The sequence below is a fragment of the Bos taurus genome, chromosome 21, assembly GCF_002263795.3.
Source record: "Bos taurus isolate L1 Dominette 01449 registration number 42190680 breed Hereford chromosome 21, ARS-UCD2.0, whole genome shotgun sequence".
Taxonomy (NCBI): Eukaryota; Metazoa; Chordata; class Mammalia; order Artiodactyla; family Bovidae; genus Bos; species Bos taurus.
The window spans coordinates 19,448,742-19,570,947 of NC_037348.1; the positions used below are offsets into that span (position 1 = coordinate 19,448,742).

General features: G+C 45.6%; 3 protein-coding genes across 6 annotated transcripts; 1 reads left to right on the forward strand and 2 right to left on the reverse strand.

Annotated features, from left to right (window-relative positions):
* Positions 1-2,504: 2,504 nt before the first annotated feature.
* MRPL46 (mitochondrial ribosomal protein L46) lies at positions 2,505-35,416 on the reverse strand. Of its 2 annotated transcripts, none has more exons than XM_059879154.1 (4): positions 35,171-35,416; positions 33,679-33,865; positions 32,534-32,707; positions 2,505-2,641 (listed from the first exon to the last, which is right to left on the reverse strand). In XM_059879154.1, exons 1-4 carry the CDS (start codon positions 35,390-35,392, stop codon positions 2,520-2,522), a joined length of 705 nt encoding a protein of 234 aa, XP_059735137.1. In that variant the 5' UTR covers positions 35,393-35,416; the 3' UTR covers positions 2,505-2,519. The 2 variants fall into 2 exon arrangements, with proteins under 2 accessions (XP_059735137.1, NP_001029884.1); NM_001034712.1 differs by lacking the exon at positions 2,505-2,641 and adding an exon at positions 26,131-26,525 and having other exon boundaries at positions 35,171-35,404.
* Positions 35,417-35,491: 75 nt separating this feature from the next.
* MRPS11 (mitochondrial ribosomal protein S11) lies at positions 35,492-46,398 on the forward strand. Of its 2 annotated transcripts, none has more exons than XM_024981705.2 (6): positions 35,492-35,605; positions 35,736-35,861; positions 41,441-41,539; positions 43,654-43,783; positions 45,221-45,327; positions 46,008-46,041. In XM_024981705.2, exons 1-5 carry the CDS (start codon positions 35,541-35,543, stop codon positions 45,281-45,283), a joined length of 483 nt encoding a protein of 160 aa, XP_024837473.1. In that variant the 5' UTR covers positions 35,492-35,540; the 3' UTR covers positions 45,284-45,327; positions 46,008-46,041.
* Positions 46,399-73,762: 27,364 nt separating this feature from the next.
* Positions 73,763-98,655, reverse strand: DET1 (DET1 partner of COP1 E3 ubiquitin ligase). 2 transcript variants are annotated; one of them, XM_010816901.4, is made up of 5 exons: positions 91,198-91,307; positions 90,006-91,098; positions 85,622-85,809; positions 78,239-78,430; positions 73,763-74,423 (listed from the first exon to the last, which is right to left on the reverse strand). In XM_010816901.4, the coding sequence occupies exons 2-5, from the start codon at positions 91,086-91,088 to the stop codon at positions 74,234-74,236; spliced, it is 1,653 nt and encodes a 550-aa protein (XP_010815203.1). In that variant the 5' UTR covers positions 91,089-91,098; positions 91,198-91,307; the 3' UTR covers positions 73,763-74,233.
* Between the last annotated feature and the right edge of the window lie 23,551 nt (positions 98,656-122,206).

A 122,206-nucleotide genomic window follows, 5' to 3' on the forward strand; every position in this document is an offset into this window, starting at 1 on the left:
ACCCTCCCCAGAGCCCCTGTCCGGTTAAGAAGCTTGAGCCCACTGGGTGGCTGAACGCTCCTCTGTTGCAGTCCCACAGCCCTCAGTTGCCCGCATTTGCATTCAGCAAACATTCAGGGTTTGCCGCAAAGAGCTGGGGATGTGGCATGGGTGAGACACTGTCCTTATCAGGGGTCACTTGGCCACAGGGAACAGAAATGCCTCCGATGAGCCCAACTGGCAGAGGAAGTGATAGAGGGGCTGCCAGGGAAAGCCAAGGAAATACTGAGCAGGAAGTGAAAGTAACTCTCAGGGAAGCTCAAAATCACCCAGGGCATCTCTCCCCCTTCTCTGCCCCCTGTTTCTGAGTGGCCTGACCATGCACTCAGTCCTTTCCATGGATGAGCTTTGTCTAAGGATTTAGGTTCAGGCTCACCCACAATGTAGGCTTTCCATGGGCTTCCGTGTGTGGCTGATTCATCTCTGACTCCACAGGCCCTCCCCACTCAGCACCCACAGCTCATCAACCCATTTCCTTGGAGTCGTGATTCCAAATTCTTGGGAGAGGAAAACAGATCAGACTGGGCCATCCACCCACCCCTGGTCTAATCAGCAGAGGTCAAGGGGGGAGAAGGATGCCACGGAACAGAAAGCCCCTTCCAGCGACTGGGGGTGCTGTAGATAAGTAGATTGTGCAGGCTGAGGTGCACATGCTGTCACATATTCTCTGGAGACTGGCCCTCCAAAAGGTCACTCTTCACCAGGAGAGCTTGCCCTCAAGTTTATTCTCTGACAAGGACATGAGAGCAAAGCATCGGTCCCATTTCCCAGAGGGGAACGATGAGTCCAAAGAAGGAAGTCCCTATGGTAGGTGAGGAACTCAGCTGAGTCCCTGTGGGGTTGACCCACCCACACGCCACACTGGTCCATCCTGTGTCTCCTCACTGACTAGCCTGGCATTTGGTCCACCTGAGCCCATAGCCCACCCAACCTCTCCATCCTCAGCCTGCCGTCAGAAACTCTTGTCATACTCTTGTGTGAGCAGGGTACCAAACCAGAGGAGCTTTATGACTCAACTGAACAGCATCATCCCTGCTCCCTAGGAGTGTAAATATCAAGACAGACCACACTGGTCTAAAAGTATCTAGGGTGTCCCATGGAAATATACAGAATGTTTAAAAAAAAAAAACAATTAGTCACACAGTGGCAGAACGGGGGCCATACTTGAAATGCAGAGACTTGATTGCTCGTCCTGACGCTGAAACTAGCTCACTAAATGAAGGTGGATAAGTCACTTTCTCTCTCTGTACCTTGGCTTCCCAGATGGCTCAGTGGTAAAGAATCTGCCTGCCAATGCAGGAGATACAAGTTCGATCTCTGAGTCGGGAAGATCCCCTGGAGGAGGAAATGGCAACCCACTCCAGTATTCTCGCCTGGAGAATTCCATGGGCAGAGGAGCCTGGTGGGCAGTCCACAGGGGTCACAGAGTTCACGACTGAGAGCACAGGCACACACGCGTGCTTGCTGCACCTACATAACTTACACTGTCTGCCCTTCCAGCTTCTCTGGCTGATGAACATCTCAGGCTGGGTTAGTAGGGTGGGATGTAAAAGAGAAGATGATTCATACTTTCCCCCACTTAGTCAGAAAAGATTCCCTGCATGAGGCCAGGGCCCAGAACTGGTTGAAAGAGGGCACGGAGAGGGCAGAAAATGACACCCAGAAAGAGTTTACACTGCCTGGGAGAAGGGGCCGAGTCATTGTCACAGGGCAGGTACACCTGCATGAACAGCAGACCAGCATCCTGTTGAAAGGTTTACTCAGCCATTTAAAGAAAAAGAGAGAGAGAGAGAGAAAAGAAAATCTTGACATGGATGGATGTCAAGGGCCTCCATGGACGCCTTGGAGGAAAATCTTGCATGGACTTTGAGGGCCTTATGCTAAGTGAATTAAGTCAGACAGAGAAAGACAAATACTGCACAATCCCAATTTTATGTGAAATCTAAAAATGTTGAGCTTGGCTTCCCTGGTGGTCCAGTGGTTAATGCTCCTCGCTTTCACTGAGGGCATGGGTTTAATACCTGGTTGGGGAACTAAGATCCCATGTGCCACAAATTTTAAGTTTTTCAATTTTAAAAATAAATAAATAAATAAGCTGAACTCCTAGAAATAGAGAGTAGGTTGGTGGTTGCAGGAGGCTGGCAGGGAGAGGAAATCGAGAGACACTGGACAACCTCGCAGGTATAAGATGAGCAGGTTCGGGCTCTACCATACAGCATGGTGACTAGAGTTAACAACGCTGCATTGTACACAGGAAAGTTGAAAGAAGAGATTTTAAATGTTCTCACCACAGCAACGACAACAAAATGGTAACTATCTGAGGTGATGGGTGTGTCAACTAACCTTACTGAGGTACTCATTTTGCAATATACACATATTAATATAACAGATCATCACATTGTATACAATATTCTGAGTCAATTTTACCTCAGGAAAACTGGAGAAAGAAATATCTGGGTCCTGATGTTTCTTCATGGTCTTCAATTGGTGAGGGTATGTATATGGAAGAGCCGTAGCAGTAAGGGCGACCATGAAGTAAAATACTTACCTTGTGTGGTCTTCTCTGCAATGAGCCTACTGGAGGATTCTTCAAGGCATCCTGCTGTGAGTCAGGAGGCACAAAACCCCGTGTAAATTATTTTAAGCCAAAAGAGAATTCAGTGATACTGTAGCTGAAAAGCTGAGAGGTAGGCTGGCTTCAGGCATGGCTGAATCCAGTCACTCAGAGAGTATCAGGGAAACCTGATTCTTCATCTCTAAGGTCTAGAGATGCTAGTTCCTAAAACAATCATTGTCAGCAGGGAGATGAAGTGCACTGGCTGTCTAAGACTGAGCCTTACACTCTACCCCTGGCAGGGATAGAGTCTACTCAAACCACATGGGCTGAGAGACACAGAGAGGCGGGCTTCCAGATTAAAATCGGGACAGGCGATACTATTACCAGAAAATAGGGAAAGGATACTTGAGAGAAAAATAACACATGTCCACTATAACTTATCCCAAACCACCTACCCTAAACTGCATATGTGGCTTTTAAAAAGTGCATTTCCATTGCAAATGTAAATCTGCATTAAAAAATAATAATAGTAACTCCATCATAGCTACTTTCAGTGTATCTTATCTTCCTACCAACGGCTGATTCTTATTCATCATTCTCCCTCCTTGAAGTGCCTAATATAAGACCTAATACTGGTAAACAGCAGTGCTTAATACCTGCTTCTTGAATTGAAATGAATATCTGCAGCAGACCTAATTAGCACTGTATGCAGCACATTATACCATTTAGCAAGCATTCTTGTATCCATTATCTAATTTCATCCTCCCTAAAGTCCTGTAAGAAAGGCATCATTAGTCTTACTTTATAGGTAAGAAAACTGAAGATTAGGGAAGCTAAATAGGTTATTGACTAGTAAGTGACTTGTCCAGCTGCTAAGTATGGGAGCAGAGTCTCACAACAGGACTTCTCAGCCTAAGGAACAGGCTCTTTCTTCTCCACTGTGCAGTCACCCAGGGGAACAAGGAGAGGACATCAGCACCACGGTTTGGATCCCTGCTGGCCCAGCCCAGCTAGATTCAGACACAATCAGCCACTGCCCACCCAGTAAGCTGGTCATCAGAGTCTTCAACCCTACATACCTGGAGATGGTCTTGCTGTCAGACCATATGTCCTCGGGACTAAGCCCTGGGGGCAGGAATGAATGCTGAGCTGAGAACTGTGGTACTAGGCAACCTGATGGATTCTCTGTCAGTGCTCCCACCTCCTGCTACTCTTCAGGCCTCTACTGAGGCTGGAGCGAAGCAGGGCTGAGTTATGAACCTAATAATTTATTGACATATAAAATCCAAAGGCTTATTTCCCCAAGATTCTACTGATCGTGCATATTTTTAAACAATGACTACGGCCACTGAAAAACATGCCTATCCATCTGGTGACTGCCTTTGAAAGAATTGATATGCTTCTGAACATTTGTTTACCTGGTATTTCTAAACTGAATTTAGAATTTCTACATATTGATATTAAATGCATGTCATCTATTTGGAACTGTATATAAAAGTATTTATAAGAATGATATGCAATAGAAAGCCCAGAGATAAATCCACGCACATATGGACACCTTATCTTTGACAAAGGAGGCAAGAATATACAATGGATTAAAGACAATCTCTTTAACAAGTGGTGCTGGGAAAACTGGTCAACCACTTGTAAAAGAATGAAACTAGAACACTTTCTAACACCATAAACAAAAATAAACTCAAAATGGATTAAAGATCTAAACATAAGACCAGAAACTATAAAACTCCTAGAGGAGAACATAGGCAAAACACTCTCTGACATACATCACAGCAGGATCCTCTATGACCCATCTCCCAGAATATCGGAAATAAAAGCAAAAATAAACAAATGGGACCTAATTAACCTTAAAAGCTTCTGCACATCAAAGGAAACTATCATCAAGGTGAAAAGACAGCCTTCAGAATGGGAGAAAATAATAGCAAATGAAGCAACTGACAAACAACTAATCTCAAAAATATACAAGCAACTCCTACAGCTCAACTCCAGAAAAATAAATGACCCAATCAAAAAATGGGCCAAAGAACTAAATAGACATTTCTCCAAAGAAGACATACAGACGGCTAACAAACACATGAAAAGATGCTCAACATCACTCATTATCAGAGAAATGCAAATCAAGACCACTATGAGGTACCATTTCACACCAGTCAGAATGGCTGCAATCCAAAAGTCTACAAATAATAAATGCTGGAGAGGGTGTGGAGAAAAGGGAACCCTCTTACACTGCTGGTGAGAATGCAAACTAGTACAGCCACTATGGAGAACAGTGTGGAGATTCCTTAAAAAACTGGAAATAGAACTGCCTTATGATCCAGCAATCCCACTGCTGGGCATACACACTGAGGAAACCAGAAGGGAAAGAGACACGTGTACCCCAATGTTCATCGCAGCACTGTTTATAATAGCCAGGACATGGAAGCAACCTAGATGTCCATCAGCAGATGAATGGATAAGAAAGCTGTGGTACATATACACAATGGAGTATTACTCAGCCATTAAAAAGAACTCATTTGAATCAGTTCTAATGAGGTAGATGAAACTGGAGCCTATTATACACAGTGAAGTAAGCCAGAAGGAAAAGCACCAATACAGTATACTAACGCATATATATGGAATTTAGAAAGATGGTAACAATAACCCTGTGTACGAGACAGCAAAAGAGACACTGATGTATGGAACAGTCTTATGGACTCTGTGGGAGAGGGAGAGGGTGGGAAGAATTGGGAGAATGGCATTGAAACATGTAAAATATCATGTATGAAACGAGATGCCAGTCCAGGTTCAATGCACGATACTGGATGCTTGGGGCTAGTGCACTGGGACGACCCAGAGGGATGGTATGGGGAGGGAGGAGGGAGGAGGGTTCAGGATGGGGAGCACATGTATACCTGTGATGGATTCATTTTGATATTTGGCAAAACTAATACAATTATGTAAAGTTTAAAGATAAAATAAAATTTAAAAAATAATAATAAAAAAAATAAAAGTATCAGCTAATTAAAAAAAAAGAATGATATGCATTTTCCATGTATTTATTTAATTTTCTAAATTAACCTTTGAATTTCTAAAAAATGCTGTGCTAAACATGTCACCTTTCTCTTAACGTAATATATAAAAATATTCACAAAATTGCATGCTTTTGAGCATTTCTCTGCTTAATCAAAAATGTGCATGTTTGTACATTTATTTATTATAACTAATTAAAGGTTTTAAATTTTCAAGAGGAGCGAAGATGGCTAATCAAATACAAGAACTCTGAGGAACCACAAAGAAACTGCTTGGACAACTTTAGAGAAGCAATGAGATGAACTGTAACGCTGAAGTGAAACAATCACAGTGAAGACATGCAGGGAAGACTACAAACTGAAGGAAAGAAAATGTTGCAGAACAGACTAGACAAAGAGATAGTGTGATATCCATCGTCAATAAGTACCATGGATTCAATGTTTGTGTCTCCCAAAATTCATGTGTTGGATCCCTAACTCCCAATGAGATGCTGTTAAGAGAAGGGGCTTCTGGAAGGTAATTAGGTTTAGATGCGCTATTAAGAATGGAGCCCCCATGATAGGCTTAGTGCCCTTATTTTTTAAAAAATAGGGAGTTTGGGGAGAATTGATACATGTATAACTTATGTATGGCTGAATCCCTTTGCTGCCCACCTGAAACTATCACAACACTGTTAATCAGCTATGTGCTAAATCACTTCACTCTTGTGCGACCCACGGACTTTAGCCTGCCAGGCTCCTCTGTCCATGGGATTCTCCACGTAAGAATACTAGAGCAGGTTGCCATGCCCTTCACCAGGGGATGTTCCCAACCCAGGGATCAAATCTGCATATCTTATGGTTAATCAGTTACGCTCCAATACAAAATATAAAAGTTTAAAAAAAAAAAAAAAAGACACCGGAACTTCCTCTGTCCACCTTATGAGGACATAGTGAGAAGGTAGCCATCTGCAAGCCAGGATGAAAGCCCTCACCAAGAACTGAATCTGCCAGCACTTTGAGCTTGTATTTCCTAGGCTCCAGAACTATGAGAAATATGTATCTGTTGTTTAATACCTGGTTTTTGGTATTTTGTTACAGCAACTTGAGCTATATCAAGATGACTGGGGCCCAAGATAGGAAATACGTAATGAATATGAGCATCACAGTGATCTCAGACACTATTCACCTCTCACTCCTGCTGTTGCCCTCCATATTCAAAAAAACGGGTTCCTGATTTTTCAATGATCACCTCTAAGACCCCAGGGGAAAACTTTTGGCAGAACTTCAAATAATGGAGAATGATAGGCTCTGTCAAGAATTCTATCATAGAGCTCATTAAGGGTTATATCTGAGAAGAGTAAGATTAACTTTTCACAATGAGATAGATAAAATACATATATATATGATTTTATTAATATCACATGAGATCTGCTGAAATGAGTGTGTTACTTACACTGGATATGGCTCATCTCCCGGCCCCTGCCCCTCAGGCTGTTCTCTATCTTTTGGATCCTTCTGACAGACTTCTTGATTCATGCTTCAGGCTCTCACTGGACTCGGAAAAAAGAGCAGCCTTGCATTCTGCCCAGGTCTTTAAAATTATACACTACACTGGACTTGACAATCTGGACTACCAATTGGCCCTATGCAGCTAACTATTTTTCCCAAGTGCTCCCCACCCCCAACCCTGCATACACACATATGCGAACACACAACCCTAGCAACTACAGTTCTTTCCTTGCCCCCCGCCCCCACCCAAAGATCTCATCCTATTTGAACTCAAAGCAGAGCGTGCTGTGATCCAAGGATTTAAGTGGTTGAAGGACTATTGACCATGGGCACCAATGGCCTTATCAATCAGATTCTTCACATTTTCCCCTGTTGTAACACTTGAGAGATATGTGAAGAATGTAAGAATGAAAGACACCCTAAGTACAGACAGATTTAACAAAAATTTCAAAGCATTTCTCAGACAACTAAGATATTACAATAATTCAGTTATCTCATCAGTAATGGTGAATTATTTAAGATCAGGGGATACAAACCTACAGCCTTATGGGCTAAAAAGCAGTTAGCCCGCAAAAGTATTTCCTTCATTCTGCAGAACATTTTTTAAATATTGGAATTTTTTGCTACCTTGAAAATGAGATGATTTCACACTAAAAGAACAATCATCTGGGCTTCCAATCAATAGAGAAGGTCATAGAAGACAGTCACTATCACCATAACAATGGGAAAACATCAAATAAACCGTAAAATTATATATTGGAAACCCAACAAAGAGTTAAGGATGCAGAGAGATCTAAATGAACTAAATTCTAGACAGAGACAAGCCTTTCATAAATGAATAGAGACCAGCGGCTGTTTTTATTCTTGGAAACACGGGCAGGCAGAGAAGCAAATTTATAATAGACAGGGGTACTTTGCTGAACTAAGAGGAAACCAGATTAACTCATAATGACCAGAAGGGCTGGGATAATGAATTGGATTTTTCTGATTGAGCCCTCAGGTAGAGATGGCAGTCACTACCTGCCAATCCTCCCCCACAGGATGTTTATCAACTATGCCGCAGCATGTGGACTTGGGCTGGAAAGAAAGCAAGAAGTCTCCCACAGAAGGAAAATGTGAAAGCAGGAAAGGGAATCAGAGAGAGAGATTAAGGTCATTTACTATTTAGGGCCCAGAGAAGAGCCCTGATCCTATCTTTAAGGCATTTGAAACCAATGATAAAACCACTATTTTACTGCCGAAGAAAGGACATCGTCTTTCCAGGGATAAATGTTACCTTCTTCACTTTCTACTGTTCTTTTCTATAAAACATCTAGCTTTTGACCCCAAAATACAATAAATGCAAAGAAGGATGACAACTCTAATCAAGAAAAAAATGGTCCAAAGGAGCACACCTACAGATGACCTAGATAATGAATTAACAGACAAGAACTTTGAAATGACAATTGTAAATATTTTAAGAAATTAGTAGAAAGTATAAACATGATGGGTAAAACAATGGAGAATTTCATCAGAGACAGAAACTCTGAAGAAGAATCAAATGGTAATTTCAGAACTAAAAAAAATCTGAAATAAAGAAGTAACTCAATAATGAACTGAACAAAGAAGAAGAAAAGACCAGTAAATTTTTAAAAAAAGATCAACAAGAAAATAACAAAATTGAAACACAAAGAGAAAAAAAAAAAAAAAAGAAGGAAAAAATACGCACATCAGAATGCTGTGGGAAAAACAAATCAAACAGTGTATATAAATGCAACTGGAGTCCAAGAAGAGGAAAGAGAGAACTGAGGTAAAACAAATATCTGAAGGTAAAATGACCAAAATTTTCAAAAGTTTATGGAACACATCAATCTACAGATTTGGGTTTAGTGAATGTCAAGTTGGATAAATACAAAGAACAGCACATCTGATGACGTAATAGTCAAATCACCGATAACCAAAGATGAATAGGAAATTATAAAGCAGCCAGAAAAGGGAGGGACATTAAATTTAGAGTAATAACCATATGATTTACAGAAAATATCTCAATATGGCTTATAGAAAACAATAGAATGACATAGTTTAGCTGCTGCAAGGAAAAAAATCTATAATTCTATATGCTGTGAAAATATTATTCAAAAATGAAAGCAAAATAAAGACATTTTCAGCAAAACAAAAGAAGAGAATATTCACCAATAGCAGAGTGCACCAAAAGAAATACGACAAGAAGCTCTCTGACTGAGGTACAAATGGAGGTCTAGATCTTCAGGAAGGAAGGAAGAGTAAAAGGGAAAGGGTAAATATTTTTTTAACTTTTTATTTTATATTGGAGTATCCATGCATGCGTGTTAAGTCGCTTCCGTCGTGTCTGACTCTGCGATCCTATGGACTGTGGCCCACCAGGCTCCTCTGTCTATGGGATTGTCCAGGCAAGAATACTGGAGTGGGTTGCCATGGCCTCCTCCAGGGGATCTTCCCCACCCAGGGATGGAACCTGTGTTTCTTGTCTCCTGCATTGGCAGGCAGGTTCTTTACCACTAGCGCCACCTATGGTTGATGAACAATATTGTGATAGTTCCAGGTGCACAGCAAAGCGACTCAGTTCAGTCCAGTCGCCCAGTCATGGCCGACTCTTTGCAACCCCACGGACTGCAGCACGCCAGGCTTCCCAGCCCATCACCAACTCCAGGAACTTGCGCCGGGACTCAACCATACACATACATCTATCCATTCTCCCCCAAACTCCCTTCCCATCCAGGCTGCCATATAACACTGAGCAGAGTTCCCTGTGCTATACTGTAGGTGGAAAGGGTATATTAGTATATTACATATTGGTATAGGTAAAATACATTAAAAATAACACCAATGGTGGGAAAGGAAGTAAAGGAATCATACTTTCTAAGGTTCTTACATTATTAAATGGAATAACACTAATACTAATTACAAAATTTAAGTTAAGAATACATATTATAATGTCTAGAAGAGACATTTAAAATAATATAAGGAAGTACAATTTAAAAGCCAACAGGAGAATAAAAAGGAATAATTTAAAATGCTTGATTAACTAATCAAAAGAAGATTGAAAATAAGAAGCATATAAAAAAGAGATAGAAATTGGACACAGAGTAAAAGGGCAAACTTAAAGCCAGTTATATCCTTAATTACACTAAATGTAAATATACCAGACACTTCAACTTTTTTACAAAATGATTGTCTGGATAAAGAATCAATCTCAAATTATGCTATTTGTAAGAGGCACACTTTAAAGACATAATTTGAAAGCAAAGGATGAAAAAAGATATACCATAGAAATGTTAATCAGAAGAAAGTTTGTATAGCTATATTCACATCAGACAAATATTCTTCCAGACAGGAATATTACTAGAAATAAAGGGAACACGTCATAATAATAAGAGTCAATTCATCAGGAAGATCCAACAACTGTAAATGCATATACACCACATATACACCTAATAATAGAGCTTCAAAACACATGAAGCAAAAACTAACACAACTTAAGGAGAGAAACAAATTCACAATCATAGACGAATATTTTCAACTAATAGAACACCTAGTCAAGAAATCAAGAAGTATATAGAAGATTTGAACAGCACTATCAATTAGCTGGATCGAATTAATATTCCCAGAAAACAATATTCAACGACTACAATCTGCACCAGTCACCAAAATAATCCACAGTCTGAGAGACAGAGCAAACCTTGATAAATCTCAGTGGTTAAAGTCATACAGAATATGCTCTCTGATCACAATGAATCAAAATAGAAATCATCAACGAAACAAAACCTGAAAGTCTCTAAATATGTACAAATTAAGTAACACTCTTAAAAGACAAAACAAATAATAACAACAAAACTCCAGGCATCAAAGAAGAAATCCCAAGGAAATGAGAAATATTTTTGAACTGAACAAACAGCATGCTAAAATCTGTGGGATGTAGCCAAATAATGCTTAGAGGGAAATTTATTGCTTTAAAAGGTGCCTATTAAAAAAGAATAAATGTATACAATGGCCAAAGATTTTACCTCAAGAGGCTAAAAAAGGAACAAAATTAACCCAAAATAGAAGAAAGAAAATAAAATATAGGAGCAAACAATCAAAAGAAAGGACGACTTCTCTGGTAGTCTAGCGGTTAAGAATCCACCTGCCAATGCAGGGGACATGGGTTCGATCCCTGGTCCAGGAAGATCCCACATACAAAAGGGCAGTTAAGCCCGTGCGCTGCAACTACTGAGCCCTAGAGCCGATGCTCTGCAACAAGGAAAGCCACTGCAACGAGAAGCCCACGCACAATTAGAGAGTAGCCCCTGCTTGCCACAACTGGAGAAAGCCTGTGAACAGCCACGAAGACCCACTGCAGCCAAAAATAAACAAATAAACAAAAAAATTTAAAAAGACAAAAATAACAGAAATCTCAAAAAGTAAAAACTTCTGTTATTTAAAGATTAATTAAATTGGCTAATGTCTAATAAAAATAATCAAGGAAAAGGAGATTAAACATAATACTAATATTAGGAATAAAAAAGAAAATTATTATAGATCCTACAGATGTTGAAAAGATAATACGGGATATTATGAGCCACTTTATGTTAATAGATTAGACAACTCAGAGGAAATGAAAAATATCCCTTGAAAATCACCACTGAAACTGACGTGAGAAGAGGAAATCCTATTTCATTTTGTTCATTTAATCTGTAGTTTAAAATCTTATATAAACTTCAGACCCAGATGGCTTCACTGATGGATTCTACCAAACATTTGAGGAAAAAGTAGCAGCAGCACCAAGAAAGTGAAAAGGCAAGCCACAGACTGGGAGAAAACAGTCATAGCACACATCTGACAAAGGACTAGTGTTCAGGATATATAAAGAACACAGAGTATATATGTCCTTCTCCAGGGAACCTTCCTGACCCAGGGATCGAACCCGGGTCTCCCGCATTGCAGGCAGGTTCTTTACCATCTGAGCCACCAGGGAAGCCCAATAAAATAAGGCACTCCAATTTTTAAAATGGTCAAGGAATTAAAGAGGAACACCAGAACAGAAAATATTGAATGGCCAATAGATGCACATAAAGGTATATCAGTAGTCACTGGGATATACACACTGAAACCACAGCGAGGCACCACTACACTCCCACTAGGATGGCCAAAAGTGCTGTTGAGGATGCAGAGTCGCTGGAACACCCACACACTGCTGGTGAAAATGTAAACTGACATAACCTCTATGGAAAATTGTCCATTTCTCTTCTTTAAAAATTTATTTATCTAGTTGGCTGTGTTGGGTCTTGGTTGTACATGACACCTTTGTTGTGATACGCAGGATCCTTCACTGCGGTGTGCGGGTTTCTCTCTAGTTGTGATGCATGGGCTTAGTTGCTCTGCAGCACGTGGGATCTTAGTTCCCCAGTCAGAGACCAAATCATGTCCCCTGCATTGGAAGGCGGATTCTTAACCGCTGGATCACCAGAGAAGTCCTGAAAATTGTCCATCGATAATTAAGTGTCAGATTTATACTATGGCCTAGCAATACTACCGGAGAAGGCAATGGCACCCCACTCCAGTACTCTTGCCTGGAAAATCCCATGGACGGAGGAGCCAGGAAGGCTGGAGTCCATGGGGTCGCTGAGGGTCGGACACGAATGAGCGACTTCACTTTCCCTTTTCGCTTTCATGCATTGGAGAAGGAAATGGCAACCCACTCCAGTGTTCTTGCCTGGAGAATCCCAGGGACGGGGGAGCCTGGTGGGCTGCCGTCTACGGGGCTGCACAGAGTCGGACACGACTGAAGTGACTTAGCAGCAGCGGCAGCAGCAATACTACTCCAAGCTGTGTGTATCTGTTATACACACACACACACACACACACACACATATGCAATAAACCCAAGAGAAATGAGTGCCTGTGTCCAGGAAAAAAAAAAACTTACACTTGAAGGCACATGGCAGTTGTAGTCACAGTAGTCAAGAAGTAAAAGCAGTCCAAATATCCCTCAACAGGAACATGGGTAAACAAAGTGTGGCATTTGGTAGTACTCAGCAATAAAAAGGAATGAACTACTGATAACATGTGGGCTTCCCTGGTGGCTCAGCTGGTAAAGAATCTGCCTGCAATGCAGGAGACCTGGGTTCGATCCCTGAGTTGGGAAGATCCCCTGGAGAAGGGTAAAGCTATCCACTCCAGTATTCTGGCCTGGAGAATTCCACAGACTGTATAGTCCATGGGGTCACAAAGAGTCAGACACGACTGAGCAACTTTCACTTTCACTGATAACATGCCAGATGGAAAACCTCAAGGGTCCTATATTGAACAAAAGAAGCCAGACTCAAAAGTATACATGCTGTAAGATGTCAATCGTAGGAAGTTCAAGATTAAACATAGCTAACTTACAGATATAGAGGTCATGGTTACCTTTGGTGAAGAAGGGGTAGGTACTGACTTAGAAAGAAGCACAATGGAACTTTTAAGAGATGGAAATATTCTCTATCTTCATATGGACAGTGGTTATGTATGTAAAATGTATATATATATGCTAAAAAATTTGTATACTTTATTGTATGCACATTATGCCTCAAAAATAAAATCCCACATGTATCCCGTTTCTTTTGAAAACATGAGAAAATCTGGCAATACAAGGTCCTTATTTGGCCACAACTGGCTGGAGGAACGCACGCGCCACTTCACCACAGTCCCCACCACTCTCTATTGTCACCCACAACCCAGCACACTCATTTCTGCCACCTGTCTGGGTCCCTACTACCCCAAGATCCAACTACCTCAGCACACAGGTCAGGCTGGGAGTCCTGAGGGAGGGCACCACAGCGGCCACTCACCAAGACAGCCTGTGAGCAGACTAGTCAGACTCCAGTTGTTTTTCTGCCTGGAACTTAGAAGTAAGCCTTCTTCCTTCATCCTGAGCCAGTGATTCACTGGGGCAGGAATTCTCAAAAGATAGCCCCTGAATAAAACAGACTGCTCAACCAAGCACTTAACTGAAGACATAAAAGAAATGTGATAGCATCTGCATTCCGAGCTGGTGAAGCAGGTCATATTGATTACATTTTTTAATCATTGAAGCAAACCATCTTTAACAGAGGTATATACTGTTGCCCCAGTTCAACCTCCAGATAGATGCAGGGCTCTGCCTTTGTCCTATAGCTGTGCTGGGGAGCACTGTGGGGATGGGGCTGCACAAGGTACCTGAGGGTGGTGGGCCAGGCATCACATCCACAAGCCAGGGTGACTCAGCTTACTGGCCCGACACCCCCAGGCTATAGACCTGTGATGCCAAATAATTTACCTACCGGTCTGGCACATCCTTGAGCAATCAGAACTGACACTGGCCAAATCACAGGAAAGGGTTCCCATAACTGCTTTAGTTAATGGACCGGTGGGAGCTCTGGGAGGATGGTAAGGGGAAGGCCAGGGTTGCTAGAGTGGTAGGAGGACTCTTGAGCCAGTGGCTATTTACCAACCAGTACGGAAAGTTTTAATATTTATTAAGCAGCCTGATCACACCATTAGTCCTGGACCAGAGCTGTGCCAGAACCAGTCTGCACCAACGCCTAAGAGTCAACGATGAGCACACCTCCCCAATCCTTTATTTAGTGGTACCACGGTGGTGGCTCAAAACCAGCCGGGTAGGAGGATTCACACCATGAAGTGAAAAAAGTGAGTGTTAGTCAGTCCTGTCCAACTCTTTGCGACCCCATGGACTGTAGCCCACCAGGCTCCTCTGTCCATGGGAGTCTCCAGGCAAGAATACTGAAGTGGGTTGTCATTTCCTCCTCCAGGGGATTTTCCTGACCCAGGGGTCAAACCCCAGTCCCCTGCATTGCAGGCAGATTCATTACCGCCTGAGCCGCCTGGGAAGCCTTATTTACACCACAGAAAGTGGCAAGCTCTACAAAGCAACACTCCTGCCCCACTGCCCACCACCTCCAAGGACCTGTCCACCAGCACACCACTGGCACAGACTAAGCATCAGCCACAACCTCACACTCGGGATGGCCTCTGGACTCAGGGACCCTTCTGTTTTATTATAATAAATGTATTATAGTAAACATACGCACTCATTTGATACTCACAGCTACCCCATAAGCTATGTCCTCTGTGTAACCCCATTCTGCAGACGAGGCACAGAGAGGTCGAATGACTCGCCCCAAACCACACAGACATCAGCGGGGCAGAGCTAAGTTCAGACTTGGCTATCTGGAGCCAGAGTCCAGCTGCCTCTCCCCTCCATGACACAGCCCTGCCTCTCTTCCTCCCTCAAAAGCTTCGGTGGACTCTGGGCCCATGAAAGTGTTAGTTGCTCAGCCATGTCTGACTCTGTGCGACCCCATGGACTGTATAGCCCTCCAGGTTCCTCTGTCCATGGGGATTCCCCAGACAAGAATACTGGAGTGGGTAGCCAGTCCCTTCTCCAAGTGGATCTTCCCGACCTAGGGATTGAACCCAGGTCTCCCACCCTGTGGACAGACTCTTTACCATCTGAGCCATAGGGGAAGCCATAGAAAGCAGAACCCAAATTACCAGCTACAGAAAACCTGACTTCCTATTCCTTGAAGGCAGGGCAGGCTAGGCTTCAGAAACACATTCTATCTCTCAAGCTATCTCCATTCTCATGGAGGATGGGAGATCTTTGCATCTAATCTTGATAAAAATCCTCCTCCCCTCAAACCCCCAGACCCAGAAATGTGCCTAATGAGGCCTTTGAAAATGCAAGGTTGAGTTTTCATTACATGAGCAGGTGGGCCGTCCATCTGTGGTAGTAACGGTAATGAATGGGTTCCCGCATCCCTCCTTGAGCTGCAGCTGCTGGGCCCTGCCTTCCTCTCTCTGGCACAGGGGGTAGAAACCCTACGAGGACCCTTGGAAAATCCTGGACTGGCCCCGGGCCCGACAAGCACATCCAGCCCTGGCCCAGGCCCACGCAGGGCCTGAAAAGACCTCAGGGAGGTCCTGGCCAGCAGTGCCAAGACCAGATGGCAGGGGAGATGACTATACTTTTATTTCCACATAGCCCATTAACATGGATGAGCCCGTGTCCCTTCGCATGCCTTATCCTGGAATCCCAGGGAAGCTGTGCAAAGAGTCCAGTTCTCCCACCTCCACAGGCCCCAGATACTGAGCAATCCCGGGTGAGGGATATAAGGGCCAGGGAGCCCTACCAGAGGAGAGGCCATCACCAGTGCCGTGGCAGCTCTTCAGAGCCTGGCATTTGAGAGCGGGAGGGGAGTTCCCTAGGCTTCTAGAAGTAACATATCTCACACTGGAGCCATGAAGACCCCACGTGGCGTCTGGGAAACAGCCTGGGGCTGGAAGTCTGGACTCCCTGGGTCTCCTGCCTGGGCCTCTGGCTCTATATGAGGCCTGAGATGAGAGGCTCTCCCTCTGGGCCTTGTTATCTGAATGTAAAGAGAGGCACTTCCCCGTGGCACTGCAGGAGACAGAAGAGATGCAGGCTCGATCCCTGAGTATGAAGATCCCCCGGAAGAGGGCATGGCAACCCACTCCAGTATTCTTGCCTGGAGAATCACATGGACAGAGGAGCCTGGCAGGGCTGCAAAGAGTCAGATTCGACTGAAGCAACTCAGCACGCACACGCACAAAGAGAGAAACCGAAGCATAGGTGATTTGAGGAGCTCGCTGGCTTCCTGTCTGCCACGTGTGACTCTGGGCAGCACTGCCTTCATGTCTCACGGACAGAACCATCACAACCACCCTGAGGCAGGTAATCACCCCATTAACTGTTTCCAGTACCCAGGGGTATCCTTACTGGCTCATGAGGACCCCGGTTGACATTCCAGCTCTGTGACTGGGTAGGTATATGACAAGGGCCTCACCACTCCACTTCCCTGGCTCCCGGTTACCTGTATCCATCAATGGGGGCCAGCTCCACAGCCCTGCTGTCCTGGGGCATGCTGTAAGGATCACATAAATGTAGGAAGCTGGACGGCAGGGAAATACAGCATGTCAGTCAGTTCAAAGTAAAACTGTATTAAATTGAATCATGTATGTGTGAAAATGCTTGGATGTTGTTATTACTTTATTTTTTCTTGGTTCTGTCTTTCCTTTCAAATTATACCTGTCCCGGGTACCCACACCCTCTTCGTGATTCTGTTTAATCCTACGAGCTCATTCTAATGTGTTAATGACTCCGCCTCACCCTGTCACTGCATATTCGCAGTGATCTTCGATGCTTCAACTCAATTTGTTATAGGCGGAGGACTACTCAGAGGAACTGGCATGCCGGGGAGGCTCTGGGGAGGAAGAACATGGGCTTTCTGACTCCAGGGGCATCGTGGCCGCTTGGGCTGGAGCAGCGTCCGGGGCTGTGTATGAATTTGTGTGTGGCGCCTCCCTGTGGACAACATAAGTACTGCCTGAGACCCACCCCGACCACCAGTCACCAACCCCTGGCAGCCTCCAGCCTTGTGAAGACAACTTCCCTAGGTTGCAGATGAGAAAATATACGTGGGTATGTATTAATGTTCAAGACTAAACCGTTCCTTAGACATTTTATAAACGGAAGTAAGTGATGGGTCATGGTCCCTCGTGATTCTATAAGCAGGATCCTGAGACAAATAACAGCTTGCCCAAGTCAGTTTCAGAACTAGGAATTTACATTCGAGGGCATTTCTCAGACCACAGGTGCACTCAAATCATGAGAGACAGACACTCCCATTCCACTCCGTTTATCTCAGGCATCGAGAGTCCCCTTGCTTCTGATACCACATCTGGCCCAGTGATGCAAAAATCATAAGGCTTCATGACAGCTTCCACGACTCAGCTGAAGGTCACTCACCCTCCACTCTCCAAATGGGCTCTGGCTGAGATGGCCTGGATCTCTATGAGGCTGTGCTAAATGTGGTCATCACAGTCTATCTAGAGAGGGCGGAAGGTGCCCCGAGCCACCTAGTTCAGGGGTCCAACAAGCTCCGCCCCAGAAAAGTCCTGGAACAGGAAGGGGCACTGCACCCATGCATCAACAAATACTGAAGCCCTACTCTGTACCAGGACACCATCCAACACAGACACGAGCACGGCTGGAGGCAAGTGTCGGTCAGGGATGAGACTGTTTTAAAGGGTGGAGCAGTGGCCAGGGTCCAGTTAGGGAAAAGTCACCCATGCCAGGTAGCTCAAAGAAGGAATTTAATACCAAGAGCTAGTTACAGAAGTGTCAGAAAGACTGGAAAACTAAAACGGGGGATGATGAAATGACGCAGAGGTTAGCAAGAGTAGAAGCTGCCACCACCCCTAGAGCTGGAGGGACAGAGGAAGGAGGTGGTGCTGTCAGGACCCTTGCCATCCTTAGGACCTGGAATCATGAAGAAGGCTGCTAGCAGGGGAGGGGACCACAGAGGGATGCTGGGAGAGCGACCCAAACAAAGGAGGGGAAAAGCCTAGCTTCTCCCTTCACCCTCCCACCTGTCACAGGTCAACTCTTATTGGCCAAACCCAGCTGGAATCCAGTGGCAAGAAGGCTTGGAAAATGTAATCTTCAGGGATCAGCATCCCCCCTCAACACACACACACACACCCACACACACACACACACACACACACACACACTGCAGAGCAGAGCAGGGGAAGGGAAGGGAATAAATCTGAGAGAAATAGGTAAATGACCTAAACAGTGAACAGCACGTGAGGTGAATCTTCAAGGGTCTGTGTGTGATGTGAATATGCAAGAATGCGCATGTGTATTCTGCTATCAGTTTCAAAGGCATGTGTGTGTGTGTGGAATGTGCGTGTGTGTGTTTCAGTGTGACTGTTCAAGGATACGTATGTATCAGATGGATTTCAGGGGGCTGAATAAATGGGTGATAGGAACAAGCATCCAAGGGTTTGTGTGTGATGTGAACATTCAAGGGTATGTGTTTATGTGACAAGAATATTTAAAGCTCTCAGGGTGTGTGTGTGTGTGTGTGTGTGTGTGTGTGTGTGTGTGTGTGTGCGCTGTGAATGTTCAAGGAGGTGGGTATGTGCTGTGCATGCTCAGAGCTGGGTGATGTGAATGTTCAGAGGTGTGAGACATGCAAGGTGTGTGTGAGACTGCTGAGGAGCGGGGCTGGGAGAGTGGAAAAGCAGAGATGTTCCCTATGGACATTATGGACATGGGAGAAGATGGGGCCATGTGTCTTTGCTGGGGACAGATGTGTAACTGAAACTCTTCATTCAAAATGAGTAAAAATGATGATGTTCAGAGAAGGCTGTATGTAAGAGGCGACTACAACAAACAAACTTTTTTACTATGTTTCCATCCAAATGAGTGTCACCTGCTTCAAAGTAGCAGTCTTAAAAAAATAAGTCTTCATTTTTTTAAAAAAGGAAAATGTTAAATTTGTGTTTTATTGATGCAGCCAAAGTGCAATGAAGTTTTGGGACCTGCCTTCAGTCAGTTTGTGTGCCACATGTAAAGTCTACACTCCTTACTATCATCGTCACTTATTCTTATTGGTTGAGGTTAGAATTATCCAACTCTAATCACTTAATCAGTCTCATCTCTGGCTTTACTTGGAACTTTTCCAAAATGCAAATCTCTCACCTTAAAAAAAGAAAAAATGCTTGTTGATATATGGCAGAAACTAACACAATACTGTAAAGCAATTATCCCTCAATTAAAAATAAAAAAATGTTTTTAAATGCTAATGTGTCACCTTTGAGGTCAAGCCTCCTCTGGGTATGTTGGTTATTTGGGTATAAGCATCACTGCGTGATAATGAGCTGCTGCAGATGGGAGTGTACTGGGAGCTTCAAAAAGGAACTAGGAACCAAATGAATACCATACAATCACATCATATGTACATCTGACTTTTATGAATTCAAACTATTATACTGGGGCTTTTTTTTAAACCTTTTGGCTACACCATGCAGCATGTGGAATCTTAGTTCCCCAACCAGGGATGGAACCTGTGCCCCCTGCAGTGGAAGCATGGAGTCTTAACTGCTGGATCACCAGGGAAGTCCCCTATACTGAACCTTTTAAAGAGGGGACCAATAATCTGTCAATAGCACAGGCATTTCCACCCACGATTGATGAGCTTACTGCTCCCAGGGCTCCCTCCCCGCAGCGAGCCTTCGACGGGTGAGGCAACTCCATCTTGGGTCCTGAAGGCCTATTTATGTGTGAGCATCTCATAACTATGTGTGAGCAACTCATAACATTTCCTCATCCTCTCCCAAACTGCCCCAATTCAGGCCTTTCCTGGTGGGGGGAACAGACCTGTAGTCAATTGCTCCTCAGTGACAGGAATGGGAACCCTAGCGATTTATACAATAGAGACCTAAAGCCAAGCCAACCGGTTCATCTTGTGCTCAACCAGATAAATCATGATGGGTTCCATCACTGGGGAAACACTGGCCATGCTGGATTCCCCCGACAGACCATGTCAGTCATATATGTGATACCTTTCTAAGGGACAGTTCAACAGTAACTTTAATTGTGTATGATTGTGACTTGTGCACTTGGCTTTCTTTTGTTGTTTTGTTGGCCACCCCATACGGCTTGTGGGATCTTAGTTCCCCAACCAGGGATTAAACTGGGGACCAAGGCCATGAAAGCACAGAGTCCTAACCACTGGACCACCAGGGAATTCCCTAGGCACTGACTTTGGAATTCAACCCCCAGGTCAGATGCAGCTTCACTGTAGTAAGAGACCATGGAACTCATTTTCCTGCCTTCGGACAAAACAACTCAAACTGTCTGGGACAGTTAAGGAGGTCAAACACTAAAATAATTTCCACATGCAGCCCCACAGAATTTCCTTCAGGCCTCAGAAGGCAGGAGCTCCCTTCCGCTCTTCCCTCCCCAGCTCACTCCTTCTTATCCTTCTGGCCTCAGCTTAGCCAAGTCTGTCAGCCCAGAGGCATTCTCCGAGCCCCTGACCAGGCTGAGTGAGTGCCCAGCACATGCATGTCCTTCTGTGACACGACACCCTTTGCTGGTTGATGGGTCTGTCCCCTGCCCCCAACCTCAGCCCTAAACCATCAAGAGGACACAATGGCCAGGAGGCTTTTGATCACCATTTTATCCCCAGTGCTTGGCAGTCAAGCCACCTCCTCCACACACATTTGTTGAATGAGGACTGGAATGTCTCAGGAATTCATTTGAATGTTTAGTAATCCTAAATGTCAAGGAACTCTTCCCATGTTGTAATTTCCCAAAGACTCCCTCGCTGCATTCCGAGCTTATTGCTTCTAACTCAAAGGAGACTGGTTGACTTCCCCTGCATAATTAACACACGCACTCGAGGACCATGACTCTCGTCCTTCTCTTCTCCAAGCTCAGTAACTTCAATCTCTTCAGTCTCATCGTTCTCCCCTCCAAATCCTCTTCACGTTCTCCCAAACTTCTCCCAAAGCTCTGGCCTTTCCAGGGGCCTGGGGGTCTGCAGTAGGTTGCCCCTTGGGGACAGGTGTGGGAATTCTGACCCAGAGGTAATCATCCAGGTAACACGGGCAGCAGTGGGCTTTAGAATCTCAAAGTTCTGGGTTCAACGGCTCCACCACACACTGGCACGGAGACCCTCACAGACTTCCTTCACCTTCCCGGGCTTGTCTGCTGATCAAAACACAAGAGAAGCTGCCAGGCAGGGATGCTGTGAGATCAGGCGAGGCAGAGTATGTGAACACACCCCATCTGCCCTGGCCAGTGCATGTCTCACCCCAGGGGACAGGGCGCCGGGGCCTCTCCAAGGCCAGAACTGGTCAGGCTGTGGGGAACAAAGCGGTTGTCAGGCGAATCCTGCCACCTTGTGGAGCCCATGCGCTTGAGAGCCCACCCCACCCTGCTGAAGCCCTGCCTCACCCCTCTGCCTCCAGCCAGCTTATTCCGGGGTGTTCCCTCTCCTCCTCTCAGCCCTGCTACCCCAAGGCTTCCCAACACATCTTCCCAAACCCCCAGCCCCAGGGTGTTCTCAACTTTACCAGTCCTGTCGTCCTCAAAACGTCCTCTTCTAACACTATTAGAACCATTTTCTCCCTCCTGGACCAAAACAGAGCCTGGTGGGGGGTGGTCCTGTCCCCTATCTCTGTCCCTTCATTAGCCACTTAGCAGCTATATGAGACCCAGACATCTGATTTTTTCAGTGATCAATGGTGCGTCTGTGATGCCAAATCCTCTAAATAGAACATGTTGCTGGCTCCTCTGGCCCATCGAGGATGGTTTGGGGCAGGGGGTGTGTGTGCACATGTGGTTTGGGGCAGGGGTGTGTGTGTGTGTGCTTTGGGGCAGGGGTGTGTGTGCGTGTGTGAGTACACACGCACCTGTTCCTTGCTCTGGGCTAGTGATGTCCTCCTTGGCCATCCCCTCCCGACTCACAGGGGACCTCCCAGGGCCAGCCTCTCAGCTGCAGCAGTGTCTCACTGTCTGGACCCTTCACAGAGGCACCTATTCTGGATACTTCTGCAATCAAGGACAAGACCAGTTTCCTCCTTCATGTCCTGTAGTCTTATGCACTGACATTCCAAGGCAGGTGGGTGGTGACTGCTGGCCTGGAATGACTGGTTACAATCCAGGCTTCTGGGAAATAAAGCAGAAGACACTAGGGGACTGAGGCTGCCTCAAGATTTCAGGCAAACAGGCTTTTACATGCTGCGAGTGCTTGCAGCTTGATGATCTATAAGTTCTTTTTTTCTGATTTACTTACTTGGTTGCACTGGGTCTTAGTTGCAACATATGTGATCCTGTGGCATGTGGGATCTAGTTCCCTGACCAGGAATCGAACCTGGGGCCCCCTGCATCGGGAGCAGAGCCTCAGTCACTGGAGCACCAGGGAAATTCCTGTGAGTTCTTAATAACTGGGTTGCTGGCCCTTCTGCTGTGCTCCTCTTCCCCCTGCTGGGGTGATGGAAAGGGTCAGCCCGTCCATTCTGGTTTTAGCGCCCCATAGGAATGGGCCTAACAGTGGCTCTGGATTTCCTGGTCCACGGTGGGAAACAGGCCTGTCCAGATGCATGCGTATGTGGGACTGACCTGCCATTCATCCACTCTGAGATGGGCTGATGGAATCCATCAATGTCCAAACACCCATGTCCCTCTCCAAATAGGTAAGAAATGCTTGGCTGTCACACGTATAACTTGGAAAAGGTGAGGACAGGAGTTGTAAAAGCTAAAGACCACACAGTTGAACTCTGGAGATTTCAGGCACCTAACTATGTCGGAAGACAGGAACCATTTACTGAGTGTTTATAACAAGCCATGCATGGTGCTAAGTGCTTTCACATAAATTAACACATTACCTGAGAAATAGTATCATCTTCATTTTAACAGATGACAAAAATTAAGACAGGTTAAGAACTAGTTTTGTACACAGATCTGGGTTCAAATGACTAGTGAGTAACCCTAAGCAAGTTGACTAACCTCTCTGGAGCCTATCCTCTCATCTGTCAACTGGGAGTAACAGTTGCCTGCCCTGCGCGTTGCAGGTGCCAGCTCGTCTGGTTTCCGGCACTCAGGGGTCATTCCACTGTTGTTAAACAGTGACAGTACTTGTAATTCGCCTAAGGTCATACAACAAATTCAAAACTGGATTTTCTGACTTCCAAGTTCAGTGCTCATGAGGGAAAAAGCTGATTCACTTAAATATGTCCTGAGTATGGCCTTGAAGCAGGTTCTGCCCTAGGATCTGGAAGACCAGTTAGGCTGGGAGCCAGACCATGGCCCTACGAAGTGTGATGCGTAGATACACGTTCAAGGTGCAGAAGCGGCCCAGCAGGAGGTGGCTCTTGCGGCTACATCACCAGGAAAACAAGTTGACAAAAGTGGTGGTATTTTTTCTGTAGCCCCCGCAAAGGGGGAGAAACAGAAGTGACTGGAAATCATTGGGGAAGAAGATGACCAGGTGGGGCTAAACTTCTAGAGAGGTCTTCTAGTGAGGTGGTCTGTTTTACATGTTACACACACCCACACCCCCACCCCCACCCCCACACCCACTGAGGTGGTCTGTTTTACATGGTATACACACACACACACACACACACACACACACACACAGTGGCATTTCTCTACTCAGAGCATACAAGCACACCTCAACTTGCAACTCCTAACACCCATATCACACACAGTATTCTTTCCTCCTCTCACTGATTTCCAAAATACAGAGAACATGTATTTTACTTTGTTCCCTGGTCATCTCCCCCGCAAGAACATGCCAGAAAGTTTCTCGGTTATGTCTGGCAGGCAATGGAAGATGCAGGCTGGCACTCAGCATATCTGGTCATTTCTACCAATAATATAGTGTCAAAAACATTTGCATTCTGCAAAATCACACTCCCAAAATAGCAGGACTCGTGAGCTAAGGAGGCTGGGGAAGACCACACAAAATCTATAGAATTTTGTAGCCAGGGTGCTAACAAACCAGAATCGAGTCCCACACCACACTAACACCATTAAAGCCCCACTGCCATGTGCATTGGGCCCCTGCAGCCTCAAATCCTGACATTTCTTTCTTCTTCCCGAGACATACAGCAGCTTCTTTGGGATGGGGGGAGAGGGGGTGGGGAGGGTCCCAGCAGAAACTAGTTCCATCAAAATCAAAAATGTGACCCAGGATGGGGCCTTCGTCATCAACTGCATAAAACAAAGCAGGGTTGGGGGTGGAGGGGGAGGGTCTTCCTTCCCACCTAGTTTCCCCCAGATAGTCTAACAGAGTAGGAAAGCTCGTGGTATGTCTTGAAGCTACTAGACACTCCTTGTGATAAAGGAAGGCACTTCTATAAAATTCTTAGCTTTTGTCTTAAGGTATTCCACCCTGACCCTGATCACTTCAAAATACTGGGGAAAACCTCACAGGAACCGACCTATAATTTCAGGTTGACATGACACAGTTTCTCCCCTTACCAATTTTACAGATGCTGTTTCCCTTTAAAGAAACAACTCTGTAACAAAACAGCCCATCTTATGAATGGCCATTAAGATTGTGGGATCAACTTGAAAGCGTGGGATTTTTTTCCCCACACCAAGCAATTCTCAGACACCAGCTAGATGTCCAACAATTCAACTCAATTCTGACCCTATCTACCTGAAGAAAGCGGTGGATCCCACAGGCTAAGGGCTTCCATCCTACCAGACCCCTTCTCTCCCTCTTAGGTGTCAGCTGCACCTAAGCACTTGGACTTCCAAGTGCTCATGTGTGCTTCTGACCCACTGGGTATAAACCAGAGGCTCCCAGGATCCCTCTTGTGTGCAGACTGCTAGAGGCCAGTCTGTTTAACCCAGAATGCCTTCTGAGAGGAAACCAGGAAGTCTAATAGGATCCAGGACTGCAGTCTTGTTCCTGGGACCACTATTCTGGGCAGAAACAAGCACGCTTAAGACCCTCCCTCCCCTCCTCTCATTTAGCAAATGTTCACTGAGTGCCCTCCATGTGCCAGGCACCAGGCCCAGTGGGGACCCAGGCAACATGGCGAGGGGTCCAGAGCCCCAGCCAAGAGGCAGGGGATAGGCAGTCTCCTCCTGCACCATCAGTGACCTGCAGCAACTCTCAGCCAGTCACACCTGACCAGGACTCCCACCCCCAAGATGGCAGGTAACAGGCTGACCCTGCTCACTTCACATGACTGTTTCAAAATATATAAGCAGCAATTCTATTGCTTAAATAGAAAATGCCGTTAAAAAAAAAAATGAAAAGAGGAAGGAAGGGAGGGGAGGGGGAAGGAAGCAAAGCAAACAGAAAACAAGGAAGGAATCGTTTCCTCGGCTAAATTGATACATTTTCATATCAAGTAGGAAGAGAAATACAAAACAGAAAATGACTAAGAAACTACAGAGCACGAGGTGTTGTTTTTTTTTTCTTGGACCTAGAGGCTTTCACAGAAGCTCAAGGTTTTTAGAAAGTTGATTCACTTCCTTCTGCTCTTTCTTCCTGGGCGCACGAAGCCAGCTGATTCACTACGAAGCAATGCAATACTACTTAATCACGAGCTCGGGAGAAAAAGGATAAAACACCCTAAGAGATGGCTCTCTCTTCACAAGGAGAAGACAACAGTCCTCAAAGGATAAATCAACTGAGACCCACACAATGGTAAACCCATTTATTTCTCAGAACTTAGTTTGCCGCTTGATATTCCCGTAGAGATGGGAACACCACACCACGTCCTTGAGGCCCAACCGCAGACCTGTCCAAGCACTGTCCACAGGCAGCTCAGTCCATCAGAGGTTCGTCAGAGGTCCAAGAGAAACCTCCTAACCTGGGCCAGGTATTTTGGCTTCAAATAGTCACCCAGTTCCTCCTTGCTGGCCCACACGTGACGGCCCTTCTCCACGGCCGGGGAAAAGTCTCCGGTTAGCAGCAGGGCTTTGAAGAAGAAGATCTTGGCCCCGAGGCTGCCCTCCGCCCGCACTGCCTGGGGGAACTTGAACTTGTAATGGCCGCAGGGCGCATTTCCCAGGAACTTGGCTTCCAGGTTGTTTTCTGAGGAGGAGGGGAGCGGGGAACAGAAGTAGAAGATGAGGACACACCCACCTGTTTACCCTAGTGCCTGAAAGCATTGGGGGGTCTCTGTGAGAGCTGCTTCTGGCCTGAGGGGAACGCCGTCCCGAGGATGAGGACTAGGGTCGGTCCTGAAGACCCTCATCTCCTTTCAAGCCAAAAGCTCCTGGCCCGTGGGTTCCAGATTCTCTGGGTGCATTCCTCATGCCAAGCTACTGCTCTCAGACTGAAGTCCACAAGGCAACCTAAACAGCCCTACCTGGGAGTCAGAGCACTGAGCTTCTAGACTCAGCCTGGTCACCAGCTGTTGACGAAGGACTGAGACACTTGTATCTGTAAAGCAAAGTTCATCAGCCCTTTTAAAGGGAATATCATGGAAAGTATGGAAAGGTCCCAATTTGACTGCTGCAAGGTGAAAACCGAAGTTAAAAGGCAAAGACAGATGGAGCATCTCTGCAATCTATAACAATAGGTTAATAACACCAACACAGCATTTCAAAGGACAAGGAAATAATGGATCAATTACTAAATGGAACCGGGAGAATGGGCTAGCGAAGAAATAAAACTGGATCACAACCTCACTCCTCATATCCAAACTGACACCCTACAGATCAAAGATCTAACACAAAGTTAAAATTTTCACAAAAGGTTTGTTCATTTTTGAGTGATGGTTTCATGGATGTTTAATATTTTCTGAGTTTTTCTGTATTTTAAAATTCTTCACTAAAGAAAAAAGAAACCATAAGAGTACTATTAAAAAAAAAATGTGGGATACTTTCTGTATCATTTTTGAGAGGGGAAGTGCTAACCAAGACACAAAATGCAAAAAAGAATAGGCATATTTATTTACATAAAAGTTAAAATCCTTCTGCATAGAAAAATGAAGCATAAAAAAGTCACAGACATAATGACAAACTAGGAAAAATATTTTCGACACACTGAACAAAGGAGCATCTTAAGATAAAGTGTTAAATAGGACTTAGAAATCAGTGAGGAGAAAGCCAACAACTCTGAGAGAAAAACGAACCAAGCATGTGAACAACAAGTTCCCATGAAGATAAATTATCAATGAACTATAAACTCATAAAGACGCTCAACTCATTAATAACTCAATAAATACAAACTAAAACAACAAAGACATACCATTACTATTTAAGTTCAAAAACTTTGAGCAGTACACTGCTCGTCAAGGATAAAGGCAAACTGGGTTCTCTCAAATGTACGTGGTATATAATTAGCATAACTGCTCTACTTGGCAGGAGATATCAATTTTAATAATACAAACCCTTTGATCTAACAATTCTGCTTCTAGAATTTCACCCTCCTCAATATATTTATTTGCCCATGTGAGCAAAGGAGTGTACACAGATGTTCACTGAAGCTTTTTTTTAATAAAAGTGACAGACTGCTTAAACAAACTGCAGTACATACAAATATGAAACATTACACTGGTGTTAAAAGTATAAGATATGTCTTCACTTGCTGATACAGAGATATGCTTAAAAGCTGTGTATAAGAAAAGGAAGGTACGTAACCATGTGTATATACATATATGTACATGTTTAAGTACATGTTAAGCCCATTTCATGGAAAAAAGGAACAGATGAAAAAAGTATGTGCTTGCAATTGCTAAAAGGATACACAAAAAAACTATTCATGGCGGTTGCCTCTAAGACGGGAAAATTACCTATTACTCTTACAGTTTTACATTTACCAGACACTGTGATACGTTTTCACCATATACAATGAATGGCTTTTGCCAATATTAAAAACAGTAACAACACTATCAGCATTAGATGAGGAATCCACGTATGATGTGAGCTCACCTACAATATAAAATGTCAGCAGTGGGGATCTATGGGTGGTGGAATTACACTGGCGTGATTCTTTACACGTTTCTGAATTTTCCACTTAAGTCAATGGATACATATTACTGTTCTATGACCTGGGGAAATGGATTAAATTAAATCAGAAAGGGGGAAAAAGATGGTTCATTATAAACATGAGCAAAGAATCTAAATAAGCGGTTCACGAAAAAAGAAGAACCAATAGCCACGTGAAAAATATGCAGAGATGGCCACTCTAACCAGTAGCCACTAACCCAAATAAACACATTACCTAACAAAAAAGAAAGGAGACCGCTAATCTAAAGATCTTTTTTTTTACTGACTGGACAGTGAAAAATTTTTAAAGTATGTTCTGCAGGGCACTTTGGTGGTACCTTAGCAAAATCTTAGATGTGTCCATCCTTGACCATGAATTTCACTTCTAGGAATACCATCTTGCAGAAATACCCAGGAAGTATGCCAAACAGAGGGAAAGGAACAGACTCTGACTTTTTTGTACTTATAAGCTGCCCGAGCTTTCCTTTGTCATTTTAATTATTTCATATTATTTATGATTTTAATGAATTTGAAATAAATCAACCTATTTCATTTTCTATGCACCTATAAGAAACCACTATATCTTTTCACTCTTCGTTATGGCAACAGGAATGTTCAAGGGAGGAAAGTGTGGTACCAAGAGGAGGGGAGCCCCTTTCCATGTGGTGCCCAGCAGGCGAAACTGAGCACTGTGAGTGAGCAGAAGAAAGCTGAGGATCTGAGCTCAACGATCCTGGGAAGAAACCCAGCCACCAACTTTTGCGTGATGGCTGAGGAAGCCTGGAGTGTAGCAAAGGGCCCTCCTGTTTTCCCATTTCATTCCACCATCTCACTCCCTCTCCTGCGGCCATACAGGCTGCTGGCGGGACAGGATCAAGGGGGCCACACAGAGGCTGCTTATGTCTCATTAGCAGTACTCACGCTGGTGGCAGAGCCAGAACAGTAGTTGTGTGCTTACACTACCATATCATTTACTCATTAAACACTCAGCATTGGAAGAAAAGCTATGACAAACCTCGACAGCATATAAAAAAGGAGAGACATCACTTTGCCAACAAAGATCCATCTAGTCAAAGCCATGGTTTTTCCAGTAGTCATGGACGGATGTGAGAGCTGGACCAGAAAGAAGGCTAAGCGCCAAAGAATTGATGCTTTTGAACTGTGGTGTTGGAGAAGACTCTTGAAGAGTCCCTTGGACTTCAAGGAGATCAAATCAGTCAATCCTAAAGGAAATCAACCCTGAATATTCTTTGGAAGGACTGATGCTGAAGCTGAAGCTTCAATACTTTGGTCACCTGATGCAAAGAGCCGATTCACTGGAAAAAATCCTGATGCTGGCAAAGACTGAGGGCAAGAGGAAAAGGAGGCCACAGAGGATGAGATGGTTGGATGGGCCTACGGCCATACCACCCTAACACGCCCAATCTCGTCTGATCTCGGAAGCATTTGGATGGGAGATGGTTGGATGGTATCACCAACTCAGTGGACATGAGTTTGAACAAACTCCGGGAGATGGTGAAGGACAGGGAAGCCTGGTGTACTGCAGTCCATGGAGTTGCAAAGAGTCAGACATGACTTAGCAAACGAACAACAGCAAACATTCAGCAAGTGCCTGCTCTGTGCCGGGTACTCTGCTGAGAACCAGGATGATGGAAAGGACAAAATCCTATCCGTATTTTCAGAATGCTAGCTGAGAAGAAATCGTCTGTTAATCAACAATTAAACAGCAATGGAATGAAGAGCATCTTCTTCCCTAGGACATAAGCCCCCAGGAGGCCCAGGTAGCGTCCTGTAGATCACTGTGACACCACTGCCTGGACAGTGACCAGCAACAAGTAGGCACAGAGAGAGTGTCTGCTGTATAACCTGAGTAAGGGCACTCTGTGAGTGTTACAGCAGCCTAGAGGGAGGAGTCGAGCTCTCTACCCAGAAGCTTTCACCACGGAAGGCAGAAGGGACGAGCTGAGTTTTTAAAACCGAGCAGTCAGACTAGGTAGAACCAAAGCTTTGTCTTGGACAGGCAGGCCCCAAAGCCGGGACACAAGAAATACCACATTATTCAAAAGCCTTGCTAGGTTTGAACTTAGAACATACATGAATGAGCAGCAAGACGGAAGACTGATGAGCTTGGGACCAGAGCAAAAAGTATGCGTAGGCCGTGCTCAGAATTCTGCTTTTATGGGAAACCTTTTAAGATTTCGAGCAGAGAAGTGACAAGGTATTTGTGTTTAAGAAGGCTTGTTCTGGCGGCACTGAAAACGACAACACAGAAGCAAGAACGGGGCTTGTGTGGTGTCTGCCTCAGTACTCCAGGGTGGCGGCTCTCAACCAGAGATCCACACCCCAGGTAATTTCCAGCAGTATTCAGTCATTTTTGGTTGTTACACTAGGGACAACCAAAGTGATGTTACTACAATCAAGCAGATAGAGGCCAGAGATGTTGCAGTAAATAACCTAGACAGAACCACAGAAGCCCCCACAAAGAATGATCCTGCCCCAAATTTCCAGAGTGCCAAGGCAAGGCTCAGAAACCCTGATCTAGTGGGAAGTGAAACGACTCCCTGAAGAGCTGCAGGCACAAAGACGGGACTATTTAGAACAGACCAGGTAGAACTCAGGAACTTAGCGGATGCCGGAATGAGGTCACAGATAACTCTGAGGTGTCTAGTTGGGTGAATGCGTCAAGTGGTGCTGCCAACAAGCAAGGCCACAGGGACAAAAAGAGAAGCAGGCTGAGGCTGGCAGGAGCATCAGTTCTGAATGGACTACATTTTAAAACCTCCACGGGGCAAGGAACAGCACAGGGATAGCACCTTCAACCTCTGTCCCCGAAGCGTGTTTCTGCAGGCCCCTAGATGTGTGAACTGTCCCCCACGCTGATGCTTTACGTTAAGCAAATGAACCTCTTTCAGAGAAAGTCTGGGCGTTTCTTGGTTGGCTTTCTCTGTGCTGGGCCCTGGGACAGAATCTAAATCACAGGTCTGTTAGGGACAACCCATATTGTCAAATGCTGAGCAATATGGAGTAAAAGATAATTACCAACCAAGGGATCTTCCTCAAAATGATACCAGATGGCCAAGGAATGAAAAATCTCATTTTTCAGTGAGACACCCAAAATTCAAAGTCAATTTGAGAAGGCAGTGGGTCCCCTAAAATCAGGTTCTGCAACACTTGTTTAGGATCTGAACTATGAGATGAGGAGAGAACTGAGTACGACAGACCATGCTCTAGATGTGACAGAATTAAAGAAATTCCACGTCCTCTAAATCCTTAGCACAAAAACGCTGCCTTAATAGGGGCGAGGGGAAAGGAGTGACTGTGTAAAACAGATCAGGAAAAGATTCACACTATGTGGAGGCACACACACACAAAATCCACTTCCTCAAGAATCCATAATTATAAGAATCAAAAATGTAGGAAAGGAGAAAACCATATAACTAATCCTAATCAATTTTGTGACAGGAAATCACGAACAATGAGAAATGACACTTTGAGTGCCATAAAAACTGAAGCACATTTTACTGTAAGTGTTGATCACCAGACCCCGCTGGAACAAATAGCTTCACTGGTGCTCCGAGTGGAAGGGCAGAAATGCCACTGAAGGGAAGGCGAGTAGAACCTATTAAAGCAACAGGATCTCTCATAGCTATGATGACAAAATATTTTATGATACTGGGCCCCAAAGAAGATCGGGGCCACTTAAGCCAGAAAAAGTACTACAATCACCTATTTTTATAGATTGAAAAATTTTAAAGAATGCAAAACTGGAAACTGAGAGGTGAATGTTTTGTACTTTCTTGGGAAGACAGCTTTAGTGAGCAGAGGCTGAAACTCTCCATCCTTCAGGTAGGCTCCTCTGTCCATGGGATTCTTCAGGCAAGAATACTGGAGTGGGTTGCCATTCCCTTCTCCAAGGGATCTTCCCAACCCAGTAATCGAAGCCCAGGTCTCCTGAATTACAGGCAGAGTCTTTATCGCAAAGCCACCTGGGAAGCCCAAGTTTCCACTAGCCTACTATTAAAAGCCAGGCCCACAGTCAGCCTGCAAATCCTGAGGCTGAGTCTGGAGTGTGTCTTGCGGGATTTAGCAGTGAGGCAGAGGGCTCACCTGAGAGTGTGGCCAGGGTTCGTTCAGCTGTTTGGCGGAGGGTCTCCCCGGGTTGCCACTCGGCCTGGGGCAGCATCCAAACATCTTGGTCTCCAAGCTTGTCTTTGACCAGTAGAATAAGGTTCCTGTCAAGCTTCCGGTGCAGTGAGCTTCGGTCATTCTTTACGTCAGCGTCTGTATAGAAGAGATGGGGAGGGTCACAGGAGACAGGAGGAGCATGTTCTGCCAGAACCAAGAAGATTAGGGCTTTAGGATCCTCCTTTAAGGCAGGGCCACAATCTTTGCCCTCAAAGAACTTATAATCAAATTAGAACCCTGACCACATCTCTCTAACTCTGACCTCTCTCAGGATAGAGTCCCATAATCTTGAGGAAACTAAAATTTAACAAGAAGAAACCCAAAGCTGCACTCCTCCTTTGAAGAGCAGAACACAAAATACCTTTGAGCCTTTGGAAAAGAAGCAATTCCCAGACACTACTAATTCTTTGGTTTTGACACTATTACTGACTTAACCAGGCTCTACTTCAGTTTTCACTGTGAAACAAGAATAAGAGAACTTAACCCCCTGCTTTGGGAGGGATTCCAGATAAAACACAGGAAACGAGTGGGAAAGGCTTAACTTCCCCTACTCTCAGTCCCAAACTAGGAGTTAAATCCAGATAACATTCCTGAGGCTTAACTGAGACCCAGCTGTCCCAACACCCATGTGTACTCAGTCACTCAGTCGTGTCTGACTCTAGGCCACCCCAAGGACTGTAGGCCACCAGGCTCTTCTGTCCAAGGAGTTTTCCAGGCAGGAATACTGAAGTGGGTTGCCATTTTCTTCTCCAGGGGATCTTCTGAACCCAGGGATCAAACCCACCTCTCCTGCAGCTCCTGCACTGGCAAGCAGATTCTTTACCACCGAGCCACCTGGAGAGGTCCCTCAATAACCATACATCCTACTCAAAAATAACACAGACTTTTAAAATATTATATTAGGATGGATGTGAAGAACTGTGAAAAGAATTGTTCTCCCATGTTAAAAAGTTTTATCATTTGAAATTATTATTTAAAACACAAAGCAGAGAATAAGCAATTATTCTTTATTTGCAAATCAGAATATCCACTCTCCTACCTCTAACTGGCCTGAAGAGACCACAAACCTGTTATTCGAGCTCCAGGTTTGAACTGCAGGAATTTCTGCTCCCACATGTCTTCCAAGTCCTGCACCAGCAATATATTCTTCTCGTCTTTTTCTTCATAAAGGTCACTTTTTTTCTTTTCCAGTTGCTCAGCTTCATCCAAGGCACGAAGTTCATGGTCTGAATACAGGCTTCTCTCTATCTCCATCTGGGAAAATTAAAAGAGCAAAAATCTACCCCAAACTGGGAAAATTAAAAGAAAAGAAAAACAATAAAACACAGTTACAGTGCACTTGACAGATTCAGAAGTTTACCCCCAACATAACCAGACACATGATCAGAACACCACAAAGAAAACAGAGGAAAACTGCCCTGTGGGCTTGAGCTGCATTTCCTGAAATATTAAAATGCGTTCAAACATCAAGACTGCCACAACCAAGAGAGGACTAGGACTGGCAGTGCCTGCCCACTCACCACCCTCCAGTCATGCCAGTCTCTGCCCAGAATCTCACTCTCCATGGACTATCCTGCCTCAGGCATTTTACAGATGCTATTCCTTCTTTCTAGAATGTTTTCCCTCATGCTCTCCTGGGAGATTCCTACTCATCCTTCAGATCTCAATTTAAATATCACTTATTTTAAAAGATATTCCTTAACACCTTCCATTAAAATCAAATTAACATCCCTGTTAAACAGTATTACAGTACCCTGTGTTTTCCTTTATTACACTCACCAGAGACTGCAATTCCATAACCATGTGGTTATTTGGTTATTGATTGACAGCCCCCTTCACCAAACTGAATCCCTCTAAGAACCAGGGTTATGTCTGTCTTATTCACCACCACATCCCTACAACCTAGCACAGTGTCTGCACAAAGTTTAAAAGGTGATGTTTAAACGTTTGCAGAGTAAGTTAACAAGCCAAATAAAAGGCACAGAAAGGAAGCTTGTATCTCTCAGTAGCTAAGACAAAAACGCCTCAGGTTCTAGGTAGACATAGTATCTTTAATCACTACCTGTGGGGATTTAGGACCTTCGTTGCCAATACACCGTTTTTGTCCATGTTTCTTCACCTGCCCCTCACATAAACAGACTCTATCACAGACATCTTACGGATGTGCCCTTTGCCTTTTCTTTACGCTCATCACATGACAAAGCCATTTTCCTCTCCAAACTGTCAACCACCTATGATGGGGACTGAATCCGTCTACTTCACCATCGCACCCCTATGTGTCGGAAAAAAAGAAGAGCCTCTCCAGAGAGCTGCCGAAGGTAACGACAGAGAAGATCAATGAAAACGACGTGCCTCTTACTGAACGCGTACAACGTACCGCAGGAACCCAGAAGGTACGTACCATTTTGCAGGAAAGCATACCGAAGCTCAGAGAAGTGAAGTGACTTGCCCAAAGTCACACAAGCTAATCAGTGGTGGGGCCAGGATTAAACCCAAGCCAGCGTACCTCTACTGCGTCCCCAAATGCACCTAGAAGCCACAACCCGCACCTCAACCCACCTGCTGTAGCAGGGCTGCCATCTCTTCCTGCATCGGGGTCAACTGCTTCGAGACCAGCGGTGGCCGCTGCAGGCACAGCGCACCCAACAGGCGCCATGGAGATGCGCTATTCGACGGTGCAGCCGCAAGGGTCAAGCTACGAGAACCCAGACTCCAGGGGCTCTCGAACCGCCGCCAGCACCTCGCCAGCCCTAACACAGTGCGCCTTGTGGGCGCCGCCATCTTTCAAACTTCCCACAACGCTCCGCGGTTCCCGGCGCGGTCCTGGGCCAATCCTATGTTCCCACAAGGCAGCGCGGGAGCAGCATGACGGGAAGAGCTAAGTCCCGCGGTCGCCGCGGATGGGAGCTGACTGAGGTCAACTTAAGTTATGCAGGTTTTAAGAAACGCTGGGTCCTGGCTATTGCGGTCATGGGCTTGGCCGCCGACGACCAGGTAAGATGGTTACTCATTCCGAGCGTACAGTCAATGCGCTCCTGCCCGTGTCCCATGAGCCACTTGGACTCCTAGAGTCCAGTTAGGACTCGCTTAGGTCTGGACCTCCCCGAGCTTTCTTTCTCCGCAGGGTCGTGGCCGGAGTGCCGGCCCCCACCATCCACATGAGCGCCCAACAGATGCAAGACGCAGCGGCCAAGGAGGAGGTTGAGAAGGCGGAGACTCCGGCTCCAGCTCCGAGCCGCAGCAGCTTCAGGTAAGGGCCACTTAGGTCCAGCCCTCTGGCGAGTAGCACCACCTTCCAGGGTCAGAACACCAGTGAATTCCCAGCTCTTTGTCACTGTGGAACCTTATGCAGATTAACCTTAGAGCCTCAGCTTTTTCCTCTTAAAGTGGAAAGAATAGTGGAAAAGGTTGTAAGGATCAGTGAACTTTTGATGAATGAGTGGATGTCGAAGGTGTATAATAAATATCACCACTTTTGTTTCCCTCATGGGATCAGAGTCTCCGATACAAAATGGGCGGAAGGGGTAGTAAGGTAAAGGTTGTTATGCGTTTTTTAGAGTTGGTCTAAGGTCCAGGGTGGTTTTTGTACTCAGCTTCAGCCAGCAACTGGCATCTTGCTTCCTGCCAGGGACACTGCCTCTGTGTGCTAGTTGTACTTCACATGCATTTAGCAGACATTTACTAAGAACCTGCTTGGTTCTGAGGGTACAAATGCAGACAATCATTCCTTCGCACAAGTAGTTCACAGTCAACCAGGAAAGACAAACATGCACACGTCTTCACCGTTAACTGATCAGTAGTTTACTGGAGGTAAGAGCTGGTTGCTTTGAAGTATGAAAGAATGAGTGTCTAACTTCTGAGGAAATCAGACAAGAGTGCCAGGAAAATAATGTGATGCTAAGAGCTGAATTGAATGGGAGCTCAGCTGGAAAAGATGAAAGGTCATTTTATGCAAAATTAACAGTCTGTGTAAGGCACGTGGTATGAATGTTGTGTAGTCAAGTGTGTGTGTGTGTGTGTGAGATGGTAGATGAGGCCAGCAGGGTGAGAAGGAATCAGAATGCTAAGAGCCTTATCTGTAGATAACAAGCAGTCTAAAACCGTTGGCCTAAACAACTGGAAGGTATTCCCTGGTAGCTCAGATGGTTAAGTGTCTGCCTGCAACGCGGAAGACCCAGGTTCGATCCCTGGGTCAGGAATATCCCCTGGAGAAGGAAATGGCAACCCACTCCAGTGCTCTTGCCTGGAAAATCCTATGGACAGAGGAGCCTGGTAGGCTGCCATCCATGGGGTCACAAAGAATCGGACACGACTGAGCAACTTCACTTAAACAACTGGAAAGATAGAGTTGTCATTAATCTGTAGGAGCTTGGATTTGTATGTTTAAGTTTGAGATATTTGATTAACATCCAAGTGGAGATACAATATTGGCTATTAGAGATGAAGTTCAAGGGATAGATGTGAGTCAGACATAGACATTTGGAAGACTCATCACACAGATGATGTTTAAAACTACAAGATACAGTGGGGCTTTTATCCACTCCCCACTGTGGGCAGTGGGGAGCTGCCAAAGGAATTGAAGCGAAGATTCTGTTGTGGTCACTCAACAATGTCAGATACTGTTCAGGGTGTTGGGGACACATCAGTGACCAAACACACAAAAATCCCCGCTCTGGTGAAACTTAAATTTGAGGGGATAGGGGACAGTAAATAGAAAATAAGAAAAAGAAGTATGACAGATTATAAGAGTGTGTCTAGTGTCTGAGCAAGTCTCACTCCACTGCAAGAAAGCCACAGTGGAGTGAGAAGTAAAAATGAATGGTGAGAAGAAGAGGGTGAGGGGTGCGTCAGGCATGCAGGGCTACATCCTGTTGTCCCCTGTGGGCCATTGTGAGGAGACAACCTCACCTTATTCTGAGAGAAAAGGGAAGTCACTGGAGAATTCTAAGTGGAGGGTTGACATGCTCATGCTTACATTTTAAAGGATTCTTTTGGCCACTGCGTTGATATTAAACTGTAGGAGAGCGAGGATGGAAGATGGGAGAAGTCTCCTAAGCAATCAGAAGACTAATGAGATAATCTCAGTGAGAAGCGATGCTGGCAGGGACCAGAGTGGCAGCTGTAGAGATAGTATAAATGGTCAGACAGATGCACTTAGAAGGTGGAACCAACAGAATTTGTTAATGTAAGGTATGAGCAAAGGAGAGAACTGAAGGGACATTCTAAAATTTTTGGCCTAAACAACTAGAAAGATAGAGTTGTCGTGAAGATGGGGAAGACTGCAGGAGCTTGAATTGTAGATTTGAGATGTTTAATTAACATCCAAGTGGGGATACAATATTAGCAATTAGAAATGGAATTCAGGTCACAGATCTGAGGTAGACATACACATTTGGAAAACAATCCATAGATGATTTCTTTTTCTCTCACACGGCTTTTAAGATTTTAGTTCCCCAATTAGGGATTGAACTCAGGGCCCCTGGCAATGAGAGTACCAAGGAATTCCCTAGATGATGTCTAAAATCATAAGATACAAGATCATCAAGAGAGAAGGGGAAGGTAAAGTGAAGGAGAGGTCTAAGGACTGAACCCTGGAGCCTCTGGCTTTTAGAGATTTGGGGAATCAGCAGAAGAGAAAGAAGGACCCTCCAGAGAGGTACTAAAAAAAACCTGGAGAGACTTTTTTTTTCCTGTGATTCAAAAGTAGGTTAGCTTTATCACATGCTACTAATATGATTGACTAGTCCATAGACTGATAACAGAACTGCTCGTAGGGCTTAATACTGTGAATTTGTGGTGACCTTGACTAGGGCACGTTTGGTGGAGTATGAAGGGCTAAGGTTTGAATGGTGTGGGTTCAGGGAGAATAGAAGACAGGAAGAAGCAGCAGGTATGGTCAGTCCTTTAAGGGGGATAGAGAAACGGGCAGGAGCTCAAGGAGGCTTTGGCATCCAGAGGCTTCTGTTTGGTTTTAGACTGGGGAAATGACTGCATGTTTTGCCGATGGGAATGATGCGGTGGAGAGGGGGAAGAATGCAGATGATGGAGCAGGAACGTTGCCGGAGTGCTGTCCTTGAGGGGCAGACACGCAGGTGGAATGTCATCACGGGAGACAAGGCAGAGACTGGGGGCACAGCTGTTCAGCAGTGGGAGCTGAAGGAAAACCTGATTGCTTCTATTTCTTTGTGAAGGTCATCAGCTGGCAGCAAGGAAGCAGGAAGGAGTTGAAGGTCTGAGGGGACAAAAGAAAGTACAAACTAGCCATCCAGGACAGTGAATGGGCAATTAAGCAGGGGATGCGCTGTGTGATTGCCAGCTGTACTGAGGGCCCACTTGATGCTGGAAGTCATTAAAGTAAACCAGCAGTTCCCAGCCTGGGGCCACTGTGTCTCCAAGGAGACTTGTAGCAACGTCTGAAGACATTTTTGATTGTCACAGCTTAAGGGTCAGTACCTAGTTAGGTAGAGGCCAGGCTGCTGTTAAGCACCCACAGTGCTCAGGACAGCCCCCCTGCCAAAGAATCCCCCTGCCCAAAATGTCAGTGGCACCGAGGTCAAGAAACCATGACATGGAGAGAGGACGGTAGGCACTCCTGTGTATTTTCCTCTGGCCACCTGTGCCTCCTATTTTCAGTCCTCGTCAGCCGTTTGAAAGACATGCTGTGTGTGCAGACGTGCTTTGAGGATGGGTGTGAAGAGCCAGCAGAGCAGCACCAGAAAGCTTTGTCTTTCCCTTTCCTGGGCTGCCTTGGGGTGAACCACTTGTTCACTGGACGTGGGAAGCTTAAAAGCTTGATCTTGTCTGCACCCTCAGTTAAATGATTCAAGCTCCGGATCCTTTCTAGTTGGAAAATCTTGCCCTATTAAAGGCACAATGCTGGCATGTTCAGACTTCAGAAGGCTTAAGTGTTTGACCTGCAAGTCCATAGAAGAAATTATTAATGGGGAACTTATAAGGTTTTAAACATTAATGTCATCTCAGAGCCTCATACTCTGTCCAAGGAAATCTCAAGGACAGAGGAGCCTGGCAGGCTATAGTCCGTGGGGTCGCAAAGAGTCCGACACGACTGAGCGACTGACTAAATAACAACAGAGCCTCCTTCACAGTCAGTCTCAGCATGTAGCCGATAAGCTGGCAACCTGCCGAGATGCTAAATCATCTCTAAGATCAGGCAGAGCAGGAAGGAATACACTTGTAATTCCTGAATACCCAACAGTGTTACAGTTTTGTTTTGTTAAATATCTCCAGGAAAGCCAGTAGACAGGATGGTGCTCAGATAATAGTATTCTCTGGATCAGAGCCCACCGTAGTTCAGGTGGCTGAGCAGGTACAAACACGGATCTGATCTGTGCACGCGGGCAGGGTGCAGCAGCAGGTTTGCTTGAGTCTGGAATTTAAAAACACAGGTGGTGAGCAAAACTCTGAACCAAGGTAAAGCCCCTTAGCCCAAGGCCTGGCTTCCCTGTTCCCCTATCAGTACTGTTTCTCGACCTGAAAATGAAGAGTCCTGAGCAAGAGATAGCCAGAGGACAGAGCAGACTGGCGGGTGGCGGGCAGGGGGGTTTTCAACTCAGCAGTGTCTGGACCAGTGTGGTGAACCCCTGAGTTCACATCTGACTCACCTGGGCTACTTCAGAAATGGATTCTTAGGTCCCATCCAGAAATCTAGGGCAGAGTGGAAGCATCAGAGTCACATGGTCCTGCCATTCAGCCAGCCTGATATCCACTGGTCTTGGTAGGGGCTGGCAAGTTGGCCCCTACCCACCCACCTGTGGCCAGTTGAGTGATTTTTATAAATAGAACTTTATTGGAACATAGTCACACCTATTAACTCACTGTTGTCTGGGCTGTTTCTGCACCTCAGTGGCAAAGTTGTGTAGTTGCAACAGAAGCATCATGGCCAGCAAAGCCTAAAATATTTACTCTCTGGCCCTTTACAGAAAAAATGTGCAGGCCTCCACTCTAGGGGATACTGGATTTTTTTTTTTTAAACAACAATGATCTTTATAAGTATTACTGTAAGTTTATTTTGTCTTTGTTTTTAACAAAGATAGTCGAGGTATCTGTGGTTGATACAGCAAGAAATAGAGGTTTGACTTAATTTTTTAAATAATTTTATTTATTTATTTTATTACTTATTTTTGACTATACTGGGTCTTTGTTGCTACATAGGCTTTTCTCTCGTTGCAGCCAGTGGGAGCTACTCTCTAGGTGTCGTGTGTAGGCTGCTTGTTGCAGTGGTTTCTCTTGTTGTGGAGCACGGGCTCAAGGGTGTTCAGGCTTCTGTAGTTGCGGCTCCTGGGCTCTAGAGCACAGGCTCAATAGTTGTGGCGCATGGGTTTAGTTGCCCCGAGACATGTGGGATCCTCTCAGATCAGAGATCAAACCTGTGTCTCCTGCATTGGCAGGCAGATTCTTCACCACTGAGTTACAGGGAAGCCCATGTTTTATTTAATTGCAGAAAGAATAGTATATAGAGGACAGAAAAGAGTGATCTGATTATACCAGAAGAGATAAGGGAGGATGGGGATTATGGATTAAGTTCTCTTTCCAGCAGAAAGTCATTAGCTGTGTCCAGAGTCAGCAACTCAGGGAAACAGCCACTGGAGGACGGTGTTCACATATGCCGTGTTCTGGCAGCACCAGAAGTGTTGGGGGCAGCAACCTCAGCAGCAGGTCGGGCAGAGGGCGGCTGTCTTTTGTTACCAGTTTGTTTATGCTCTTGGCTTTTTTTCAACTACGTGGTTGTTTTTTGGGGTTTTTTTGTTTTTTTTAATTGAAAAACAAATATCAGAACAACTTTACCTAAAATTTTTCTTCTAATTGCAGCATTTACCCTCCAATTCCAGGACAGGAAAGCTCTCTGAGGTGGGCAGGAAAGAAATTCGAGGAGATCCCAATCGCACATATTAAAGCATCCTACAACAAGTAAGTGCGGAAGGGACTCCTGGGCAGGGCTGGGGGGGAGGCTTCTTTCCCCTGCAGGGGGGCGAGCAAGTCACATGGGCCCCGGTGCACAGCACCCCACCAAGTATTCCTTCTTGTTTGGGGAAATCTCCTCTCTTTTTATAAAGTTGATTCAGAATAAATGGAACTGTGAACTGGGTGCCCGTATCATATTGTTAAAGATTCCTTTGCTATCCTTGGGAATTGTATTTTCTGGTTCTGCTCCAGAGCTAGAGTATATTTTAGGGCCAGAAGGTCTTCCTGTGAAAGTGTAGTTGTTAAGTGTTGGTACTGGGGATGGATGATTAATAAATGAGGGAGATTATTTCAGAATATAGGGTTTACTAACAAACTAAGCAAAGGGAAACCTCCAAATAAGGGTCAACTTAAAGTACTTGCCCTTGGTCCACTGTGGACCAGGTCTCTGCCTTTGTGGGGCTGAGCGAGGTTGGAGGATTCGCATTCTGTGTGGCTTTCAGATGGTGCCGGGGAAGTTCCCAACTGTGTGTTGGCAGCGGAAAGCTTGCTGACATCAGTGACATCCTCACAGACCAGCCCGCACTTAGAGATGGGGTTGGTATTTGGTCAGCAGTGGCCTGCGAAGCAACTTAGAGGACAGTACAAAAGACGGTGGATGGTCAGGGCTAGAGGTGAGGCGCCAGGCAAGGTGCCGTAGGACGCGTTTCAGCTGTCATCTTACAAGCCCAGAGTCAGAGCCCCTGGGTGTCCCTCTCTTCTCAGGCTGGTAACGGTTAGGCTAGCTCTCTTTGTGTCTTTGCTTTTTTAAAGAGGCCTACTCTGTAGAACTCTGCTGAGGTTGTCTCGGGGACAAGCAATCCTCTTGTGCTTCTGTTTGGTGTAGAAGACCCAAGAAGCCGTGGGAGGGAAATGGCAGCCGTAGCCAGGCCCGCAGCAGCTGGCCCCAGCCCGGGGCTGGTTCCAACAGGTCACCTTATAACCACCCTCCACTTCCCCTGCTTGTGAGTTCTCGAGGGCTTTTCAGCCCATGAGACCGGGTGGTGATTAAGGGGGGAGTGGAAAGCAAATCTAGGGATTTATGGAAGTTATTCTTAGTTTTAATTTAACTTGTTGAAGACTACTTATGTTTTAGAGATATATACTGAAATACAGATGAAATGATGGGTCTAAGATTTGCTTCAGAATAATCCCTTAGTAGAGAGTAGAGGAGAGTAGAAGAAACAAAGTTTATAGATGAAACCAGATTGTATATTAGTTACTAATTGTTGAAGCTGAATGGTGAGCCCAGGGGAGTTCAGACTTTATTGTATCCGCTTTTGAGTATATTTGAAACTTTAACAATGAAAAGTCATTAAAAATTACGTGATGAAAAGTCATTAAAAATTACGCGATGTGAAAATTCAATTTATTGGGGAGGTGGGGGGCTGGAGAATGCCAAAAAAGATTTTGAATCTACTTTAAACACTGTCTGCAGGGAAGATGTGAGGGGGAAAATACGCCACCCCTCCTGTGGATGACACTCAGCGCCCTCAGATCATGGCCTTGGTGTAGCAGCTCAGGCTGCTACAACAAAGTACCAGACTGGGTGGCTGAAACAGCAGACGTTTATTTCCACAGTCTGGAGGCCACAGGTCAGAGATCAGCATGACAGCAGGGTCAGGTTCTAGCAAGAGCTCTTCCATGCTGCAGGTGGCTAGCTTCTCCTCATGTCCTCACATGGTGGAAGAGACTGCTGAGGCCTCTGGGGTCCCTCTGACAGGCCATTGATACTCGCAAGGGCTCCACCCTTATGACCTCATCGCCTCCCAAAGGCCCCACCTCCCAGAGCCATCACATTAGGGGTTCGAATTTCAGCATGAATCTAGGTAGGGGGACACAGACTTTCCATGTATAATAGCTTCTTGTAGAGTTTGCGACTTGTCAGTTTTCAGAGGTTTAGGGGTTGATTCTGACGTTTTCTGACGCCTCCTACCAGAGTTCAAAATCTGATAACCTCAGGGTGGAAGCAGCTAAATGGTGTTTTCCTTGCCTCACTGGGGCTTGTCTGGGCATAGGTTGGTGCTCTCTCACTCCCCTGAACAGACATCATATTCTGTACACCTTCCCTCCGTCCCCAGCACACAGATCCACGTGGTCTCGGCCGCTCACCAGCCCCTTGCCCGCGCCTCCTGTGGCACAGAGGGGTTTCGGAATGCCAAGAAGGGCACGGGCATCGCAGCACAGACAGCAGGCATAGCTGCCGCGGCGGTAGGTGTCTGTGTGTGTGTGTGTGTGTGTGTGTGTGTGTGTGTGTGTGTGTGTGCGCGCGCGTGCGTGCGTGTTCTTTCCGGCTCCCTCTGTGCTGGGCTCCGCTTTCTGCACGGCTGATCACCGGGAGGAGGATTGTCCTTGCACTAGCCCTTCAGAAGCACGAGTTTGCCAACTCGTGTCGGGTCCCCTAACGTGAGGGTAGCTAGAAGGAGCAGGGGCCAGGTGCTGAAGTCTCAAAAGGCCTCCTGGATTTAAAGACCAGAGGGCTGGGTGGGGTGGGGTTGTGGTGAGAGTCCACCTGGAGAAGGTGTGGTGTGGTGAGGACGCTTCTGCAGTACTAGACTGAGCATGAACTGCTGCAGATCTTTCTAGAAGCAAATTGGCAGTGTGCTGCTGTTAGTATGTATTTATGGAGTATCTACTATGCAAGCTTCCCTTATGGCTCAGCAGTAAAGAATCCACCTGCAAATGCAGGAGACTCAGGAGATACGAGTTCAGTCCCTCGGTGGGGAAGATGCCCTGGAGAAGGGCATGGCTACCCACTCCAGTATTCTTGCCTGGGAAATCCCATGGACAGAGGAGCCTGGCGGGCTACAGTCCGTGCGGTAGCACAGAGTCGGACACAACTGAGCAGGGCAGAGCATATCTACTACACACCAGATACTTTATGTTCATTATCTTGAATCCTCGAAGACCCTCAGTATTACCCACGTTTTTAAGAGTCAGTTGGGATTCAGAGTGTGTCGCTTGCTCAGAGCCGTGCAGCCGGTCAGGTTCCCTGAACTAACCGCCCAGGTCTGGGCCCAGAGTCTGTACACTGGCTGCTGCGACACAGGCTCCACAAAGGTTCACACTGCCAAACCCAGCGTGTCCCCTGAAGGAGACCCTGACCCTCGAATGAAGCTCCATGCCCCGAAATACTGACAGCACTGTATTAGTGACCATCAAAATGCCACCAACGGCCACTAAATGAACACGTTATATACACTTAGAAAATAATGTCAGTGTTAACTAACGGTGGCTTCCGCATGGTGGGTTGAGTGACTTCTGTGAGTTTTCCAGACTTTCTGTAATAAACCGCCTTTATAATCAAGAAAGAAAGCTTTCAACTGTAATGAAAGATTTAAAATGGTCAAAAAATACGCTCTAAGAGGGTACTGAGGCTCAGCCAGGAGTCCAGGGATTATTATGGTCTGAAATTCTGCATTTATCCAGAGAACAATCTGAGCAATATTTTGAAGTATCCACTAGGTGGCAGTGCCGTCCCGGGCGGAAAGGGCCCCCAGCTGACTGCACTAGTCTGTCCTGCACCGTAGCCGTCAGCCCTCTGCTTCCTTCCCTGTCCTCTCCTGTTTGCCTGTGTGGGTGCCTGTCCCCTGGAGCTCATAACCCTGTCACTCCAGTGGGTGGTAGCAAGGGCTGGGGTTGTTGCAGTTCTTTCCCAGGAGCACTAACCACTTGCTGCTCCTCGCCAGAAAGCTACAGGGAAAGGCGTGACCCACGTCCGAGTTGTGGTCAAAGGCCTGGGGCCCGGGCGCTTGGTAAGTGACCTCGCTTCTTCACAGTCCAGCCTGTGCGCTTCGTCCTTCAGTTAGTGAGAGAAGTAGGGGTAGGGGCAGAGGAGGGACTGGACTTCCCTGATGGCTTGAAGTTTGTCTCCGTTGCTTCTGATCCACTGAACCTCTCCAGGCCAGCCCTGATCACGTAGTTTCAGTTTCCCAGACGCTTACTGAGTGCCTGCTGGGGACAGGAAGGGGTTCCCTGGGGCCTGTCACAAATGAGTCCCTCGGGACAGACTCATGGGTGCAGCAGGGAAGCTTGTGCCCCGGGTGCTGGGAGCCCCTTGGGTGTGATCACCAAAGTGATCACATATGATCCCCATAGAGGTGACATTTCTACTGATTTCTCAAGAATGACAAGGGACTAGCCAGGTGTGTTTATGAGTTTGGGGGTGAGGGACTCATTCCAGGCAGAGGGAACTACAAAAGCAATGCTTAAGACGTGTTGAGGTTTACAGTAGTCTTTGTCTTTAAGTTGTAAAGGGCAGGGTGGGGCGTGGCAGGTGGGACCCGACGTGGGCAGCGCTGAGGGCCTGGGGGAGGGGTTGGGAGGAGGGGATTGGATTGCGGGCGCAACCCCTCATCCCTGTCCGAGCCCTGTCTGGACACCGGGGCATCGTCTCTGGTCCGTGCCATCAGCCTGTTCCTCCTGCCCCTTCCAGTCTGCCATCAAGGGCCTGACCATGGGGGGCCTGGAAGTGATCTCAATCACAGACAACACCCCCATCCCACACAACGGCTGCCGCCCCAGGAAGGCGCGAAGGCTGTGAGGGCCAGGAAGCCTACACCTGACACCATCTGCCTCCAGCTGGGCCTCGTGGAAAATGCACTGTCCAGCCTCTCCAGGCAGGGCTCATTGAGACCCTGAGACAGTAAGGGAGAGCTTCACCTCCTGACTCGGGGGCCTCTGCTTGTTCCTCTGACTGGAAAGCGGCGTGGCTAGAAGTGAGGCCGTGCCTCTCTTGGACACAAGGGGAGTTAAAGGACAGCTTGACCCAGACTCCCAGCAGTAAATGCTGTTTCTCTTCTGAAAAAATAAAATTATTTCCACCATCTGTAGTAATTTGTGAGTTTTTGGTTAATTTTTTTGCTTCCAGCATTGCAGACCTAAACCTCCCTGCAGTTCCTGAAAACAAGACTGTGAATTGAGGTGAGACCCTCAGTGGAAGGAGTCAGATGTAAATATGGGCAACTGAGCACCAGACACCGTCCCCCTTGGCTTCAAGTATTTCCTCTTTAGCCCCTAAACCAAGGTTTCAGAGCTCTTTAGCAACTTTGCTTATTAACTTGTAATTTGACCCCAAATTGAGAGGTTTTTGCCCCCTACCTCTGGAGTATTCTGATAGTAGGTTTCACTGTTAATGGAAACATCTAAAGTTAGCCCTAACAATACAAGAGAATTGCCCTGGGATCGGGTTTTAAGCGTGAACCATCACCTCTGCTAAATGGTCTGTGGTTACCTAAATGGGAAGGAGATCCAATAAAAGAGGGAATATATATAGGCAATTCACTTTTCTGAACAGCAGAAACCAACACAGTATTACAAAGCAACTATACTCCAATACAAATTTTAAAAATAAAGATGTCAACCCTTACGTGTAAAAAAAAAAAACCAGCGTGAACCATCAGAGATTCCCCACAGTCAAGGCATCTTTCCACATTCCATGGGCGTCAGCAGTCCGAACACCCAAGATTGTGTGGCCCTGAAGGAGGGAAGGGAGAATGGTATAAAACAGGAATTAGTGTGGATGGTGGGATGGGCAAGCACAGAGCCCAGACAGAAGTGCAGGAAAGGGAGTCCCCACCCAGGTGAGCTCAGCCGGCCCCACCAAGTAGCACTGCCTGCTCAGCCTGGGCTCTGGGGTCACTGGATGCTACACAGAAGCCACAGGTGGGGGCTCCAGGGGCCCAGCCGGAGAGACCTCTCCTTCCTCAGACGAAGAGGACCAAGGATGAAAGCATCACAGGAGATGAAAAGGTGCACGACTCTCAGAGGTGAGTCTACAGGAAGGGCCTGCTGACCTCTGACAGGTTTCACGTGGGCCCAGCCAGCCAAGTGCTGCGATTTGCCTGAGCTCCGTGTAGTAAGTCCACAAACGCCCTCTCAAATAGGAAAGCTGCTGTGCTGTACAGGCTAGAGAAGGGAGAAAGACCATGATCTAGATGTGAATTTAGGAGGAAAGTGTCTCCCTGCTGCCTTCTCCATCCTGAGAAGGACCTATGAAGGATAACTTGTGACCAATGACTAAGGAACCCAACTGAAGGTTTCTGGTGTTAAAGCCACTGCCGTAGGGAGTTAACACTTTTCACCATAAAACTGCATGTAAACATGATGCTTAAAAAACACAGGGCTCATGCGGGCCTGGAGCAGTTAATCAGAGCAAGAGGCAGATGGTTCAAAAGAGGGGCTTACTGGTGGCTCAGATGGACCTGGGTTCAACCCCTGGGTCAGGAAGATATCCTGGAGAAGAAAAGGACAATCCACTGCAGTATTCTTGCCTGGAGAATTCCATGAACAGAGGAGCTGGTGGGCTGCAGTCTATGGGTTCGTGAAGAGTCAGGCACAACTGAGCAACTAACAATTTCACTTTACAGAAGTGCCAACAGGGTCAGGATAAGCACGTTGGAGCCCTTGAGGACCAGCAGGGGCAGGAGAAGGACCTGTCCCCCGAGCCTGGCCAAAGCTCCAGTCACAGGAACGCAGCCTCTGCCAAAACTTCAGCCCCTCAGAGGCAGAGTGAAGAAACACCCTGACTGCTCCAGCCTCTGACCACCCAACATCCCCAAGGGCTGAATCCAACAAGAACCAGAACACACGGCAGTTTCTGGTCCATCCTTGGAGGGCATGCCTCCGAGGGAGCAGGTGTGGAACTGCTCGGGAGGGGCATGTGAAGAGGAAGCACAGGTGGTCTCCATCATTCCAGAAGTGAAATCCTCCTTAACGCTGTAGTTTTAGGAAGTGTTATTCCCAAGAGGGCTTTGAAAAGGACGATACTAAGAGTGCCTACAAGTAGCACGCTGGGGACCTTAAAGGATCACTGGTCTTAGACCAGAAATAGCGGAGGCCTAGGAGCCAGCTGGGGTGGCGCTGCTGTCAGGGTGCCCTGGAAGATGACACAGCTTTACTGCTGGGAGCCCCAGGGCCCTGCTGGGTCCAGGCTCTAAGAAGCCAGTGAATGTGTGCTTTCTTAGACTATGCATCAGAGAAGGCAATGGCACCCCACTCCAGTACTCTTGCCTGGAAAATCCCATGGATGGAGGAGCCTGGTAGGCTTCAGTCCATGGGGTCGCTAAGAGTCGTACACTACTGAGTGACTTCACTTTCACTTTTTCACTTTCATGCATTGGAGAAGGAAATGGCAACCCACTCCAGTGTTCTTGCCTGGAGAATCCCAGGGACGGGGGAGCCTGGTGGGCTGACGTCTATGGGGTTGCACAGAGTCAGACACTACTGAAGCGACTTAGCAGCAGCAGCAGACTGTGCATGAGTTCAGTCGTGTCCAATTCTGTGCGACCCTGTAGACTGTAGCCCACCAGGCTCCTCTGTCCATGGGGATTCTCCAGGCAAGAATAGTGGAGTGGGTTCCCATGCCCTCTTCCAGGGGATCTTCCCGACCCAGGGGTCAAACCCACATCTCTTACGTCTCCTACATTGGTAAGTGGGTTCTTTACCACTAGCATCACCTGGGAAGCCCCTCTTAGACTATCACCTCTTAATCATGGGGTCTTGACCTCAGAGAGTGGACCCTCCTCAGGGGGCACTAAGGCATCTTCACTGACCACTTAAGGCTTTATTGTTCACCCAAAATGCCAGTCTGCCTTGTCCCCACTGGCACAAGCCCTTCTCTGAAGCCAGCCTGCCAGGCCTGAGACACAGGTGGCCATGTGCTTGCACTTCCCCTGGGCAAAGAAGACAGAGCCCAGCCCTGGGTCCTGAGTGTTTGCACAAGCAGAGTGTTGGCATCAGCACGTGTGACACACTTCCTTGTTTCCTGGCAGCAGGGCCTCCGGTTATTGCTATGAATTTGTCTGCAGCTCAAAGCTGGTGGCCTGGGACTGGCTACATGAAGAAAGCCTCTCCTCCCCTCTCCCCTCACTTCTCCTCTCCTCTGCAGGCGAAAAGGCAAATGTAGTTTCTTTCAGCATAGATGCAGTGTTTTCCCTCCTTTCAGTCAAGGTCAGTCACTGACACTGAGCTGTACCGTCACCATCAAAATAAGCCTGTTTAACACTCAAGTGATCAAACCAGTCAATCCTAGAGGAAATCAGTCCTGAATATTCACTGGAAGGACTGATGCTGCTGAAGCTGAAGCTCCAATACTTTGGCCACCTGATGGGAAGAGCTAACTCATTGGAAAAGACCCTGATGCTGGGAATGATTGAGGGCAGGAGGAGAAGGGAGCAACAGAGGATGAAATGGCTGGATGGACATGAGTTTGAGCAATTCCAGGAAATGATGAAGGTCAGGGAAGTCTGGCATGCTGCAGTCCATGGGGTCGCAGAGAGTCAGACACGACTGAGTGACTGAATAACAACAAAACTCAGGTACCTGGATGCTCGCAGAATATAACCAGGCACTTTAGGAGAAACCACTTTCCAATCACCTCTGCCTGCAGCCTGACTCTGATGTGTCCATTTGTAAAAAATGCGTGTACGCCTTCCCCCGGCTTCCTTTGTTCTTTCCTTTTCCTACTCTGGATAGACCCATTGCTTTTCTGGTTTTGGTATTTTAATATAATTGCTTTACAATGTTGTGTTCATTTCTGCTGTACAACATCATGAATCAGCCCCATGTGTACATATATCCCCTCCTTCTCGAGCCCCACCTCCATCCTGCCCTTCCAGGTCATCACAGAGCATGGAGCTTAGCCCGCTGTGTGCCACAGCAGCTTCCCACGAGCTATGTTTTACACGTGGTAGTGTACATATGTCAGTGCTCCTCTGTGCCTGGAATTCACAGTTCCCACTGAGGTATTTCCCTCAGTGGAGCAGTATAGTCCCGGCTCATGGACGTGCCCTGGGACCACAGGGCCAGCACAGCACCACCAGCACCTCCAGGACACGCCATCACTTTCAGTGTGGCCAGCATGACCATGTGCGAGGAGCTGAGAGTTCAGTTTTATTCCATTCAAATTAATTGGAATGTATTAGGTTGGCCAAAAAGTTCGTTTGGGGTTTTTCCCGTGACGTGCCATAGAAAGAGCAGAACACACTTTTTGGCCAACCCAATAAATACTTGAGGCCGTTGGCTACCGTAGTGGACGGTGCGGCTGAGACGGGCTTCCATGTGGGTGCGCGTAGGCAGAGACGCATGCTCACTGACTCACTGAGTAATGGAAGGAGACTGCAACCTAAATGCCCATCAACAGAGGCTAAAGAAATTACAGTCCATCCGTATAACAGCATGTTAGCCCTGAAACAAGCCAAGATGTATCTGCTAAGTGAAAAAGCAGAGGTTGTGGGTGGGACGGGCAGGAGAGTATGTGGAGGACAGTCATGCATTGTTGTAGAAAAGGGCAGGATTTGTATACATAAATGCATATGCATTGAGTTATCTGGAAAGACATACTCCAAATGGTAACATTCTCTCCAGGGAGAGAAATGATGTGACTGGGAAACAGGAAGACTTTTTACCTTTTCCACCTTCAGAAGAAGTTGCCATGTACAGCTGACCTTGAACACCAGGCCTAGGGGCACCCACCTTCCACGCACTTGGAGATCCACACAAAACATCACAATGACCCTCTGGATCCACTGTTCATATCCACGGATTCAACCTGGGACATCGTAGTACTGAAAGGATTTAGTGGAAAAACAAAAACTCCACGTATAAGTGAACCCTCAAAGATCAAACCTGTGTTCTTCAAGGGTCAGCCGTCCATGTTGTTGCTTATTCAGATTAAATAATGAACTGACTAAAATAAAATAGAAATAGCTGATTTATAAGAAACATGTAGAAATTGCAGAGTCAGGCGCTATGTCAATTACCTGAAGTGTGCAGATCACATTTTTTAATAGACGTTTTGACACACTCAGACCTGTAACACCCCCCACCCTGCAGCTGGCCCAGTATTTGGGGCAGGTCTTCCGACCTGGCTCTGCAATTTGTTCTGGTAATCAATCTGGCTTCTCCCCTCTGCCTGCCCAAGTTCAAATTAAATTGTGCACATGCCCTGCAATTCAGCCTAACAAGTCTGGCCAAAAAAGTCAGAACAGCAGTGTCATTACTGCTTGGCTGGAAGGTGGGGGCAGACAGAGCTCAGCACCCCGTTTCCATAGCGCCCTGAGGCAGCTTAACCACCTCGGATTTGTGTAATCCCCTTGGACCCAAAGCAAATGTCAACTGAGGGGCAGTGTGGTGTCACGGGGGGCCCTGGCTGGCAGGACACTTGTCTCAACCCAGCTGGAATACTGACTCAGCAGGCTGTCAGCCACATCCCCTCCCCAAGATGGACCTCAGTTTCCCTCTGAGGACCAAGAGGCAGTTGATGGATGGGACATGGCACCTGGGAGCCACGGCTCCTCCATGGCGGGGAGGACAGCCTCGGATCAGATGTACTAGCCCACACTGGGTAGAGGGAAGCCGCAGGGCTGCGACACAGACCTACTGGCTGCCCTGGAAACGCCCTTGGCTCTTCTGGCCTTGCATTTCCCCCCAGGGCTCCCAGCCGCCCGGTCCTGCCAGCCTGCTTGCAGTGGAGAGGGCTGGGGCTTTGGAGACAGCCAGCCCTGGCTGGAACCCTGGCTCAGCATCAGTCTGACCCTCAGTTATTCCACCTGCATGTGGCAGTTAGGTGCATCCGCCCAGACAGCTGTGTACACGCTTGGCCCTTGAGCTCTTTCCACACTGCTCCCTCGGGCCCCAGTCTATGGGGTCCTGGCAGAGAACAGTGGCGGATGCAGATGCAAGCCCATCTCACTGCCAGGATTATCATTACTATTCCCAAAGCTCTCTTCCCTGTGATTTTAATCAGAAAATGTTCTGTAGGAGCCAACCACTCAACCTCCTCCTCCCTTAAATCCACTCAAATGTAGATTAAGCCAGATTGTTACAAATGTGCAGCCAAAAATTAAATTTAAAAGCCAAATGATTCTGAAGTCTATTTTCCAGGAGTCTTTCTTCATCCCTCCTTCCTTGAAAATGTTTCCATGCTCAGATAAAATAAGTCTAGAGCCTAGTGGCTGCCCCTCAACAGCTTTGAGGCTAGCAGGAGAGAGAAATTCAGAAAAAGTCCATTGTAATCTCCCTGGTCCTACCACAGACAGGGGAGTGTGTGTGTGTGTGTGTGTGTGTGTGTGTGTGTGTGTGTGTGCTGGTAGTGGTGATGAGAAGAGATGTCACAGACACTTCCTACAGGAGGTGAACCTGAGCTCAAAACAAGAGTAAGCATTAGGGAACTTCCTTGGTGGTCCTGTGGCTAGGACTCCAAGCTCCCAGTGCAGGGGGCCCAGGTCTGACCTCTGGTCGGGGAACTAGATCCCACATGCTGCAACTAAAGATCTCGCCTGCTGTAACTAAGACCCAGTGCAGCCAAATAAATAAGAGAGTGACCATCAGGAGACAAGTTCGGGGAATTAGGGGCGACGGGTGACCTTTTCTGCAGAGAGGGTGCACGCATGGACAAACGGTAGAGGGCAGAAATGACAGTCTGTGCAGTAAACTGCCAACAGGTCACAGCATAATGTGAGGGGAGTTGCGGGGAGGGGCGCTGCAACAGGTTGAGTAACGGCCCCCAGAGACAGCAGATCCTAACCCTGGAATCTGAACGTGTCATCTTATTCGAAAACCAGGTCTTTGCAGATGTGATTAAGTTAAAGGATCTTTAAAAAAAATAAAAAATGGGGATATTATCCTGGATGATCAGGGTGGACCCTGTGGGATCACATGAACCCTTAAGAAACAGAAGCCACGGGAGACAGGACTACACAGGAGGACGAGGTCATGTGACCATACGACCGAGACTGGAGCCAGACAGCCGTCAGCCAAGGACTGCCTGCAGCCAGCAGAAGCTGGTAGAAGCCAGAAACAGGTTCCCCCCTGGAGATGAGACTGAAAGTGAGAGTAGGACTGAGAGCAGAGAGGCAGGACTGCAGGGCAGGACGCGTTCAAGAGTGGTTTACGAGGCAAACTTGCTCTCTGGGTTGAAGGGGGCTGAGAAGCACCAGAGCTGCCATAGTGAGTGAGTGTCTAACAGGAGGGGCAGGAGGGCATGCGGACAGATGCCCTGAGCCAGTGGGCCTTGCCTCTGCGATACTGACAGGGCTGCCTCCCCAGGCCAGGCAGCTGGGCCTCTGAAGGGAAGAAGAGCCTCAGCCGTCGCAAGTTGTTGCTGTTCAGTTGCTCAACTGTGCCCGACTTTTTGTGACCCCGTGGACTGCAGCATGCCAGCTCCTCTGTCCTTCACCATCTCCCAGAGCTTCCTCAAATTCATGTCCATCGAGTCAGTGATGCCATCCAACCATCTCATCCTCTGTCATCCCCTTCTCCTCCTACCCTCAACCCTTCCCAGCATCAGGGTATTTTCCAATGATTTGGCTCTTCACATCAAGTTGCCAAAGTATTGGAGCTTCAGCTTCAGCATCAGTTCCTCCAATGAATATTCAGGACTGATTTCCTTTAGGATTTACTAGTTTGACCTCCTTGCTGTCCAAGGGACTCTCAAGAGTCTTCTCCAGCACCACAGTTGAAAAGCATCAATTCTTCAGCACTCAGCCTTCTTTATGGTCCAACTCTTACATCCATACATGGCTACTGGAAAAAACCATAGCTATGACTATACAGGACTTTGTCAGAAAGTGATATGCTGTCTAGTTTTGTCATAGTTTTCCTTCCAAGAAGCAAGTGTCTTTTAATTTCGTGGCTGCAGTCACTGTCCACAGTGATTTTGGAGCCCGAGAAAATAAAATCTGTGCTTCCAAGGATCCTCTCCAGCCCTCAGCCTTGAGAGCAGAGCACACACAGCCTCTGGGAGAAAAACATGGGGACCGTGAGATACGTCCCTGGGAGCAGGCAAAGCACAAGTTTTTGTCCTATTCAGACTGGGATAATTGGAGCATTCTTGGAAATGCATTTCTCACCTATTTTCTGTCTGATTGAAAAGTTCTTCACAGTCATTTAGGACCTTCACACCCCTATAATCAGAGCGCGTGTTGCTCAGTCGAGGCAGAAAACTGGGTCACCACAAGGGCTCCAGAGCCTCTTGGATGCGAGAAGCAAAGAGTGCAGGCCCACTCCCCTGCCGTGCTCCACCAAGGACACCGCCAGCTCTGTGCAGCCCCTCAGCCAGGGCCAATTCAGGAAACAGGCTGAACTTGGACTCTCAGGATACAACTTTATTTTTCTCCCATCACTGCCTCGCCTTACCTATATCAGATCTCCTTTTCTATACAGACCTAAACCCTCATCTCAGGAAAATTCCATGGCCTTCTTTTAATTGTAAGAATAAGTCCCACTTGGGGACATCCTTGGTGGTCCAGTAGTTAGGAATCCGCCTACCAATTCAGGGGACACAGGTTTGACCTCTGGTCCAGGAAGATCCCACGTGCTGAGGAGCAGTTAAGCCCATGCTCCACAACTACTGAAGCCCCTGCACCTGGAGCCTGTGCTCTGAAACGAGAAGCCACTGCAGTGAGAAGCTTGCACATGGAAATTCATGAGTAGCCCTCTCTCAACACAATTAGAGAAAACCCACGAGCAGCGATGAAGACCCAGCGCAGCCAAAAAAATTTTTAAAAAGAAGAGGTCCCATTTTGACTTATCCTGGTCTTCCAGGGATCTAAAAGTCCAGTCAAATCTCTTAGAAAACTCTGATCTCCGGGCCTTTCAAAGCTTCTCCCCTCGCCTCTCTGTAGAGTCTGTCTTCACTTCTCCAGGGTCAGGATAAGGGAGGATGGAACGAGGCGGAAGTGCAAAGCTCCTTCTGCCTCCGTGGGGCTCTCTTGGCCGACACTGGCCATCACTGCACCTCCGTCATGACAGGCTGGCTCTCACCTGGGCCCGTGGTGGCTTCTCTGGGGCCAGTCCCCACCCCCGCCTCATGCAGAGTGCTCTACCCTGGGCCTTTCTGTGGTGGACATGGAGATGCTGCTTAGACACCCCACAAAGGAAGGGTCTGTTGCCTAGCTGCTGTCAGCCCCAGAGATAGCCACAGAGAGCAGTCACCCTTCCAGTGGCACGTCCATCCAGTGGCTGGTAGAGGCCCAGGCATTAGGGCCTGGCCAGCTCTGATGGGCCCCTGGGGTTCGGTTTAGGCTGCAACATAGCCAGCTTTCTCTCTGCCCACCATGCCGCCTTCCCTCCCTTCCCTTGGGTCACTCCTGGACCACTCCCTAATAAATATCCCCCACCCAGGAGTGTCTCCGGGTCTGCTGTCTGGAGAATCCAAACACGACCGCTTTAGTGAGAAGCACATGCTCTCTGGCTGACCCCTCCCCACCCGTCTCAGCTCCTGACCCTGTGGCCCATCCCACCCAGGGTGCTCCTACAGGGACCTGTGAACCCCATTAGGTGAGTGGGGTACCAGCAATGCTGACTCAAGCCCAGCTCCCTCCACAGTCCCCACTGAGCCACAGGGATCCTAGGGACACCTCACTTATCCTCGACCCACCAAAGGCCAGCAGTGTGGCTTACCCAGCTTACCCTATCCCTTTGCCCTGCTCTGCTGACTTCCCCCCTCCAGAATACTCCTGGCCAGAAGCAGGCACCACCCTCCATCTTCATGAATACGCCCCGCCCACGCTTCTTGAGATACCCTCAGTGTTTTGCTCCTGAGAACACTTGAACCCTGCTTGAGAGATGGCACAGAACACGCTCTGGTTTTTTCCACCCCAGTATGCTACCAGCCAAGGCATGAGACACCACTGTCTCCTTCTGATAAGTGCCCCAAGTTCTGCAAGCTCTTCTTCCATCAGTTAACCTCAAAGCAGGGGAAAGGAGCCGTGGCTACACAAGCAGTTCCGCAAATTAGTTGTGCTTGCGCTAGGTTTGGAAGGAAGAAGAAAGGCACAGGCAAGCTGCCTTGGGCAGGGGGTTCCGTGCTGCTTCGGTTGGGGAGATGCTGGATTTTTTTTTGTCAGTGTTGAGAGGCTGCTGTGGCAGTGGCCGTGGCAACGTCCCCATCCTCAGGTCAAGGAGAAGCAGTGGACTGAGGTTGCCCACAGCCTCAGTCATTCCTGCAGCCCTGCCTTCCAGGTGAGGCTAGGCAGCAACTCTGTAGAGATTCTGCAGGTGGGTTCCGGTTCCTTCCATCAGTGTAAACACTGAATTTCCAGTAACAAATCTTCTTCTACTTAAAACCACCAAAGTGGTTTCCGTTTCCTGCAACTGTGAACCTGACTGGCGTAGAACACCCTTTTCGAATCCCGAATCTCCTTTGGGGTGGTGGGCATTGGATTCATTTTGCTCTCCTTTATTAAGTCCTGTGTGGGTATGATAGTCCTTCCCCTTCTCATCCTCTACTGAGCATGCAAAATCCTTGGGGACCCTGTTAAAATGTGGGTTCTGATGTGGTGGATCTCAGTTGAGACCTGAGAGTCTGCATTTCTGACAAGTGCCAGCTAGCGCTTTTGGAGTCACTCCCACCCCCTGCAAAGAGCACAGCTATAGCCTGGGAGGATACTGAACATCTCTGGTCCCCCGTTGGGGGCCTTTAGCAGAAGTTCCAAGGGAGCATGAAGAAGCCCCTTTACCATCCTGCCTAAGTGCAGGCTGGGCTAGGCGCATGGTGGGCGTCGTGAGGAATGAGACACACTGGGGACCCCCAGGATCACGGTGGGCCAGCTCCTACCTTGCACAGAGCCCCATGGGCCCTGGGGACCTAGCTTCCCACCTTCCATGTCTTGTGACTAAAGGATTCATCCCGCTCCTCAGACACAAGCAAGCAAGTGCTTACTGGCTGGATGGGGGTTTCAGTCCCTCAGTGGATGAGCTCGTTAGGAGCACAGCAGAGCAAGGCCCTCATTCTGGCGGCAGACCAGGGGAGGACAGCGCAGGGGGCTGCAGCTGCCAAGCATCACGTGCAGGTGTGGAGCAGTGGAATCATGACTGGAAGGCTGGAAAACATCCAGGTCAGGCTGGGCGGCGTGTTCTGTAAACAGCCCTCCTGATCCACACGTGGGTCAGGATGAGCAGAGTCGGGGGCAGGGTCGGCTGGGAATGCCAAGTGGAAGGCCTGAAAAGGGGCTGAGGCCAGGCTGGTAAGGCCAGGCAAAGGAATCTGGTGCACCCCTAAGGATTCTGAACAGGGCTCTGATCAGAGGCATGACAGCATTCGGGGGATGGAATGGGGTCCAAGGAGCAGACATATAAGATAAAAGGGTTCTAAGGTCACATGTCCTTCCACCAGCCCTGGATTATAGGAGCCCAGCTTCGTCGGCCTTATTAACTATCTTATAAACAGAGCCACTCACTCCGCTGGCTTTCATGTCTTTTTTTTTTTTTCCAAAAGTAGAACACTAAATGGAACACCAGAAAAGAACATGTTGTCCATTTAGATTACACAAAAACATGCACTTTTGAGGGGCAAATGGAAAATAACCATCACGGCACTCAATAAATATGTGTTGAATGTGACCCACGAATGAATGAATGCAGAAGTCTAGGGCAAGCTGCCTTGGGCAGGAGGATTCCAGGGGAGTCCAGGGTGGCCCTAATCACAGGCAGTGTGGCACTGGGCAGCCTGTTCCTTGCGGACCATCCCTCTGCTCCTGCACACCCAGCCCAGATTCAGAGAAGTGCTGACAGATCACTAGAAGTTTGTGGAGCTTTTTACTGACTGTCTCATAGGTATCTCGACCCAGTCTGGCCAAAATAAAACTCTTGATTCTCATCCCCTCTCCAGAAACCCTTTCCCTCTCCCAGTCTAACATAAGATAGCTAATGGAACCATTTCCCAGTTCAGGCCAGAAAACTCTGGACACATCCTTGATTCCTTTGTCTTACCTCTACGCAGAACCCTGCAATTGTCCCAGTCTGATCGCTTATCACCACATCTGCTGCCGCACCCTTGTCTTGCCTGGCCTGTTGCCCTGGCCTCTCAAGTGGGCTCCCTGTTTCCCACCAGCCCCGGCCATGAGCACAACCCATTTTCTACCCAGCAGCCAAAGGGATGTTGCCAAAACATAAACCAGATGATGTCACTGTATTAGTTTTCTCATTTGTGTTCTGTTTTGTCTGCTAGGACGGAACACCAAGAACGCAGGGACTGGTGGATTCACAAGAGCCTAAGAAAGTGCTCAACACGTGCATGCTAAGTCGCTTCAGTCGTGTACAACTCTGTGCAACCCCATGGACTGTAAGCCCACCTGGCCCCTCTGTCCATGGGATTCTCCAGGCCAGAAAACTAGAGTGGGCTGCTGTGCCCTCCTCCAGGGGATCTTTCCGACCCAGGGATCAAACCTGCATCTTCTACATCTCCTGCATTGGCAGGCAGGTTCTTTACCACTAGCACCACCTGGGATCAATAAATGTCTGTAAATCTCACTGAATCAAGGGGCCTAAACCAGTGACTGCAGTGGGGGCCTCGCCTCCAACCTCAGTCACCCAGGACTTCCCAGACTGGCCCATGCTGCCGGGGAGCCAATACCCAGTTACAAACGCAGCCATAATCCAGATACTATGAGAAAGTTGGCGAGCGTTAGAAAAATGTGATTTTTTAAATGGTTTTCTAGAACATTTCTGGAGAAACATTCCAAGACAATAAGGAAAAGACTCTGGCTTACCAAGATGCACACTTAAAATGATACGTAGTAGTGAATTCTGAAGTGTTCACTAGAATTTAAAACACTAGCCAGCATATCTGATTCTGAAAGACCACCATACTGATGGCCCCAAAACATGACAAAAGAATTTAGAAATGCAAATAGTGGAAATACTTTGCTGCTTCTTTTTTTTAAAAAGGTACTTAATATTTATTGAATTAATCAAATTCCTTTGTTACATGAAAAACAAAATATGCCCCAAATGTCGTTCTAAGCATTAAAGTATTAAAGACTAGAGTGGTTCCAGAAGCAGTATTGAGAAAAGGGGTCGCTAAGGGATCCTGGCATTCCATACACACCTTGATGGCTTACCCATACAGTCCTCTGGCCCCAAGTTACTCAAATACATATTTCACTATTCTATTCTCCACCGGCTGTGTATGGAAGTGAGAGTTGGCCCATAAAGAAGGCTGAGCACCGAAGAATTGATGCTTTCAAACTGGTGCTAGAGAAGACTCTCTAGAGTCCCTTGGACTGCAAGGAGATCAAACTAGTCCATCCTAAAGGAAATCAACCCTGAATATTCATTGGAAGGACTGATGCTGAAGCTGAAGCTCCAATACTTTGGCCACTTAATGCAAACAGCCAACTCATTGGAAAAGAGCCTGATGTTAAGCAAGATTGAGGGCAGGAGGAAAAGGGGACAACAGAGGATGAGATGGTTGGATAGCATCACTGACTCAATGGACGCGAGTTTGAGCAAGCTCCGGGAAATAGTAAAGGACAGGGAAGCCTGGTGTGCTGCAGTCCATAAGGTCTCAAAGAGTTGGACACAAGGGCTTCCCTGTGGCTCAGAGGTTAAAGTGTCTGCCTCCAATGTGGGAGACCCAGGTTCGATTCCTGGGTCAGGAAGATACCCTGGAGAAGGAAATGGTAACCCACTCCAGTATTCTTGCCTGGAGAATCCCATGGACGGAGAAGCCTGGTAGGCTACAGTCCAGGGGGTCGCAAAGAGTTGGACACAACTTAGCAACTGAACAACAACATTATTTTCAATGTATTTTTGAGAGCTGCTTCAAATCCTTTGTGAAATGAGGCAGGAAACAGACAGGAGGGCAGACAAAACCAATGAAGTCTGCAGCCCCAAATCAAAGCAGATACAAAGCATGTGGACCAAAGAGGGACTGAGTAGGACAGGAGAGAGACAGTTCATCACAGTTACAGATGACCCTGGGCCCATCATCTTAGTTGGGCATCTTACTTTCTAGGAGAGAGGAGTTTCTCTGATCATTTGGAAAAGCTCCCTGGCCATCAAGAAGTGGAAGATTCCACGGCCTTAGCGATGGCCCTCTCACCTCCTGCTGCCATGGGGACAGAGATTAGCAAGCACTAAGCTCCCCAGGTTTGGAGGTGCTGGAGGGACCAGCCAGAAGGGCGCAGTGTGCATCTCCTCCCCCCTCCCCCCGTGGTCACTGAGGTTGCAGGGTACACCTAATCCAGCTGTCACCACGCACTCTGCAAACAACAGCTGGTCAGGGCCGGGCTCCATGGCTGCCCATCTGTCACCCACCCTTCCTGGCCAGAGATGCTCAGGTGTCCTTAAGATGGCCCTTATCCCTCACAGCATCCCTCCTCTGTCCCCCTGCCTTGGCTCTGCGGCTCATATGGGGATTTTCCACCCTTCCCAGAGGGCTGGCTGCTGGCAGTGAGTCCCAGACATGCCATCTGCCCTCAGGGATCTCATGCCCTTTCCCCGGGCCCCTGATTACACACAGCGTGGAGCAGGCCTGAGCTGCTGACACTGAACTCCATTTGAATTCTGACTCCAGCTCTGTGACCTTTGGCAAGTTACCTCATCTCTCTGTGCCTGAATCCTTATCTCTAAGATGGAGACAAGGCACTTCAGAGAACTGAGTCAATTAGTTAACATGCATAAAGAATGTGTGACTCAGTGCCTGGCTCATATGCTCAAGAAATGCTCACTCTCTTTAGACCCTTCCATTCCCTCTGACCTCTAAAAGTCACCCCTGGCAGCTGACCTCCCCTTTAACTCCAGCAGAGCCTTCAACTCCAGCTGTCTGCACTCTCTTAAGGAGAGCCAAAGAAGTTATTTTAAAACTCTCTTTGGAAAGTGTCTTGAAGTCTATGGGGACCTTAAGAATTCAGTGGAGAGACTTTCCTGGTGGTCAAGCGGTTGGGAGTCCCCCTGTCAATCAATGCAGGGGACACATGGGTTAGATCCCTGGTCTGGGAAGATCCCACTTGCCTCTGGGCAACTAGCGAGGTGCTCCGTGAGCCAGCACTCTAGAGCCTGCGCTCTGCAACAAGAGCAGCCACCGCCAGGAAAAGCTTTCGCAGCACATCTACAGATTAGCTCCCGCCCGCGGCAACTAGAGAAAAACTACACGCAGCACAGCCAAAGATAAATTAAAAAATAATTTTTTAAAGTTATTAAAAAAGAATTTAGTGGAAAGGCTGCAGGCTGATGCTGGCCCCGTCAGTGACTCCCTTGCTCTCGTTCTGTAGCTGGTTTCCTGGTCCATAACCTGGGAATCATGTTGCCTGAGCCCCATCACTCCAACAGCAGCATCTCAATAGCTGACGCTGCTTCCTGATGGGAACTGGATCTAGAAAACAAAGTTTTAGACTAAAATATCAATATCTGGGGGCTACGGCCCTAGGAAGGGGGCTGCCTCTGTATCCTTCCTGTCCAGCGGGCCAGGAAGTCTGCCCTGGTAGGCCGACTGGCAGAGCCTCAGCTATGAGGCCCCATAGAGTAAGCTGGTCTTTGCTCCCTATTGTTTTGTCTCGTGCTCTGTCATGTTCAGCTCTTTGCAATCCCATGAAATGTAGCCTGCCAGGCTCCTCTGTCCATGGGATTTCCCAGGCAAGAATACTGGAGAGGGTTGTCATTTCCTTCTCCAGGGGATCTTCCCGACCCAGGGATCGAACCTGCATCTCCTACGTCTCCTGCATTGGCAGGCAGATTCTTTACTGCTGAGCAACCAGGGAAGCCCTGGCCCCCTACTGGGACTCATAAAATGTAGAATCTACAAACCCAGAAAGAGGCTCAAATGCCAGAGGAAGTCAAGATGACGAAGGCACTCCATGGTCTGAAAAGCAGAACCGTAGGGGAGAGCCCACTGAAGTCAATATAAGGGTGAATGGAGGCCTTGAACTTGAAACTGTTGGGCATGTCTGAATCTCATGGCCTCTCATGAGGTCAACACGGGAACGCAGCGATGCCTGACTGCCTTCCGCCCTGTGCTCCTTGCAGCACCGGTGGCCCGAGCCCGCTCGCTCTGTTCTGTTTCTAGAGAAGGCGTGTTGAGGACGCACTCTTCCCCAGCCTTCCTCCACACCCACCCCTCAGCGGGCGTCCTGTTGTGCTGTGGCTTGCACAATATAAAATCCACACCCAGAAGGTGTCCACAGGCTGAGACAAGCTGGCCTTTGCCTTCGCGGTGGGCGAACCCGGAGGGGGTGGCTTCCTATTTTCACTTCAACTACAAGCAGCAGCTGGAAGGGAAGGCAGAAACATGAGTCGCCATCTCCCATGGCCTCTCTAGAAATGGGAAAAGCTAGTCCTGGCTTGCCATGGGTAGAATGACTTGAAAATGCCAGGTTAACCCTTCAAACACTCACTTGTACCCACCCGGACCCAGGGAGAGGGCGTGTGCTCTCTGGGAGGGAGGCAGGCAGGGGCTGCCCAGCCTGGCATTTGACAAGCGTTTTCTGCCCCAGGTACTGGGCACCCGCTATAATGCAGGTGGGGCCCAGATGTGCAGGCTCTAATTCCATCCTCACAATGGCCCTCGAAAGTCAGTACTCTTATGCCTTTTTATGGGGCTTCTCCAGTTGCTCAGCTGGTGGTGAATCCGAAGGCCAATGCAGGAAATGCAAGAGATGTGGGTTCAGTTCCTGAGTCGGGAAGATCCCCTGGGAAAGGAAATGGCAAGCCACTCCAATATTCTTGCCTGGAGAATCCTGTGGGCAGAGGAGTCTGGCGGGCTACAGTCCATGGGGTTGCAAAGAGTCAGAGACAACTGAACTCACGTGCATCTCTATGTGAAGAATCAGGCTCTGAGAGCCCACACTCTAGGGTCAGAGACTGAGAAGGTACGGAATGAGAATTCTACAGAACAAAGTCTCAGCCACTCCCTGGCCTCCCTCCCTCTGGGATGGTCAGTGCCTCTGGTGGACTTCTCCTCTCCCCTTTTCTCATCAGGCTAACCCTTCTCATCCTTCAGAATTCAGCTGAGGTCTCAGCTTTGCCAGAAACCTTCCTGGACACCACCAGCCTGGGTCAGGTGCCCGAGTCTCTGCTCCCCTGTTTCCTGCGCATCCATCTCCTGCCTGCTCTCAGTGACCTCCCTCACCCCAGCCTGCTTCCTTCTCTGTCTCCCGATCCAGTCCATAAACTCAGGTCTGCAAGGACCATGCCTTCCCATCCTATTAGCCCAGTGCCTAGCTCAGGCTGTGATGCTCAGAAGAAGCTCAAGAAATGTTTGTGTAAAGAGCTGAGTAAAAAAAAAGAATTAAGCAGTAAATACAAGTGGACCACTGCAGAAGCAACCTTGTTCACACCATGGATACAGAAAGGTGCAGAGGTCACAGGGCAAATGGGCCAATACATGAGTGAAGTGGGTTATGCAAGCTGGAGACACACACGCCCGGTCTAAGAGGACCCCAGCCGTGGGACTCAGGCTGCCTAATGGCAATGTGAAAAGGCAGAATATTTTATAAACCTTCAAATCTGTAAAAACACCACTATGGGGCTTCCCTGGTGGTCCAGTGGCTAAGACTATGCTCCATGCTGAGGGCCTGGGATCAATCCCTAGTCAAGGAACTAGATCCCACATGCCGCAACGAAAGACCTGGCCCTGCTAAATAATTATTTTTAAAAACCCCACATGGGGTTTGCAGTGTCCAGTTTGCAAACTCTGTGCAAGCATTTGGGTGGAATCAGGCCTAGAGTCTGTTCCTGGGTAGCCATTGCTCACACCCTGGAGGGTGGTGAGTTCAGATACAGGGTGTGGCTTCTGCTGACATCTTCTCACCCCCAACCCCTTTCCAAAAGCCCAGGAAACCCAAAGCAGTTGGGGCCACCTGGAATGAGGCTTTCTTTTCTCTCTGTGCCCAGGATAGGCGCCCCCAGAGACCCCCTCACACACACACCCACAACCATCCCAAAAGTCAGGCTCTGCCTACTGTGGGGCAAGTTCCCCCTCTCTTGCCCCCGAGTCTCCCAGCTGCACTTCACAAGCCCTGCAGACTTTCCTGGATCACATTGCTCCATCTGTGTTATAACTGGTGACCTTCTCTCTGCTCTAATCATGAACTTGAGGGAGCGGGGTGAAACAGGTAGGTCAGAGGTTTTAGCCCCCTTTCTGGCTTTACAGGAATAATAGGTTCAGATCACCCACTTCCCCTGGAGAATTAGCCACCCCCACCCCCTCCCACCCCAGGCTGTGACAGCAGGTGGGCAGGCCACCCACCTGGCCTGGGGAGAAGCAATCAGGCGAGAGTGCCCCCCCGTTGCTAGGGAGCCACTGGCAACAGCTGGCTGAGGAATAAGTCGTGTCCTTGGGAAAGCATGTTCTCAGCCTCTAATTAAATGCTGCTGCACGTCTCTTCCTTCAGGGAGCTATAGAAATGTGCCGAATCAATGCAGGTAGGAGCAGGCAGGGAGCAGCAAGTTCACAAGCATGTTAAGGCCTCTCTGTCTGGGCAAAGGAAAGGCTCAGGGGGCAGGAATGAAATTGCTCAACCTCCAGGAGGCTGGTAAAGTAAAGAAAATCATGACCTCAGACTACTCAGCTCAACTAAGCCCACAGAGTGGCTACTTCTGTTGCTACAAGCAAATTCACATTAAACACTTTTTAAAAAGCTCTTTAAATCCCACTTCTGGGTATTTATCCAAAAGAACTGAAAGCGGGATCTCAAAGAGATATATGTTCATAGACACATCATTCACAATAGCAAAGAGGTAAAAGTAACCTGTGTCCAGCAACAACGAATGAATAGATTAAACAAAATGTATTCAATTGTATATACATTTGAAAGTGAAAACATGTTAGTCTATCAGTCTTTGCAACCCTATGGACTGTAGCCCCCCAGGCTCCTCCATTCATGGAATTCTTCAGGAAAGAATACTGGAGTTGGTTCCTGTGCCCTCCTCCAGGGGATCTTCCCAATCCAGGGATCCAACCCAGGTCTCCTGCATTCCAGGAAAATTCTTTAGGGCATCTGAGCCACCAGGAAAGCCCAAGTATATACATATAATGGATTATTATTCAGCCTTTAAAACCGATGCTCTCACATGGATGAACTTTGAGGACATTGTGCTAAGTGAAAAAAGCCAGACACAAAAAGACAAATACTGCATAATTCTACTTATCTGAGGTAATTAAAGTGGTCAAATTCATAGAGACAGAAGGTAGAACAGTGGTTACCAGGGGTGGCGTGACAGGGAAATGGGGGAATTCTTGTTTAATGGGTTTGAAGTTTGAGTTTCGCAAGCTGAAAAAGTTGTAGTTTCAGATTTGCAAAATGAAACTGTTGTAGAGATGGCTGCTCAACAGTGTGAGTGTACTTAACACTACTGAGCTGTGCACTCAGAAATGCTGTACGCGCAGTAAAGATGGTAAATTTCATGTCACATGTTTGTTTACCACAGTTACAAATTAGGAATAAACTCATTTAAAAATTTTAAGAAATACATGTTCACAGTAAAAGAATCGCAAAGATAAAGAGGATAAGCTAAAAAGTGAATGTCCACCTTCCCTCAGCCCCAGGCCCAGAGGGAACCACCATAATTGTGTCTTCTGTGGGCCTTCAGAAATGTTTTATGACTCTAAGAATATGTATGTATTTATGTCTATGTTGATTTTCATTTCAGATTCATTTTTCTTTTTTACAGAAAAGAGCATCACACTAAACACACTTGTTCAATTAATATGTCTCAGAGAGCTTTCCAAATCAATATGTATGGATCTGTTTCATTACTTTTAACAGCAGTATCAGATCCCATTTTATGGATATTTCATGATCTATTTAGTCTGTCTCTCTTGACGTACATTCAGCAGTTTCCACTTTTTCATAATAAAAAAGTTGCAATGAAAAGCCTCATGCATATATCTCAGGCACATATACATATGTTTTGGCTTAATAATGTACCATCTAACTGAGCTAAAAGATATGCACATTTATTAAGACGCTGCTCTTTGTCTTTCAAGAAATCTGAATCAACTTTCTGTCCCACTAACAGTGGGTGAGAGCACTCTACCTTCTTGACAATACTGGGTCATCAAATATTTTTAACCTTTGCTAATCTGATTAGTGAAAAATAAATATTATACACATTTTTCATATAGTTTTTGACCATGCATTTATTTTTTCTGTGAACACCCTGCTAATAATACCCTGGGCCCATTTTTTCTTTGGGATAGTTCATCTTTTTGTTTGACTTAGAATGAAAAGAATGCTAGATTTCCAATTTTAAAAAAAAACATATGCAACAAGCAACAAAGGTTTACTGTGTAGCACAGAGAACTATAGTCAATATTTTAAATGTTTTTAAACTAAGGAAATCAATCCTTTGACAAACGGGTTGATTTTATTTTGGTAATTTTTCCCAAGTTTCCATTTGCATGTATTATCGAGGATTTTTTTTCCCCTTCTTAAAAGGGGCTTACTCACTGCAAAATTATAAATAGAAATCTAGAAGACAACAGCACCTCAGCAATTACAGGTTCATTTTGTATCCCTTACCTTTCTCTGACCTTGGCACTTGCTGCCTGCCCCTCCCTGAATCTTCTCTTCAGGAGCTCATAGAAATGTTCCTTCTCAGGGGCTTCACTGGTGGTCCGGTGGTGAAGACTCTGCCTTCCAATGCAGGGGGTGGGGTTCAGTCGCTGGTGGGGAAACTAAGATCCTACATGACCCATGGTGAGGCCAAAAGATTGAAAAAAAGAAAGAAAGAAACGTTCCTTCTCCAGCTTTTTCCATTCTACCTTTTTTTGTGTGTGTGAAATCCAACTTCTTTCTAACACAATGCTTTCCAGCCTCCCTAAACACATCTCCCTATTTGATAACCAGAAAATCTTCTGTTCCTCTAGGATGTTTTAAAGGATGTGTCCCAGTTATGAATCCCTGTGTCTTCTTGCTTAACCTCAGCAGATAAGATTTTTTCCAGTGTCTCCAGTTTGTAATGTGAAAACTTATACGTATTTTCCATTTTTTCAATAAAAATGGTTACCAACTTGTTTTTTCAACAGAATCTCCCTCAAGATTTGAATATGCCCACCGCTTCAATCTTAACCTTAACTGATGCTAAGTTGAGAATCACTTTTCAGGTAAACTTTATTTAAAAAAAAATATAAACAGAATGGCATCTAAAGTTTAAAAAAAAATATTGTCTTGGGAAAACAGTCCAGAGGCAATTTATTCTGAGCAACACATTCCTCCATAAGGATATATTTCAATCCTTATAACCCCCAACAAAAACTATTAGGGAGAAGCCTGAAAATTACCTTTTACTTTTTTCAACTGTTCAGAATATTTCCATTCCTTTTTTTTTTTAGTAGACATATAGACCCCATGTAGGATCTTAGTTTCCCCACCAGCAACTGAACCCCACCCCCTGCATTGGAAGGCAGAGTCTTCACCACCGGACTATATGAATATTGATACCACGTATAAAATAGATAACTAATGAGAACCTACTGTGTAGCACAGGGATCTCTACTTAATGCACTGTGGTGACCTGAATGAGAAGGAAGTCCAAAAAGAGGGTGTATATGTATAACGGACATCTGGCTGATTCACTCTGCTGTGCAGCAGAAACTAACACAGTATTGCAAAGCAACTATACTCCAAGAAAAAATAATTTAAAAAACAATGAAGGATATAAGCTTCCCTGGTGGCTCAGCTGGTAAAGAACTTGCCTGCCAGTACATGAGACGCAAGAGATGCGAATTCAATCCCTAAGTCGGGAATGTCCCCTGGAGAAGGGAATGGCAATACACTCCAGTATTCTTGCCTGAAGAATTCCATGGACAGTTTGGCATGAATTGGTCACACCAGGCCTCTCACTGCATTAGGAACTTCGTCCATTTAATCCAAAGGATGGGATGGTTTTCCCATCATTCATTTGCCCTGTTTTGTGTTTGATAGGCAAGCCTTTTGCACCATTCTCAGCATGTCAGTAAAATTTCAATTACTAGTGTGTATCTTTCTTTAATTCTAAGGTGCACTGGGGGCTTCCGTGGTGACTCAGGAAAGAATCTGACTGGAATGCAGGAGACCAGGGTCGGGAAGATCCTCTGGAAAAGGGAATGGCAACCCCCTCCAGTATTCTTGCCTAGAGAATTCCGTGGACAGAGGAGCCTGGCAAGCTACAGTCCATGGGGTCACAAAGAGTCAGACACGATTGAATGACTAACACTTTCACATCACTTTCAAGATGCATCTGATTGCTGTTTTGCAAAAAATACTACCTCATGTTCATTCCTAAAATGGCAAACCTTTGCTTCATTAATACCAAAATGAATCCCACTGCTCTGCTTCTATGGGCTTCCGTGGTAGCTCAAATGGTAAAGAATCTACCTGCAATGCAGGAGATGTGGGTCTGATCCTTGGGTGGGGAAGATCCCCTGGAGAGGGAAATAGCTACCCACTCCAGTATTCTTGCCTGGGAAATCCCATGGACAGAGGAGCCTGGCGGGCTACAGTCACAGAGAGTCAGACACAACTGAGTGACCAACACTTTCATTTTCAAACTGCTGCTGTACCATTCTGAGTACAAAATAACCTTTCACTGTAATACCAAATCATGGTACAACGCCTTTTTTCTTTTAAATTGGAGTGTAACTGCTTTACAATGTTGTGTTAGTTCCTGCTGTACAACACAGCGAACCAGCTATCTGTATACATACATCCACACTTCCCATCTACCCCTCTAGGTCCCCACAGAGCACAGAGCTGAGCCCCCTGTTCTATGTAGCTGGTTCCCACGAGCTGTATATTTTACATATGACAGTGTATATATGTCAACCCTAATCTCCCATTTCATCCCACCCTCCCCTTCCTGCTCTGTGTCTACACGTCTGTTCTCTACATATGTGTCTCTATTCCTGCCCTGGAAATAGGTTATTTTCTAGATTCCACATATATGCGTTAGCCAGGACATGCAAACAACCTAAATGTCCAACGACAGATGAACGGGTAATAAAGATGTGGCACATGTATGTGATGGAATACTACTCAGTCAAACAAAGGACAAAGGAATGAAATTGGGTCATTGCAGAGATGTAGATGGACCTAGAGTCTGTTATACAGAGTAAAGTAAATCAGAAAGAGAAAACCAAATATTATAGGTCAGTCTTTTGGAAGACACGTTAAACAGCACAGAACTTTAACACATGTCACATGTCAGTAATGCATATTACTTGGTAGAAATGATGACACAATGACTATGCTCAATGTGATCACTCAGAGGAGGTGACAGTAGTGACGTCACAACTGTCACCTGGCTGACACTCGAAGATGCCAACTTTAGATAGGGTCCGATTTTGAAAACTGCATCCCAGAATGGATGCAGTAGTACACAAATCCCTTCCTGTGTGAGGTGCTTAACAGAGCTTCTGGTCCATGATAGACGTTGTGAGTCACTCAGTCACGTCTGACTTCTTGCAGTCCCATGGATTATAGTCCGCCAGGCTCTTCTGTCCATGGAAATCTCCAGGCAGGAATACTGGAGTGGGTTGCCAGTCCCTTCTCCAGGGGATCTTCCCAATCCAGGATCATACCCAGGTCTCCCACGTTGCAGGCACATTCTTTACTGTCTGAACCACCAGGTCCATGATAATAAGCTCTTACTAAATGCTAACAATCAATGGTAACAAACTCTCAGCAAACAAAGTTCCCTTCTAGCCAACATGTCTGGCTGCAAAGAGGGTTAGGGATGTTCTGATCCTCTCAGACATGGGCGAGTGGGGACAGAGGTAATGCTACCAGTCTCCTGGGGGTGATCAGGAGCTGGGCCTGGAGGAGGCAAGCTTATGTTGCTTGGTCACCAAGGAATGAAGAAGCATTTAGTTAATGCTCATTCAGTGCTCACACTGACCCTGAAAATGAGAAATTATCCCCATTTTACAGAGGAGAAACTAAGACTCCATCAGGTTCTCATTATCAACCCCAGGGTCACATAACTAGCAGCACAGACCTCATTTGCAAACCTGAGCTGTTCTCATAATTCTATCAGGGCTCCATCTGCAAAGGATCTGAGTCTTCCTATGCATCTCTCTGCTTCCTACATTATTTCTGCCTCTGGTAATCAAATGTTGTACAATGGAGACAGCCTTCAGAATTTTTTTTAAAAAAAACAACAGAGGATTATAGCTATAAAGGTATACACTGAGCAATGTTGTTTAATGTTGTAAACAAAATTACCCCACAGAACATCAAAACCACTTAATACACTCAAATGCTTTGGAAGCATGCACTGAGGAGAACCGTTATGCTGATTACCAATAATTATGATCTACTCATTAAGGAACATCCCAAAGGGCTTCTGCAAAGGAACACTTCATAGCTGAGATGGAGTTACTCTGTGTACTTGAAAATAATGAAGCTACGGTTCTTTTAAAAATTATCTAATTTAGGCTTTTCACTGATTTATGTGCTTCTCTGTAAGAACTCTAAATGAAAGAGGTTCTGCTGAATTTACATGGAAGCTTTCTCTCAAGGGTCCACAGCAGCCTCAAACTGACTGTTGACATGCCAGCTCCCTGCCGAGTAGGAACGAGAGGAAAGAGGTTCAGAGAAGAATTTAAATCTGAAGTCTCTGCATTTCTTAAACATTTTGGTTTCAAAGAGCTTTTTTCTCCATAGATTCTTGAGGTTTACTGGGTGAACATTTGCAGAGAGAAGACACTAGAGTTTACTTAACACAGCTTTAAATCCTTTAGAAACAAAGTTAATGTAAACAAATACACAGGATTTGAGAACTAATTATGGGTCAAGTATTCAATGTGCTGAGTGCTTTATCGCCCATTTTAGTTAAGTCATTTTAGGGACGAGAAACAGCCAGCTCAGCTCAGGTGTGGCTGAAGAGGCCTACAGGAGGGCCAGAAATCTGACAGAAATTCAAGAACAGGGATCTAAGAATGGGAATCATAATGGGGCCTCATGGACACTGGAACGGGATCTAAGAAGGTCCCCAGACACAAGGAACTTTCTGACTCTTGCCATGGGCAACTTGCCTTTCTCTTTGCATCTATTAATTTGCTTTCAACTGCAAGAAACAGCAAATCCAATTCAAGCAGCTTAGACAATAAGGAAATTACTGTCTCACGGAACTGGAAATTCAGATGTAGGGTGGGTTTCAGGGTTGGCTGATCTCATCAGCCACCTCTGTCATCTATGATTCAGGTTCTTTCTTCATTTTACCACCCAGAAGGCCAGCTTCATCCTAAGGCTGATTCTCAGTGAAACATGATCATAGGGTGTTGGATGGCAGGAGTGTGGGCTACATGTTTCCTCACTAACATATTCTTTTTTTAGATTATCTATTTATTCTTGGCTGCACTGGGTCTTCACTGCTGTGCACAGGCCTTCTCTAGCTGCAGGGAGTGGGGGTACCCTTTGTTGCAGTGCTCAGGTTCCCCATTGCGGAGGCTTCTCTCGCTATGGAGCACGGGCGCTGTGGCTCACAGGCTGCAGCAGTTGTGGTTCTCGGGCTTGAGAGTTCAGTAGCTGCAGTGCACGGACTCAGTTGCTCCGTGGTATGTGCACTCTTCTCCAGCCAGGGATCAAATCCATGTTTCCAGCATTGGCAGTCAGATTCTTAACAACTGGACCACCAGGGAATTCCCCCTCATTAGCATATTCTAGAGAGAAATGTTTCCTCAAAGGCACTAGACACCTTTATCTCAGGGTATTATTGACCTGAACTACATCACATGACATTCCTACACTAACCCCTATGCCAACTGGTCTTAGCTTAGTTCTAGTAACTAGCAGTTCGTATGAGACCACCATAATTGGCTGAGACTGCTCAGGGCACTTCCCTGGAGTGAAGTCAGATGCGTGGGGGGTGGGGGAAAAAAAAGAAATTGAGAGTAACTCCTTAGGTTTTGCAAGTAAATGGCTAGATACTGAAGTCATTTGGGAGCCTTGTAGGAAAAACAGGTTGGGGGTGGGAGTGGGAATGGAAAATATTGTTTAGGATGCACGGATTCTGAAATGCCTGTTAGATCTGCACATGAAGAGGCCACGTAAGCCAAGGGATATGTGAATTTGGCACTCAAGGAAGGAGTCAGGGCTGGAGTTACAGTTTCGAGAATCATTAGCTTATCCCTAGAATTTAAAACCATAAAATGGATGAAATCAACTAAAGAATATATAGAGAAAAAGAGGTGAGGACTCAAGGCTTCCTCTGTCCTGGCCCACATGACACACTCCCACCTACCCAGTTTCAGCATCCCTTCCCCAGCGCGGCTGTCCTTCTCTGCTTCTCCTCCAATCTCCTCTACGGGTCCGATACACACCTCGGGGGCTTTTTAGCATTTTGCCTACTCCTCCCCTCATCCTCAACATCTCGGCACAGCATTTACCTGACACATAGTAGGTGCTCAAATCTTATGTTGAACGCTGAACGAGAATGAATTTAGCTGTTCAAGACTGAAGATGATGAAATTAGTTGAACTGGTTTTGGTGGGGCTCAGCATCTCATATCCAGAGAAGGCAATGGTAACCCATTCCAGTACTCTTGCCTGGAAAATCCCATGGACGGAGGAGCCTGGTAGGCTGCAGTCCATGGGGTCGATAGGAGTCGGACACAACTGAGCGACTTCACTTTCACTTTTCACTTTCCTGCATTGGAGAAGGAAATGGCAATCCACTCCAGTGTTCTTGCCTGGAGAATCCCAGGGACGGGGGAGCCTGGTGGGCTGCCATCTCTGGGGTCGCACAGAGTCGGACACGACTGAAGCGACTTAGCAGCAGCAGCATCTCATATCACATTTCTTACACTCCCAAGGGAAGCTCGTCCCTAGACGGGAGAGGGATGGAGGATCCAGCTGTCTGCATCCACGGCTCCTTTCCCTGCCTTCTCTGAAACCCAACACTCCAGGGCGAGCTTCAAAGTCAGAGGCTGCACAACAAACTCACTTCATAAATGGTGGACACATTTATAAGGATGAACATACACGTCCTGACAATCTCTGGTGGGGAGACCAGCTGAGAATGTGAGAGGGATGCTGCCTGGCGCCTGGCAGGTGTTTGGAGGAGTGTGGTGATGGTTCAGCCATCCAGGAACAGCCCGGCTGGTCTCCTTAGGGACGCCTGGGGCCTGTCAGCTCCCACCCCTCCAAACGACAGTACGTGCTGCACAGAGCTTGTCTCTGCTGCGGCCGGAGAGGACGGCCTGCTCTCCACCTGCACAACACAGATGGCACAGATGGGAGCATGCTTCCACACAGGGACAGGCAATTAGGCTCCGTTCCTCCAGCTGTAACAATTACCGGGCAAACACCCCAGGGAAGGACACAAGCCCGGAAGAGAGCCGGCCTCCATGCCGGCCCACCCCCACTTAGTCCTACCAGCAGGCGCTGCTGGGTCTGCGGCCTCTAGTCCCTTTCACAGGCCTTGCTGGAACCTATGTATTTGAAAAGCATTTGGTGAGATCGGAACAGAAGGCAGTCCTCAAACGGGATATATTTAAGAAAATACCAAGGCTTTATTTTTTTTTTTCCTTAAAAAGACAGCCCTGCTGTTGGCTAATTGAAAGGATGTACAGAGTTCTCATGAGTAAACAAGAGTTTCCTGCAGGCTGCATACTGTAATGCCAAAGAAGTGACACGAATGGGGCAGAGGTGTAATGCTGTCATCTTCATAGCAAAAAAATGCAAAATAAGACAAAAAATTAAATGGACTTAATGCTGGGCATTCCCACAGGGAAAAGGCAAGAGGACTTTTAAGTCGATTGATCAGTAGTTGTATTGTGTTCAAGCCACCCTCACACCTCTTTCCTCCTGTCTCTGGCTCTCCACGCGGGCGGTACAGCCTGGGACTCCAAGGCTGGGCATCAGGAGCTTCTGCTTCACAGCCCACTGAGACGTGATGGGGCGGCAGGGTGGGCGGGCCAGAGGCTCGGAAGACCAGAGCAGCCGGCTCCTCGAGGCACCTACGTGCAGCAGTGTCGCATGTGGAAGTTGACGACATACTCAGCATTAGTCCTCTGCACAGAGATGGCAAAAGGCTCGAAAGGGTGGAAGGTGAAGGCAACGAGGCGTCGCACCGTGTGGTTGATGGGGCGGCCCAGTAAGCCCGCCTGAATCTCAAACTTGAGCAGACCAGAGTCCCGGGCGTAGAACCTAAACAGAACAAGGAGAGGAGGAGAGCATGAGACAGACATTCACCACCACCTTAAAACCTGAATAGCAGGGGACTCATGAATTAACCGGGAGAAGGCAATGGCACGCCACTCCAGTACGCTTGCCTGGAAAATCCCATGGATGGAGGAGCCTGGTAGGCTGCAGTCCATGGGGTCGCTAAGAGTCGGACATGACTGAGCGACTTCACTTTCACTTTTCACTTTCCTGCATTGGAGAAGGAAATGGCAACTCACTCCAGTGCTCTTGCCTGGAGAATCCCAGGGATGGGGGAGCCTGGTGGGCTGCCGTCTATGGGGTCGCACAGAGTCGGACACGACTGAAATGACTTAGCAGCAGTAGCATGAATTAACCTCACTGACGAAATCTCCTCTAACGTCAGCCCTCAGTCAAAATCGCCTATGTCTGATCAGCTCATTTTATGAGCACAGAGATTATGAACTTTACTATGCTGGCCTGAATCACTGGGTCATTTGTCTTTCCCAAGATGACCCTTAGTGATGGCCTTGATTACGGTTTCCCCTTTTCCAGCAGCTATCTGCCCAGCTACCTACCTGCCTAGGCCAGGGCTGGAAATGATAATGCAAGCCAAGCAGGCATGCTTAAATGTTCAGGCAGCCACGTCAAACAAGGTAAGAAGGAAAAAGTGAAAATAATTTTAATAATATTTTAGTTAACCTAACGTCGGCATCTAAAGTATTATCATGTCAACCAATGCTATAAAAGATACTAAAGAGATATTTCATTTTTTGTACTAAGTCTTTGAAATCTGACGTGCATTTGACACTTGAACACATCTCATGTTAGTGCTCACCAGCCATGGGGGGCTGGTGGTTACTAGAGGACAGTGCAGATTTAGGCGCGTATCTTGAGTTCTTCTTTCCTCTTTTTAAAATTTATTTTATGTAATTTTGGCTGGGCTGGGTCTTTGTTACTGTGCAAAGGCTTTCTCTGGTTGAGGCGGGCAGGGGCTATTCTCTAGGTGCAGTGTGAGGGTTTCTCATTGCGGTAGCTTCTCTTGTTGAGGAGCATGGGCTCTAGAGCTCGGGCTCCGGCACTCGTGGTGAGTGGGCTCAGTAACTGCGGTGCAATCTTAACCTCTGGACCACCAGGGAAGTCCTGAGTTTTTTCACTGTTAAGAAGAAATTCTTTTGGAAGGTTCTTCTTTTGCACACACAAAAACAAAATACTAACTAGTTTCTACTTTTTCATCTAACACGGTAAGAACAAAGACGCTTCCATCCATCCCAGGACTTAAATGCCTTTTGCCCATATGCAAAGCAAGTGCCCTGTGAACTTGGGAACCAGAGATGATTGGCAGGGTTGGGGCTGAATTGGAGGAAGCTCAAGAAAAAAGGAGCTCTGAAATAAAGAGCTCTACAATGCATGTCCCTCTTGGAAAGCAAATATACAGGAGATACAAAGATATTCGTAATATCCAATAATCCAAGAGCTTATATCCTCAGAATTTATTTTAAGTAAAGTAAATAGTGACGTGAATAAAGATGGCTACTATTGCATTTTGGGCTTCTCCAGTGGCTCAGCGGTAAAGAATCTGCCTGCCAATGCAGAAGACATAAGAGACCTGTTTGGATCCCTGAGTTGGGAAGATCCCCTGGAAGAGGGCATAGCAACCTACTCCAGTATTCTTGCCTGGAGAATCCCACAGACAGAGGAGCCTAGTGGGCTATCGTCCACACGGTTGCAAAGAGCTGGACATGACTGAGGCAAGTTAGCACGCACATAGCATTAGCTCCAGTGTAAAAATGCAGGTAGAGAATAAATGCTCAGTAACAGGGGAACAGCAAAATAAATTATGCTACATCTATTTTATGGAATAATATGCCATCGTCAGGACTGTAACTTTAAGGAATATGGAAAATGTTTATTAAATAAAAGCAGGCTACAAGGTACTATGCCAACCGTAACTATGACTGCATAAATGTAAACACACACACTGGCAGAGACTAGAATGGAATATATTTAATACAATAAAGGTGTTAGAGTAATGGCATTACCTCTTCAAATGACTTTAATATCCTTACATTTCTCATTTTAAATTAAAAAATAAATAAGAATTACAAGAAGTCAGGGTCAATGGCATTTCCAGATTTGTTACTTAGGTTAATTTTTTCAAATCAGAAAGGCAGGGCAGTCAAAAGGGAGAGAAATGTTATCTCGGGCTACGTGACAATGTCAAATGAGCCCAATTATCTGCTTTTATGTGTGAAAACCTTCCCCTTACCCACAAGGTCCTCAGCACACAAAGGGCTTATAATGTAAAGCTAGTTGTTGGAGCTCCGAAATCTAACTACCAGTTTACAGGAAACGGGGAAATGAGAACTGCCTGGGATGCAATGAGCAAAAATCCAGAATGTGGGCAATACCACCAGATGAACAACCTGGTTTTTTCAACAACTTCACTACAAAAAAAGTAACAGGGAAGCAGAACCCATAAAATAAAAAAGACTTAGAGGACAGCAACCAAAAAAACACATTTGGACCTTCTTTAGGTCTTGACTGGAACAAACTGTAAAAAGAATATATACAAAACAATAGGAAAACGTGAAAACTCACTTGCTATCGGTGATCTTTATAAAGGTTTAATTTTCATTTAGTCCTTATCTTTTAGAAATTCATACTGAAATATTTACAAGTGAAATGCTATGATGCCTGGGCTGTGAGACTCCAGACTGGCAGGTGGGAGGGGAGCAGTGGTGGGAGAAGGAGATGAAACAACACTGACCGTGAGTGGCAGCTGCGGAGGTGGGGTGATGGGTACAGAGCTTCATTACAGTCTTCCACTTTTATATGTTTAAAAATCTCCGCAATAAAAACATTTTCAGAACTCGATTACAATTTCCCAAAGGAAATATTACAAACAGTAATTAATCGCACAGAATATGTTACACAAGCCTACTTAATACACAACGAAGCTGGATTATGAAATACTAACTACCACTGTTTCTCTGTGAAGACCTTCCAGAACCCAGCTCACACGTCCCTTGAGATAACCCCACAGTGGAAGTGGTGCCAGCTCCTCTCTCTAGCATCTGTGAAAGCAAAAACAGAACAACCCAGGCTCCCAGCACCGAGGGACAGGAGGGTCTGTGAGCTGGACACCCGTGACGAAGGAACTGCAAGGTTCTAAGAGTAACACGGCAACCTGCGTTCCAACGTTCTTCCAACCGAGCAAGCGTGGGTTTCTCCAAAACCTACTTGTTCCCCCAAACTGTCTCACTTTTCCATTAGGTAACAGGAGGGGATAAAATAATTTGAGCTGGGTAAAATGTAAGTCTCAATTATTTTTACGTGTCTTGTGAAATGGTACTAGGTCATTAAATTGAAAAGTATGGTTCTCTTCCGTGGCTACCTTAAAAAGAGAACAATACTTACTGAATTGGATGTTTTGAGGAGAGGCAAAGAGCAGAACTAATTAATTTTTGATACTAATCCCTAAATGATCAAAGTGAAAGTGGCTCAGTCGTGTCCAACTCCTTGCGACCCCATGGACTATACAGTCCATAGAATTCTCCAGGCCAGAATACTGGAGTGGGTAGCCTTTCCCTTCTCTAGGGGATCTTCCCAACCCAGGAATCGAACCCAAGTCTCCACATAGTAGGCAGGTTCTTTAGCAGCTGAGCCACCAAGGAAGCCAAAACACCCACATTAAAGAAACAGCCTGCCCTGTGACTTGAACCTGTTAGTACAAGTAGACGGAGTCACAGTGAAGTGATGCTCAGGAGAAGGAAGAGAAAGTGGCCGCCCGCACCCACAGGCAGCCTCAGTTGAAGCACCTGATAGGGTGGTCTCCGCAAGTCTTGGGTCGCTCCATGACCGACACCCACTTGTCGTCGTAGCTAAAGAGAGACAGGTCAAGGTAAGGGCTGCCGCTGTAGGACTGGGCGCTGATGGGGAGCTGGCCCAGCAGCCGGCGAACGGCCTCCGTGTGTCCTCCGTACTTGGCGTTGACGATAGTGTCTTTAAACCTGAAATAAAGCACCGAGGAGGAAGGCTGTGTCAGTGGCGCACAAGTTCCTTGGTTTTAAATTGACAAACATGTTTAAAAACAACATATCCTGAAAACACAATCTAGATACTGAACTCTCACACCTCCCAAGTCTATATATCTCCAAGGTGAAGAAGTGAAAGTTCATCCGTTTTGTCTGACCCTCTGTGACCCCACGAACTGTAGCCCACCAGGCTCCTCTGTCCATGGGATTCTCCAGGCAAGAATACTGGAATAGGTTGCCACTTCCTTCTCCAGGGGATCTTCCCAACCCAGGGATGGAACCCAGGTCTCCTGCACTGCAGGCAGATTCTTTACCATCTGAGCCCCCAGGGAAGCCCCTCTGCATACGTACAAATACTCTCAAAAAAGCAGAAAACAGAATGAAAAACTGGAAACATGAAGTTACTTAAGAAAAGTTAGCAAAGATCCTACGAAAGTTAAAAATGAGTATAACTAACCTCTGACAATTATTTCTGTTGAAATTTACATATTTCCCCCAAATTAGAGCCTTCGACTGCATTAACAAGGAGATGCAAAGGATCCTGGACAGAAGTAGTGTCTGACTCTTCTTGAGATCAGTTATAAGCCAACTTGCATCAAATCTTTTGAAAAATTACTGATCCTTTGTTTTAAATAAAGTTGGGGAGGGAATTCCCTGGCAGTGCAGGGGTTAAGACTCTGTGCTTCCAAAAAATAAAAATAAAGCTGGGAACTAGCTACCTATACTTCTGCAGAAACACCAGAATCCAGAAGCACATAATAGGAACACAGAGTCATCTATCTCACTTATCTTTAATTATGGTAATAATAACAATGGAGCAGTTATTTCTCACAATTATAATAAATACTAAACTTAATACCCTTTGACCAAGTATTTCAATTCTTCTGGAAATCTGCCCTAGGAAAGAAAAATCCCTGTGCACATTCAATATACCAGTGGTCATGACAATGAAAAAAAAATGACAGGAATATTAAAAACCTAATGGAAAACTATTATTTTCAAAGATAATGTGGTAACAGAAGAAATGTTTATCATAATGGCAAGTAAAAGAAGTAGGGTACGGGGAGCTCCCTGGTGGAATAGGGGTTAGGATTCCAGACTTTCACTGCCTGTGGCCCAGGTTCAATCCCTGTTTGAGGAACTGAGATCTTGCAAGCCACACAGCACGGCCAAAAAAAAAAAACAAAAACCAGTAAGCTATGTTCCGTATATACAGTATGATTGAAAACACACACACAAATTAACATCTTTAAAAAAAAACAGTGGAAATACATCAAAATGGTCATAGCTGTTTTTATCAGTTTTATTTTTTATAATCTCTACATTGAAGTACATCATACGGTTTAATAATCAAAGGGAAAATAAATAATTTTTTAGTCCAGGGGAAATGCGATATAACATCTCACCCTTGAAACTAATGGTATAAAAAAACTCGAATGTTCCTAATTTTGATGAGACTAGAGAGGTTGATGAGATGGGTTTGATTTTTGTTTTCACTGTCAACCTGCAGGGCTAGATGGACATCAACACTTCTCAGTTCCCCTAGAAGGAAGCCGAGCGTCAACACTGCTTTTCCATTACTTCTCTTAACAGTAATTTTTCACAGCCTTGGAATAAATCCTAAAATTAAACCCTGGGCTACACAAAACTTATTTCTTTCCTTTTCATTTGAGCTGGTATCAAAGATCCTGGGTTCCTTGGTTTTCAGCCCTTTGTCAGCCAAGATCTAGTTCTCCACCCTGCCTGGCTCACTGGCTTCAAAAGGTGATTTCAAATGACGGGGCTGGCCCGTGGCTGTGATGACCACAAATCAAAGCCTCCATGACCATCCACAGGCTGAAGCCGTTCCCATTGCCCACAGCGCCCACCACCTCTACTCTCAGATGCCCAACAACTAAAAGATGAAGCTGTCACCCCTCTGATGTCTTCAGCTGATTAACTCCTGGTGCACTGTCCCTCTGTCCAACCACCCTTCTCTCAATTCACGATTTCAAAATTCTCAGAGGTGATCCTTCCCACACCATGGCTTCCTAGTTCCTGGACCTCCTTTCTGCGTCAGCAATGCATTCCCACATCATACCCTCAATCTCACTATTACCAATGACTGCACCTCCATAATCTCAGGGAGCAGCACAAAGACTCCAGTTATCCTCTCTCCTAATTTTCCAGATAACTCTGCTCATCCCAGCTTCAACATCCTTCAACTGAAATGGGACCAAAATGCCACTGATTCTACCAACTTCTCTCCATCCTATGCCTTCATCATGAACTCTTTCCCTTCCTAAGCCAGCTTACATTTCACAATCGTTGAAATCACAGACTTTATACCCATGAACTCATGGATAGAAATGTTGCCACAATGCTGCAAGGCACTCATGCTGCATTCCCACAGTCTGGCAAGTCGCCCTCTCCCCTCGAAGGCTACTTCCTCCTCCCGACCCTCCATGCTCACCCTCCTGGATGGCACTGCCTTCTTCGTAACTGACAGAAGCCATGAAAAGAAAACTTTTTAAAGCTCCCATCAGGAAACAGAATGTAGTACTTTTATTATTGGATCACTGCAATGGTTTACTAACTTCCAGCCTATCCCCCTATGATCTATTCTTAAAACAGCAGCCAGAGTGACCCTGTTAAAACATGAGTGGGAGGGACCACCCTGGTGGTCCAGTGGTTAAGACTCCAAGCACTCGCTGCAGTGGGCACAGGCTCAGTCCCTGGGTAGGGAACTAAGATCCCACATGCCACAGGGTGAGGCCAAAAAAAATGTCCGTGAGACCACGTCACTCCTCTGCTCAGATACTTCAAACACTACACAATCTCATCTACAGTTAAAGCCAAAGCCTCGGAATGGCCACATGTGTCTGGTCCTGTCTCTCACCACACACCTCTACCTACTCTGCCTCCTCCTTCCTCCAGCCCAGCCACCCCGAGTTCCCTGGTGTTCCTCAGACGTCTGAGACCACCTCTGGACCTTTCCATTTACTATTCCCTTTGCTTGCTCTATTCTTCCCCTGACGGCCACATGGCTTGCTCCCTAACCTCCTTCAAAAGCTTTACTCAAACATCACCTTCTCAGTGAGGCCTATGCTGAGAACCCTGCCGGGACAGCACAGACAATCTCGTCTTAATACATTCAAACCCAACAGATATTCTAGATATTGTAACCTTTCCTTGGGTACACCCGTGATGGGAACCTCCCCCTTCCTGCTTCCACCTGGTCCAACCCGCAGCCTGTCATCCTGGAGCCTCCCTTTGACATTATCCTCGGAATTCTCTGTGCTTCTCTCCACTGTTTGACTCTACTTCCTGTATCATTCTTTCGTGGTTTATTGGGGGATAATATCTTTCAGAGGCTTCCTTAGAAAAAGAACACGGGAGGTAGTTTTTTGAGACCTTACGTGTATGAAAATGTCTGTGTTAAACCCTATTATTTCGATGTAGAATTCTAGTTTTAAAATCTTTTTTTTGCAGAATTCTGAGGACATGATTGTAATGGCTTCAAGTTTTCAGTATTATTATTACACTGATACCATTAATGGCTTAATTTTTTATACGTGAAATGTATGTGTTCTTTCTGAAAGTTTTTACAATTTTCTCTTTATCTCCATTGTTCTAAAATTTCATGATGATATGTCTCAGTATGGTCTTTTCTTTATTGACTGTACTGGGTACTTGATGGAGTTGCAATGTGATGATAGGTTTAATAATTATTTCCCTGAAGGGAAAAAAGCCATGGTTTGCAGTGCTTGCCAATATCTGTGCTGTAAATTCTTCTGGTGTGGTCAATTTCAAGGCACCAAAGTGGCATCATTGAATGCCGAGCTGTCACGAGATGAGCAGTAGCACATCATTATACGGTGTTTTCACCAAACAGGTGAAATAGTTACAAATAACCTCAAGAGTACAATAGTAAAATAACTGTGAATTAATAATTAGGAAATAATTAATTTTTAATAATGGCTGTGTTTAACAACTTGATTTTAGAAGCTCCTGAAAGTTTAACAGTTTGCTCTCACAAGCCAGAATGAGCCAGTTCCAGCACACCATGCATGGGACGGTGCTTGCCAATCTGGAAGTGTGTGTGTGTATGTGTGTGTGTGTGTGTGTATTCTTCTTTTTCCTTTGGCCATGTCATGTGGCTTGTAGGATCTCAGTTCCCCAACCAAGGACTGAAGCCAGGCCACTAGGTCACCAGGCAACTCCCATGAAAATGTGTATCTATTAATATTAGGAAATGGTTGACATCGTTTCCTCCCTTTCATTTTTTCTATTGCTCCTTCTGGAAGTACCCACATATTGGATCTCCTGGGGAAATGCTCTAAATTTTTTTTTTAATCATTCTCTCCCATTTTCTTACTCTTATCTTTTTTTTCCTACTTTCTCGGAGAGTTTCTAAACCATATCTAACAGAGTTTAGATTTCTAAAGTATCTCACTTAGCATCACTAGTCTAGGAATGTTCCTGTTTTTATAGTTTAAATTATTTCAATTAATACCATGTTCATTTTTTATACTGTTTTATCTTGTTCTCTTTCAAAATAAAGGCTTTCTTTAAGTGACTCATAATCTCTGATGTGCATTTTTTCTTAACCGTTTATTCTCACCTATAATAGTAACAATAAAAATCCATTTCACTCATTTTTACCAGAAGTTCTTTGAAGACTGTAAAATTGTCCCGTTAGAACCATGCCTTCACAAGGAACAAAAACAATTTTGATTTATATGTACATTGTATTTTCAATGCAGCAAAGTATGATAAGATGATTGATAAAATGTTATTAGGACACAATTTTGTGGGGAAGAGGGATAAATTTGAAAATAAGAAGAAATATAAAAGTTCAAACAGTACAGGAAAAACTTACCCTGAGCTTTTTATGTCAAATATGAACACTAAATCACTATGGCATTATAGTACTATAGCACTATGGTCTTATAGAGTCCCTTGGCTGTATTGAAAAGTCTTAATACCTGAAACTTATACAATGTCATATGCCAATTATATCTTGTAATACTTTTATTTTTAAATGTCGATGTTTAACATGCTGAAAACTGCATCCTCTGCCATTATTTAAATTTAACAGTAAGAAATTTAAAGAGCAACTTAAACATTAATGTGTGAGATCTACAGTTTTCAGAACCATTTGCTGGTAAGAAGCAAAATTTTGAAGATCATGAAGCTAGAATGTTTATTTTCTCTTCCTACAATTTCACTTAATTATGGGTACACTGTGAAATAAATTTTCAGAAAACATAGCCTCCTCTAATTCCTGATGATGTTATTCATTCAACAAATGCCTAATGAGCTCCTCCCACATGGAAGACACTGGCCGAGGTGCTGTGGATATGGCGGTGTATACATAACAGATAAAAACCCCGGCCCTCATGGAGCTTGGGCCTTCTGGTGATCTCTTTGATACTTTAACTGTACCCAGCTTTTGTTACTAGTTGATAATAATCTACTTAATTTAAAAGTTAATTTTAAGAGACAGAAGTTCATTTCAAAATGAAAAAAGCAAAAGCTGATCCATATTTTGCTTCCAAAAATTCCTTCTATACTGAAGAGAGATGCCAGTCAGGCTGAAAATGTGTGTGAACCAGAAAAAATAAAAGGGCATGTTTACTTGTCTGAAAATCAATATCCACTTATTTTTAACCACGTACTATCCTTCTATAGGAATACGATGCCAGTGAATTAGATATCTGCTTTGCCCATTTCCCCTGCAGCAGTAATGCTTATTCTGATTCATCCACTCACTCTGATCTGATCTGTACTGGAACCTGAAGCAGCTATTTTCTATAACTGGCTAAGGTATGTGGAATGTTGATGAAACACTGACTGACTTAAGTAGTGTTGCAGGCAGGCCCTTGGTCCAAAATAACTAGTCATTTCACAATAATATACTCAGATAATTATGAGAAGCTCTGGTTCTTAGCAGGTGGGTTTCAACTGAGGGTGACTTAGGTGTTCTGAGAAGGGCCTCCAAGGGTCTCTTCTTCAGGTTGGTCAGTTTCCCTAGGGAATTAACTCTAATAATTAGAGTTAATTAATCAGCCATATCTGATAAGAGGAATAGGAGTCTACCCCACCAGTATATCACTTTTCACGTAATTCTTGGTTTAAGCATGATGAGTCTCATCTCTATCCTCAGCCATGTTTCATGAACTTGAAACCAGAGCCTGCATGGTTTGATTTCTCCAGAGAATAAACCTCTAGCCTTCTGCTGAGTTGGGGAAGAGACAGTCATTTGGCAGTTGGAGGCTTAAGGAAAGGAACTAGAGTATCTGACTGTTTCCTTTAAGAACGTCATCTAGGGGACTCCCTGGCAGTCCAGTGGTTAAAGCTCTATGCTTCCACCGCAGGGGACACAGGTTTGATCCCTGGTCAGGGAACTAAGATGCCACAAGCTTCAAAGCACAGCAAAAATAAAAAAGAATGTCATCCAATCCTTCAGAAGTATATAGGACCTCCAGTTTCTTGACTTTTTCCAGAGTTCTCTACTGCAAGACAACTTACTTCTTGATGGGTAAGCTCTGTAGTCTTTTTTGTTCTCTGAGGTATGTCAAGTTAGTTATCACTCATCCATTGGCTCTTCAGCTTCTAAAACTCGGTTGATATCGCCTCCCCATTCTCTTTCCTCTTGTAGGTTTACATCTCTTCATCCTTTATTGTCACTTTAAGTAGGGTTTTGGGATACAGCAGAGATAAATGCATGTGTTCAATGCACATGTTTAACCAAAAGTTATAAAATTATTTCCTTATTCATTCAAAGTTGGTGATGGACAGGGCTGCTGCAGTCCATGGGGTTGCAAAGAGTCAGACACAACTGAGCAACTGAACCGAACTGCACTGATTCATTCAAAAATTATTTTAAGTGCTTGACAGTGCACCACTGCAGATACAGCAATAAACTAAACAAAGACACAGTCTCTCTCTCTCTGCAGGTAACAGACAGTCTAGGAGGAATCGCAGACAACACACAAGTAATCCCTCAGGTGCTAAGAGACAGACATTTAGGATGCCACAGGAGGTTACAACAGGTAGACCGACCCAAGGCCAGGTGGGCAGAAAGAACATGGGAAGATTTCCCGAAGTAAGCAACTACTGGCTCCACACCAACACATTTTCTACAGAAAAATTAAGCTTGTTAAGTCCAGTGGAGCAGCTTACCGGCGCTGGATCTGCCGTGCAAAATTGTTGCTGGAAGCTGAGCAGGGAAACTGGACTTCACTATGCAGGGTAGCGTTGCGGAAGAGATCACAGAAGTTCTCAAAGAGCTCCAAAAGCTCATCTGACGTGTTCTCAAACACGGCGATCACCTCTGTTGTTACCATGTTGTACACCACAAAGAAAGATGCCTGCGGAAGAAGAGGGAGACCCAAGGGACAGCTGAGCATAAGACCTCACCTAGCATATTCATCATTTGGCTGAAAACGCAAACTCCCCAAGTAAAACCAGCAAACAACTCCACTCCGGCACTACAGCAGCGTGATGCCCAGAGGTTCTGGAAGCGGAGGAAGCCTCAGTGGGCTTGAGCCATCAAGGGCCTCAGAGCTGACTGATTTCCCACTGTACCTGTGCTGCTGGAATTACTGAGTTGCTCAGCATATATGTATAAAAGGGCTTTCAATCTTTCATTTCAACCTGTGTGCAAATTTAGTATGTTTCCTTTCAAGTGCTTATTCCCTACTTATGCCCCAACCCACTCTGAGATTAAAAACACTTTTCTAAAATGCCAGATTTAATTTTCCTTCCTGCTGAGAAAGTGATTTGCAGTCAGGAGCTGCCTGTTGGCAAATTATTTTCTCTTGTATGTGTATAGCAGAAAGTTCAATTTGGGGGCATTTCCTTTCTCTCTTAATATTTCTAACATGCAGAGAGACATCTTAAGCACACCATGTCCACCTAGGCAAGTTGTAACCAAGCGGGGGACTGAGCTGAACAAATGAAAAAATCAGAGAAGTGTTTTCCATTTCCTTCTTCATAAATGTTCTTTTAGCCAAGAGCGTTTGTAACACATGTTGGACATTCGTAGCAATTCAGATCAGAGGGGGAAACATGAAAAGCATTCAAATGCTATGGGTGGCAGAGTTACTGCTTTCTCTGAATGGGTCCCCAGGTGCCTGGTCCTCTTCTCTGAACCTCCAGTGCTCTGCTCAGCTTAACACTGAAGCGCGAGGTACCCCAAGTTTTTGTCACAGTGAATGTGGCAGTGTGGGGCTACCACCAGGACTCTAGAAGTTTCCAGAATGCTAGGATTAGTATTCCGCCTCCTAGGATTAAGCCTGAATCTTCATTACCAATTTTTGGAGACATCTGGCCCACCTGTTTCACCAGTAATTAGTCCTTCCCAGAGCTTATATTACATGACTTTTGCGGTCACCTGGAAATTAAATTTGGCTGTAAATTAAAGAGGCTGGAGGGTAATCTGAGAATAATACCCATAATATTAGCAAGGCTTTGTATTGAGGTACACTTTTTACTCATTAACCTTATTGGAACCTATCAAATTAAACTGGGGAAGGAGGCTGGAGGACAACGAGGGGAGAGTTTGGGTTTAAAGTTACAAATTCTGTAAGCAAAGCACAGAGCCCTAGCAATGTTGCTGGCTATGACTTACTGTAGCTACCGAACATAAGGAGGTCATATTTTAGTGAAGGAGAAAAGGATAATCTCGAATGCGGCAGTCACAGACAACATACTCCCTCCAAAACAAAAAGCTAATTATAGCTCAAACCTAAATACAAGATGGACTCATGTCCTTTATATAAACCTGGACGACACTTTGATATAGGACGGCTTCACCAGGACCCATCATGACTGCGTGAATACAGAATTACACAAACATTTACTAACATTCCCACCAGGGCAGACTGGGAGATACAGGACAGAAGGGTACAGAAGTCAAGGGCTCTACCAACACCCTCTCATGACGCCTGAGATGAACTGGACACTCACTCACAATGGTGACTGGCTCAATGGTGACTTCATCATTAATAAGAAAGTAAAAAAATTCAGGAAAAAAAAAATCTCTAACAAATGTATTACTCAGATCTCAATGGGCTTCCCTGGTGTCACTGGAAAGAATCTTCTTTCCAATGCAGGATACACAGGTTGGATCACTGGGCCAGGAAGATTCCCTGGAGAAGAAAATAACAACCCACTCAAGTATTCTTGCCTGGGAAATCCCATGGACAAAGGAGCCTGGCAGGCTACAGTCCATAGGGTTGCAAAGAGTGGAACATGACTTAGTGACTAAATAACAACCATTTTAGTCACCTCTGCTCCTTTTTTTTTTTTTTTTAAGAATACACAAGGTATGATTCAGAAGAAAAATATTAGAAACCATTTTTCCATGGATGGTTGGTAAGGTCTCAGGAGACAATTTTCTGTACAGTTTCTCTTAAGGGCAGAATCAGCTACAAGTCAATGAGAGAAACCAGACTCAGCTGACTGCAGTTTACTGGCTTGCTCTGTTGTACATTTCCAAACTCGTATATAAGGAGACAATGTGGAAACAGGAGAATGATGGGGGGGTGGGGTGTTGGTTCCAAACTGGGAAAGGAATACATAAACGCTGTATATTGCCACCTTGCTCTTATACACAGAGTACAACATATGAAATGCCAGACTGGATGAAGCACAAGTTTGAATCAAGATTGCAGGGAGAAAAATCAATAACCTCAGATACGTAGATGACATCGCCCTTAAGGAAGAAAGCAAAGAGGAACTAAAGAGCCTCTTGAAAGTGAAAGAGGACAGTGAAAAAGCTGGCTTAAAACTCAAACTTCAGAAAACGAAGATCATGGCATCTGGTCCCATCACTTCATGGCAAACAGATGGGGAAACAATGGAAACAGTGAGAGACTTTATTTTATTGGGCTCCAAAATCACTGCAAATGGTGACTATAGCCATGAAATTAAAAGATACTTGATCTTTGGAAGAAAAGCTATGACAAACTTAGACAGCATATTAAAAAACAGAGATATGACTTCACCGACAAAGGTCTATCTAGTCAAAGCTATGGTTTTTCCAGTAGTCATGTATGGTTCTGAGAGTTGGACCATAAAGAAAACTGATTACTGAAAAATTGATGCTTTTGAACTGTGGTGTTGGAGAAGGCTCCTGAGAGTCCCTTGGATTGCAAGGAGATCGAACCAGTCAATCCTAAAGGAAATCAGTCCTGAGTATTCAATGAAAGGACTGATGCTGAAGTTTCAATACTCTGGCCACCTGATGTGAAAAACTGACTCATTAGAAAAGACCCTGATGCTGGGAAAGATTGAAGGCAGGAGGAGAAAGCGTTGACAGAGGATGAGACAGTTGGATGGCATCACCGACTTGATGGACATGAGTTTCAGCAAGCTCCAGGAGTTACTGATGGACAGGGAAGCCTGGCGTGCTGCAGTCCATGGGGTTGCAAAGAGTCAGACATGACTGAGTAACTGAATTGAACTGTAAAGAAGTTAGGTCTCTCACTTGGTCAATAATAAAGTAGACAGCTCCTCAAAGGGAAATGTCCACATCGCTCTGAGGTTTGGCATGGTGTTTCAACCCAAACGTCTTCATGGTTTCTGTACTCATAACACAATACCTTATTCCTATTTGTGAAATGATCTTCCCCATCAACATCTTTCACCCAAACTAAAAACCCCTCAGAACCTGCAGTCCTGGTGATTCACCGGCAGATCAAAAACTTTGGCTTCCTTCCCATCTTATCACTGCTCCACAATCTATGTTCCAGCGTGTGGGCAAGGTCAGAGTAAAGTCATAGAGCTTAATTCTGTTAAATGAACTGTCCCATTGGTTATGATCTAAAGATTTTGTGAGGAAGTATACTGACATCATTTAAGTAAGAAAAAAGACTAGTTACAATCTAAAGATATTGTGAGAAAGTATACTGACATCATTTAAGTAAGAAAAAAGACTAAACTTTTTAGAAGATTTTCTTTTTTTGTATGGTGGGTTCATTCTCATTGCCAGAACTAAAACAGACCAATAAGTACAGTCTTCCACAAAACCAAGGCACTATCCATAGGGAGTCAAATCTTAACCTTAGAGCATCTGGGCTTCCATCTCCAGGGTACTGAAAATGCTCTGCAGAAGAATTAGGGTTGGGAACCTCCCTGGTGGTCCAGTGGTTAAGAATCTGCTTTCCAATCCAAGGGACATAGATTTGATCCTTGGTCAGGGAATGAAGATCCCACATGCTGCAGGGCAAGAAAGATGGCCCCACTTGCTGCAGCAAAGACCCAGTGCAGCCCCCAAAAAAGTAAAATTAAAAAAATAAATATTAAAAAAAAAAAAGAAATAGGACAATATTCACAGGGTTGACTATCTATATGTCAATGGCTTGAGATTTTGCTTCCATTTGTCCAAATAAATACACGTGGCTAGAGAAAAGTGGAGCTGTTTTAAGTTCGGCTGAGCCCTAGGGTAGCAAAAATTCAAGATCCACATAAAATGTGTTATTTCTGAGAGGCTGGCCACAGGCAAAGAGAGAAGCCTTCCCAAGGAGAGGGGAAGGAGGAAGGGCAGGACGGCAGCTCCTACCTGCGACGGATCTGTGACTCGCAGGGTCACCACGTCCTCACTGGTGTACTTGATAAACAGGTGGTTTTCATCCAGAAGCTGCATCTTCCACATGCGCAGCTGCCGCAGCTGGTCAAAATACTGAAAAAAGCGCCTCTTGGCCATGGCGCTTCCGTCCTGCTCTGCCCGGCGCCATAGGTACACCAGCAGCCGGTGTTTCAGGGAGTTGATGAAGGGGTCCCTGAACGGGTTGGCCATGCCTGTCTGGCTGTCCCGCTGCACCTCGGGGAACATGGCCGACACGGTGAGCAGGTCGTCTTCGTAGCAGAAGCGGCCGATGGTCCTCACGTCGATGAAGGTGCCCTCGGGGGTCACCTGGAAGACGTGGATGGTCTGCTGCTGCACCGACAGGATGGCCAGGATGTTCTTATACAGGTACAGCCCCTGGTTGTGCGACAGGACCACCTTGTCGCACTTGAAGGTGCGCGTGTCACACAGGCGGCCGGTGTGGAGGTCAACGATGTGGAGGGAGTAATCCTCCAGGGGGGACCGGGGGTTGGGGGTCACGGACTCGCTGTTGCGATACACCTCGTAGAAGGGGGGGTGCGGCTCGTCCGGCAGGTAGGCGGCGGAGCCCACGATGACGCAGCGGCAGTCGTCCGTGAAGAGGCTGCACTCTCGGTTCAGGTGCTCGCCGTTGGCCGCGACACTGGTGATGTGCAGCAGGACAAAGAAGCGCTCGAAGAGCCGGCCGCGGATGTTGACGGACCGCTGGTCGTTGCCGTTGGCCAGAATCTCCCCCTCGTAGCCCTGCAGGAGGTCCTCGGCGGCCTGGCAGCCCTGGTACTCGTAGATTTCCAGAGACGTCTGGTCGGAAGAGAAAGCGATGAAGTAGCGTCCGTCGGGGGAGAACTTTCGCAAGAAGCAAGGCGGCTTCTCCACATTGACGACCGTGAAGTTGGGGAAGACGTTCTGGTGGAAGACCCGGACCTGGTGCCAGTGGGTGCCTGCCTTGCCCGAGCTGATCCGCCGGCGCTCCAGGCGGTGAATGACATTTTGGTTTTGGATTCTTCGAGGTTTGATGGTGGAAACATGATGATCCATTATCACATCTCTGCATGGGAAAGTAAAAAAGAGAAGTCAAAAAAACAAAAATTTACCAAAACATAAATACAGATGACCTTTGCACAAGGTGGGGGTGAGGAGCACCAACCCTCTGCAGCTGAAAATTTGAGTATAGTTGGCTCAGTATACGTGGTTCCACAGATCTTCAACATCCATGGATTCAAGCGATGTGCAGTAGTGCAGTATTTACTGTTGGAAAAAATGCACATGTACGGGGGAAGGAGAGGGTGGGGCGAATTAAGAAAGTAGCACTGTCGTATATACACTGCCACGTGTAAAACAGACAGCTAGCCGGAGGCTGCTGTCCAACACGGGGAGTCCTGCCTGGCGCTCTGTGATGACCTAGAGGGGTGGGGTGGGGGTGGGGGTGGGAGAGAGGCTCAAGAGGAAGGGAATATATACATAGTTATGGCTGATTCCCGCTGTTGTATGGCAGAAACCAACACAACATTGTAAAACAATCATCCTCCACCAAAAATAAAATAAAAATTATGAATGGCTTTAAAAAAAAAATCCATGTGTAAGCGGACCTGCACAGTTAAAATCTGAGTTGTTCGAGGATCAACTGTGTATACACAATTCAAATACATTTCCTCCATATACCCTGGGTGAAGGAGCTCCCAAGATGACGGTGATTGGCATTTCTCCTTCCCAAGCTACAGTTAGTAAGTGGTCCAGATAGCTTTGAGTCTTATCAAAACTCAATTTTTGAGGGAAGGACCGAATTCTCTAGGAAGACCTTCGAAGCACGCTCAGCTGTTGGGAATATTCAAAAGAACAAACCTTCAAATACATCAAATTTTCTCAGTGTAAACACATTCAGTGTGTAATTCATATAAAAAATATATTTACTGACTGGGCTGTTAAGATGTCCATACTACCCAAAGAATCTACAGACTTAATGCAATTCTTATCAAAATTCTAAAATCATTTCTGGCAAAAATAGAAAAATTCATCCTAAAATGTACATGTAACCTCAAGGGACCCTAAAACACAATTTTGTAAAAGAACAAAGTTAGAAGACTCAGACTTACTGATTTCAAAAAAGTGTGACACTGACATAAGATAGAAAAATATACCAAATGAAGAGAATTAACACCTGAGAAATAAACCCTCCCACACATAAACCCAAGTCTTCCCTAGTGGCTCAGACAGTAAAGAGTCTGCCTGCAGTTCAGGAGACCCGGGTTTGATACCTGGCTTGGAAAGATCCTTTGGAGAAGAGAATGGCAATCCACTCCAGTATTCTTGCCTGGAAAATCCCATGGACGGAGGAGTCTGGCTGGCCCCAAACCATGAGGTCGCAAAGAGTCAACACGACTGAGCAACTAACACACACACACACACACACACACACACATACATAAACCCAAGATTAGAAATTCAGAGAACAGCAAACATGATAAACCCAAAGAAATCCATGCCCAGACATATAGTCAAACTGTGAAAAACTAAAGCATGAAGTAAAAATCTTGAAAGCAACCACATAAATGATACACTACCCACAAGGGAACAACAATGCATATACCTGTGGATGTCTCATGAGAAACTACGGAGGCCAGAAAGAAGCAAAGCAACATTTTTAAAGTGCTGAACCAACTGTTTGATCATTCAAATCTCAGCTAAATAGCAACTCTTCAGTTTTTCCCTGACGACCTTACCTAAAGTCATGCCTTTTCCCATCCACATCAATCTGCTGTTTACCTTATTTTATTTTCTTCAGCCCTTATCACTTTCTGAAACCATTTGTTTGCTGTTTTAGTATCTGTCTCTCCACACTGGACAGCAAGCAGGGGCCTTGTCTAATTCCTTGCTGAATCTCCAGCACCTAGGACAGCGCCTGAAGCACAGCAAGTGCTCACAAATAGAAATGAATGAATGGAACAACATTTGACAAAGGTCATCCAGGATAAACAACACATTAGGTAAAATAAAGGAGGAACATTTCAGAAAGAAAGTAGCTTAAAAAATACACTTAAAAAGAGTGTAGTGTGGTACACTTGGGAAACACAATTCCAAGTGGTTAGAACACAGGAAACACAGTGATAAGAGAAACCTAAAAAAAGCAGATTGGAGCCAGATTAGAAAATACTTTGTGTGCCATGTCATGCAAGTTATTACAGGTTTTAAGCAGGAGTGACTGATCCAATCTGTATCTTAGAAATAAAAACATACAGACAGTGGGAATTTGTTTACATTCTGTCTCCTGAAATTAGAAATACCTGGTGTAAGTATATATACTATCTGTGCCGTGCTTAGTTGCTCAGTCGTATCCGACCCTTTGCGACCCCATGGACTGCAGCCCGCTAGGCTCCTTTGTCCATGGGTATTCTACAGGCAAGAATGTTGGAGTGGGCTGCCATGCCCACCTCCAGGGGATTTTCCTGACCCAGGGATTGAACCCATGTCTCCTGTATTGCCAGGCAGATTCTTTACCACTGAGCCACCAGGGAAGCCCAAGAATACAGGAGTGGGTAGCCCATCCCTTCTCCAGAGGATCTTCCCAATCCAGGAAATTGAACCAGGGTCTCCTGCACTGCAAGTGGATTCTTTACCAGCTGAGTTAGTCCAGTTAAAAATGTGTATACTTGTATGACTAAACAAATCAAGTTTCTCAAACTACTAGTCACAATTCATTAATATATTTCCTACTGATTTAGACTAGAGCAAAAGACTGCAAACAACTGCTCTCAGGCCAAATCTAGCCTCCCTGTTTATTTTTATAAATTTTTACTGAAGCACAGTCATACCCACTTATTCACATGTCGCCTATGGCTGCTTTTGCTTTACAACGGCGTAGCTGATTTGTTAAGACCAAAGACCACACAGCCCATGAGCTTAAAATCCTGACCTAGAGAAATGTTTGCATGTATATAACAGGAGACATATACAAGGATGTCCGTAGCGGGACTATTGGCAACAACAAAATCTTGACAATACTCCAAATGTCCATCAATAGTAGACTAGCTAAAAAAAAAAAAAAATACAGTAGACTAGCTAAATTCATCCAGGCACATCCATGCAGGGGAAACTTTTTGTTTTATTTATTTTTGGCTGCACCATGAGACTTGTAGGATCTTAGCTCCCTGACCAGGGATTGAACACAGGCCCCAGCAGTGAAAGCACCGAGTTCTAACCACTGGACTGCCCGGCAATCCCCACACGCAAGCAATGAATTAATGCACTACAGTCATATATAACAACAGAGACGAATCTCAGACACGGCGTTGAATGAAAAAAGCAAGTTACAGAATACATACAGTGCGATTTCCTTTATATAAGCTTCACACAATTTCTAGTTTAAGAACACAAATACATATGGCATATAATTAGAAACAGTAAAGGAATTACAAACATAAGATTCAAAAGTGGTTACCTCTGAGGAAGTTTAAGAAATGGGATGGGAGTTAGGGACACCCTGGCAGTATTCTGAAGTGTGGTGTTTTGTTTTTTTTTCTTGAATTAGCATTCATTGTACTGTTACTCTTTTAAAATTACATATTTTTTTAAAGTAATACTTGTGCTTCCTCAGAATTTTTCTTAATTAGAAAACAATCACTGTGAAGGGACAACAAAGGACAATGAAATGAAGTCTGAAGTACACAAAAATGCATACCATGAGAAACTGCAGAACTGCCAAGTTGGCTCTGAGTTTCTCAGCAGACAAGGCACAGGAAAACACAGTTATAGACTCTACACTGCCAATAAGATAAAAACTTAATAGCTGCTTGGAAGAAGCACAGAAATCCCCAGCACTGAATTTTAAAAAAATATCTCTCATGAGTTTTCTAAAAGGATTTTGGCATGATTCAGTAAGCAATATCCTCCACTTCTGAGCAAAAATAAACAATATTGAGTTTCACACAGCTACTCCTGTTCACAGTGACATAGTTCATGTGCACATTTTGATATAGTCCAAAAAAAATACTAGTAAGGTTTAAGCAGTTTTAAATACCAAGTAATGTACAAAACTACCTCACTCACTCTCTGTCCAGGACATCGTTGCCACTCGCATCCTTCGAACCCAAGATAGGGGCTGGAATCAGACAGGGAGACGAGCAGGGGATGAGAGCCAAGTATGGCCCACAAATGGAAGAAGGAATAGGCATTTGACACCGTCCAGCAGACTAACTTAGGAGAAGGCGATGGCACCCACTCCAGGACTCTTGCCTGGAAAATCCCATGGACGGAGGAGCCTGGTAGGCTGCAGTCCATGGGGCAGCTAAGAGTCAGACATGACTGAGCGACTTCACTTTCACTTTTCACTTCCATGCATTGGAGAAGGAAATGGCAACCCACTCCAGTGTTCTTGCCTGGAGAATCCCAGGGACGGGGGAGCCTGGTGGGCTGCCTTCTATGGGGTCGCACAGAGTCGGACACGACTGAAGTGACTTAGCAGCAGCAGCAGCAAACTAACTGGCTTCCCTGGTGGCTAAAGGTAAAGAATCTATCTGCAGTACAGGAGACACGGGAGACTTGGGTTCAATCCCTGGGTCAGGAAGATCCCCTGGAGGAGGGCATGGCAACCCACTGCAGTATTCTTGCCTAGAGAATCCCAAAGACAGAAGAGCCTGGTGGGCTACAGTCCATAGGGTTGCAAAGAGTCAGACACCACTGAAGTGCCTGAGCATGCACAGCAGACTAACCACAAATAACCGAATCAGATAAAGCACACTAGTTGTTTGACTTACAATCACAGATCATGTTAAGCAAACTAGATGCTTAATTCTCTAAAAAAAAAAAAAAAAGTGTATACATTTTGAATAGTCCCACCTTAAATTCTCTGCCTTGTCTTTTTTAAGGGAAAAGCCATCAGTACTGTGATGGGGGAAGAGGGGTGGGGTGAAGGCCTGCTAGCTTCAGCTCCAAGCAGCTCCAAGCTATACAGAAAATCGTCACTTAATTTCCTAACCCTTCTCTCAGTATGGTCTCTACCTGCTCCGTATTTTATATCACACAATGACAGTTTTTAGAGAGATGGTGGAATTTGGTCTTTCTCAACCTGTCTTGTTATTCCAATTATAAACTACATGCTTATAAAAACTCAGACAATATAGAAAAAGTACATAATGAAAGTCCCTTCCAGTCAGAGTAGGAGCTACTAAAAATGTTAGAATGACTTATGATATTTTTTCCAAAAGTGGACCCTCTACCCTTCCCTTACTCTAGTTAATGGCACAGCCACTCGCCTGCTGCCAAAGGAACTGGAAACCTAAGAGTCTCCCTTGGGACCTCTTTCCCTCAGCCGCCATATCTGATCATTCAGTCCCTGAACTCTGAAGCTTTTACCTCCTCAACTGTCCTCTAATATCTACCTTCCTTCTATCATGACCAGCCAGCACCCTTACCCAAAATGTTCATAACTTCATGTCTACATCATTGCAACCACTCCATAAGTGGTCTCCCTAAATTCCTGTCCACTTCCAATCTGCTTAACAACCAGAGCAATCTTTTCAATATTCATTTCTGATCACACCCTTTCCCCTGTGGATTAAAACAAGTATTGGATTGGCAAAAAAAAGTTCATTCAGGTTTTTCTGTTACGTCTTGTCTTAATCTGTGTGCTGTGCTGTGCTCGGTCGTTCAGTCGTGTCCGACTCTTTGCAACCACATGGACTGTAGGCCACCAGGCTCCTCTGTCCATGGGATTTCCCAGCCAAGAATACTGGAGTGGGTTGCCATGCCCTCCTCCAGGGGAATCTTCCCAACCCAGGGACTGAACTCAGGTCTCCCACATTGCAGGTGGATTCTTTGTTGTCTGAGCCACCAGGGAAGCTCCAGAGGGGAAAGAAAGAAACTTTTTGGCCAACCCAGTATCTTCCCACTGCTCTTAACACAAAGGATCAAAATCCTTACATGCCTTCTCTTTGCCCGTTTAATCATTTCTTTAATGGGCGGCCCACCTCCTGTCTCTGAACCTTGGCACATGCTTTTCATCTCAGTCTAAAAAAAGCTCTTCTCTTCAATTTGCCAACTTAACTCCTATTTCAGACATCAGCCTAATCATCACTTCCTCAGGGAAGTCTTCCTTCACCTTTCCATCAGGTATACCAGTCATATGTCACCTTCATTAACACTCAACACACTTGCAACTTCATCTCTGCATTTTATTTCTGTCTGTGGCACTAGATAGCTTCCCAGGTGGCTCAGTGGTAAAGAATCCACCTGTGGTGCAGGAGATGCCAGTTCAATCCCTGGGTTGGGAAGGTTCCCCTGGGGAAAGAAATGGCTACCCACTCCAGTATTCTTGCCCAGGAAATCCCATGGACAGAGGAGTTGGGTGGGCTACAGTTCATAGGGTCATAAGAGTCAGACAAGACTAAGCAACTAAACAACAAATGGAACTGGCTCTAGATGGTGAACTCCTGGCCAGTACACAAACATTATATCCTGTAAGCCCAACATGGATTTGACCCATTGTAAGCCTCCTTTTCTGAACGTTCTTTACCAAATCAAATATCCACAGGGTCTGTTCCTCTACCTAGCAGGTATTTCCTCTGGCCCTTGCCACATTTTTCAAGTTGCAGCTTGAGTGTCATCTCCTTTAGGAGGTCTTCTCTGACCATCCTGGCTGAAAGAGATCTTTTTCGCTTTACCATTGCTTTTCCTGTTTGCGTCCTTACTGCTGCTGCTGCTAAGTCACTTCAGTCGTGTCCGACTCTGCGCAACCCCATAGACAGCAGCCCACCAGGCTCCCCCGTCCCTGGGATTCTCCAGGCAAGAACACTGGAATGGGTTGCCATTTCCTTCTCCAATGCATGAAAGTGAAAAGTGAAAGTGAAGTCGCTCAGTCGTGTCCGACTCCTAGCGACCCCATGGACTGCAGCCTAACAGGCTCCTCCGTCCATGGGATTTTTCAGGCAAGAGTACTGGAGTGGGATGCCATTGCCTTCTCCGTTTGCGTCCTTACTAGTCATTGCCATAATGTGAATCTGTACTTTCGTTTGCACAGCTAAGTGTTTACTGTTCGACTCCCCCATTAACTCTCCAGAAAGGAAGTAACCATGCCTACTTTGGTCATCTTAGTTTTTTCAGAGCCTAGCACTGGAGCTGGCCCATAACATGCATCCGTACTTTATCAACTGAACGAAAGAAGAAAGCCTAGTTGAAGTGGCCACTAACTCATGGTACGGTACTAAGCTAGATACCCGGTCAGTTTCCCTATGCGGGCAGGTGCACGTAACCCTCTATTCTTTCTGACGGCTTCCTAAACGGGAAGGGGCCACCTAGGGACGGGCACACATGCCCAAGGGGGCGCCCCTGGAAAGAAAAGCCCGGGGCGGGGCCTCAAAGGGCAGAGCATTCTAAGCGAGGCGGGGGCCGCAGGACCTAGGCATTATGCAGGGAGGGGGCAGCCCCATAGCGGTAAATCGAGGAGGCCTCGGGGAGAGCCTGACGGGCTGAGAGGCTGGAACAAGGAAGGAGAAGTCCTCACCTGTCCGGTCCGGGATCAAAGGGCCGGGGCAAGGGACACCCCGGCCTGCTGGGCGCGCGCCAGCCCCGGCCCCGCCCCCGCCATGCCTTGGGACCCGGCACCTGCAGCCTCGGGCTCTTGCTTCCGCGAGCTACCGGAACTGCGGCACAACGACAACGGAAGAGGGGAGAGCGCGGCACAGTCCAGCTGACACTAAGGGACGTTACAGCGCACCCTGGTGCCCGGAAGGGGGAGGGTCAAAGCCAAAACAGTTACAGTGGCTGCGAAGGAAAAATGGAACCAGGCACCCTAAACATTGGAAGGACTGATGCTGCAGCTGAAACTCCAATACTTTGGACACCTGATGCGGACAGCCGACTCATTGGAAAAGACCCTGATGCTGGGACAGATTGAGGGCAGGAGGAGAAAGGCGCGACGGAGGATGAGATGGTTGATTCAATGGACATGAACTTGGGCAAACTCCAGGAGATGGTGAGGGACAGGGGGGCCTGGTGTGCTGCAGTCTATGGGGTCGTGAAGAGTCCGACGCGACTGGGCGACTGAACAACAACAACCCTAAACTGAGCAACTGAGTGATCTCCTATGGCAATGTCTCTGCACCCTCTGGGCACATTTGCAAAAATATGAATTAAAAACTAATTGTCACCTCTTGATTATATGCACCATTTCATCAGCTGAGAAACTATCAGTTTTCTGTTGTTTCCTCCTCAATAATGAGTGCTATAAAGACTGGGGCTGTACCGATCTCTATGCCTAAGATATTTATTAGCACACAGCAGATGTATAGTAAAAATGTCTTGCGCTAAATTAATCCTGTAACCTTTACTTGACTTTCATTTAGGTTATCTGATTGTCTCTTTGGAGAAGGAAATGGCAACCCACTCCAGTATTCTTGCCTGGAAAATCCCATGGACAAAGGATCCTGGCGGGCTACAGTCCCTGGCTTTGCAAGAGAGTCGGACACCACTGAGGGACTAAAGAACATTGTCTCCCTAGAAGCCTCTGCTTTGTCCTATTTCTGGAGAGTCTGCCCCTGAACTTCCTGGTGTCAGCCTCTTCCAGACAATTCAGATCTCAGAGCAAATGCCACCTCCTCAGAAGGCTTGTCTGACCATTCTCATTTCACCTCCATCGTGTTATTTCTTAATAGCACTCATCTCTATCTGATAGTACCCTTTTTGGTTTTTTGTTTTGTTTTCTTTCTTTGTTCTGTTTTCTTTGATCCCACTAGAATGTAAATTCCATGAGAGCAGGGGTTTAGTTCTGTATTCTCATCTATCCTCACCTTCTATAGCATTTGGCATCTTGCTGGCACTCAAGGAAGATTCAGTCCATGAAAGAATGGCTCTGTCCACAGGGCTTACAGCATCTCAGTGAGTAAGGAATGTTTATTGGTTTTTACAGATGAGGAAGGTCCCCCACCAGGAATCCAACCCATGCCCTCTGAAGTGGAATCTTAACCACTGGACCACCAGGGAAGTCAGGCATTTAAAAAGTTTTTTTTTTCTATTTCAAATAACTATTTATTTATTTTTTGGCTGTGCTGGGTCTTCGTTGCTATGCGGGCTTTTCTCTAGTTGTGGCGAGCAGGGGCTGCTGTCTAACTGCAGTGCATGGGCTTCTCATTTCAGTTGCTTCTCTTGTTGCAGAACCTGGGCTCTGGAGCTCAGCTTCAGTAGTTATGGCACCAGCCTTAGTTGCTCTGTGGCATGTGGGACCTTCCTGGATCAGGAATTGAACCCATGACTGCTGCATTGGCAGGCGGATTCTTTACAACTGAGCCACCAGGGAAGCCTTTAAAAAGTTTTGAGATAGAGAATGCTCATTATAAAAAGGTTGTACTAATTTGCACTCTTATTTCTTCACACCCTTGCTCATATTGTCAATCTTTCTTATTTATGCCAGGTATTTCGTTGTTCTAACTTGAATTTTCGTGATTATGATGAGGTTGACTATTTTTTCAGGTGTTTATTGGCCATTTACAGTTTTACTATGAGTTGCCTTTACATATCCTTTGCCCATTTTCCTACTGGGATATTATTTCTTATTGATATATAGAAACTATCTTTATATTCTGAATATCAATCCTTTGTTAGGACTGTAAGCATTTTTTCCCTGTGTGAGACTTGTCTTTAATTTTTAACTTTACTCACAGTGATGCCTTGAAAATACCCTGACCTCCCATGACTTTTCTTGCTATTTGTCTGTTTACTGCAGAGTCTTACGTGGGGAGAGCATTACACTGTGCTTCCTGGAAAATCTGCCAGTGGCAGAGGAGGCCTAAGGTTGTCTTTTCTCCCTGCCTTTTCTAGGAAGTGGATTGTTTCATTTTTTCCAGCTGCTGTTGCTATCAGAGTTTGTGGTTAAAGAAGCAACCGGAGGCAGGACCATGCCTACTTTGTAGGTCTTTGCAAGGACTTTGTCTTCAATTCTGAATGAAATCAAGAGCACAAAAGGATTTGAGCAGAGGTCTAGCATAACTAGACTTATGTTTTAGAAATTTGACTCTGGCTGCCACAGGGAAAGGAGGGCTATTAAGAGACCAGCCAGGAGTCTACTGTGACAGTCTGGACAAGAGATGATGATGGTAACCTGGACTGATGTCAGAGAGCTGGAGGTGGTGAGAAGTGGAATATATATGGAGTTGGAGTCAATAGGACTTGCCAATGGATCGGATAGCGGTGTGAAAGGAAGAGAAAAGGCAAAAATATGCCAAGGTATTGGGCCTAAGTAGTTGAATGCTTTTGCTCAGAAAGGAAACAGAATATTTAGACTGGGCGACATTTGAAGCCAGCTCAGAGGAGCCTGGCGGGCTAGAGTTCATGGGGTCACAGCGTCAGACAGGACAGCGCGCACATGCCATGGGACGACGGGACGTTTCTGCTTTGCGTCTCCTGTTTTGCAGGGCTGCGCCTCGGTGCCGCAGTCTCCAAGCACAGTGGACACCACTCTCTGTTTCCACAGGTCTTCAGAATTGCCTCTCCCAGACGTTCCAACTTCTGATTCCCCTCCACTCCCCCCCGCACTGTCCTCTCACCCCAGGAAGAACAGGAAGTCCTGCGCCCCCACTGCACCCCAGGCCCCTGCCTCCTTTGTCCTTCTCTGGAGTCTCCATACACACAGGGTCCCCGGGGGCTGGGATGCTGGAGTGATGGGGGTGCTGAAGGGCTGGAGAGCCTCTCTCCTTTCACTCCGTCCTCCTGTGGCCCTTCTGCCAAGGCTTTTAGCAGCTCTGCTTGCATTCTGCATTAGCCATGAGAGGAGAAGGGAACAAAAAGCAGGACAAGAGGCTCTTGTTCTTTCTCCCTTTCTAGCGGAGGCTGGTGAGCTCTCTTCACTTCTGTTTTAAGTGGCAGACATTTCTTATCCTGAGAGTTATATCACCACCACCACCCCATCACCACCATCATCATCATCATCGTCATCATCAATCTTTAATCAAAATAATTGAAACTGTGGAACTTCCCTGGTGGTCTAGTGGTTAAGACTTTGTGCTTTCACTGCGGGGGGCAGGGGAGGGTGGCAGAGGTTCCATCCGTGGTCTGGGAACTAAGATCCCACATGCCACATGGCGGGGCCAAGAAACAATTGAAATTGTCATTTAGTACATATTTACTGTACACCAGACCACATGTCACTCATTTCGCTTAGGTCATCCCATCCACTCCCCTGGGTAACCTTGTGTGTTAGGTATTATCCCCGCTTTACACACAGAAACCGAGACTAAGTCTCACTCAGCCCTCTTGTGGAAACCTCACCCTATTCTTTCCTTATGAGGTTCACTTCTTTGTAAGTCTTCCTTTATTGTAAGACCTTTATTTTATCTTACTTTATTGATATTTGCAAGAAATGTTCAGTTTCTGCTTGCAGTTCCTCAGCTTTCAGATTTCAAACCCAAAGTCTTATCAACTGTGTGAAGATGTACCTTCCCCCATGTTCTTGGCTAAATGCTTCCTGCCCCAGGAAGCTTTTTTCTTGTTTGTTTTCTTAACCTTTAGTGAGTCTGCAACCTTCAGTCTTTCTCAGACATTTTCCCACTGCCTCTTGCACTTAAGACTCAGTGCTCAGACAACTGGATGAGTTTTGTTCTGTTCGGTTTCGAGGTGGGATAGGGGGATAATAACTTTCCAAATTGGGGTCAAGAGGAACAAGGCAGCAGCTGTTTGAGCTTTTACTATTTTACTCATTTCTTACCAAAAATCTCTCTGTGTGTCTCTTACACACACACACACACACACACACACACACACACACTCACAGCTTTCTCTTGACTTCAACATGTTTGGGGAGAATTGCTCTTGTTTGAGTGGCAGAAAAGAAAAATACAGGTTTTGGAATGTGGCTGATATGGGTTTAAACAGGCCGTCCCTCACTCTGGCTGGTCTGGAAACCATGGGGAGCGAGAAGGGGCTAAAATCTAGCTCTTCTGGCTCAGCCAAGCCCTGAGACCCTGGGACCCAAGGACCCCAGCATAGGGCTGCATCTGCTAGGAAAGGAGTGTCTTTTTCTCTCTGACCCAGAGGTCTTGCCTTTTTTTAAGACAAACCCCTTAGAAAGGGAGCCTGGTCCTAATTCACACAAAGGTGCCTTCTGGTAGCAGCAACCCATGGTTCACATCTCATTTTTACCCTACGCTCAAAATGTGACTTTAGACAAGTGACTTCACCAGTCTCTTCTTGTTCAGCTAATCTTTCTAGAACACTGGCTCTGTACCAGGTGCTGTGAGGAGTGTGGCAGGACCAGGGTGAATAAGCCATGCTTCCTGCTTCAGACAAGCCTGCTGTCTAGTTGGAAGGAGGCGTGTGTGCCCAGTTGAGTCTGACTCTGTGAGCCTGTAGACTATAGTCCCCACCAGGCTCCTCTGTCCGTGAAAATACTAAAGTGGGTTGCCATTTCCTCCTCCAGGCAATCTTCCCAACCCAGAGATCAAACCCAGGTCTCTTGCGTCTCCTGCATTGCAGGCAGATTCTTTACCATCTGAGCCACCAGGGAAGCCAAGAGCAGAGTCTGTGTTAAATAAGAAGTTTTTGACTGTCTAGTGCCTTGCACATATTAGAGTCTTAATGAGTAGGTGTTGAATGAGTGAGTGAATGGATGGATGAGTTAAGCCGAAGTTGAAGTCCTTCTGGGTGTTCCTGAGATGGGAGGTTTGAAGAAGGTCTCCGGAGAGGAAGAAAAAATGGGAAATACATCAGTCCCTCCCCTTTACCGTGCATGTGGCTGCTTCGACCACAGAGCAGAGCCCTGTGGAGCGTGTGCCTTAAACCAGGGGTCCCTGCGGGCTAGCCTGTTCCACCTTCTCAGGAGCAGGACAGGGGAGGATGGCTGGGGTGTGAGTGGGGGTGGGGGGGTTACAGGAAGAGATCCCAGAAGAGGATTTCTCATGTTACTTGCTGGAAATGAAGAGTCTGGGTTCCCACCTCCCCCTAGGAGGCATAAAAACAGTAAAAAAAAAAAAAAAGGGAACATAAAAAAAGTCTTAGCTGCAAGGAAAAGCACTCTTCTTCCCATGAAGGCAATGAAATTAGAGGCAATTGTGAGACACAGAGATTCGATCAAACCTAGGGAGGCTTTCAGGTCGGGGAACCAGGACTAGCTTTGGAGATGAAATAGCTGGTCCTCCCCTCCAGCACCCAGTAATCGCCGCTCTGTTGTGACAATTGAACAAACAGTCCTTCCTGGCCCCACACTGGGCTGCCTTGTAATAGGGGCACCTGGAACAGGAGGAGGAGAGAGGTGGCCTGGCCACCCACAAGACACGAGCCTCTCCGTAGCCACCATCCCCTGTATGGGGGCCTGGAGCCCATGAACTGTGGGGCTGCGAGGGCAGAAGGCTAACAAAGGTGCCTAAGCCAGGGCTCCGATCAGCTTAATAGACCACGGGCCACTAGAGGAGCTGGGAGGAGTCAGGGGCAATCTGTGGGGGAGGGGCCGGCACCCCCTCCCTCTCTTTCCCTCTGTTTCACCCACAGAGGATCCGGATAAGTAACTCACACAGGAAAACAGAAAGTGGACCGGGGAAGGTGCTGGTTTAGGGCGGCACCAGGCCATGAGGATACACACAAGTGACAGCCAGTCCTGCTGTTCCTTAGCTGGGAAAGAGGAAGTGATCTCTAACCAGGTCTGGAGCATGGCTGTCCAGGGAGCAGGCAGCGGAGGGGACAGTAGGTGAGAAAGCACAAGACAAGACATACCTTCTAATGTTTTTCATTTTCACATTTTACACTTTGTGTTTTCACTACTAAAAATTTTATAGGTAAGACTGGGAACAGCTACCAAGAGGATGCTGGTTATAAAAAAGAAGGGTGGAAGATCAGGCAGCGATTAAAAGGTCTCGGATGAGTCTGTGTTGATTGGAAAGAATATTCATTACTGCCCTTAAGCGAAGGAATTCTACTGTTTCCCTCTATTTCTTTGTATTGTTCACTTAAGAACAGTAGAATTCCTCACTTAAGAACAATAGAAGGTATTTCACTGGAAAAGCCCCTGATGTTGGGAAAGATTGAGGGCAGGAGGAGAAGGGGGAGACAGAGGATGAGATGGTGGGATGGCATCACCGACTCAGTGGACCTGAGTTTGAGCAAACTCCGGGAGATAGTGAAGGACAGGGAAACCACAGGGTCGCAAAGAGTCAGACATGACCAAGCGACTGACGCTTTCACTTTCAGGATTAATACATACACATTACTAAGTATAAAATAACCAGCAAGGTCCTACCGTACAGTACAAGGAACTCTACTGCATATCTTTTAATAACTAATGGTAAAGAATCTGAAAAGTGAAGTGAAGTGAAGTCGCTCAGTCATGTCCGACTCTTTGCAACCCCATGGACTGTAGCCTACAGACTCCTCCGTCCATGGGATTTTAAGGCATGAATATTGGAGTGGGGTGCCATTTCCTTCTCCAAAAGAATCGGAAAAGGTATATATATATATACCTTTTCCGATTATATATTATATATTATATATAATATTATATATTATATACAATATTATATATTATATATATATATTATATATATTATATTATATATATATATATATAACCAAATCACTTTGCCATACACCTGAAACTAACACAACATTGTAAATCAAATATATTTAATAATTTTTTAAAAAAATTCAGCAGCTTGACAAGCTCTTTATGCGAGCATTTTTCTGCATGGTGCCTGGCTAGGCACTGAGGGTGGGGGAAGCAACACAAGAACAAGATGAGCTTGCTCCTCAGTGTGATTAGAGCACAGGGCTGGTGGAAGAATGGAAGGAAAAGCACAGGGATCTTTGAAGCGTCTCCACTGCCTGGACTTGTTCTGTAGGAAGAACGGAAAGCGGGTGACAGGAATAGCGTTGATCCTTAGAAAGATCACTCAAAGGGCAGTGAGACAGACAAAGAGGGTGGGAACCAGGACCAGAGTGATGGGAGAGTCTGGGTCATCCTTCCAGGTGATGAGGGCTCAGGCCAGGAGGTGTGTCCAGGGATCCCCTCTTATGGATCAGCAGCCAGGGAACAAGATGAATCACTCCTTTCTCAATCCCCTGAAAGAAGAGTGTCCCCTGGACCAATAGTTCTCAATCATGGCTGCCTGATAAACACAACCAGGGAGCTTTAGAAATGCTGAACTCTGGGTACCGCCCCCCCCCCAAGTATTCTCTTTTGTTTTGCTTTGTTTTTGGCCACGCTGCATGCATGTAGGATCATATTTCCCTCAGTTCAGTTCAATCGCTCTGTTGTGTCCAACTCTTAGCAACCCCGTGGACTGCAGCACACCAGGCCTCCCTGTCCATCACCAACTCCCATAGTTTACTCAAACTCATGTCCATCAAGTCGGTGATGTCATCCAACCATCTTATCCTCTGTTGATCCTTCTCCTCCTGCCTTCGATCTTTCCCAGCATCAGGGTCTTTTCCAGTGAGTCAGTTTGCATCAGATGGCCAAAGTATTGGAACTTCAGCTTCAGCATCAGTCCTTCCAAAGAATATTCAGGGTTGATTTCCTTTAGGATGGACTAATTGGAACTCCTTGCAGTCCAAGGGACTCTCAAGAGTCTTCTCCAACACCACAGTTCAAAAGCATCAATTCCTCAGTCCTCAGCCTTCTTTATGGTCCAACTCTCACATCCATACATGACTACTGGAAAAACCATAGCTTTGACTAGATGGACCTTGGTTGGTAAAGTAATGTCTCTGCTCTTGAATATGCTGTCTAGGTTGGTCATAGCTTTTCTTCCAAGGAGCAAGTGTCTTTTAATTTCATGGCTGTAGTCACCATCTGCTGTGATTTTGGAGCCCAAGAAAATAAACTATCAGGGATCAAACCTGCGCCCCCTGCTAGGAAAACACAGAGCCGAGCCTCAACCATGGGACTGCCAGGAAGGTGCCCATTCGCAAGCATTCTGATTTAACTGATCTGCTATGCAGCCTGGGCTTGGGGATATTTCAGAGCATTGGAGGCATTTTAAAATGAAGTAGAGTTTGAGAGCAACTGTTCTAAGCATCATCCAATGCAACAGGAGACAAAGGGGTCTGTGCCCAGACAAGTGCTCCACCTCCTCCTGGAACAGATGCTAAGTAACCACAATGATGCTAAGTAACTTGCCTGGTGGCTCAGAAGGTAAAGTGTCTGCCTGCAATTCGGGAGACCTGGGTTCAATTGCTGGGTCAGGAAGATACCCTGGAGAAGGAAATGGCAATCCACTCCAGCACTCTTGCTTGGAAAATTCCATGGATGGAGGAGCCTGGTAGGCTACAGTCCATGGGTCCGCAAAGAGTCAGACACGACTGAATGACTTCACTCTCTTTTTTCTTTAACCTCACCGACCACTCTCTTATCAGACTCTGAATTTGGCAGTTTTCTGGGGGAAGTGACAACTGTGTCCTATGAGAGTATTCAGCTGTTTGGGCTCAGTATTACCCATTACTTTCGGCCTTCCAGAAACTTGTTAATCACTTAATCTATTGTGGGTCCCTCTTCCTGTTCTCCTCATCATTATGAGTCTGTTTCCTTCTGTTCATCGCCGCAGGAGTTAGAGAAGGGGAGAGGAAAACATAAGTGTGCAAGGAGCCACACTGACCTGGAGGCTCCTTTCTGTCATTTACAGGAGCAGAGGTTCTGGGAAAGATTGTGGCTGTGGGGACATTCACCCTCCCTGGTCCCCAGAGGTTGAATATAAGAAAAGGACCACTTTAGGTATATTCATAAAGAAGCTGGGTTCTATCCCAAGACGCTGGGTTGGGCATTTGGAACTGGAAATTAATATTTGCCATCTGTAACCAAAAACCACAGAGTTTCCCAGGTGGTACACTGGTAAAAAACAAAAACAAAAACAAAAACCCGGCCTGCCAATCCAGGAGACGTAGGTTCAATTTCTGGGTGGGGAAGATCCCCTAGGGAAGGGCTACCCACTCCAGTATTCTTGCCTGGGGAATCGCATGGACAGAAGAGCCTGGTGGGCTATAGTCCACGGGGTCACAAACAGTCAAAAAAGACCGAGCCACTGGAAACACACACACACACACACATGGCCAATAACCACAGTAGCTGGATGTGAGGTTGGCCACCCCATCCAGAGGCCACCCAGAGTTACACTCTTCTTCCTTCCACCCCATTCATGAAAACTAAAGACTAGAAGTCCTGGCTCAGCTCAGGAGGGCAGAGAAGATAGAGGATGACCTCTGCAGATGTCCAAGCCCCCCAGTGTGACCGCAGTAAGACCAATCACCCTCTACTCCAACTGGAATCTCCCCTATGGGCAGCCAGGGAGGGAGTTTTATAGCCCATCCCCCTGGCAGTCTATAAATGGTGTTTCGGAGGCACCCAATGTCCTTCTAGGAACCTAGCCAGCAGCCTTTGTCAGGGATCTGGTACAATGGGGACCGAGTGACAGCCAGCAGCTAAGGACTAGTGGACGGCCTTCTGACCAACTGGGGCAGGTTGAAGAGATGGGAGGAGGAGATAGTGGAGTGGGGAGACCTTCTCCTGCCACCTTCTGAAAACATTACTGTCCGCTGGGGGCTGGACCCCTCAGGGCATCTGATAAGTGGTTAAGTCAGCTGGAGCACCTGCCCTGCCATCTGGCACTTGCATCCTCCAGACAGGGTCACCCAGGCCTCCTTGCTCACTTTCTCGAGGCCAGTGGGCTGCAGGGGTCCTGAACAACTGCCAGGGGAAAATGAAAACCCCCAAAGTCCCCAGAGCTATAAGGCAGAGCTCTGGGTTCTCAGGTAACACTTCAGGAACACTGCTTTAATTTCATTAAGAGATGGATTTTTAGCAATAATGAGCCCTCCCTGAGGCTCCTGGGAGTTTAAACACAGGTTAAGTCTAGTCTCAGTGAGATAACAGGGCAGCGTGATTGGATAAAAGGGGCTGGAACAGGGAGAGTTTAAACAAGACTGCCCTCTCTCCATTATCAGACAAAATGGGAACTGCAGCCCAGAGACAATCAATCATCTCAGATGCTGGGCTTGAGGATCTTATCTACTGACCAATAGCCTTATTCCCACCTCTTCTGGGCTCTGGAAACCATAGCATTTGGGGAGAAAACAGTGCCTGTGTTAGCAAACCTTGCTAAGCTCTGTCTAGTAGCATATGACCCACTGATGTATATGCTTAGCTGTTCCAATAGAGTTCCGATTTGTGTTAAGAAAAACACAAGTGGAGCTGCTGGAAATATCCTGTATCTTGCCTTGTTGTTATTTAGTCACTCAGTCATGTCTGACTCTTTTGCGACCCCATGGACTGTAGCCTGCTACACTCCTCTGTCTGTGGGATTTCCCAGGCAAGAATACTGGACTGGGTTGTTGTTTCCTTCTCTAGGGGATCTTCCCGTCCCAGGGATTGAACCTACATCCCCTGCTGAGCAGTCAGATTATTATTCACTGAGCCACCAGAAAAGTCCCTGGATGATTTGATGTTTTACAAATGCATAGTCTGTGTCCTGCCTTGGTGATGATTATACATACAGACGAACGCATTTGTAAAAACATCAACCAGCTGTATGCCTAAATGTCCTTTATACATGTACTGTCTCTGTGTTATCCTTCTACTTTAGAATGTAAAAGAAAAAATCTATTTAAAAAAAGGAACGCACAACTGAATGTTGCTAAGCTCTTAGGTTTAACACATACCCCCATCCCACAACCAAGGAGCCCAGGCTGTGTGTGCACAACTGGAGCCTTAATGCTTGGATCTCTGCTTGCTGATGCAGGGGTGGGGCCGGGGAGGGGGGGTGGGGGGCTGTGGGGGGGTTGGGGGGAGTGGGGTGGGGGTTGATCAGTAGCAAAGATGACATTTGGAGGAGGCGTATCTGTGTTTGCATCTTGACTCCTCTCTTTGTAAGTCACTCTGGGCAAGTCACTTGGCCCCTCCGTGCCTCAGTTTCCACACCTGTAAAGAGGGGATATTATTGACTGCCTTACCAGTTGTAACTGATCAAAGACAGTTCAATGGAAAGACGCTGGCACGTGGCAGATGTGCAGGAAATAGCAGCGCTGGTCAGGGTGTAGTAGCTTGCCCCTCAGGAGCCTGCTTCTCCTGCTTACCTGTTCTTATCTCAGTTTGACACACCCAGCATCTGAAACGAATTTTGATGTTGCGTGGCAGCAACTCCTCTCTCTCTCCACTTTCTCTCATGCACTCCATGATTTTCTGGTCCTGACTCCAACTTCAGAAGTCCTTCTTATAACCTTTGAGCTGTCCCCTGTTCATACTGCCACCTACTCCAGCAAGAGTGGGTCAATCTTTTTACCGTCCAATCCATGAGATCACCCAAACCCCATTGCTGCGCTCAGTGTTCCCAGCAGCAGCCCTGGTCACACCAGCCTTGGTCCCCACCCCATCTGTGCATTCAGGAGACCCTGGGCTGGGATTTCCATGGTGAATGAGGAGAAGGTCAACAGCATACCCAGCACTTGCCAATGGAGACCAGAGGGTGTCTGGTTCTTAGGACCCAGGATATGGATGAGACAGACTCAGTGCCTACACGCTGAGCCACTCAGGAATTCTGATCTGTCCAAGATGAGGTGTTGTGGATGTACATGCACATATCATGGGCATCAGTGTCCATCTGAGCACATCCTTCCCCAGCAAGCATGCCTGTGCTGCAGAGAATTTACCACCTCCTCAAGACTAGCCCCTTCCTCTAGGAAACATGTAGTTTTCAAAACCGCTCCTTCACGTACACACTGCTATATTTAAAATTTATAACCAACAAGGTCCTACTATATAGCACAAGGAACTCTGCTCAGTGTTATGTGGCAACCTGGCCGCAGGGGAGTTTGAGGGAGAATGGACACATGTATATGTGTGGCTGAGTCCCTCTGTAGTCCACCTGAAACTATCGCAACATTGTTAATTGGCTATATTACAATATAAAATATAAAGTTAAAAAACACTACCTCATAATGGGCCCACATTTGCTTCTGCCTCATGGTACACCCAGGACCAGACTAACCCCTTTTTTATACTCTCAGATTCCAAATATTTAAAGACAACCACGTCTCCAATTCTCTAAAGGAATCTTCTCCACATTAAAGATTCCTTCAATAGTAGCTCAGACACGAGTCTTGCTACCATCCACCTTGCTATGCCCCGTCCTGGTTGCATCATGGAGACAGCAAGAGGTAAAATTAAGAAATGACGGCTATTTTCACACCAGCTCCCAGGCGCCCATCACAGACCCTCCTCTGTGCTCTTTACACCCTTTTACAGTGCCCCCCCCCCACCCTTCTATGATTGATTGCTGGTTCACACTAATTAGGCCTTGCTGGGACTGCGTCAGGAGCGAGTGCTTTGCCATTTTCTTTAAGGAAACCATGTGATAGGCCAATGGGCTTGTGGTTGCCAGGCAACCTTGATGATCCTACAGAAAAGACCAAGAGAGCGGCATGGCCAGAGAGCCTAGTTAGCAGCTATTGAACGTGAGCCTCTGCTCCACTGAGAGGTGCAAGAAAGGCCTGGCTGGCATTGACTCAATTTGCTCCAGCTGTCTTTTTAAATGGAGTGTGTGTGTGTGTGTGTGTGTGTGTGTGTGTGTGTTAGGGGTACATATGCAAAGCGAGCTGGGAAAGAAGAAAGGAGTATTAGGCTTTAAGATGGAATCACCATGAAGGATATTGTGGCAGGATTATTTATGAAATATCACACTTTATCTGTTTACACTTTAATTTTCTTTTCTGTCTCCTTAATTCTAGTAGCTGAGCAGGACTTGAAATTCCTTAATCAGAACAGGACAGAATGCAGAAACAGCCTATAGGCAAAGGCCTTTCCCCTCTAGGAAAATATTAAGCCACAGAACAAGGGATAATGGGAGGAGTCTTGGAAGGGGCAAGGTAGGGGGTAGAGTCTGTCCCTGGGAGAGTCCCGCAGGGTCCTGCTCGGATTCAATTTCAGGTGGGTTGAGGCACCTGGGCTCCCAACCTCACCAAAGGATTCCTTAAGCCATGTGTAGCACAGGACCTGGTGGTGAGAAGTAACCGTGTGGGCGGTCAGTGATCCTTGGCTTCAGGGAAACCCAGGTGAGCTGGGGAGTCATCCCAATGCCTTAGCATCTCCAGCAACCTGGAACCTTTGCACAAGTCTGATGGTAGGAGAGGAAACAATGATTTATACTGGATTTCCCTCACTGAAGCCAGAGGAGGACTTGGCAGAGTGGGCTTGATGTAGAGTGGGGAAAGCTCTTTAGGTGGGCAGCTTGGTAGTATGACACTCGGTAATTTCACTTGTCATAAGAGGTCACATTCACTGTACATTTAACACCTGCCAGGCAATGCTGTAAGGACTCTCCTAGTCACACGCTCACCAGCAATAAGAGACTATGTGTATATTCTACATGCTTGCCATCAGAGAATGTTAACAGTCTTTAAAAGTTTTGCCAATCTATTATTGGGAAAATGGTATCTCATTGTTGTTTTAATGTATAGAATACTGAGTAGCGATCTTTCACTTCCATTTCTGTATTGTTTGCATTTTAACAATGAGGATGTATTTGTGTACTAACTTGTGTATGTGAAACTGAAAGTTGCTCGGTCATGTCCGACTCTTTGTGACCCCAAGGACTTTAGTCTGCCAGGCTCCTCTGTCCATGGAATTCTCCAGGGCAGAATACTGGAGTGGGTAGCCTATCCCTTCTCCAGTGGATCTTCCCCACCCAGGAATAGAACTAGGGCCTCCTGCATTGCAGGTAGATTCTTTACCAGTTTAGCTACAAAAGTAAATAAAAATCATATTCTTTATGCACTTAAGAGCATGACTGAAATATATAGACCAAAAAATGGATAGAAAAATAAAGTAAAACCAATAAACCCACAAGGTAGAAGGTTTTGACTGTGTTTATTGGATACTACGTAAAAATAAGAGACTTGATAACACAATTACTTAGGGAATAGCTCAGACAGTAAAGAATTTACCTGCAATGCAGGAGACATGGTTTCAATCCTGTGTTGGGAAAATCCCCTGGAGAAGGGAATGGCAACGCACTCCAGTGTTCTTGCCTGGAGAATTCCATAGACAGAGGAGCCTGGTGGGCTAGTCTGTGGGATCACAGAGTCAGACACAACTGAGAGACTTACGCTTTCACTTAGCATAATTAAATTTGATAATATATAAATGTATATTGCATTTATACATACATGCATATATGCACACAAAGACACACAAAATTTAATAAAACGATGTATACATACACAGCATATAGAGAGCAGTCTCAAAAAATTGACTCTGTCTTAGGCTACAAAGGAAAACTGGACAAATTCTAAAATTCAAAAATCATACAGAGTACAAAACCTCTGAACACAATGAAATAATATTCAAGATTAATAATTTTAAAGGGATAACCAAAATATTATCTACCTAGACAAATTAAATATTCCCCTAAATAATTCTTTCCTGGTGGCTCAGCGGTAAAGAATCCATCTGCCATTCAGGAGACCCAGGTTCGATCCCTGGGTCAGGAAGATCCCCTGGAGGAGGTCATGGCAACCCACTCCAGTATTCTTGCCTGGAGAATCCCCATGGACAGAGGAGTCTGGAGGGCTACAGTCCATGGGGTTGAAAACGGTCGAACACGACTGAGCGACTTTCACTTCACTTCAAATAATTCTTTAGGGTAAGAAAAAAAAAATCAAATTACAATTTATATAGGAATGAAAGACAACAAATTGGTTTGAAGATTTAAATGTAAACAAAACTAGACAAACTATGGATAATTAAAAAAATAATCTTAGCACAGGAAAGGCCTTTCTAAATATGACATAAACCGCAGATACCCCAAAAGACTAATACATTCAGCCACCACAGAATTTTTAAAAGTTATACGTGACAAAGACCTCAATAGGCAAAAGCAAATGATAAACTGGGGGAAGAAATTCGCAACTTATATCACAGACAAAGTGATCATTTCTTTGTATGTGAAGACCTCCTGGACTTCCCTGGTGGTCCAGTGGTTAAGAATACAAGTGCCAATGCAGGGGACACGGGTTCTATCCCCGGTCTGGGAAGATCCCACATGCTGCAGGACCGTTAAGCCCGTGCACTACAACTACCCTCCCACCCTCTGGGATCTGCCCGTGCACTACAAGTTAAGCCCCTCCCACCCACAGTTAAGCCCGGGCACTACAAGCCCACCCTCTGGAATCTGCCCACCACAACCAAGAATAGCCCCTGCTCTCTGCAGTGAAAGCCCATGCACTGCAGTGAAGACCCCGTGCGGTCATAAAAGGCTAACATCACCAGCCATAAGATGATACCACTGTGGTCCCCCTGATATGATGCAATGAGAACACAGGATCGCTCCTGTCTGGATAGTCACAGAAGTCCCCACTTGTCTTTACAGGCCAACTAAGAGGGGGTGTGTGTGTGTGTATGTGTGTGCACGTGTGTGTGTTTGACATAAATTGCAAACCTCCAGTTCACCTCTGGGTCCCCTGGAGTCTAAAGCTCAGAAAGGTCATTGAGCCACAGAGCCTGGAGCAACAAAACATTTTTTACCAAAAGGAAATATTATTTTAGCATGAAATCCTAGCCAAGGCTGCCAGGGGCTGTGGAGCCCAAACCTATAAAACCAAGGTCCTTGGAGCACTTAATGAGATTTCCCACCTGATGAGAGGACAGCAATGATCTGAGATTTCCCCAGGAAACTGGTTTCTCCCAATCCTGCTGAAGGGCTGAGCTCATTTTAGTAATAACAGTGAGGATCAGCAGTAGTCAGTCAGCCATGGTGCATCTCCTGTGCATATTAATTAACTCATCAATTTCCTTCCCAAGGGCAAGAGAAGACAGAGGCCCAGAGGCAAGTCTCCAGAGCTTTCCTGCCTCAGGGATGCCGGGAACTCACTAGTATCCTCTCTGAAACGGTCTGCCTCCTAGACAAACTAACTGATCACTTCTACCTGCTTCTTTCTGTTGCAGCCTCTGGCATTTTCCACTAAAAGGCTCCCCTGATGGATAACACAGAAGACTGCCAAAGTTGTGATTTATGCCCACCGTTAAACCCAGGACCTTCTCACCCACCTCCTTAGGCAAAACGCCTTTATCTGCACTGCTTAGAACACCCTGGGGACACATGAAGGGGGAAATTGAGTGCTGTCTCTTTGTCTATAACCTAATTTAAAATTAGTGTGTGCTCTAGTTGTAAATCTTAGATTAAGCTGTTCTTAGCTCATTATATTTTTGCCATTTCATTTTATGTGATAACAATAGTATCAGCATTAAGCAGAATTTATAGTTTTCAAAGTGCTCTCTGGTGTGTAAGTGTATTTGATGCTCACTAAAATGCTATTAGAGAGAAAAGGAAGGGTCGCCAGTCCTATTTGAGTAAAGAGAACCTGTAACACAGAGGTTAAAGGGCTCTCCAAGGTCAAATATCAATTTCTACCATGAAGCAACCTTGTGCAAGGATTGTGTCTACTTGTAAAAATAAATTATTAAGTATTTCAAAGGAATGTAAAATATAGAAAATGTAAAAGCCACATTGTCTATCTCCCAACTGTTAACATATTTCCTTCAGATTCCTTTAAAAAAGTAGATAAAAGGATACAGATAACAGTTTTTAACCACCCCATTTTCTCTCTTCCTTGCTAGAGGTGATTGCTATCTTAAGGTTGCTATCTATCTGTCCATCCTTCTGTCCTTGTTATTAAGCATTTACTACTCTGTAAACTCATAAAACATATATTAAGATTATGTGTACAGTCTTTTTATTATTCATGTTATAGTTTTTTAATCTTTTTATAACTTGCTTTTCTCACTGAACAGGTTTTCTAGATGCCCAAGTTAATTAATGCAGAGCTGCAAGTTAATTGATCTATGTATTCTCCCCCTGAACTATAGTATTTAATTGCATTAATAGACTACAGTTTATTTATCCATTCTCCTGTGCTGTGCTGTGCTTAGTCACTCAGTCGTGTCTGACTCTTTGCAACTCCATGGACTGTAGCCCGCCAGGCTCCTCTGTCCATGGGATTCTCCAGGAAAGAATACTGTCATAATCCACAAATATGCTATGTCTCTCCATTTATAAGGTCTTCTTTTAAGACTTTCAATAACATTTTAGAATATCCTCAATGAGTAACACATCATGATTAGATTTATCCCTAGGTATCTAAGAATTTTTCTTGTTATTCTGAATAAGTTCATTTATTAAATTATCTTTTAAAATAAGGTGTTATGCAAGAATGCTATTGATTTTTTAAAATTGAGAAATAGGATCTTCCATGGTGGTGCTGTGGATAGGAATCTGCCTGCCAACGGAGGAGACAGGGGTTTGATCCCTGATCTGGGAAGGTCTCACACACTACAGCGCAACTAAGCCTGTGCACCACAACTACGCAGCCTGTGCTGTAGAGCTGGGGAGCCGCAACCACTGAGGCCACGGGCTACAACTACTGAAGCTGTGTGCCTAGAGCCGGTGCTCCACAGCAAGAGAAACCACTGCAGTGAGAAGCCCAAGCACTGCAAAAAGAGTAGCCCTAGCTCACCGCATCTAGAGAAAGCCCACACAAAGCAATGAAGACCCAGCGTAGCCAAAAATAAATAAATAAATACGTATTTTTTAAAATTGAGAAATATTTCACATGACGTAAAATTCACCCTTCTAGGGTATACAATTCAGTGGTTTTTAGAATATTCACAAGATGAGTAATTCTGGAATATTTTCATCACAACAAAAAGAAATACTGTACCCAATGTGATGGGTGATAGTTACATTGACTGATTTCTAGATTTTAAATCAATCTTGCATTTCTGGAATCAATCCCTCTTGATCATGGTGTATAATTCTTTTAAAATGCTTCTGATTTTGATTTTCCAATATTTTGTTGAGGCTTTTTGCATCTATACTCACAAGGACTGTTAATATGTAGTTTTCTTTTTCTTACAATGTCTGTGTCTGTTTTGATAGGAGGGTAATATTGGCTTCAGAGAATGACTTTGAAAGTGTTCCCTCTTCTATTTTTTGGAAGAATTTGCAAAGGATTGGTGCTAATTCTTCTTGAAACAGCAGAACTCAACAATGAAGCCACCTGGTTCTGGGCTTATCTTTGTGAGAAGTTTTTTGATTACTGATTTGATCTCTTCACTTGTTGGGGTCTATTCAGATTTTCTATTTCTTCTTGAGTCAATTTTAAACATTTGTGTATTGTTAGGAATTTTCCATTTCATTTGTTATCTAATTTTTTGGCATGCAATTGTTCATAGAATTCTCTTATAATGTTTCCTATTTCTGTAAGATTAGTACTAATGTTTCCTCTTTCACTCCTGATTTTAGTCATTTGAGTCTTCTCTTTTTCTTGGTAACCTACTGAGAGAATTGTTAATTTCTATGATCTTTTAATGGAGAAGGCAATGGCACCCCACTCTAGTACTCTTGCCTGGAAAATCCCATGGACGGAGGAGCCGGGTAGGCTGCAGTCCACGGGGTCGCTCAGAGTCGGACACGACTGAACGACTTCACTTTCACTTTTCACCTTCATGAATTGGAGAAGGAAATGGCAACCCACTCCAGTGTTCTTGCCTGGAGAATCCCAGGGACGGGGGAGCCTGGTGGGCTGCCGTCTATGGGGTCACACAGAGTCGGACACGACTGAATCGACTTAGCAGCAGCACCAGCGTGATCTTTTAAAATAACCACTTTCAGTTTCATTGATTTTTCTCAATTATGCTATTGATTTTTGATATTGATATTTTATCAAATAGTCTTATTAGTTCATAGCATTTGTCTGAAGACTCTCTTACATTTACTACAAAGATGATCCTGTATTCTGAAATGAGGATAATTTGGCATCTTCATGGTTCAGTCTAGTACCATATTGATTACAAGTAGTCACATTCCTGACTTCAAAGAGAATGTGTCTTTAATTTCAATATTAAATGTGATGTTAGCTATGACTGCCGCTGCTGCTAAGTCACTTCAGTCGTGTCCGACTCTGTGCGACCCTATAGACGGCAGCCCACCAGGCTCCCCCGTCCCTGGGATTCTCAAGGCAAGAACACTGGAGTGGGTTGCCATTTCCTTCTCCAATGTGTGAAAGTGAAAAGTGAAAGTGAAGTCGCACAGTCGCGTCGGACTCTCAGCGACCCGATGGACTACAGCCCACCAGGCTTCTCCATCCATGGGATTTTCCAGGCAAGAGTACTGGAGTGGGGTGATACCCTTTATTAAGGAGTAGCAATTTCCTTTCATTCCAGATTGGCTAAAATGCTTTATCTTAAATCAATATTTAATTTTATCAGATGTTTCTAGATACATTCAGTTGCTCATAAGAGTTTTTCCTTTACTCTATTAAAAATGAATTAATTTACATAGATTTTTTCCAAATGTTAAAAATTATTACTCTCCTTGAATAAGAGTTATTACATGAATTTGGCTTACTAAAAATTTATTTAGGATCCTCTGCACTTATGTTTATAGATTAGAAGGGCCTCTACCTTTATTCCCCATATATCCTGTGGTTTGTTGTTGCTGTTTCTTTCTGTCTTTCCTTCCTTCCTTTGGTTCTCTCTCTTTCTTCCTTTTTTTCTTTCTCCTTCTTTGTTTCCTTCCTTCCTTCCTATTTCCTTTCCTTCCTTCCTTTCTTTTCTGGTAAGAGTGGTTCTGTAATACAGAGATATCCTGTTCCTCCAAGTTATGGTAGAATTTGGTATAAAACCATCTGAAGCTGATGGTTTATGTGTTTTAGGACAGAGCATGCTGGATTTTTGTTAAAGATTCACCAATTCAATTATATCTTCCTGGCCAATTAATAATCATTAAAATCATTGTCATGCCTCATTTAATGCTTTTTGCTTTAAATTCTGTGCTAGTCATTACACCAAGCTTGTTTTGGTTAGTATTGTCCAAATATACTTTTTCTTAACTCTTGATGTTCAAAGTTTCTATATCCATGTGATTATGAATGTCTCATAATTTGATTATAGGTGGAATTTTTAGAAGCTGTCTGAAAGTTTCTTCTCTTAATAGGAAGATATAATACGTACATTTATTGAGATTAGAAATATTAAAATTACTTCTACCATCTTATTTATTGTTTTTGATTCATCTTTTATTTTTTCTTCTTCTTTTCTTTTTCTTTCTAACTTTCCACTGATCAATCTAATTTTCTTCATTCTTTCTTTTCCCTCTACTAGTTTGGAAGTTAAACTTATCATTTCTGTAATTTAAGGTGTTTTCTTAACATACCTGATTTAGCACAATAGAAAGTTAATAAATAAGATATACTGAAATAAAACAAGAAATTTGAGCTCTTAAACTCTATAACCACCCTCCTGTTTTTCATGTAGTCTGTATGAATCTCATTTTTCATAATTTCTTGAGTTATTCTCATATTTTGGTCCCACCCATTTGAAATTAGAAATTATTATTTTTATATTTTATATGTTATGTTGGATTTATGAACACATTTTCTAATTTCTTTTTCTTTTTGGCTGCCATGAGGCATGTAGGATCTTAGTTTCCTGAGCAGGGATCAAACCTGTACACCATGAAATGGAAGCTCACAGTCTTAACCAATGGAAGTCTTAACCAGGGAGGTCCTCATACTTTCTAATTTCTATTGTCCTTATTACAACTTTCATCTCATTCCTTCTTTTGACCCTCAGTATTTTCATTATCAAAGCCCATCCTTCGACTTCCCTGGTGGTTCAGTGGTAGAGAATGCTTCTGCCAATGCAGGGGACACAGGTTCGATCCATGGTCTGAGAAGACACCACATGCCTCAGGGCAACTGAACCCAGGCCCCATAGCTACCGAGCCAGTGTTCTATAGCCCACGGACCATAGCGAGAAAAGCCACTGCAATAAGAAGTCCATGCACCCCAGCTAGAGAGTAGCCCCTGCTTGCTGCAACTAGAAAAAGCCCACACACAGAAACAAGGACCTAGCACAGCCAAAAGTTAAACAACAAAAGAGCCCATCCTTTTGTGGCTCTTGTAATGAAGAAAGGCTGTTAAGCTCTATAGTTTCAGGTTCTTTAAAATATTCTTTATCTCAAATTTACTCTTGAATAATTGTTTAGTTGCGTATTGAATTCTAGATGACATTTCTTTTCCTCCAGCACTTTGAAAATGTCATTTTGACCTTAATGATAAGAGCTAGTTAAAAATACTAACAATGCACACATTGTTTATTATTAATGTGTCTTTCATCTTCAATTACCCTTATGATTTTCTTTTTGTGTTTGATGTTCTGTAGGCTCACAATTAAGTGTCTGGGTGTGAATTTATTTTTTATTTATTATTCTCAAGACTTGTGGATTCTTTAACTTGAAGAGTCATGTTTTTTTTGTTGTTGTTTTTTAAATAAATTTTGGAGAAGTCTTAGCTATTGTCCCTTCTAATATTGATTCTCTTTCTCTATTTTCTTCTCCTGGAATAGCTAATAGAAATATTTTAGGCTTTCTCATTTATTCATTCTTACCCCTTAATATTTCTTTCTTATTTTGTATCAATTTATTTCTCAGCTAAATTAAAAATAATTTCTTTCACTATCATTCAGCTCACTAGTTCTCTCTCTCCAGTACAAACTAATCTGCTGCTTAACCTATCCATTAAAGAAGTTTCATTTATTCAAATTCGGTTTCTCTTTAATATATTTCTTCATTTCGAAAATGATTGCCCACTCTTTCAGCATGGTTTCTATTCCTTCTTTTTAAGACCTTAAAAACTAGGTATATTTTTACACCTAATTTTATACTTTAATTTTTTAAAGCTTACCGATTGTCCTACTATCTTTGAATGTGATGACTGGCTTATTACACTTGGCATAATGTCCTCAAGGTTTATCCATATTACAGCGTGTGTCAGAATTGTCTTCATTTAAGGCTGACTAATATTCCATTGATGTATATGCTACATTTTTTATTCATTCACGTATTGAAGGATACTTAGGTTGCTCCCCTGGTAGCTCAGATGGTAAAGAATCTACCTGCAATATGGGAGACCTGTGTTCGACCCCTGGGTCAGGAAGATTCCCCTGTAGGAGGGAATGGCTACCCACTCCAGTATTCTTGCCTGGAGAATCCCATGGGCAGAGGCTATAGTCCATGGGGTCTCAAAGAGTTGGACATGACTGAGCAGCTAATACTTTGGGTTGCTTCTGCCTCTTGGCTTTTATGAGTAATGCTGCCATAAACATGGGCATTTAAGTATATAATCACCTCCTTTTCAAAAAAAAAAATCTCCTGGTCTTGCACAGTTTCCCACACTTGGGGAAAATGATTAATTTTCCATTCTTTACAGTGTATCTGTGGTACTTTTAGAATTGCCCAGATTAGCTGAACCATCAAATTATAACATATATTTATTTATATATTTATAATTCTCCATTATTAGATTTGAATGTCCCACAGGTAAGTATAGTCTACATTTTAGAACTGCCTTTCAAAGGACCAGTGTTCATTGCCAATGTTATATTTATTTTCTCTTTATAGAATAATAGTCTCTCATCTTTAGATATGATGCCATCCCACTAAGTGTTGGGTTAATCCTTGAAATTAAATTTTCACTCTTTTGGGATCTGGGAAGGGTTGAGAAATACTTGCTACTCATTTGGGATGAACACTGAGAGAGCCTTAGTTCACTGTGATGCCCACCGTGTGTGTACAGGTGAGATAACTGTGTTCGCTGCACTTGTTCTCTGATTCCACATTTGAGATGTGTGGTTGCTGTCATGGGACAGGGGCCTTCTTAGTTACCAACAGCAGGTGAGCCTCTCAGATGCTGTAATCTAATTTCATTAGCTTACAGGATAGAAAAGCTTCATTCTGAAATGTTAACCCACCTAGAAACTCAGTAACACCTTCAGAATGCCTGACCTTTTCATAATCTTTTTTTTTTTTTTTCCACCACGGCATGTGGCACTTCTGGACCAGGGACTGAACCTGCCCCCCACGCCCCGCCCCACCCCGCCTAGCAGAGGAAGTGCTGAGTCTTAACACTTGGGCCACCAGGGAAGTCCTCCCATAATATTTTAACTTTTGGGCTAAGGCTTGCATGGTGGCTCAGATGGTAAAGAATCTGCCTGCAGGCAGGAGACCTGGGTTTGATCCCTGGGTCAAGAAGATCCCCTGGAGTAGGGAATGGCTACCCACTCCAGTATTCTTGCCTGGAGAATTCTACGAACAGAGAAGCCTGGCAGGTTACAATCCATGGAGTTGAAAAGAGTTGGACACGAC

Excerpts from the sequence above, each read along its gene's own strand:
- MRPL46 (NM_001034712.1), bottom strand. The coding sequence starts at position 35,392 with ATGGCGGCGCCCACAAGGCGCACTGTGTTAGGGCTGGCGAGGTGCTGG. Across the intron at positions 33,866-35,170 it reads TGGCAGCCCTGCTACAGCAG|ATGGAGATAGAGAGAAGCCT; the intron begins GTGGGTTGAGGT and ends TAATTTTCCCAG. Across the intron at positions 32,708-33,678 it reads ACCTGGAGCTCGAATAACAG|ACGCTGACGTAAAGAATGAC; the intron begins GTTTGTGGTCTC and ends TCTTCTATACAG.
- MRPS11 (XM_024981705.2), top strand. The coding sequence starts at position 35,541 with ATGCAGGTTTTAAGAAACGCTGGGTCCTGGCTATTGCGGTCATGGGCT. Across the intron at positions 35,862-41,440 it reads CCGAGCCGCAGCAGCTTCAG|CATTTACCCTCCAATTCCAG; the intron begins GTAAGGGCCACT and ends TTCTAATTGCAG. Across the intron at positions 43,784-45,220 it reads CAGGCATAGCTGCCGCGGCG|TTCTTTCCCAGGAGCACTAA; the intron begins GTAGGTGTCTGT and ends GGGTTGTTGCAG.
- DET1 (XM_010816901.4), bottom strand. The coding sequence starts at position 91,088 with ATGGATCATCATGTTTCCACCATCAAACCTCGAAGAATCCAAAACCAA. Across the intron at positions 85,810-90,005 it reads GAGTCACAGATCCGTCGCAG|GCATCTTTCTTTGTGGTGTA; the intron begins GTAGGAGCTGCC and ends CTTCTTCCGCAG. Across the intron at positions 78,431-85,621 it reads GCACGGCAGATCCAGCGCCG|GTTTAAAGACACTATCGTCA; the intron begins GTAAGCTGCTCC and ends GCTTTATTTCAG.